Source organism: Magallana gigas, chromosome 8 (assembly GCF_963853765.1).
Source record: "Magallana gigas chromosome 8, xbMagGiga1.1, whole genome shotgun sequence".
In the NCBI taxonomy this organism is placed as follows: Eukaryota; Metazoa; Mollusca; class Bivalvia; order Ostreida; family Ostreidae; genus Magallana; species Magallana gigas.
Genome location: NC_088860.1, coordinates 17,803,315 through 17,913,923, shown reverse-complemented (window position 1 = coordinate 17,913,923; position 110,609 = coordinate 17,803,315). Strand labels below are relative to the sequence as shown.

General features: G+C 33.6%; 6 protein-coding genes and 1 long non-coding RNA gene across 19 annotated transcripts; 3 read left to right on the top strand and 4 right to left on the bottom strand.

Moving 5' to 3' along the window:
- Positions 1-3,587: 3,587 nt before the first annotated feature.
- Positions 3,588-19,783, bottom strand: LOC136270956 (uncharacterized). 2 transcript variants are annotated; one of them, XR_010708812.1, is made up of 3 exons: positions 19,630-19,783; positions 14,062-14,114; positions 3,588-5,853 (listed from the first exon to the last, which is right to left on the bottom strand). It is a non-coding gene; the product is annotated as an uncharacterized lncRNA (long non-coding RNA). The 2 variants fall into 2 exon arrangements; XR_010708813.1 differs by having other exon boundaries at positions 3,588-4,737.
- A 1,193-nt stretch (positions 19,784-20,976) lies between these two features.
- Positions 20,977-24,052, top strand: LOC105319508 (uncharacterized). The gene is made up of 2 exons (XM_011417072.4): positions 20,977-21,083; positions 22,528-24,052. Exons 1-2 carry the CDS (start codon positions 21,079-21,081, stop codon positions 23,993-23,995), a joined length of 1,473 nt encoding a protein of 490 aa, XP_011415374.3. The 5' UTR covers positions 20,977-21,078; the 3' UTR covers positions 23,996-24,052.
- Positions 24,053-24,165: 113 nt separating this feature from the next.
- Positions 24,166-27,979, top strand: LOC105319525 (E3 ubiquitin-protein ligase TRIM56). The gene is made up of 3 exons (XM_020063798.3): positions 24,166-25,913; positions 26,001-26,033; positions 26,131-27,979. The coding sequence occupies exons 1-3, from the start codon at positions 24,749-24,751 to the stop codon at positions 26,775-26,777; spliced, it is 1,845 nt and encodes a 614-aa protein (XP_019919357.3). The 5' UTR covers positions 24,166-24,748; the 3' UTR covers positions 26,778-27,979.
- Positions 27,980-28,274: 295 nt separating this feature from the next.
- Positions 28,275-54,405, bottom strand: LOC105319510 (monocarboxylate transporter 12). 5 transcript variants are annotated; one of them, XM_011417081.4, is made up of 6 exons: positions 54,140-54,405; positions 42,161-42,987; positions 34,758-34,901; positions 33,014-34,096; positions 31,059-31,184; positions 28,275-30,664 (listed from the first exon to the last, which is right to left on the bottom strand). In XM_011417081.4, exons 2-6 carry the CDS (start codon positions 42,396-42,398, stop codon positions 30,483-30,485), a joined length of 1,773 nt encoding a protein of 590 aa, XP_011415383.3. In that variant the 5' UTR covers positions 42,399-42,987; positions 54,140-54,405; the 3' UTR covers positions 28,275-30,482. The 5 variants fall into 5 exon arrangements, with proteins under 5 accessions (XP_011415383.3, XP_011415382.3, XP_011415384.3 ...); XM_011417080.4 differs by lacking the exon at positions 54,140-54,405 and adding an exon at positions 53,774-53,925; XM_011417082.4 differs by lacking the exon at positions 54,140-54,405 and adding an exon at positions 52,801-52,955.
- Positions 54,406-56,738: 2,333 nt separating this feature from the next.
- On the bottom strand, positions 56,739-72,751 carry LOC105319509 (choline-phosphate cytidylyltransferase B). Of its 8 annotated transcripts, none has more exons than XM_034472567.2 (11): positions 72,592-72,751; positions 70,546-70,628; positions 68,861-68,929; positions 68,289-68,306; positions 65,171-65,282; positions 64,529-64,645; positions 63,968-64,119; positions 61,859-61,941; positions 61,080-61,218; positions 60,724-60,891; positions 56,739-59,464 (listed from the first exon to the last, which is right to left on the bottom strand). In XM_034472567.2, exons 2-11 carry the CDS (start codon positions 70,606-70,608, stop codon positions 59,276-59,278), a joined length of 1,110 nt encoding a protein of 369 aa, XP_034328458.2. In that variant the 5' UTR covers positions 70,609-70,628; positions 72,592-72,751; the 3' UTR covers positions 56,739-59,275. The 8 variants fall into 8 exon arrangements, with proteins under 8 accessions (XP_034328458.2, XP_034328455.2, XP_034328457.2 ...); XM_034472564.2 differs by lacking the exon at positions 72,592-72,751 and adding an exon at positions 70,785-70,827; XM_034472566.2 differs by lacking the exons at positions 68,289-68,306; positions 72,592-72,751 and adding an exon at positions 70,785-70,827.
- A 763-nt stretch (positions 72,752-73,514) lies between these two features.
- LOC117680515 (uncharacterized) lies at positions 73,515-77,141 on the top strand. Its single transcript, XM_066069308.1, has one exon. It carries the CDS (start codon positions 74,357-74,359, stop codon positions 75,971-75,973), a length of 1,617 nt encoding a protein of 538 aa, XP_065925380.1. The 5' UTR covers positions 73,515-74,356; the 3' UTR covers positions 75,974-77,141.
- Positions 77,142-81,969: 4,828 nt separating this feature from the next.
- LOC105323829 (pleckstrin homology domain-containing family B member 2) lies at positions 81,970-84,789 on the bottom strand. The gene is made up of 6 exons (XM_034472574.2): positions 84,699-84,789; positions 84,390-84,450; positions 83,548-83,693; positions 83,237-83,340; positions 82,540-82,760; positions 81,970-82,268 (listed from the first exon to the last, which is right to left on the bottom strand). The coding sequence occupies exons 2-6, from the start codon at positions 84,433-84,435 to the stop codon at positions 82,129-82,131; spliced, it is 657 nt and encodes a 218-aa protein (XP_034328465.2). The 5' UTR covers positions 84,436-84,450; positions 84,699-84,789; the 3' UTR covers positions 81,970-82,128.
- Between the last annotated feature and the right edge of the window lie 25,820 nt (positions 84,790-110,609).

Sequence of the window (110,609 nt, the reverse complement as noted above, 5' to 3'; positions counted from 1 at the left end):
AAGCATTTAATTAATCTCCATGTATCAATGATCTCCATGTATCAATGCATGTATAGTTTTTATAGTTTTGTACTTACAATGTTTATGCCAAATCATAGATAATAAGCTTTTAATAAAATGTATTAGACAAAATCTACAACAATTTGATCGAAAAAATTAAGTTCGTTTCTCGTGGATCAACGAGTATGGCTCCTTTCATCTTTAGCAAATACAGCGCATTTTACAACTTTGGGATAATCGGTTCCAAAGTTTGATCAGTGTCATCCTGATCGAAAAGGTCTTTTGAACCGTAGGATAAATATTGAAATGTTATCATAAGGGTCCCTTAGTGTCTCATTTTGGTCTTATTGGATTATGACTCAAGCAGGGTTTTCAAACAAGTAACTGTCTTTTCAAAGAGCGGAAGATTTGTGTTGATATTTGCACAGATTCGGTCGTACAATCTCAAGTGGGTTTTACCAGAGCTCTTCTGTCATGGAGGTAAAAAATTAATTCCAAACTCCAGTAAATTGCGATTGAAAAAATCAATGACTTCATATGCGATAACTTGCGTCAATTTGAGACGCTCAACTGAAGTGGCTGTATAAAATTGGACGATATTTTCTCACTTGTCAGCGACGGAACCCTTGTTGTGACAGAATCTGAGTAAAAGTGGAGAAAACCAAGGATATTACATGTACAAAATCAATAATCTTGGAGAAACACTTTCATACATGATTCGACTTGACGCATATCATCAACAAAGTTTATTTTTCTCATATAAAAGAATAAACAACAGATCCTTAAAATAATGAAAATTAACACAGACTGTGGGGTTATAGTGCCAATCATTACAAATTAGTGTGGTGTTGCATTATTCAGAAAACAGCTGGCAAGGCATGTCTACTAGTGTTTTCTACCTGCCTTTCCTCTGTGTTGCACAGCGTTTATTTTAAATTTATTGATATCTTCAAAAATCGTCAAGAATATTGTTGCAAAACATTTTGGTGTCCATCGGAATCATTCATAAAATGCCTCAAGAGGTCTTCTTGCTTCGAAGAACACACGGTGTCTCTGATTTACGGTCCTAGTACAAACGTCTGCGTTCTCTTGTGGTGTGTTTGATTTTATCTTTACGCTTGTCCACTTGACGTTTTCACTGTGTCAAGACTTGCTATGTTCTAAAAATGTCTTCTTTTTTATTACAATATTTTGTTACCGCTTCAGCTCGATTTCCTCATACTGAATTTAATTTAAGACTTCTTATATGTGATCATTTATGTAGTTGTAATATCAACGCGAAGAATTAATCAACATTTGGAGAGAAAAATAAATGTAACCCACAACCGAACTATAAATTCTAAAAATTGAATTAAAGCGAAATCGATGCTGATTAACTGTTTAAACCAAGAGCTAAGTCGTGCAAATAAAACGAAAAAAGGCAACGAAGAGGACTAAAAAGCATTTCAGAGCGTTTTATTTTCTGAGTGAATACACATCAGTTCACACGCAGCGCCATTCCACGGATAAAAACACTCCTCCGTGTCTCCCCTGCGGCGAACTTTCATTGATTTTTTTTCCTCCATTCCAAAATGCATTGTGCCGTGGTAACATGAAAAAAGAACAACCCCTCTCGCAACTTTTTTGTTTTGAAGTCGATTGAACACATTTTTCATATCATAAAGAATTCATTCGACTTTGAATACTTATTTGAATACATTTCATTTTGTTAATCAGATATAAAAAGAGGAAAAACAATAAGAAATACCCAACTTAAAAAATGACATTTATCTGCTTTTGGATAAAAAAAAAATACCGTTTGTATTTGGATACATTTCATATCGTCAATTAGGTAATCAGACAAATGAAGGAAAAAAACAGTACGAAATACCTAACATAAAAAATACCATTTATCTACTTTTGGATAAAAAAAAAAATACCATATGTATTTAACATTTATCCGTTGATTGTCGTATCTCAAGGTTAAAACGCCTTTGATTAACAAGATGTCAAAAATACAAGGTAAAGTGACAGGCACAGACCCCTTCATATAAATATCCAATGTCAGTAATCCGATAATTCCCCTGGAGATACATAGATATAATGTTTTTCTGGATTTTTTCGTGCTGTGTCAGACATTTTGAATCCTCAATGTTAGCTCTTCATGTCTTTGCTTGTTTGTATTGAAATACACACCTTTTCTTCGCCTGTCACACCGTTGTATAGATGTCGGGTACAAGATATATTGAAATATATACAATGTAACGACATATATGTGTATCTCTGAGAGACGAGGGATAAAATACGATACTTGGACTCTGGTCACAGTCATTGCTATGAATATACCCCATGCAAACTTGCCAGTCTGTGTAATAATATGTACTTGAGATATACACAATGCCTTACTTAAAAAAACATTTATAAGATTATTTGATTACGTGTATCAATCTAGAAACCACTTTCTTTAAGCATTGCAAATGCTGAAAAACGAACACCGACAAATGAATTAGTTATAGTCACGTTTGGACTTCACACGAACCGGAAGTCTGTTCCCGTATGATAAGCAACAGGATATATTGATACTATCGATCTAGACATCTAGTAGATGTCTGCCTCTGTATACAATGTAGGCATTAATAGATATCATGCAAACTTCAAACAACTGTCAATGTGTATGTATACCCAGCTTTTCCTCCGAGAACATTTTCTGCCATCGAATTTCTGTCCAACAAACAGCTGTATATTGTCCTGTTTTTCCAGCTCTCAAGATACTTACCTTTTCTTTACTATACAACCATGACAACTGGCCATTACAATCTTTTGTCGATTTGTATAATTACATTTTTTAATGTAATAATTGTTTTCTTAAATAAAATAACAAAGCATACAGTGCCAATTTTCAATTTTTTATCAAATGAAAATAACTCATCAATTTTACATTGACCTCTTTGGAATAAGTTTGTATACCATTTCACAAACAGGCGTATCATCACATTGAAAGCAAATGGCAAATGAAAATCTTAAAACTATGTTTCTAATAATGTCCATTTGTTTCCAATTTGGTGAAAGCCTCAAGCTTGTAAATACATAGACAGTAACCAAAATGATTATGCTAATTGCCGATGATTGGTGTTGCATGCAGACGTCCAGTTTTCAATTATATCACAAGTAACAATGTCTTCAAAATCTTTTAAACGGAATCTCTTAAAGAAGTCGAAAATAATATTTCAAATAAGTTGTATGAGTATTGTAAATACCAGTAAATGGATGCTTGCAAAGACAATTTACGACCATAACCAACACGATGAAGCAGGCCCGGAGCCGGTGCCATTCCAAAGACTGTTTGAATCTGAAGAGGAATCCTCTACCAATGGCTGATCAAACTAAAGTTGACATTTATTTGGGGCAGGTGTAAAGAATTGTGGCTGGAATTTGTATGTTTTAGGTTAGTTAATCATGATCAATTACATGTAGTCTATGTTTTGTTACACGAAATTTCCGTATCATTCTGTAATCGTAATGCAGAAACAGCCATACTATTCGTTATTTATTTATCCTAATCACAGAGTACTATTAAAGTAATTGATATTTCTATACCTGTTGCCAAGATCAGGAACATTGGCAGCTTGGAGTCATGCAGACTTAGGGGTCTGGTGTAAACGAATCTAAACCAAGACAGCTTCGAAACGTAAATAATTATATCTATCGCAAATACTGGCATTTTATTTTTGTAACAAAAATTAGAACATGTCAGTTCTTCTGCTTATCAATTGTAGCGAGTTTTCTTTACAAACCAGCCGCAAACGAAATTATATCCGTAAAAATTTATCAGCTCATCTAAACAGTCAGGGGAAATCGACATTTTATCATTTCATGTTGTTTCACATGTTGGCAATGGACGAGTGAAAATAAAGTAATACCAGAATAAAATAGGTATACTATGTGTCTGCATCAGTATAGTAAATTTCCTAAAGACAAGTTCAAATAATAGTTTATCAGTTTATGATGCAATGTATGCTTACATTTTGCATGCATGCTCAGTAAATTTTAACTCATAATCAATTGGCGAACCTTTTGTTCTTTTTCTTCATCGATCGAGCGAAATACTTGTGTTGTTAAACGCTTTCTCTCTGTTAAAATACTCTCTGACCCAGTTTTTTTTATATCATTATTGTTATTAATGGGTTTTTTTCTCTTGATAACCTACAATGTACCATCAAATAATGTTTACATCAATTTAGCAAGCAGATTGTTTGTCTCCGTCCAATTATAACTAAATGAAAAACAGTTTATTCTAATACTAAACTTTTTCATGTATTCAGGCACCTCAATATGATGAACTAAAACCAGCACAAAGTAACTAAAGATAATTGTATCTTTTCTCTTTTTATAGCAATATCAATTTTCCAATTGTCTATCGGCAAATTAAACATTGTATACAAACGGGGGAAACATACGAGTTACATGACCAGGAATCTTTTCCGAGAAAAATGTTTTTGATGATACAGAAATTACTGACAAACCTAATAAAAATATTCATCTCTCACAGCCATTCTGATAGAACAGATAGACGGACAACTGTAAACAATGCTGTATTGTTCTTTGAATGTCTGCAAGAAGGCCATGTACTTAGGGGATGATTGTCACAGCGATGGGGCATCGTGAGCCCAGATGTTGCACCTATTGACAGGATCCCCCACAGTTCCGACAACAGCCGTATACAAGACACCATCTGGTGATGCACGTCAATGGGAGAAACTGTCAGAAGACAAAAAAAGGAAGAAACAAAAACAAAACAAAGGTTCGGAAATAAGACGTGCGTAGAGTTGTAGAGGGAATCGTTGATATTAATTTTTCTCTTTCATTTCAAGGAATAATGGAGTATCTCATATTCTAATTAAGGCCACTGTTATACGATTGGCAATCTCTATCAGAAGCTTGCTTAGCAGATGAATTTGATGTAATGTTTAAAGTTGTCTCATGGATTATGTTTACAGTGAAATGTGATTATTTTTTAACATTTAATTAAGAACATTTTGCTGAAAATACAAAGTGCATGAACAATTTTCGAGTATTTCTAATGCATAATTACAAAGTGTATCTTCTGTGATATATTGTCTTTAGTATAATATTTACTTCCTAAAGTGTATTATATTCATTACTACAATGTGATCCAATATGCATGTCGTTCGGCTTAAGAATGAATAAACTCACACTCATTGTCAAAATCAATTCACTTTTGCCTATCCTGTTTTAGCAACACAGATTTGTAGGGATATCAATTTAGTTTTGAATTGGCGACATGTCATGAAACCCAAACCCTAACCATCACAAACCAACACCCGTTTTGACCCATGATCTAACTGTCAGGTAGTCATTTAGATCAATGGACAGTGGCCCTAGAGCTTGATGAATGACTACAGGGGAGTTTTTCATGTACAAGAAGTTCGTGCAGCCCTACGTTCAAAGACTTCCAATTTTCTGATAAGGTTTTCAATGTTATAGTGACACTATTTCGACCTCCATGCAACAGCATATCTTTGAAGTTTTTCAAAAATCAATTACATTTGTTTAAAAATCCTTTTAAATACATTGTAAAATCTAACTGCTTTGCAGATAAAAAGGAATTATTCAAAAGACGTCTGAGTAGAGTAGTCATATATTTTTTTGAAGTGATGATTGTCACAAGACCTTTTAAGAAAAAAATCCTTTGTTCTGACGTCACGGGGGCAAATTGCAGTAGATGATCCGCCATTTTATCTCAGTGGGGAACCAGCAAATCAGGCATATTAGAAGAAACAGAAATAAAAGAAAATGAAATTTGGTTACCCTGTGTGGTCAGAATATTGTCTCTTGAGAGTTACTGTTCCGCACCTGCAAAGAATGGCATTTGCAGAGGTGATAAATTGTCTGTTAGTTCACAACAGACTTTTTGTTAAGTTTATTAATTTACGAAACTTATTTTAGTGTTCAATGACATTAGTTTTTTCTGAAAAAAAAGTCTAAATGACATCTACATAGTATTATATTATTTATATTATTTATTATTTATTCATAAATTTAACCTTAGGCAATACAGCCCATCAGTTTACAACAATCCATACAATACATTACAATACAAACAGACTCCTTGGAGTCTAAAATGGGGGGGGGGGGGGGGGGGTGAAACCCCTCGTCAAGTGTTCCACAGTAAATGACCTCGAGTAAAATGGGGTTTTTTTCATATATATATATATATATATATATATATATATATATATATATATATATATATATATATATATATAATTATTATATTGTAGAAAATCAAGAACCCATAAAATTGGCAGCGCTCAATGGCCAATGGGAAAATTGTTATCGATAAAGTTTCGCTTGACAAAAGCAATTTAATGAAAACAAAGTAATTTGATTTACGACCAGTAATACGCCTTCAATAGATTAATCAAATATATGACAATCTGTGTATTGATTCTGGTCGCTGATGAATGGCAACTCTAAATAAAAAACACGGTTGCTTTTTTACCAATCATCTTTGATCTAGAAAAAAAAGGAAATATAAAGCGATTCTGAAAAATGGCCTTCAGCTAAATACACCATAACAAATTAAAAGAGAAGATTTCATCATCGATGCACTTTTTCAAATAATTAGATATTGTATAAAATATATCGTATTTCGAGCATTAAAATTGGAAACTTTCTAGTATTGCTGTTTTGCAAAATTAAAAGGCGTTGTAAGGCAACATTATACAGGGAACTGCACTAAAACCGCTGCCAGGTGTTGGTTATTAATACCTGCCGTCTGTCACTTTGAATACCTGTGCGCATCTCCTGTTCGCACATCTGCATAAATTCAGAAACCACCTACAGAGCTGTGTTATGCGCCAATGTGTCATGTGTCTCGATCTCTCAAAGCCGATACACAAACAAGGCCCAGATATCTAACGCTGAGCTGAAGAAGGAAGAGGTTCTCCGATGTTGTGAAAATAATTTTTTATACATTCGTGAATGTTATGTCACAGACCCGTGATGTTTTACAATTTTTTTTTATTTAAACCAAATATTCACGAACAGAAATGTTATAAATTCTAAAATTTATCTGATGTCTGACATTTTCATGTGATTTTAAGTGTTCTATAAATCAAGATGTTTTAATGCACTTGCAAGTGCATGCATTAAAATCTTGATTACGGAAATATTCATTTCAATTTCAAACATTCTTTTATATATTATGGTATTCTTACCAAATATTTCTATGCTGGATATTATAGAATACTTTTAATTTTTACTGAAATATTTTTGAAAGTTAGATATGCCGTTTTTACTGCATGTAGATATATAGGTTACTAAGTTCCACCAATCTTCGCGATTGTTTTTTTTTATATATAACGTTTCCTCCTGTTCCCACTCGTACTAGATCAATATCACTGGCACATTTCGCAATATGTATTTCAAAGTAATTGTTTATCAAATGAAAGATCTGAGTGAACCCCAAGTTGATAAAAAAGAGTAAATTAGCTTAATATACGTTTAATCTTAATAAATCTATACTTCTTCCGCAAATGTTTTACTTTTCAAAGACACATGTACACTTCTTCAGTCTAATTTAATATTTGATACAAGTACAAACATATCTATCTATAATTGTGTTCAGAACACGTACATGTAAACGAATATTCAAGAGCGTCTATTAAATATTGTAAACAACCTAATCTATTATTCATGTACTACAGATATATAAAAGAAAAACAGTTTCTTTGATATGAAAAAAAATATATCAGGGCCATCTTATTTATCATTGTAATCGGGGAAGATCATTGATACAAGATCATGATTATAATTTAATTAACCGCTGTATCGGGGGCTACACGGAGCCAATGACCATCATCCGTTTATTTTAGGCACGAGATCTCCGCAGACATTTATACCTTTCCAGTTTATCTACAGTAAACGATCATTTTATTACAGGCAGTGCCGTTTGTTATTATTCACTGATGAGAGATTATAATCCAATCCAAAGACTTAATTTCAGTCCGTGTAAACCCACGGTATCATCTGATATAGAGTACGGCAATTACATGCGGAACGATACGGGTTTTCGTAGCCAAACAGGAAAAGATCTTATCAAATCCGAGGAAATGAATTTTAAAAAAAGTTATAAGTAGGTCGTTTTCTTTTCAAGTCGACCTTTAGAAAGGAAGTTCTTTTTCAATTTCATACTAACGTATTTAAGACATATACAGTTCCACTTAATTAATGCTCGTTCTAATTAGAGTAGCTGCCTTAAGCACGCGTTTGTGTTTTCTTTCTTTTTTTCCAAGTTGAAAAAAAAAATTAAAATAAGGACGAAAAAACCACAAAAAGATAAAGAGAAAGAAAGCCCATGTGTTATTTTGTAAATATAGCATGTTATATGTTCTACAAAATTCTTTTCATGTACAGTGCATATGAATTTTAACAAAGAACAGAATAACCATATGTTTGGGATTAAATTTTTCAAATTCTTATTCTAATTGGTCTTAATTTCACAAGTACAGCCAAAAAATACGACCCTGCCGTATGAATCCGGATATTGTGCTTCGAGTTTTTATTTCACACCTGCGAATGTATCAAGGTTCAGTGTTTTGATAGCGTTGTAGCAAGTTTTGTTTATTGCAATCACATACAGATTTACCTTTGAACATATAACAATGCATACCGTGTCCTGCAAGCTATTAAATTTTATTAACCCTGGTCCATATTAAACACTATTCGCACCTGGTAGAAGTACGTGCGTTGGTCAGGTGTATAGTGTACCAGAAGTTATGATGATTAAACTCATGAACATTAATTTTATTAACCAAAACATGCTTTATTTTGTTGCATACCAACAATTATACCATATGTAATGTGTCGGTAGTAAATACACGTCTTTTTACATAACTTCATATATTCTTGCACTTTTGTATGACCAATTACCCAAGGAACTACAACTGAAGGCTTTTATATGCTTGAAACCTTTTACGAACATGTACTACTTCGTAAATGCTTTGAAATTTGAAGATCTCTTGAAACAGTTGACTTTACACAGAAGCTTTGAACTTGATATTACACAAAAGTTTACTTTTCTTTCATTTGAAGTTTCATGCACTTCTAGCTTTCATTCATTCATTTTTCTGTGTTAGCTTTCTTTTCATCATAACTGAACTCGCTGTATATATACATTTCTACAACTACACACTACAAAACCTTCAGCTAGCCCTTGCCTATTTCTTTGCTGATTCCAGTTTGTAGAATATCTCGAAATAGTCAGAAATGTCGTGTTCACTTAAAAATGTAAAGTTAAGCTCTGCAAATAAATATTGTGATAAAGAAACTATATTTATTATCAGACTCTCTCTCTCTCTCTCTCTCTCTCTCTCTCTCTCTCTCTCTCTCTCTCTCTCTCTCTCTCTCTCTCTCACAGAGAGAGATACATGTATATCAATAACAATCAGGATCAGTTGAGGTCAAAGTTAGGACATATTTGGAATCAATATTTCGTCTGTTTATTTCTCCAACTATTGCGTAGCCTAGCGAAGCTTGCCAATTGGAAAGTTGGTGGTTTGAAAATGAATATACGTAGTGTAAACAACCGGTATCGAAGGGAGCAGCGTAAAAAAAGAAGAAATATTTATTTAAGTTTATAATAGGTTAATAAACTTTTCAAAGCAAATTACATTATTCTTTTTAAAATCCTGGCGTAAAAAAATCTTGGAGTAATCAGAATAAACTTCCTTTGAAATAAGCGCTGACGGCAATCGGTTTTTAGAACGCAGTTCGCAGTTCGCAGTTCGCAATTGAATAGTGAACTGCGTTCTATAGAACGCAGTTCGCAATTCAAAATTTAGAATTCATATTTGGGGCCCGCTTGCCTTATATGCAATTGAATAGTGAACTGCGTTCTATAGAACGCAGTTCGCAATTCAAAATTTAGAATTCATACTTGGGGCCCGCTTGCCTTATATGCAATTGAATAGTGAACTGCGTTCTATAGAACGCAGTTCGCAATTCAAAATTTAGAATTCATACTTGGGGCCCGCTTGCCTTATATGCAATTGAATAGTGAACTGCGTTCTATAGAACGCAGTTCGCAATTCAAAATTTAGAATTCATACTTGGGGCCCGCTTGCCTTATATGCAATTGAATAGTGAACTGCGTTCTATAGAACGCAGTTCGCAATTCAAAATTTAGAATTCATATTTGGGGCCCGCTTGCCTTATATGCAATTGAATAGTGAACTGCGTTCTATAGAACGCAGTTCGCAATTCAAAATTTAGAATTCATACTTGGGGCCCGCTTGCCTTATATGCAATTGAATAGTGAACTGCGTTCTATAGAACGCAGTTCGCAATTCAAAATTTAGAATTCATACTTGGGGCCCGCTTGCCTTATATGCAATTGAATAGTGAACTGCGTTCTATAGAACGCAGTTCGCAATTCAAAATTTAGCATAGAAGGCAAGCGGGCCCCAAGTATGAATTCTAAATTTTGAATTGCGAACTGCGTTCTATAGAACGCAGTTCACTATTCAATTGCATAGAATTGCATATAAGGCAAGCGGGCCCCAAATATGAATTCTAAATTTTGAATTGCGAACTGCGTTCTATAGAACGCAGTTCACTATTCAATCGCACTAAATTTTGAATTGCGAACTGCGTTCTATAGAACGCAGTTCACTATTCAATTGCGAACTGCGAACTGCGAACTGCGTTCTAAAAACCGATTGCCAGCGCTGACAGGATTTCGGCGTGGTCGGTATGATTATGTTGCAACACATCTCATCCTTCTTGGTTCTGAGCGTGATATTTGGCGCCAGAATCTTGCAGGGAGATATTGGATTGCCAAGACTTATAATTTACAAACACCATCTGTCAAGGGAAGTGGTGATTTTACCTACGTTAATATATATATGCAACATGTTGCCTGATCTTCGTTGTTAATACGCTTCCTACTGCTCTGTCGCTACGAATTGAATCGAACCCTGTTGAATTTCCGGAGATAAAGATGAATATACTTGTAAATTATTATATGTGCAAGATAGTAGTGCAAATGCAAACCATCTAAGGTGTATTGTGCACTTGTAACATTCTTTTTAAACTATCGGAGTAATATTACAAGATATTACAAGGGGAGTGCGATTTTAACATGATAGTGTTAATAAAAAGAGAGAGTTTTTGTCTTCTTCAACGCAGGTGTAGGCATTTTGCTGAAATTTAGAAAATGTAAAAGTTGATAAAGACCGAAAATGAACATTCTTTGAAAACCTGATACAAGACAGAAAGAATCACAAGATTCCAGTGCATAACATACAGAGATGAATATGAAACAGCTACTTAGCGTATAAATCAAACTCTAACTGGTCCCGTCGAGATAAGATATTGCTGGTCATTTGTCTTATTGGCGAAGGCAAAGAGTCCCGCTGTGGACGCCATAAAGAAGAACGTTATACAGCAGTATGTTCAGCATATCAATACTATGTCTGAATGTTTTGCTCCTGATTAGCATGGGCTACATTGACCAAACAGTTGTAAAATTTGCGCTTTGTTGATCGTCGAAGGAAGGAAAAACGGAGAGCGACTTTATTTTCGCTGGCGATGAAAGTGACCTTAAACTGGAGGGCAATGGTGGAAATTAAATTTTGGCTTCAAAAGTTAATAGTGAAATGAATATTTTTATTCCCGTTTTGATGTCGGCTTTTGACATCTGGAAAGATAACGCTCGTCAAAAGCAAAAGAAAAAAAAAAGATCATGATTTCTATAGCCATAATGAATTGCTTTCTGTGCGATGCGAGCTCACAGGTGCGGCTTTCTTCCTATAGCTGAAAGCCGTATTCGAAAAGTTTACGAGCGATCTATATTCGTTAATGCCATTTTATCCTTAACTCGAGGAGCTTCATCCGTTGAAATCATTGGTAATTGATTGTTTGCAATCGGCTCATTTGTGACAATTTCGTACTTCGAATCTTGCAACCCTTTTTGGGTCAGCCCTCCACCCAAAATCAATCCATTTTTATTGATACCGAGGCACCGGCTAATTTCCTAGGTGTTTTTCCAATTCATCACCGGATGCTACCGCGCTATTTCTGTTATCTGTCGGTAATGAGCTTGTGGGAATTATTTGTTCCAATTGGAGAGGAATAGATGAGCCCAGGATGAAACGATCTATCACTGTGTTTATTACTTTGCATTTTCCCACAGCATTACTGATCTCTTGTGCTACATCAGAAACAAGTCTCTTTGAAAAGGCGGAGCTGATCGGTGCCCCAACCCCCTCCATCTCCCTCTCTCTCCACCGGACCCTGACTCAAGGCGGCAGTAACTTCCTGGCGCCATGCGGGTGTTCGAGTGGAGTCACGTGGTTTCTTTGGTCATCCTTCCTGCAGGTCCACAGAGCATCGCATTGAGATCAGACGAAATTAGTTTAAAACATTCTCTTATTTGCGAAACATCAACAGGATTAGATCACGCAGTGCACCTAAAAACGTAGCTTAATTATATTAGTCACTATATCCTATATTTATTTTTGAATAGATTGGTTGTTTTCAATGTCAAATCAAAAGCACACCCTTTATCATGGTTAGCATTTTGACCATTGTATCTCCTCGACTATCAGGTTTACTCAAATGACGTAATCATTAGATAATCTTTGGAAGATCAATGAACCAATCGGTTGTTCAAATAAAAAAAATTCAGACGGAAAGTCTAATATCCATCCATGCACGAGACTGTCCACATTTATTAAATATTAGGCAAATATTCAGGGTGCATGCATTGTCCCAAGAAATCTCGAACATAATCAGCGAATATGAAATTCCAATCAGAGCGTTTTACAGAATTTTGATGGAAGTATTTTCAGCAACAAAAAACATAATTGAAGAGATAATTTCATTAAAATCTTAAATTGCATAACGCATGCCAAACAAGTGACTGAGTGCATAATTTATTCACATTTTATTATCTATTGCATTTATACACAACAAAAATAGCTAAGAATTGAAAGAATATCAGATTGCCCTTACATCACTTTAGTTGTTATATAATGCAATGATAAATTGAAAACACCAGAGCAAAAATAAGTGTTAAATTCACTCAAAGAAAAAAATATGCACATCTGTATTAGCATATATCTAGTGCTTCAGAGGATGAAAGTGGCAGAATCATGGGTCTTCATGAAAGTCATAAATCGTTTTAATCTCCTGTTTGTCAGTTAGTCGGATTTAAGAGCAATGAAATTAAGATAAAATCAAATTTACAAGCCATAATGATTAACGAAACTGAAGCACTGGGTCGATTACCCGATGAACCAAGGAGAGAATCAGTTTATGGACTCTTTTATCATGGCCATGAACATTATATGTCCCTTGTTTTTTAAGCGATTTAGATTAATCCACGGGTCAGACACCACTGCATTTTACTGAGATGAACGAGCTTCAGGTGATGCAATTGGCTAGATTTCCCGTGATTCGACGAGAGGTTAATTTCGAACGTTTAGGTGCAAAATCATTTAAATCCCGTCCGTTACACTTACTAATAGTCTTCCGATTTCAGAGAGAGAGAGAGAGAGAGAGAGAGAGAGAGAGAGAGAGAGAGAGAGAGAGAGAGAAGAGAGAGAGAGAGAGAGAGAGAGAGAGAGAGAGAGAGAGAGAGAGAGAGAGAGAGAGAGAGAGAGATGTGGTAATTAAATGCATGCAAATAGCAGCAGACGCGTTTAAACGTTAAATGCAGCAACGTTTGTAGTAAAAAAATTTTTTATCTTAATTAAAAGATATCATGTTTATCCCCGGTCATGCACTTGATTATTCAAGAAAGATAAGATAAATTTTACCCCCTCCCTCTATACCTTAGTAAGTTCCACCTGTGTTTTTATATTTATATTGTTAAATATTTAGACTAATTCACAAATTTATTATTTATAAAACGCCCAAATACATTTTATTGCGTAGTCATTGCATATCTCCATTCTCGAAAAATCTGTTTAAAAAAACACAATCGTAGCATTTCCCGTTACAAAGATTTAAGAGTACATTTCGGAATAAATATCAAATTGTGTCATAAATAATTACCTATCATGTTGCACACCTGTTCGCATTAGCATACCTCCCTATCTTCCGACTACCTGTAATGATTTATTTTCATTAATTAGGATTTCTTTTTCCTGAAATAAGACGGAATGTACAAGATACCGATGGTTTAAATTCTGACCTTTTAGTCGTTACATAATTTCGTTTCAATAATGTCAGAAAATGACTGAGAAGATTTATGGTCAACATTCAATATATATATATATATATATATATGACTGCCGTCATGAGAAAAGGGCCCTTATCTTTTGACGTCACAATGCTCAGAAAACGACGTCAAAGTTGCGGCATTGTAAACGCAGTTTTTTATTTTCTGTTTCTATTTTTTTCTGCATCTGTGTTATGTTTTCTGAATAATTAGAGTTTGGTCTGGTTTTTATACCGCAATTAATATTTTTTTTAGTCAAATAACACATGTTGATTTAAAAAATAAACATTTGATAAATGAAATATACACATGTAACGTCAATATCTACACATTTCGAACGCGTAATATTGCATACAAATTGATCTTGAGACGTCATAAAATTGCTGCTTTTGCATCCGCTATGAAACTAAAACACCACATTTTACATTCTAGTTTGTGATGAAAATATGCTCTAATTGGAAATCACTTTTTTATAAATCATTGTTAGAAACTATAAAGACAGTCTCGCATACTCGTATCATGGAGTGAAATTTGAGTAACTGTTATCTATTCATAAATATACCTTTCTCTTTGTACAAGACAATAATTCACTTCATTTATAAATGCTTAATTATTTTATTAACTCTTACACCTCACCTTTGATTTAATTGACTCACTCATATTGAAGTTTTACTCTATGACATATGTCACTCGTGCTTAAGTGCTAATTTCTATTGTTTTCAATTCTTATTTATATTGTGTTATACACCATTGTCGAGGGAGAGGAATTAGGTTTCGGATTGTTCGGGTGTATTTTTTGGATTCCCAGAAATCACCCATACCGACCTAAAGTTCAAATAAAGTGCTTTTTACCATCTAAAGCATTTTAGTTTTATTGTCGCCGGATATATAGAAACGCCATATTTTTCCCGGTGATAGTTTGGTGGAGATATCCTAAGGGTATTTTACCCGGGACTGCTACATATACTTTGTAGCAGTTAGATCCTGCGTACCAGCAACCGAGCGAGTTTCCAAGAGCATCAACAAACGACGATAATACAACCCAAGAGCAGAAGATTCGACCGCCTTTTACGACCATATACCAACGTCGCTGCTTTTCGAGTTTTGGACATCCCAGGACTTTCACGGACATACTATACGCCTGGATTCCATCCAGCATGTAACAAGAGATGGATGACGTCATCCTGTGAACACTTGTTCTCGTTCTGTGTGTTTCGTGTGTGGATTTCTTTGCCATTATGCTAATATGTTCTTTTAAGCGACCGATTTATTGCATTCGAATCCTAGGAAAATTTTCCTGGTGTGGCGACCGACGACAAAGGTTCGTTTTAAATATGGTTCAGCCCAGAATGCCGAGTTGCAGTTGTGGATCTCCGCAATGTAGAACACATTTTGCATATTCCGGCCAAGACCTAAGCAAACGACGCTGAGATACAGACCGCACATTCCCTACAAATCATTCCGATGATCTTCTAGACGAGGACGTCTCATTTTTCGAAGCGCGAGGGGATTATCATGGAGTGAAATTTGAGTAACTGTTATCTATTCATAAATATACCTTTCTCTTTGTACAAGACAATAATTCACTTCATTTATAAATGCTTAATTATTTTATTAACTCTTACACCTCACCTTTGATTTAATTGACTCACTCATATTGAAGTTTTACTCTATGACATATGTCACTCGTGCTTAAGTGCTAATTTCTATTGTTTTCAATTCTTATTTATATTGTGTTATACACCATTGTCGAGGGAGAGGAATTAGGTTTCGGATTGTTCGGGTGTATTTTTTGGATTCCCAGAAATCACCCATACCGACCTAAAGTTCAAATAAAGTGCTTTTTACCATCTAAAGCATTTTAGTTTTATTGTCGCCGGATATATAGAAACGCCATATTTTTCCCGGTGATACTCGTATAATTGAATGCGAGACCGGTCGTGGATTTCCGATGATGACTTATAAAGTAATCTGAGTAAAATTATGTTTCCATGAACAATACATGTATGATTTAATAAAGTAAAAAAAAAACCACACTGCACACTCGTTGTTGATAAGAGGGGTTGAAGGCTGAGACATACAGAATCGATGCAGAGCAGTATTGTTCACTAATTAAATTAGTCGGAAGGAACACGAGAGAAGCGGCTATGTCTCAATCATAGTGGTACTGCCAACATACAAAATAAATTCTTGCATATTCTATTACAATTGAAGAATTTGCGATCAAATTTTGAAATTATTTAACGAATTAAAAAGCTGTAACTAACGGATAAGAAGAGTTTGAGAAATATTTTGACAGCGCAAAAATCTACTCTTATATATCGCATTTGATTTCATGGAAAAATCTTATTCTTAGTGACATTTTCATGTAAGCACTTTAATGAAACAACATAAAAGTATATATACCTGTACGAATGAAAAATTTGTTTATTGTTTGAGCGCAACATATTTTGTCTTCTTTTGCAATTTAACAACCCAAACCCACATGTGTGTACTTTTTGAGCTAACTTACATAAAAAAAATATGTCATAACATGCCTGAAAACTCACTACATTTTCATGGATTTATAGCATTTTTTATGATTATATTCATCTCAAATCAGTTACGTACATGATTCAAAATTCCTTAAATTAAACAGGTTTGTAATCATTATACTACTATACGTTAGATATCAAGTCGATAAAATCGCCGTTTTATAAATCAATTCATGTTGATCGATAAATATAACGACATTTACAATTAATAACATGCATGGCCGTACAATTCACCTTCATTGATGATGGTTTCTCATCTTTTCTTTTTTATACAAGAAACAAATTTCAATGATACTGCAGTTAATGTTTATGTGTTTGTTACAATGAATAGCAATAAAAAAAATCCGAGAATCGCGATATTTCTTAAAAATTCGGAATACCGTATGCAACTTTATGCATTCTATAAACGTCTATCATTTAATTTGTCATTTTGTTTAAAGTTGATAATCACTTGGCCGATATTTGTATTCAATGAGAGAGAGAGAGAGAGAGAGATTTATTCATCATCGTGTAACATCAATAATAAGAAAATTAAATTTATAGTGAACATGTAAAATTGTTACTTCTCACTGAGTAGCTACGTCTACCGGCACTGTACTACCAATAAGTGCAAAAGATGCAGAAGTCTTATTGAAATTTATTTGCAATCTTGCATTTTGAAAGAAAAGTAGATAATGCTTATATATATTTAATTATATAACCGATACGATTATCGTTTATAAAAATCGCATCACAAAAATACAACGGTACGCGTGAACTTACAAAGCAATTGAATAGAAGTGTAGATTCAGCACGTGGGATGGCTTTTGTATTTTGTTGGTCTGTCGTATTTGATACACTTAATTAGGGGTACGAGTATATATAAACATAAACAAAAAGTAGCGATCAATACCGAAAAAATTAACGTAACCTGCGTTCTGTAATTTCGCTATCTTTATAGCCCGCATGTATCACCGAAGAAAGCATCTTTTTGTTTATATTCACATCTTTCATTTAATAAATAAATAAATAAATTGAATTGATCGTAAAAAGTAAGTAAAAGTCACTATATTATTGTTAATGTACACCAGTACGTTAGATAAAAGCTGTAGCCAAAGCGTCTTATATGGTATATGGTTTGGCATCATCGTGATTATATAGTTCGTGCAATCCGTGATTTTTCTTAGGTTGCTGAAGATTTTGACCGATCGGTAAACTGCATGGTTAGAACTGGACCGAGTAGATTTCAGTCCTGTCTGTTTATATTTTTTCAGTGAGACAGTCGAAGTCGATTTTTTTCCATCGGTATTTTTATAAGAATTAAGTGTTAATAACGTATAAAAGAGAAGAGAAATCATGACAATAATTCAACACCATAACATCCGAGTTTCAAAACCAGCTATAATTGATTTTAAACTTGCATCAGAATTATGAAGATACTTAAAAAGTTATGTCAATAAATATGCGACAACATTTCCGTGCAAAAGGTTAAAAAGGTTTGGGATAAGTTTGATATTTGTTTTCCTTATATATCTTTTATCGATCTATTTTATGTTCGGAGAGGAGGGGGGGTTATTGCATGTGGGGTCATCAGAAGTGTGCAGAACATTAACTATATCTGGATATTTAAAATATTTTTATCTCTTTTGTTAAAATTGTGACAAATCTAGAATTGTAGAAAATTTTACTCAACTTCCAAAAATTAAAGACGTTGAAAGGAAGTATAGAAGAAAAAAATTATTGCAAAAAGAAATGACGTAGCTCGTCGTGACGTTTTCGACGAGCTACGTCAAAGTCGTGTTAACATCTTTTACTAAAATTGTCATAAAATGCTTAAAATACACAAGATCTTGGATATCTTAGTATATTTGTATTCAGAAAGAGTTGACTAATCAGAATTGACAAAAAAGTGAGTTTGTGAAATTTTGACCTTAAGGGCCCTTTTCTCATGACGACAGTCATATATATATATATATATATATATATATATATATATATATATATATATATATATATATATATATATATATATATATATATATATATATATATAATCACAGGTGCCCATCAATATCTTACACCTTGGTGATGTGACTAGAAATGACTATGCAGTAGTGATATCGGTTTTATACGAAAAGCCATAAACATTATAGTACAACAAGTTGCAACCAAGGATGAAGGATGGGATAAATCTCTCTCTCTCTCTCTCTCTCTCTCTCTCTCTCTCTCTCTCTCTCTCTCTCTCCTACGCACACACATATACACAAACACACGATGTACATTTACATGTATAGTTTTCTGCACATATTGATAATGATTATATTGAATATGACAATATGATGTAGTTTCATGATGAAAGTAGAATGACATGCTATGTTAAATTGCTATCTTTACGTACGTACGTGGACACTCATAAAAAAGATTGTATATCATCTGGTAGTTGACACTAACAATATTTCATGCCATATAAAAAAATATTTACCTGTGTCAAGCATATTAATTCCCATTGACCTTTTCGATAATTTAGTAAAAATTCGCAAGGAATAAAAAAATGTAAATGTTTTATAAATACTGTAGAAAACCTTGATATCCACACATTGCATTATTGATTGTAGAATATATCTTTATTCGACAAATATACTCAAATCATTGTCATTATCACTATAGGTTGTATAATATGACAGATGTTGAAGAATTTTATATTCTATTATTTTGTCCGTTAAAAACCCTTTGCGATAATTTTGCAAATAAATTTTTAGTCCTACATTACAACTCAAAGTGTGGAAAGTAATACAGTGGCATTGTTAAACATATATATTCATCCCGAACGTCGAATGTAATTTCATTCAGGAGAGAAAATCAATCATAACTGACAGAAACAAGATATACCTTTTTCAATATTTTTTGTGAACTTGATCTGGATAATGAGTCAAACAGTCTCCTGTCTGCTACTGCTGCTGAAAAAAAAGTGTAATATTGATAGTTTGAGTCACCGCCGTTAGATCAGGTGTATATTATCAACACACCGCAGCAGCCGACAGCTTTACCGGGTATGACTAATCACCCAATATAATTAATGAAATGCAACGTCATTAGGCTGTTACAATACCCCATCATCAGAATCATTGAGATAATTAGTCTCTACCTGACTTTCATGGGCAAATTTTGAGCACCGTTCAATAGATTTTTGATTTGGTGTGTACTCTGAGATTATCGGTCAACGACGGGTGTTTTCTTTTATAGATAAAAATCGTCGCCTTTCTTTAAAAAAAAAACAGGAGAGAGAAATCAGGTCTGAGAGTAACATACACATATATTCGATATTAAAACGACTAGAATCATTTTTCACAAGTAGAAAATCAATACCTGGCTTGACATGTAACACATCAAAAGGAATTACAGAATACACGCAGAACCTATCAGTGTCAAAACTGTCCATTAGCTCTAAATGAAAGAGGGGTAATCCATAGATTTATTGTATTACATGTATTTAAGTTATGATAAGCATTGTCTCCCTTGGTTCTGATCTTATATTATAGGATTCTTCTTATGGTAGACATAATATTTAACCGGCATGTTAATTAATTTACTAGGAGATTTTTTAAAATCATAGTTAGGTCATGTGTCATTATCTATGATGTTTACAAAGTTTTTCCATGTTTTCTTTTTAAAAGATTTAAAAGATTTGAAATCTTTCCTTCTTCTGGCTAGAGTAGATTCTGTCTAACCCAGAGGTAGGGACCATGGATTAACAAGCTAAATCTAGCTACAAATGCAAATTTTGTTTTTATGATATGTTTTAAAACAGCATACCCTATTTTTCATTATTTTCTAATGTTTCTCCCTTAAGAGGAGGACCTGACTCTTGTAAACCTCCAAAGAAAAAAATTATAGATCAGTTTAATGTTTTGTTTTAAGTTTTTGTTTTTCGTTAATGTTTTTTTGGGGGGGGGGGGGGGGTGTTTTTTTTTCTAAATTTTGTTGGTTTTTGTTTTTGTTTTGTTTTTGGGGTTTTTTTTGGTTATTGTAGATATGCATGATAACATAGAAAAATTGAGATTACTCAAATGTTTAACTCAGGTGAGCTATAAAGTAAAGTCCCCTAACACCTGCTTATCTGACTTTCGGAAACAAAATAAAAATCAATACATATGAATTATATTTTCCATGACGTTGTAGATCGAATAGCATCACATTTTACTTGCAGTTAAAATTCTTAGATAAGTCTTATCACAGAAATCACACATATTGACTTCCACGTTGTTCTTAAGATAAGTGCATAAAGCCACCCAGCTCATCTTATCTGGTAGCCTTTCAGCTAGAGTTCTATCGCTAGAAATGCAGTAAGTATATGTTTATCATGTTTGCGTAATTTGTACTAAATATCTATACACAAGTATAAAAAACAGCATTTTCCCTTAATGTTTCTAAAACTGTTCACATGTTTGCAAAGATAATGATTCGCTGTTACATGTACATAAAATTAATTTGTATAAGAAATGCTATAAATAGGTACACATAGATTAAAGTAGCTGAATTAAATTGAAAGGAGGAATTGTCTTTGTGATTTAATTTGAGTCATACCTATATTATATTATATAGTGAATGCAGATATAAAGATAAGAGGTCCTATTGGGAAAAAATTGATCGAGAGAACATACTTTTTAAATTCGTCTAAGCTAGCACATTACGTTGATTTATCCATATACATTCTGAGAAAGGTCCATATACATGAACATGTACATTTGTTAGTGTTATCTACTTGCAATGTAATTACATGTACCACATACAATGCGTTGTATTTGTACCAGAGTCAGCAATCTCAGCATCAATGTTGCTTTTTCTTTCTTCGGTAAGTCTTTTAGATTCATAAAAGCAAGAATATTGTACCATCGCAAAACATTGGTAGCCGAACATGGCAATCGTGTAACCTGATGGAAATAGTACATGTACGAATCAAGGCAGTAAATCTAAGTTGTTTTTTGTTTTTGCTTTGCTATAGTTAAACTAGATTTCAACATAGGTTTTTTCAACACAATGATGTCAATATGATTCCATATCATACTTAATGTTTTAATAGATATTAATGCTTCTTAATGTTTCTATAATGGTTATACAATCACAAAAAAATATAAAAGCCAGATTGACATATATATATTTAGCAAGAAAAGGGTTCCAAAGGAATGACTGCATTTCTGGACAACAAGATACCATGTTCACGTGACCTAAGTAGCAAGTCAAGAGAACGATATATTGATAAGGTAGTTCACTGGATCAGTATAATCATTCCTAAAGTTATCAAGTAGGGCCTATTATTTTGGTCTTGATAAATAAATACATTTATACTTTGAATTATCCCCATATAAACGATAAAGCTAGTATGAAAATGTTTCGGGTTTTTTTCAGAATTTAAAAAAAAATGTTTAGCATAGCACTTTGGTTACATATTTCAGTTCTTTTCTCCTCTTTTCCATGGCGATCTGATGTTTATAACCTCTCTTCTACTAATTAAGTCTAGTGTAAACACATCTTCTAATTCCATGAATTAAAAAAAACAATGACTATTTAAATTACAAGTATGTATATCCAATATTTTAAAAGTAAAATCATGAATTTATAAACCATCATTTAATCTATATTGTAAATGTAGTTTTAAAAAATGAAACAAAACATCGGAAAATTAATGCTGGTCGCTTTAGACTGTACAAAGTGATTACCTTTGTAACATTTCCGCTGTGTATTACCTGATAATTATATATCTTTACTAGTTTTTGACTTATTTTTCAGCTTATTGGGACTTACAGTATTAGTGGTACTTGTGAAAGTATCTTTGCAGTTTGACTTGAACGACCCAAAGACTAATCTGGAATCCATTATACGAACTTCATCTTCGCTCACCCCACATGCTGAAGTAATTAACTACATCAATGGAACCGTCTATGGCCGAAAACCCGGACAGACAATTACTAAACTGTTTTACTTAGAAGGTTACAATATTGGGCAAAAGTATCCTACGAAAGATGGCGATTATATGTCTCTGTCCAGAGAGTTTTTGGTCTATAGGGACATTCACACCGGACACATCTTGAACGTTTTCCAAAATCCGTTCTCCGACGTTCCAAACGAAGTGTTTAATATTGCGAATGATCCTGTGAACGGAATGTTTCATCAGGGTGGGATTGTACCCTTCAAGATTTTTCCAAATGACATTGTGGTGTTTAATTTGGATTTCGTTCTAGAGTACCCTAATGCTTTGGATCCAGATAAATATTCTAGATATTCGGCGGGGAAATACTACAACGCTGTTGAACTTTTCTCTTATTTTGCAAATTATTCCGACCTTGCAACGACCAAACAACCAAACGTTGTCGCTGTGGATACTTGGTCAAGGCATTCGCAGTTTCTTCCATGGTTGGAGATGGGATCAACGCCCGGTTCTCTATTTTACTCGTCTCTATCCTGGAAGTGTCCTTATTTTTCTTGCGTGAGAGACGATATAATGGAGCTAATTAATTCAACCTATCCTAAATATACGAGAGCGCCTAAAAAGTTTGAAGAACCGAACGAAACTTCGTGGACTCAGTTCAAAAAGGTTATCGATCAGCGACGGGCTCAGGGGAAACCTGAAATTCAAATACCTTTGGTCAATGTAACACGACCAAACCAACCTATACAGCCACATGTAGACATGAGAATTCAGCAAGTTTTGATGAACAAAACCGTAATCCTACATTATAATGGATCGTCCTTTACGCAGATATACAGTAAAGGAAGTTTGGACCTGTTTAATATAGAGGGATACTTAACATTTGATATGATTCCAAAGAATGGAAACTACTTTGTATCTGTGTTAGACAAGCGTGTATACAGAAACATCACAAGTGGTAAAGTTATGACATCCTTTAACAACCCACTGACAAATACCACGGTTCAAATCCCAAATGCTTCAATGCAGAGAAACCTTACCATTTTGTCGGATGACGCCCTCAGTATGCAGGTTCCAGGTGCCAATACACTTGGCCTTTTAATGACTCACTCAGAAAGCATCACATTCGGACCTTCCGTGGAAAATGAACGGTGGTCGGTGACAAACATTCAAGGAATTTTCCCAGAGAGATTCATAAATGAGAAACAGGCTTTCTTTTATGGGACCATCTCTCAATTCTCAAGCTGGCCATTGTGGATGAAGATGAACAACACACCAGGCAACCTTGTCACCAAGGTTACATTTGGACGTGTTTGTAGTCATCATTGAACTCATTCAATTTCATAGTATAGAAAGCAATATCATGAATAAAAAATTATCAATTAATTGAACTTTAAGCTCTTTATTACTCTCTGCAAGAGGATGTAATCTTCGCAGACCAGGCCACGCCGCCACCAAAATTTTCAAATCACTCAACTCAAATCCTTAGAGAAAAGTGTATGAATTTGAGGTCAAAAGTCAGGCTTGAGGCTGAGTATTGGTTTGATGAAAGTTGGTGACGGCGGGGCCAGATTGAATTCCACTCCTTCTATATTTCATCTTCATGTAATTAAAACTCAAAGCAACTTTCGACGTCGAAAGAATTGCAAGAAATGAAAATAACAAAACCCGATGTATAAGGCACCTATTTATTGAAGTTCCTAAAATGATACTTATTCCTCAGCTGAAATATTTTTGATAACATATTCCACTTTAAACTCAAAAGGTTTGGACTATTTTGTAATGTATTCAATCTTGCAAACAAAAAAACCCACCTGTCATACTATATAGTATTACACTTATTACAAAGACTAAACAATTAAATGCTCGTCAGTCTTTCCCATTGTCTTAAATCAAATGCGCCGGTAATTTTTGAAAGTCTTTAAAAAACAGGACATAGTTTTATTTTAAACAATTCAACTCTCTTTTGTAAAGATTGATCTAGAACAGTGTGGTTTAAGTGTTGTGTATCCTATCGTCAATATTCACCCAAAAACAACATTCAAATCGTATGTCTGTTTCCATGTGAAAACATTATCCATTATGCTTCGTGCTGAAGATGTTAAAGACGAGTTTCTGTTGTGTGGAATATGTACCAACGAATTCGATGAAGAAGCCCACACCCCGCGAGTTCTTCCATGTCTTCATACATTTTGTCAGTCATGTATGAAGAAAATCTTAAAAGGAAACCTGATGGTTTGTCCATTCTGCAAAGTAGAATATGCTTTGCCAAGCGATGGGATCTACGTCTTTCCAAAAGATTCCACCAGACGGAATTTGATAGAGTTCCTAAAGGTGCGAAAGAGATCTTCCGACATTCTTTGCAAAGACTGTCCTGACGACAACATCGCAGCCGATTTCTGTAAAGAGTGCTATATCTTCATGTGCTTAGACTGCACGCGTGCGCATCGGAGGAGTTTTGCGTCCAGAACTCATCCCATAATAGACATCAAACAACTTCAGACCAGTGGGCCAGAGGTGTTCCGAAGGAAACTTAAGTGTACAAAACCAGGGCACGAGGGTCAACCTTTAGTTTTCTACTGCACGAAGAAAGAATGTGATCAGTTGGTGTGTACAACGTGTACTGTGTGTGATCATGACAAGACGAAAGGCCACGCCATTCTGAATGTTAAAGATATCCACAATCAGAAAACTGCTGAATTGAATAAAGTTTTCAAGATGTTACAAAACGATGTAAATACTGCTAAAATGATAAGTCAACAAACAGAACAGGAACTCTTAAACATCGACATTAAAGAATACGAGATAGAGCAAGAAATTGAAGATGCATTTGAAGCATGCCACAAGGCGCTTGATCTACGAAAACAGGAACTAAAATCCAAGCTTGCTGCCTTGTGTGAAAACAAAAAATCCGCAATGATATATAGATCCAGACATATAGAGGCATATATCAATGACGTGGCAAATGCCAAAGAGTTCGCCAATAGCATCACTAACCACGCCGACCCAACAGAATTCATACCACTGCACCTGACTCTGTATCGGAGGCTTAAAATGCTGACAGGTCAGAAATTCAAGAAAACACTGCAGGTAGAATCTCCCTCCTTTGAGCCCGTGAAAATGAATGATGATTTTCTGAGGTTTGTGACTGGAATGGGGCAACTGAGCACAGTTGTTCATACGCGTAAATTGAGTTGGAAGCGTGGAAGGACTGATGTTGGCACAACAGGTGCGCGTACACCTTCAAGTAAGTAAAATGTATACATTAATGAAACTGCATCTATGATAACTAAAACTCTAAAACTTTTTATGATATCCATTTCCTATTTTGCAGTTGAGGGTGATATCCGACTTGGAGATATTCTATGTATGTACTCCGACTTTTTTTTTCAAGTAATTTCTTGGAGACTGGCTTTCATAGATGAAAACGTCTAAATAATAATTTTTCTGTCTTTCACTAAAAGGTCCAGAATTTGTGTACGATCCCGACACAGTTCATCAGTACCGAAAAATCAGCGAGGATCTGAAATCTCTTCAAAACCAGAGCTTGGGCTACACAGCTCAGCTTCCACACAGTGAGAGAAGACTGAGGAAGTACCGGGGAGTGGTCGGCAGCAGACCCTTCCAACATCCCGGCAAACACTACTTCGAGGTCCATGTCAGCTTCAAAATACACAAGCAGTTGGACAATGTTAATTTTGTGTTTGAAATCGGAATCATCAACCGACGCACCGATGTTGACTCGGGACATTACGTATACGACCATAGAAATGCTTGGTCGTTTTGTGCTCAACACTGCGAGGAACACAAACAGCTGTGCCAGTGGTGTCGCCATGATGGTCGCAATCTGACTCACGTCCCTCTCTCCGGAATTGACGCGGGAACAGTGGTGGACGTGACGTATGGATTCCTGGTGGACACAGATCGGCGGAAGCTGGTTGTTGCTGACTGTACCAACCAGAGAAACCTTTATACCTTTACCAATCTGGAGGTGACCCGACCCCTGTGGCCGGTGTTTGGGTGTCACTGGCCCAGCAAGGTCAAAATTGACATGACTCTTAGAACAGGCAACGAAATACAAGAAATCCCTGCTCATTTGCAAAGCGAGTAGTGAAATAATTGTTTTTAAAGTGTTCTATCAGTGAAAATATGCATAGCTATATGTTAATATGGATATAACGCGAATTTTGTTGACTCAGCAACTACGAGTATGGTAGCTCTTACCGATTTTGACAACAGTTTGTACGTGTATTTAGAAAATACCTGTCCAGAAATTGAATAATTTTCATATTGAAGTTCAACCCCAACTCTTCATCACTATTCAAATCAAATATTATTACTTTGATACGTGTAGATAAATGTATTCAACGATGCTAATGATTTCAATGACATATAAAACTAGATTTTTACCCTTGCGTTCACGGGTTGACATTGCATATTAAAATTATCGGACATTTACGAAATAGATACATCGACACACCGTATTGTTGACATTTACATAACCAAGATTTAAGACTACAAAAATGCTATTAATTTCACTACACTAGTACTGTGTCTCGGAACAGGCCTTCACCACAATTAAGATGCCTCCAATATACCCGTAATGTAGCCAAAAAAAATATGCAGAATCGCTCCGAAACGATTTTCGAGAAAATTAACGAGGCTGCATTGAAAATAACACTCGGTCAAATTTTCATCTTAAATTCATTTTTATGAACACTTTTTCACCAACGTTTTTTACCCGCTTCGAATTTACACACCATGTTGACATTCGGAACTCTCGGGATATTTCATATTAAATGCACTGAGTTAGAGTTATCTCCTGTATTCCTTTGATGAACAGAATATAAGGCAAATTTTCAATGAAAATGTACACGTACATGTACTTGTAACATCGTTTCTGAGTTTATCCATGCAATTACGATATTGTGGATACTTAAACTAAAGAGCCTTCCATGAGTTAGCATGTAATGTAATGCGCATGTGCAAAATTGTAAAATCTAAACAATCCAGATAATTTCCGAATTTTTTAAAGGAATTTTCGTAAATTATTAATTGGCGAAGCTTGACTGAAAAACAATAACAACAAATTGGTAATCTTCAAGTACCAATGAAACAAAAATATATAAAACAAAAATCATTACTCTTCCGATTCCTCGGTATTAAAGCCCAAAAATTCGAGTCTATTATTTTAATAAAGTAGTATAGATAGATATCTTGATTGCTTACAGACAAGAATCTTCTGACAGACAAGATAGAGATTCGTTTTTGTTGTAAAGCTTTGAAAAAAAGTGTTGGTGGCACTGGGGGCACGGATATAGATTTGGGGCGGGGCAGGGCGGGGGGGGGGGGGGGGGTCGGGAAAATTCATTTCTTAAATTTACATAGTAAAATTACCAAAATATGCCTCGGGTTCCACCTCCATCCCCCGGAAAAAAAAAATGAATGGGTGTCCAGGATAATATGTGCATATATGAATTTTTAGGTACAAAAATGAAATATTTTAAAGTTGTCACTCATGTTAGCAATGTTGCCCAGGGGCCTACTGTTTAACTTATTTGACAAGATGTCTCTGTATCTGTTTATTAAATGAACACTGAGCACTGTGGGAAGTATTGTATACTTTATAACATAATTAATCAATAATAAACAGTCATATTTTCACATTCAATTAGTGCACTTATTGAGATTTAAATATAAATGTTATATAATAACATTAATCAGTAATAACTCTCCTTCAATTCAAATGAACTCAACTTGTGATAGCATACATGATAGTGTATCAAACTAGCCAGCTGTTTTTTAGTACAGGTATAGAGTATTTCAATTTGAATTTTTTTTTTTTTAAAAGCCAACTATTTGTACAAGCATACCTATAGTACATGTACATACCTAAAAATATTTTTTAATTCCTATTTAAAAACATCAATGTTTTGTGTGGTTATTTGTATCCCGTACATGTGTAGAGATCTAAATATTTATAAAATAAAAATCAACATAAGAGGGACTCAAATAAATTAAATTCTTTAAAAAGATCAAACATGTTTAAGTCTTTCAGTTCTAATACCTAAAATTAATGTTCTTTATAATTAAGAATAAATCAGAACATATGATAATACATTGTAAGACGTGCATAAAGACAACGGCAGAAATTTTAAATGTTCGAACATAGCATACAACATTCCAACAAGAAAACAATTAATATTGCAAATTATTAAATTAAATATTGCTTTGAAGACTTGTACAATTATTCAACCATAAATCACATTTACTACATCTCAACTTCTTGAAATTAAAAATCATTGACTAGCTTACAATATTTTTTTTTATTATTTTCATAAACAGTTATTGCACAATCAAATATTGTGGTTTAAGATGATCTGGTGTGATAAAAATAACCACAAATGCCCACTTATCTAGAATGTATTTTAAATTCAAAATAGGCAGAATAAGATCAACCCTGAAATGTTCAAGGATTTTGTTTTAGTTAAGAAAAATTAAAATATTGAATGGATTAAAAAAATCAGTTAAAAAAGAAATAATATTCTCATCATTGGCAAAAGGTTGAATAAAATATATTTGATTGTTGTGATGAAGAAAAATCTAATAATATCCTCAAGTAATATAAAACTCCTATTCAAAAAATGTCAATATATCAACATCAATAGAAAAATTATGTATGATCTCCCTTTGTCTGATAAACTGAGAATGCAAGGCACACTATGATGATCAAATACAGTAAATACACAGCAGTGAAATACATAATTAGGTACTAAAACTACTAACAATACATAGCTACATGTACATGTAAACAATTTCTAATTGCAAGGATTAAAAATGTTTGAGTGAAACTAAAATGAAAACCAGCTATTACGATTATAAACATTTACAAAGATATCAACTATTAATGTACCCTTTCCATTCACATTCTGAATTAGCTGACATATAGAAGCTCTCCCATGATATTTTATGGTATAAGATTTTCAATTTTACTATTACTTGACTGTGTTTTCTATCCCTAACCCTTATATTATCAAGGGCAAAGAAAATTACAAAGTTGAATTAAAATCATTTTTTTTTTTTTAAAACACTGGGAAAAATTTTTATCAATTTTTTTTAGCCTTTTCTTTTTTAAATATACATGTATTTTTATTTTATGAGCTTACATTGCTTCAAATGTATTGTTTGCATTTTTTTGTGACATATTATCGAACATCGCAGTGTAATATAAAAAATTATTACATGTGATTAATCACCATACATTGAGGCAAATCAGTGATAATTATACATGTAATAAATACCATATAACTTTAAGATTAAAAAATCATTATTCAAGCTAAAGAATATTTAAGTATCTCTATACCAAAAAAGAATGTATGTATTATTCTATAGGTATATATAATCTAAATAATGCTAGTTTACATGTAAAGGTGATACCCAATGATAAAATAACAGCAAACATAAGTACATTTGTAATATATATGAAATTCATAGTCAAAAACAAAGGAGAAGTGAATCATTTCTGGAATGACCTCTGATGGTCTTCAACTGAGTCAACCATTTCATTTCGTCTAAGGAATAGTAGATATTTAAAAAGCGCTAAAAAAAAAATTGCTATGTCAAATAGCATAATAAATAACCATCCTCTTGCTTGTCAGACTATCATCATAAAATTCGGATGACATTTATCCAATATAAAACTCAGTCCTGCAATATTCCACACCTTTAGAAGACCCTATCTCGAAGCTGTACATCTTTCATTAGACAGTTGATTTCAGCTCTCATTTCGCCATAAAGAACAAAGATGACCACTTCATCACGCCATGTCTTGCGTTTCTTGGTCTGGGATGGATAACTCTATTTCATCTTTCGGAGGTCTCCTACCAAGACATTTCTGAACCAATGGCAGAAAGTAGAGCATGGCTCCACTAATGGCTACCATGGTACCCGCAACGTAGAAAGAAATATCATAGCTTCCTGTGCCATCATACAACCAACCTGTAATCATAAAATTCAACATTCATTAGTAATTATATACTGTAGGTACATTTATAAGGACATATTACTGTTATAGTACTGTGACTGAATATCTACTTTTTTTATATTCATGATAGATTTGATCACGCCCCAACCAAATTATCACCTCATAATATTCAAAGAATGATTTCTTCTTACTTATATTTATATAATTTTCAGCAATTGTTCAAGTAATTATTTGAATGTAAATAAGCAAACCCTCCATGCACCTTAATTATACGTCATTTGAATTTATTGGACTGTATAGTACAAAATCCATATGTAGTGTTATCACCGGCAAAGAACTGAAAAATGGAATTATATATACATCTCTCTCTCTCTCTCTCTCTCTCTCTCTCTCTCTCTCTCTCCATACCAGCAATTGGAGGTCCAATGAATGTGGCTAGACCTTGGAACATCAACAGCAGTCCAAAGGCATTGGTCAGTTTGGCAAGCCCTAGGAGGTCCACAAGGACAACTGAGGTCAGCCCAACATACACTCCTATAACCCAGAAAAAAATACAATGAAAAATTCTAGCAGTATATGCACATGCAGGAAACATTCAGCAAGTTTCTACTACTCTGAAAAGAGTCCCATATGGACCTTTGACACGGTCAAAATAGACCCCATCACAATAACTGCAATACTATACTCTCTTGCAGGGCAAATTGATATACATGTACTTTGCTGCAGATTTAGTCATTGATAATTAAATGATGTACCAGTGAATGAAACAAATTGACTGTATCATCATATTTCACCAAACAATGCCATTATGTCCAGCAAAAGAGCAGCATAGCAGTTACTATGAAGGGGTCTATACAGCTCTGAGAAAGAGCCGGAAAAAATGCTTTTTAATAATAACATAATACTTTTTGAAGCATGACTATATGTGCTATATCTCTTAACAGCATCTACGTATATATGTCTGTAAAATTATTATTAAGTGTCAATAAAGCTATATACATGTATAGCCATTCCTTGATCATTTCTTGTCCTGTGTCGACGAATAAATTGTACTAAAGACATAAAAGGAGTCGTATCTTTAGGCAAACTTAAGCATAAAGTTATTGCTTTGATATCTGAATATTCCTTGGTTATTTTAAACATATAGCCATCATGATCAGCTGATGGTTCAAATCATGATCATGTGATTGACAACTCTCAAAAACACTCCAAAGTTACATGACAACGGTACACGACAGATTTAGAAAAACACCACTTGTGCCACAGTACTTGAAACAGTCGAAATTTTTAATGACACTTGTATCATGTGTATGGATAAACATAGAGGAACATATAGCATTCATAAATTCATCATGCACGTAAGAAAGAGTCCTTGAACATCTCTTATTTGCTCTTACAGCATATATTTTAGGATTGTCAGTTTTATTTTGGAAGAAAATTAAAATGCAGAGGTATAGTGGGAAAATTTTAAGAAGAGATAAATCTTGGGATGGTGTTTCACTATTGGTGACATCGCAGGTGAACAGGGTTTTAAATCATCAAGCAAATGCAAAAATATCATTTCTATTGTTTGTCAAATGTCTGATTTAAACCGAGAAAGTTCTTCAACTTCGATATTAACTCCACTTGAATCATGTATTTGCGTCAATTTTAGAAGTCTGTTTTCAAATGACAAATGCAAAAATATTGTTACTTATGTTTGTCAAATGTCTACTCTAAATCAAGCAGGTTTTTGACTTCTTTTCCACTCAGATAAATCATGAATTTGCGTCAATGTTAAAAGTCTGTTTTTAAATGATACATATTCATTTAATATCAAGCCTGCTAATTTTTTTTCAACATAACCTGTAAAAGCAGTGAAATCAATAAAATGCATTACATGTTGTATTTATATTACATCTTCAAATTGAAAAAGAATTTATTCATCTGTGAAGATTTCAACTTCGAGTAAATTGCTGTCAATATAGCGATGAGGGGAAAATGCTCAGTGAAACGGTTCAATTAACTCCAAATCAATCACAAAATATTTGAATTCTAAATTCTGATTAAGCAACATATGAGCCACAATTTTAAATGTTTGAAATTTCTATTGCAAATGTGTCATTAACTAGACTAATGACAAAAAGTATTATGTCTTACAAACAATTAAATGTCATATTTTTTGTTGGAAAAGCTATTTAAAGGATCTGTTTCAAGCGAAATAACATTATTCAGCTTCTGTAATTTAAATTTTTTAATCATAAAGGTTTATGTTGCATGCAGAAATGTCTTAATAGCATGATTATGTTACAAAAAAAATATATCAACAAAAGAAAAAGAGCTCATATTGCTTTAACATCATGTAAAATAAAATTACATCATACCTATAAATGCACCAAACACTGCAGCATAGCAAACCAGGAAAGGATAGCTGTTGTTGAGAGGAGAAAGAGCTGTAGCCAGACCACAGATGAACAATGAAGTGTTGTAGAGCATCAGGCGGTTCACCCACGGTTTGTCCGCCATCCAACCGAACACCACCCGACCAATCGTGTTGGCTATCCCAATAACAGATATCAGGTTTGTGGCATCTGTCTTGTTTATTCCATACTCGTGAGCCCGATCTGGGAGGTAGATATATGGCATGTTGAACCCAATGCTTGTACAAATGTTCGAAATGGTGAAAAGAAGAAAAATGACGTCTTTTAAGAGCGAGAAGTCCAACATTTGTCTGATGGCATCTCTCATTTCAGGGGAGAGGCCAAGGAAACGAAACAGGCACCAGTCCTGGTCGTCCGGCACAACGTCGGGGAGGGAGGTTATGCTGGCCACGTAAAGGTTTGGGTTAGATCGATATTGGGGAATATTGATGAGACTTCCGCTGTAGAAGATGTCCTTTCTATACATGGGACCAGTTACTGGCGCTTGGTGTGAGCGAGTGGATGTTTGGCGATGAAAGGACTGCTTGGATGGTGACTGTGATAATGAATTGGCAGTGATATTGTTGATGGCCCCTTCACTTCTGAACAGAATGTTAGTTCCATTTTCAACTTTTAAACTCTGTATGTGTTTATTTGGAATGGCCAAAGTGTCTTTGGTTCCTGTTTTCTGAATGTCAGGAAGATCTTGCTGTTGAACACCATTAGATTCTGCGGATTTCATTAGTTTTTCTTTCTCCGACTTTTCAGACTTTTTCGCATCATATTCTGTATTTGCTCTTTCATGTTTTACAACCAAAGGTCTGAATAAGGCCCCACATAAAATGCAATTCAAGATAATTCCTGCTTCTATCAAGACAGCACCCTTCCACGTATATTCATCAACAAGTAATTTTGAAACTGGAGCAAAGATAAATGTCCCTATGCCTGATCCACACACTGCAATTCCTGTTGCAAAGGACCTTTTCTTGTCAAAATAATGGGATACACTAACAATGGCCGGAAGATACATCAATCCAAATCCTAACCCTGTGTGTTAAAATGAATACATGTACATATTAATAGATTCATTTCAATTACTACATGAAACTAATTACCATAAGATTATTTCCAAATCTGCCATACAAAACAGTTTTAATGTAAAAGTATTAATTATAAAATCGGATGCTTTTCATTATTTGTTCTTGCAAGTATTAGGATTGCTACTTTAAAAAAAAAATCAATACATGTATTAATAAAAAAAATCAGCATCATGCAGTAGGTTCATTCTTTTTTTTTATCATATTAACTTTATAAAGTGGATTACTTAATAAAGAAAACATTTTATGTTAGACTGAAGTTCAATTATTCCTATAAGTTGGGTTTAAGAGCTTTTAAAAACTTCAGGTAGTAATGATTATCACTCAGTATGAAATGAACTTGACAAACTATCAAGATAAGGTCTCATTGAAACTTCATATTGAAGGAAGTAGACTTATCTCAAAGAAGAAAGAAGGTTCAAGTAAACTGTGCTACTCTACTTGGGCAAATTGATTAATGGAAGAAAAAAAAGACATTTATTAAGTCCGATCAAAAAGGGTTGCCATGGAAAAGTTATATCATAGTCTTGGCAGAAATTGCTAATGGGCAGCTGATATATTGTCTCTCTTCATTGCTAACCATCTGAAGTTTGAGCGTTATCAAAGTTTACCTGATAAAACACCAAAACTGAAGAAGAGATAGTATATGTTGGGCGCGAAAAGACTAAGGATGAAACCAATGGCGGCAACAATGGCTCCAGCAATGGTGACTGCACGGCAGCCATATCTGTTGGTCAAAGCACTGGCTACTGGTCCTAAAAAATAAATAGTACACGTGGTCAAAACAAAGTATTAATTGTGTCATTACCATGATGATGTACATGTAATGAAGAACAGAGTTTTTTTTAGACCAAAATGAACTCATTTTATGTGCTTAAGAAGTACCAGTATATGTAAGACATTCTTATATTAAGTTCAGTGACAGAGAAAAACGAATCTGTCATATCATAAACTTAAACATGCATAAATGTAGCTGCCGGTTCTATATAATGCTGCTGAAGTAGCTCTAAGATTCATCATCTTTACAAAATTACATTGTTATACTTGTCAATGGATGAAAAATGAGGAAAGCCCAAGTTGTAGGAAGTCCATTCTATTCCATTCAAGTGAACGCATCCAGACTCAATAAATCTGACAACTAATTACCAAAGCTTTTACAGACCTAATCAAGGGTCACTAGCCATCAAACCTGCCATCAGGGCTCTGTATTAGCTGCCATAATGTTTCCTGGCCCTTGTTTTTCACCCTAAGCCACTTTAACCAAGAGAGAATGCTTGTATATCATCCAAATGGAGCTCAATTCTTCCAATCATACACTCCCCAACAGCTTTGCATTATAATCATTGATGTATTTTTACCGAAATTTAAATGATATATCATACTATGCAATTTATACTTCTAAATTACCATGAACAGAAATCTACTGAAATTGAATTTATTGATTTTTTAATATTTTCTCACCAAATATTTTTGCACATACACTGTACAGTACTGACCCAACCTAACAGAAAGGTTATAACCCTGGGTTTACTTTTGGGTTTATTCTGGGTTTACTACGGGTTTACTAGAGTGGACACAGAGTAAACCCCAGGTAAACCCAGAGTAAACCCAAAGTAAACCCAGAGAGTAAACCTCAATTAGAAAAAAGACCCCTGAGACAGACACCAAATGTATATTTGGAATATACAAGGGGTGGGAATTACAGAAAGTAAGATAATTAGATAAAAGACAGGTTTGCTTCAGATTTCAATGTTTAAAGAGACCTGCATAAAAGCAAACCGCGACTGAGGACCGTGGCGCGAGTAAACCCAAAGTAAACCTGGGCCAACTGGACACAAATTTTCCAAAAGTGAAACCAGTAGTAAACCCGTTGTAAACCCTGAAAGTAAACCCCAAGTTTAGTTACAGTTTACTCTGGTGTTAGGTTGGGTACGATCGGTACTGTACATCACATCATTCAAACTTTTCAAAGTTCAAGTTCATAAGATATTAATATCAAACTCTGCCTAACCAAACTCATCAGACTGATAAAACCCATGAAAGGTCTAAAGGTAAAACAGATACTATGATCATATCATGAAATGTGTAACATATCACCTTTAAAGGGAAGGAAAAATATTACTATCACAAGTGATTTAAAATATCAAATTAGATTTCAGAGAAATGACCTCATCTTTCAGTATTCACTCTCTAGACCAAAAATTTTAGAGATAGGATTAACTATTACTAATATTCTGACATATATAAAGTACCCTGAGTACCAATTTTCTAAACAAAACTCCAATTTCTACTAGAGTAACTAAAAACTACTATGCTAGTGATCAATGGCTCAATTATAGAGTCAAGTTCATTGTGTCTGAACAATGTAATAATAAAGGAACAAAGTACATGTTTATCTTATAAAGCCAAAAAATTTATATCCATCTCTATATAAACATTCTTCTTCATTCTTTCACTTTATCGTAATGTCTCGTGTATATAACGCACTCGTTTATAATACGCACCCCCAAAGTTGACAAAAAAATGGCGATCGAAAAAACAGCAGGTCATATGTATAACACACACCCTAATAAATGGCGAAATCAACGGCTGCCATTTCCCCCAAAACTATCGATGTTGAAGCCATACTATTTTGGTATTTCTGATATCAGAGGGAAGTGGTATCTAAAAGTTTTACACTTATTTACATTTTTCGATTTGGGCAAAAACCCTATCTTTCTGTTGCTGAAATACAAATGTATATCAACTTGGGTCACAAATAAGTATTTGATATTGATTTATAAATAGTTTCCTGTGCATTAAAAATCATTATAATCTATTGAAAACATGCATGGATTTTTTAATTGTCAAATACATTTGTTGGATAATACTTTAAAATATTAGTTATAGCAAGTAAGTATAGCTAGGTTATTTATGATCCTTTAAATATGATGTGGTGCCAAGTAAAAAAACCTCTTGCCATGAACCTCTAAGCACTGCCTTATGAACACCTTATGCATTGATTCATTAAAGATATTACATGATCAATTCCTTTGTTGATACCCTCTTTATTTCAGTGTATGAATTCCTAAAGGACTATATATGATAAGGGCCTAAAATGGCCCCTTAAAATGAACATCATCATTTTACTATCATTCTTTGTTTTCTTTGTACAGATATGTATGTGATGTCTTTACATTATAATCATTTTGGTTCAAGTGCCCACAATTTAGAAATATGACATTGAAAAGACAACCTTTTCCCGCCATTTTTGCATTTTTAGCGTAAAACAGCTTGTTTTCAAGCAGTTTTTCCTTCCGAAAACATAGAGCGCATTCTTGAACAAATAAAATATTTTAATCAGAGATGTATCTAGCCAAGACTAATAAGTGACAAAAATTTTTTCCTTGTTCAAGCATGCGCTCCTTATTTCCCATTCGTAAATAGATAAGAAAAATGTCAATTTTTGGCTGATTTTGATTGAATTATAGAAATGGCGTCACTTCTGACGTCATATACTGCCAGTGAGTGCAAATAAATGAAATAAATAGATGAAAAATATATTTTATATGAACTCTTCTAAAAAATTAGTTAACATTTTATTGTACCCGAAACACTTAAAAAATGGCGAATTATGGGGGCCAAATTTAACTCTTATCATATATAGTTCTTTAACACTCATTATGAACGTATCTGTTGGGTTGGAGGAGTGGATGGGAGTACAGACTCCTTTAATAAGTTAATTCAAAAAGAAATGTATCTGATAAGGGATATATATTAGCAGTAAAATGTTTCTGCTACCCTCCTCCCCTAGTCCTCCTGCTCCCCCCTCCCCTAGTCCTCCTGCTACCCCCCTCCCCTAGTCCTCCTGCTACCCCCCTCCCCTAGTCCTCCAGCTACCCCCTCCCCTAGTCCTCCTGCTACCCTCCTCCCCTAGTCCTCCTGCTACCCCCTCCCCCTCCCCTAGTCCTCCTGCTACCCCCTCCCCTAGTCCTCCTGTAACCCTCCTCCCCTAGTCCTCCTGCCACCCCGCCTCCCCTAGTCCTCCTGCTACCCTCCTCCCCTAGTCCTCCTGCTACTCTTCACCCCTAGTCCTCCTGCTACCCCCCCCCTCCCCTAGTCCTCAACTGCATCCCAGTCCTTTTTTTAACCTCACATTTTACAGGGGCACTTGATTTTACATAGATTTCTCTTTATCTAAGTGGATGTTTTCCCGTTATTATCATATTGTATGGAAAATTATAACTATTCGTCAAAAGAAATCTCTGGAAAGATGTTGGGAAGGAATAATAGGGAAGCTAGGGGTGGTGCTAGGGGTGGACTACCTCTGGAAAACATTCCTATAGGCTGAAGATTGGTCATCAAAATCAATATTTGTGTTCTTACAATACATGTACAAGTAATATAATAGCATACTGCATGCTTTCATTCCTTAAAATAGTCAAAATAGCTTTTATCTTATCATTATAAATTCCTGGGAGAGCATGTGATGTGGAGGAATTTTCCCCTAGTAAGTAATATGTGAAATCATTAAACAGTCATGAGTGATGTAAGCCAAAGAATGAATTCAGTTGCATGATCAGGTGCATTTAACAAAGGTCAAAGATTACAATACATATACAGTGTACATACATCATAATATAACATGTAGATATAAAATGCACTGCGCAAGGATGCTCTACTTAATCTTTTATCGCGAAGGAGCTTCATAATTACAGACAATACTGGAGTGTATTACTTATAATGTGACCTTTTGGCAGTAAACAAGCAAAATAAGATGCCCGAGTTCCGCATTGCTCACCTGAGCAACAATGTCTTTCAACACAAGTATATTGGAAACTCATAGTTTAACTATATTAAATACAATAAGATAATAACGTTTACTTTTTTTGCATAATTATTTATTTTTAGCAATTATTATCATTATTCATCTTATTAGCAACAAGATAATTTATGCTCCTTCAGATACTGGTTTACAAAATAACAATCATCTTATTGAAAGGAATTTTAGATGCATAATTATGATTAATGAGTGATAATACATTATCCCTCTCTGACTTTAAATGAAAAAACAGAAAATATATAATGACACAAGCATTGTGCCCTTTCTGGTCCCTTGTGGTCATACCGTATACCGGGTATTTTTTACGTGCTGCTAATTTTTACTAATTTTTACGAGTTATATAAATCCATAAAAATTAAATGCGTAAGTTTTCACAGAAGTAAAAAAACACCGCACGTAAATTTCTACATCGTACGTATAAGAGTAATGTTCATGACCTTCAGCTCAGTCCCTGGCGGCTGTACATGTACATGTACATGTAGGTATATTTGGGCGTTTTTGGTCAGGTGTTGATAACAGTTCAGATCTTTCAGTCAATCTTGAGTATTTTGTAAAACTACGTATAAATCCACGTTAGTAGCTAGATGTCTTATTTGGTTGGGAGAGAAAGAAAGAGAGAGAGAAAAAAAATTTGAAATGGACTTGTCTTTCTTTTTTTCCCGGTAAATCGAACTGAGACGAGCACATGGTGTACATCAATGATGATACCCAGATAAATAGGAATAAGTAAAGTGTATATCACATATGAAATAAAGGTAAATGTATAAAGTAAGGATGTCAACGAGTACCCGGTTAACCGGGTACTAGATCGAACGTCAGAGTACTGAATACTAAAATCAGTACTCGGTTACTCGGATGTAATTATTTTTTAACATTTCTAAGTTTATTTAATAATGCATTAACACATCAGTTTTAAAACTTAAAACGTCCATTGCACTTGTACATACAGTTATTAGGATTTCCTACGCCTCTAAATATGCTAAATGACCGTTACCGCCTGTGGCAGTGTTTATATAGTAATTATTGTGACCAAGCACCTGTTACCTAGCTTTTCCCACCTTTGGCTGTCTTCGACCCTTATTTTTTGGCTTACTTTAATGATTTGTTTTCACTGAACATCGTTGTTTATATAGTCTATTATATAGATTAGATAGCACACAGTAGAGAAATTGAACAGACCTAAACTTCAAAGGTCTGGAAATATTTTAAAAGAACTGAAGATTCAAAAAACGTAAAATATCAGCTGTGCGAGTAAACTAGCTTATTCTATATGGGGAGAACGACAAACATGTTAAATCACATTTGTCTTAAACATAAGGAGGAATTTCTACAAAAGTAACCAAGTTTTTCCAGTTATCAATGTACTTGTTCATATTTATTTACACTCTTACCGAGTACCCGGGTACTAAAAATTGACCAATTTGACATCCCTAGCTATAAATATAAGGAATCGTTAACAGAAAAACGATTTTCTGATTTGTATATGTATGTGTCAACTGTAACAAAGTCACGGTGAAATTTCCCCATTTTACCACAGATGCTTTTAATTTTTACGGACATGTCCAATTCGTAAAAAAATAACGCATAAAAATTCAAATCACCCTATTTTATGACAAATTCGTAAAAAATTACAGCAGTAAAAATTACCTGTTATAAGGTAATCATAAATTATTCCCAAATAGCTTGATTTCATTTAACAAATCTTAATTAGTTTTCCATTTGCTTTAATCTTTCACATTACATTTTACCATCTAGACCTTTACAAATGAACTCATTCACAATTTCTTTAGGTGGATATTTCATTATATTTTCTGTGCAGAATTGAATTTCTACCTCTAAATGGCCTAATTCTGACCCACATGCAAGTCTATGAAGAACTTTGAATCCCAGTTACAGCCATTTTCTATCCCCTAGTGTCTTGATTTAATTCATTACATGTGTGAAAGGTAAATCTATGTAAAAGTTTGGATATTACAGGCTATTTTGTTCTAGAGAAGATTTTTAAATCATCTCCCTCTATTCTCATTCTCCCTTTCTTATGCTTTCCCTTTTGGAAGTGGGGCTGGGCCATCAATTGAACTATCAACTATCAATTGAACAGGAATGCTCAATTCAAGTTTGATTGTCAGTGATTCTTTATGACAACCATAGATGGCAGGCAAACTTTCAACTGCTTGAGCCATTTACTCAGGTGAGCTAAAAAGGATTTGCTACACATTTAGTTTTCAACTGGTTTAAATTCCCTGTACATGTATTTTATTGTGCCATGTGGTAATGAATAATAAATCTCATTTTCTGATAAGTGACTTTGGGGGTTTCGTAAGAAAAAAAAGCTGCTAAATTGATTCTTTAAAGTCCCCCATCAAAGACTTCTTTGAAATATTAGCTTGCTAAGCCGATAACTCAACAGCTCATCCTCTTTGGGTGTGAGGACCTCACTGATCATATAGTACAAGGTTGCATAGATTGGAGACAGGCCGACAGACAATGATCAATATCAATACTGACTGTCAACATTGACTTTGTGAAGGTGATAACTTCAGAGGTTTCCCTACTTAACATGGCCTTTTATGTTATGTAGGCTGGTTGAAGAAGAGTTTGCCCCCTGTTTGTCAGTCTGTCTGACAGGGTTCAACAACCTGTTAACTTTCCCTAGCTTGTGATTGTAAGACTCAAAATTTTAAACCCTTCCATATAAATACACATGTAGATTAAATAATGAAAATATCAATTGAATAATGAAAATATCTTGAAAAGACAAAATTCGTTTTAAATGTGCATATCAATATTTTTTTAACGTAAAATCGATTTATTTATCTGTCTTTTATTTTCTAAAATATCAATAAATGCTACATACTAATCATAATTTTAGTCTGTCTACTAAATCCTTTGTTTTATTGTGTTGTGTTGAACATATTTTATTGACTAATGCCAAAAGGATTGGACACAAGTTCCAAAAACTTAGAATGTCCTCTCCTTGTCTCTTTGTTTTATTATCAATACGACATATGTACATCATATACTGATCAGCTTTAATGATGACTAAAACATGCACTTGGTTATAATCTAAACACTTTATATCATTGCTTTATTTTTTCAGCTTAAAAGATTTTTTTCAGCATATTTTGAATGGTGAAGCATCTCAATGTTAATTTGAATTAATAATACATATAGATGTAAAATGTAGCTTACCAACTAGCAGTGTGACTCCTGGAACAAGGGAGCCAACCCAAGCTGTCTCTCCTTTACCTCCCTTGAAGTATGTCAAGAACTCCATGTAAAAGACCCCAAAGGAGTAAACGATTCCATCGGCGATAACGTGTAGAAGAAACGATCCCAGAACCACAAACCACCCCCACCCCCCATCAGGAGGGGCCGGCATGTGGTCTGTCCCCACGCCATGCTTGCCCTTGCCTCGTCCTTGACCCATGGCACTTCAAAAATTTGACGAATTTAAAAACCGATGAAGATGAAAATGTGGCGGTTTTCAAACAGAGAAATCAATGACGTCTAACAATAGCACCACTTGATGAACAATTTCAGACTTTTGCCGGTTCAGATTTCAAACTGAAGTCCATGCAAGATGTGTTAATTTTACGTCCAACAGGAAATTGGAAATTTAACCGCCAGCTCTCTGGAAATAATCACTGGACTGCTCCAAATACTTTCCTAATGATTGAGGAATCAGGAGAAAGGGAGTATAATATCCTGGATAAAGACTTTCCATGTAGTCTGCGTGGTGAGATGGAATTAATTCACAGTAAAACTTTTGACACAGTGAAACAATTGCTTTGTGGTTGCACAGAGAGCTTCAGGGCCAAAACCAGAAAACAATGTGCTCTGAAGAGAGTGCAGTCTCTGCCAATAATCCACTCCCTATTACAGAGAGCTCAGATGGTTGTCATAGCCAGGAAGGCGGACCCTGTCGTCTACCGGTAACAGAAGAGAGAGCACGCACTGATCACAGACTTCTACGGCCTTTTTGACCTAGAAGGATGGCACTTTCAAGTGGATTACCTCTGAAAAAGTAGCAAACAAATTAAAGACGGGTGTTTATCATAATCAAATCATTTTATTTATTCATATACATGTCAAGTGGTTTTATCTCCCTAAATTCAACATGCCATCTACATGATTTAAACAAAGTCAAACATGATTCAATATTGAATGGTCCTCACCTAGGTTAAAATCGACAAACATATGATCTGATGTATCACTAGGTTGGAGAACATAAAATCTCAATACTTAATTTTTTTGTTTTGTCCTTGTTTGCCTTATGAATTCAAAACAATAAATCTTAAAATTGCATAATCCTAGCTATATTACTGCACCTGGTCCCTTCCTCTATAAACTGTACCATTCAACCATCAGTTGCATTCATAACTCAATAAACTCAATAGCAACAATTTAAAATTTGATATTAAAATTTTAAGAAAATTATTGCAATGCATTAATACAATATTTCAAAACTACCCTTGATCTTGTTGAATGTACAAGGGTTGCAAATTTTTGTACATGATTCATTACAACACTTTAACGAGAGAGAGAGAGAGAGAGAGAGAGAGAGAGAGAGAGAGAGAGAGAGAGAGAGAGAGAGAGAGAGAGAGAGAGACTTAATTTTATAATCAAGAGCAGCTTTGCTTCTTCATAATACATGTACATGTATCTCAAAAAACAGGCTCAGCATGCAACTTTTTCTGTTTTTTAAGTTGCATATAGATATATATATACTGTGCATTGCAGGGAAAAGAACCAAAATACATTGTAATTTTTATGTTGCAAACTCTTTTCTATTTTTTCATATATACTGATACATGTACTTAACAACTACTGTATATAGGGCTATTTTTGCCCTATGTAATTTTTGTCCTTATCCACATGCAATCAGTTTCGCCCCATCTTGAATTCCCTCTGACACAGTTGTGTTTTAGAGAGATAATTTGAGACATTTGAATTAACCTAGTCTTAAATTTGCCCACTGACAATGAGGGCAAATGGGGCAAAAATAAAATGGGGGCAAATATTTCCCTGTATACAGTGGGTATTGTCATTGATAGCCAAAAAAACTTGTTACTACCGGTAAGTTAAACTCTGTTCCTGAGGAACCAGTAAGTGATACACTAATTCGACCAACTGTAAGGTTTGTGTTCAAGAGGCGAGTATTGTCCTGTGTAACCAATGTGTGATACACAAATTCGACCAACTGTAAAGTTTGTGTTCAAGAGGTGGGTATTGTTGTAGCTTGCTGCAGCTGTCTGTAAAATTTAATGTGATGCAGTTGGAAAAATCACACCAAAAACAAAAAGATAATGAAATATTTTTTGCTTAAAGATAAAGGAAAAAAAAACTCAACAAACCACCAAACAAAAGTTACACTATTGTGTACTACCTGTTACAAATTTTATGAGCAGGTGAAAGAATTCTAAAAAGGCCCGGTCAACAACCACTTTGTAAATGTATAATGGCTTTCTCATGATAGTAAAATCCTAATACAATGGAATTATCTAAGAGGAATGTCAGACCAGGCACGTATATAAATTTATATTTATTTCTTGTTTATCCTAAAATAATTCCCTTTTTTCTTCTTTATTTCAAAGACTCTGATCTGACTATCTGATGAACAATATAAGACTTAAAGCAGTTTTCTTCATCTTCCAGTATTATTGCTAAAATGGGCCATATATAAACAATTGTATAAACGTATTGAATTATTTCTCACAAACAAATTCAAATTCCAGTTTAAATTTTTGCAAATTTCCAGAACCAGAACAACTTTTAACGTCAATATTATTGAGTAAAGAAAGATTACTATGCAGAGACACACATGCTTCATTATAAGGGATAACATTTGAAGTTTATAGGAAAGTTACATGTATATTGTACCCAATCTGATTAAAATCAGATCTTTGATCCCCTCCAACAAATTTGATGTCGCTACACAAAGATCTGATCTTTGTATAGCAACATCAAATTAGCAGATCAAAGATCTTTTTGTAGCGACATCAAATTTGTTGGAGCAGATCAAATATCTGATTTTAATCAGATTGTATTGTACCAACACTGACTAATGCAGTTATAGGTAAATAATATGTATCTAAATATCATAGTCACATCTATACTCATGAGAACCAATCGGTATCTTAATTTCATTAAATTTTTCATTAATGAGAAGATTCTATAAACAAGAGGCAAATAGGCCTTAATGGTCACCTGAGTAGCATATAACCCATACACAAACTTGTAGAGGAGTCTCATATATGCATTTAATTGGGTTTCATTCTGGAGTAGAAAAATTATAAATTTGTAATGATGACCACCTCCTTGCCCGAAATCTTTCAAGAACTATCATGAAACCTATAATTTTGGTGAAAAAATTAAAGATCTGGTCGACAAAATCATGAATTCAGTTTTCCTTTCAGTTGTGTGGGAGTAAAGAACACAATTTTTAAACATTATATGCATTATCATCTATACATCCATTTTGGCCCTGCCCTAGAGTCAAAACCCATACTCCAGGGGACATGAAATTTAAAATTTTTGTAGAGAATTTCCTGGTAAAAATAATTAGAAGAAACTTTTTAAACATTATATGCCTTAACACTTTATTGCCATATTGCCCCCCCCCCCCCCAATGTCCTGAACCCCTGACCCAGGAGCCATGAATTTCACAATTTAGGTAGAGGAGTTAGTGGACATCATAACCATGTATTCAGTTTTTTGCCCAGATGTGTGGAAGATTTTTTAAGATTTAATACATTTTTACTATATGGCTAATTATTGGCCCAAACCTAGAGTCTGAACCCCTGACACAGGGGCCATGAATTTCAAAATTTTGGTAAAGGGCTTCATGGACATCATAATTATGCATTTAGTTTTTAACAAAATTATATGGGAGCAGAGAAGATGATTTTCTAAGATTTAATACATTTTAACTATATGGCCATATTGTCCCCACCCTAGAGCCAGAACCCATGACCCAGGGGCCATGAATTTCACAATTTTGGTAGAGAGCGTCATGGACATCATAACCATGCAGCCAGTTTTTTCCTCACATATATGGGAGTAGAAAAGAAGATTTTTGAAAATTTAGTGTTTTTTTTTAGCCATGAATTTCACAATTTAGATTCCTCTTACTATAGAGATGCCTCACACCAAAAATGGTAACAATTAGCTTTGTAGTTTTAAAGAAAATGTTAAAAATGTAAAATTGTTGACGGGAGACGCACAACGACGGACGAAAACGGATAACAGTAGGTCACCTGAGTTTACTCAGGTGACCTAAAAAGAAAAAAAACTTATAAGAAGGAAAAATATTTGAATAACTTCTAAAAGGTAATCACTTAAAGTAATAAATGTGCACATTTCACTTGTAATTGTTAATGACATCATGTGGTTTACAAAACAAAGCTTCCTTAACAATTCATTAAAAGCAGCGCAACCTTGCTTTTCATTGTTTTCAGAGCTCTTCCAAACAGTCAAGTTCCTCTAAAGTTGTCAGATGTACAAACACAAGAAAACAGAGCAGGAATGGGTTGGTTAAGAGATATATATCAAAGAATATATCAGAGTCAGCAGTTTCAAAGAGAAGCCTGGATGATTCTTTCTTTATGGGCTTCCCTATGGTAGTTCTCGCTAATTCTGGTACTTATTATAACCTGGAGCAAGAGATAAAGGAAGGAGTAAAAGGGAAGATCAAACACCAGTGGTCCCTGTCATCTCCATGCAGTACTTCCCAATTAATGCTGATGTATTCAGTTTACAGCGTACATCAAATAGGGGTTGACTATCTTGATATCGATCATGTACATGTACTTTAATTGTCAACAAAATTCAGGTAAATAACCTTTCAGTTGACTTTTTTTTTACATTTAAAAATTAACATTTTGTAGTTGTAAAAACATGATAAATGGGCCAAGAAGAAAAAATTTTCAGCATTTATTTTTGTACATGTATCTAATCAGATAGGTAACTGTAGTTATACATGTGTATTGATATTATTTTCATGATTTTTTGGCTCAAATAATGTGTAATTATCAAGAGAGTGAAATATGCAAATTATCTTCAAAATTACATCATAAGGAAAAAGTACATGTGATTATATAATCACATTTAATCATAATTATCTACAACATTATAAAATACTGAGGTATAAAAGAATCAAATGATTTATTTAATACTCTTTTAATGTTGGGTTAATTTGGTGATATGTGTATCGCATTTATGTGTACCTGCATGCATTTCATGTTAAATAGACTATATGATAAGTTTTAAAGAAATAGCTTCTATTACTCACTGATATATACCAAGTTACAGTGTAATACCCAGTAATCCCTTTGACACATTGTCAATGAGATATAATCTGTTCACATCTAAATTCATAGACATGTCCTTCCTGTTGGTGTAAAAGAATATGTTTTGTCTGAAGTAATACTGTACAATTAAGGAGGCTATATCTGACAGTACATTGACTAAGAGACATCCTTAATGATGACTATGATGTCTATCATCCTTAACATATTTTTACTGACGAGTTATTTTTAACATAATGAGGTAGGCGTGAAGAGCTTTAAGAGATGACCTTTGCTCTACCCCGAGTATTACATCGTACAAATGTACCACTGAACTTTGTGGGATTTATATTGTGTGCATGCAGACAGTGACTCAGCTATTGTATTTTACTTAATGAACTCGATCAAATATTTCCCCCTCTGACAAAGATATTGTTTTACCATTTATCTTTATTGACTTAAAATATGTAGGGTCTTTGGGGGATGGGGGTGCACAAGGTTGTACTATAGACATTTGGTTCTCACTCCTATTCAATCTGTAAAAATTACTCATAACTTAACAAATAACATATTCGTTATGATATTTTTGGGACATTTGAACACATACTACATATCTTTCTCATTTGATTCATAAAATCAACATATCAGTAAATCTCGATCCAAATTGGATAAATGTATATCCATGATGAATTCACATAATTATAAAGTCAATTACATTTTAAGATCACAAACTTTTTAGAATGTACGGTAATGTAATAAGGCAATACATTTTCAAATAGTCATCATATCTGCAAAAAACAAAATGACAGAACAGATCGGGATTTGAACCTGGGCCCTGGTGCATCTGCATTGCTGGGTCATATATATGTACTCTAGCTTCCAACTGCAGAGCTTTCTCTACAACCCCATCTGACCCTCACAACATAGAGAGTCAGCCTATTGCCCCTAGTGTTAGCCAGTTCATGTACAGTACTATTTTGATTTCACTTTATACATTATTTAAATATGCATGGGTAATTAAACAATTTCTACTAGAAAGTGGGAAGAAATCAATAAAAGAAAAGAACCTAAGGCAAAGTGAACACACTGAGTGTTGTCCGGAGGAATTATCAATTGTCAGCTTTATTTTGCCAGGTCATGCACCACCACCTCTCAGATTGCTACAGAATGATCTTGCTAATTCACAAGGTAAACATGTATCAATATTAAACAATTTATACAGTTCTTGTAAGATGATTCAACTAAATGATCCTTACATCATGGAATCAAAGTACTGAAAATGCAACTGTGACTGCAACTGAGAGTTGTCCTGACAATTATATATTCTGGGTCACCATCCCCCAGGTTGTTACAGAGTTCTTTTGCTAATTAATTCACATGGTTAAAACATTGAATAAAGTCCTTATAAAATTATCCAAGTACCGGCAGATGCTCCTTAAACATAAATTTAATCAAAGTACTAAAAGTGCAAAAAAACTATCAAATATCCGAATCTATATATATATCCCTAGTCCATTGTGCATGAAATTAGTTATCTTGGCAAAGAAATGAAAAACTGCAAATATTTGATTGCTTAAGAATATTGATTTCTGATAATTGCTAATAAATGATTAAAATTTCCCATTACAAAAATGTAGCAAACGTTTTGTAATTATATAAATAGCTAGTCAATTTCTTCAGTGCAAGATGATATGGTGCATATTTTCACTTACCCAAAAGAATGATTCTTTATCATAGCTACATAATGGGCATTTGTTTTCAATTATCTTAACTTAAGTGCAGACTACTGTAAAATAAAAGCCACTTTCTTTTTCTTATATAATTATCATTCAACAACTGCCACATAATCTGTTCATTTTAAGATTGCAGGGAAAACTAGATAAAGTGAACATAAGTAACTGTGCAAACTGAGCCAATTGAATTAATATACACGTACATGCAAATGTCATGCAGACTGTGTATGAAGTTTAAAGTGAAAAATATAATGAATCCCCTGTTTTAACTATGGTTATCTTCAAACTCTCTCTCTCTCTGTCATTAAGTTAATGCTTTGTCACGTGATCGCTATCTTATATAGCTACGTTAAATAATGACAATAATTAACTTAATGACAGAGAGAGAGAGTAATACACACATTATTTAGCAATAATTGCATCCAGCCTTTGATTCAACAAAATGGAGTGATAACATGTTATGAATATGAATTAACCCTTTTGACATTTTATATCCATTATACAAGAAAACCAAGGTTTAATAGAAAGAAACTGTATATATAATTTCACAAACTTCACAGTGGATGACTGCAGGTCTCTTTATATAAAGCTTAACACATAACCTTTTCAAATTGCTGGTTGTATACGAAAGATTTTAAAGTGTTAAGATTTGCATTTGATGCTCCGCCGAAGCTATAGAGCATATGATAAACCATCAGTAGGACCAGTCAAGCAGTATAGATAAGACATTAACTTGAATCAAGTTTTAAATCATCAGTTTTTTTTACTGTAAAAATTGAGCATTATTCAAAGTGGATGTTTACATATTTTTACAGCATCAATAATGTTATATTTCAAGTTAATATCAAAAAAAAATATTGCATTATATAACTGTTATTCGAGAAAGTCTGAATCATGGTAATACACACATTATAATTTAAAGCAGGGCGCTGCCTCAACTGTGTGCATATGACTGCAGCACACAGCATGCACTTGATAAAAATTACTTCAGAATCAGACAATGAATAATTCATTAAATGTAAAGGGGAGAAATGAAAAACTGACTACGATGCAAGATGAAACAAAGTGATCAATTAATGGACCTCACTCAATTTACATAAGAATAGTACCTTTCTGTTAGAACTTGGAACAAGCTGACACCAAAAAGTCTGGTTCATGCATCCCTTATAGAGTCTGGATTCATGCAATGCAATGACAAAGACATCTACTAACAATGTACATTAATTTGTATGATAATGGAGAAATCTCCACTGCTTGATAGAGATTGGTCAATTTCAGTACTCCAGGTACTCGCAGCTGATGAGATAACCAATTACAGCATTACAATGATGGCTGACGAGAAGAACGATTACTTTAAGACAGCTAGTACACATACCAAAATATATGATATTCCTGTTTACAATCACAAGGAATTGTCACCATTTATTACTGCAAACCTGCTTTAACTGATGATGACTTTGTTTTATGATTAACACGCAATTTTAACTGAACAAAAAATGCCGTGACTTATTTTAGTGATCAAGGCCTGATGTAAGTAAATTTTCACAAGTTCAAAAGACTTAACAAGAAATATTCAAGCCAACAAAGTTCTGAAGATATATACTCACAAAATTTTCTTGCTATGAAATAAATGTTTATGGTGTATATAAATATACATGTAGGCCTATGTTCAAATGATATATCATATTTAACATACCTGTATGTTTATGGTGTATATAAATATACATGTAGGCCTATGTTCAAATGATATATCATATTTAACATACCTGTATTCACTAACTGAAGAAAATAAGATATATATCACACGAAGTACTTCCAACACATAGAAATGTCATATAAACTTTTGGTACATAGCCTTCAAGGCATTTATAATCTCCAAAATTATATGACAATAGCTCATACATATAAGGTATCACAGGATATTACACCAGGAGTATTTTGTATGCAAACAACCTAAATTGTATACCTTGTACTCAATGAACGAATTATCACTTCCAAAGCATAGCAATGTCAAACAGACACAGTACAAGAATTCTTGGGGTCTTTCTCTATACCCATCCTGCTTATATATACTGGCAGGCAAGCAAAACAAAAACAGGGGGCAAATTGTTTACCTGCTATCACCCCTCGTTAGCTTTGACAATACTGAGAGGCATCGCTGCCACATCAAGCCTACATCACATAACAACGGCACTACTTCATCACTCATAACAAAAAACAAGAGAATTTTTGGTACCTAATTGCGAAAGATTCCACACTTTCACTCAAAAGTCACATTCTTTACGCATAATTCACAGCTCTTATTATGGGTTATTGCACGGGTTTCCGGAACTTTCTTCAGAGTTCTGGTTCTGGAGCAGCATTAATTTACGTACATTAACATTTATTGTGAACATTGATAATCAAAGCTTCATTGATTTTCATTTCACTGATTCTGGGAGATATATAGTCATGTCACCTGAAAGCTGGTGATTTTTTCTATTTTTGATCTAACTAAGGCTTAATAAAACATTAAAGAAATCGTCCAAACTATAGCAACCGAACTTAATGTGTTTAAAAAACCCATCTCAAATCAATAAATGTTTGTAAAGCACAACATATTGCACAATAGATTGAAAAAAATTGATAATGGATTGCTTAAAAGGTTTAATTTATGCATGATCTAGCACTCTAAATAATAATTAGTTACGGCAATCCTGAACATCACAGCTGCTCCTTAGTTCGGTCATCGCACATCGAGGAAGGAAAACTTTACAACGAAAATAATTACCTAGTACACAGGACAAAAATATCACTTGATTATGAATTAAATTTACATTCAATTTAATATTTTTATATTTTATCAAGAAGTGATATTCTCCATTTCTGTGTAAGTTTTAAAGTTTCCTGATTGAATGATATTGCATTATTAATGAGGGTTCTTCATACGAGCCTAAATTATACTGTGTACATTTTAAATATATACATTATATACATCTACATATATATGCAAGCAATAAAATTAATGGCAATAGGATAGACTTATTTTGCTCAGTAAAATGTCTATGTTTCATGAAAAAATTAAATGGCAGGAGACTAGCTTAAATACTCTCAGTTATTTAGTAAAATATGAAACTTTATCAAATCGTATATGTTTAACCTAAACTTTGGTTTTGTCAGCTATAAAAGCAACAAAAAAACGATCTTTGAAAGCACTGCACATGTCTACAATATCTTGAAAAAAATGTCAAAGGATATGGAAAACCCTATTCATGGTTAATATACTGCAGATTTGTAAAACAAAGGTGAAAAAGAACTCGCCTTTGGTATGGTAATTAACTTCATATATATCAATCATATGAACTTTAAGACGAAATGTTTCCCCAGCAATAATTCATTGTAATGCTCTTACTACATGCTAGAATGATGCATTACGTATTAAAGATACATAATCTCAACAGGTCTCAGTTTTGCTTTATGAAAAGTACAAAACATTCTCAAACACCTGAACTAGGGTAATTGATAAATTCACACCTATTGATAAGGATCATATACATTGTTCTAGCTTAATTTATATAGCAGCTGATACCTTAAGTTTTTCTTATGAACTTAATTACTGGGTTCACAAATGAATAGAAAAACAACACACAATTAAAAACAGCAATGCCAGGTGTTAAAATTATGTGAGAGAGAGAGAGAGAGAGAGAGAGAGAGAGAGAGAGAGAGAGAGAGAGACAGACAGACAGACAGACAGACAGACAGAGAAAGAGAGAGTACCTATTTAATTACTCAGACACAGAGAGAAAGAGAGAGTACCCATTTAATTACTCACATTTTACTACTTATTTTCAGATGGTAGCTACAATTCCAAGAAAATCAAACATTTTCCATAATGATCCACTCAAGACAACTAATTAGAATCCGAGTCACTGAAAAATGTGACTATGAGATTGTTTACAAACTTTCAAAGCTAAAAATATATACCAAAATACGCATTTAAAAAACTCAGTCAATGCCAAGCCATGCAGATACGAGAATTCCAAAGACTGTGTTGACATAATCTGCCCTAAGAGTCAGGTAACCTATCATAATAACTTTGATCTGAATAACAGACATATGTCTTTGTGGCTCTCCACGGGTACTGATATCAGGTGTCCAGGTCGAATCTCTTAATTGTGCCCCGGCCTGCCGATGCAGCATAATAAACCTTAATGGCTATAATGATGTGTTTGCAACAAATTACGCAGTACTTGTACTTAAAACTTACTAGCAGCCATGCATGAACATTTAAACTCTTTTATTTACAGGTACACTACATATATATATCAGCTGATTTGTTTAGTATTGGACGTTGCATTGGACTTGAATAACTGTGAGCAATCTAACTTTCTCTTGTTTTTTTCCATTAACACCCAATATTTGAACAAGTATTAAGTTCTACAATCAATGATATTTATTTGAGAGCTATAGGCAAGAACAAATTAGTCAAGGGAAATTAATTTTTACTGCTATAGTCAGTTTGGAGCTGTATATTTCCTTAATTCTTAAAAATGTGTGACATGCAACAATTAATAAAGGAGCTGCATGATTTAATTTAATTTCAGCATCCGCAAGAAATCTAAAGCTGAATGAAGACGTAATCTATTAACCTTAATGCATCTACAGTAATATACAGCATCTACAGTAATATACAGTAATGCATGTTACTGTTACCCAGCATCATAATAGTATAATGAAAAACATATTACAAACTATACAGTAAAATCAACACTGAAGACTATATACAGTTAAATAATGACAATTACCAGTGGTCCTGAATTGAAAACCAGCATCTCCACTCAACAATTTCACTGATTAGTTCTGCTGATCAAGGCAAACAATTGTACACAAAGAAGTCATGTGATCCACAGCTGATGCGTTCAGCCTGCAGATTTCACTGAGATCATGTGACTAACATGTGATGCAAGTGAGAGAAATAGAGTGGAAAGCGTGAAGACGCAATAACAAATGCTACCAGCGTGGCAATTTAAATGAAAAAACAGCTGATCCAGTTGTCTGAGTTAAATACCTCGATCAATAAAAAATAAGGAGTGTTTATTAGTAGTTCTTCCTTCTACAACCAGGAAAATAATGTATACATATTTTGACTCATGATTAAATGCCCTACAAACCTTGATGCAGTGTGTACTTTCTTTGTTCCTTCTGATCAGAGAATTTCCAATAAGTTGTAGGGGAAAATCCATCAAATGTTATGACACTGCATTCTTCACTCTCGAATGATCCTTCCACCTGAAAAATCAATAAGCGGCCAATATCAGCGGTGGCAAGTCACAGGACGTGTTGTCCAAACTCAGAACTGATTCATCTCCTCACTGGCTTAATACAGTCACTTCTACCCACTTGAACTTGAGAGGCATAAAGTGTTTTACAGCTGACACCGAAAATAAATAAACTGCCCTCAGTTAAAAATAGCTTCTTATGCATAATGAGATAATAGTAAGCTATAACTTATCTATTAATGCTTGTTTTAAATAATGCACAAGTGGGTACATACATATTTGCCTTGATATAAATATATATTTAATGCAAGCAAACTAAGATATGAAATATTCAATTGGGGAGGCAATTTAAAATAAAAAAGGATGCCTATATGCATGTCGGCTAGCTAGTAGACAATTTTTAAAAAAACATGTGCAATAAACATTGAATATCCTAGCTGGCAATTTTTAAACTTAAGATACTCTCAGGAAATGCAGAGTTTACTATCTGCAGGGATATCAGGAAATGTATAGACACATACAACCTGCACAATTTACATATGCATGCTTTTTAAATTAACATAAATATTAAAACAATTAATATACATATAAATTTCTTCCTCAAAGTACTTATAAAGTTACATTATCAGATGATGGGCAATTACCTGCAATATACTGCTTTTAAATACTTGTTTGAATAATATTGTTACACATTCTACTTTTAAGAGAGAGAGAGAGAGAGGGAGAGAGAGAAAGAGACTGACTAATGTTTTCCTCATACTTTTTAAAGGCAGCATAGGGATCAGCAGAAATGTATAGTGCAGCTAGTAGTAAAGTTTTAGGACGTTATCTTCCTTCTTCTGAATTTGGCTCAATTATAACTTTCAAATGAAAAAAAATAATTAAAAATATCATAATCTTGTTCCATTTACCGGTATTCATCAATGAAAATGTTTATCAGTGTTAGGCACATTTGGATAAGCAATTTATATAGTTTATCATCTTTGCCAATACGACTATGATAAAATTATCAATTGAACCTTTCTGTGTAAATAAAACCTTGCAATTATCTGCTCATTATTAAGATAAAATTTGATAAAATGTAGCCAGAATCTGTTTCTAACAAATATATGGATAACATGCCTCACTTAGCCATAATGCGTCTAGTAACAGCCACAACATAGTTCTAGCTAGTTTATCAAGTAAAATGTTTGGTTTTTCATTGATCTAAAAATCTTGATACACCCACGTCATACAAGACTTAAAAGTTGTCATACATGGCTATATATCTAGGACACGTTTTCAGGTTTCTGAATGTACCTAAAGATATAAAAAATGTACTATTGTTATAGAGTTTGAAATAATCAGGATTTTACATGTGAAAATGTCCTCATCTTAAGCTCCATAACCAAACTCAAAAATTTAAAAATTCGGGAGAATGCTTACAAGTTTCGTATATGTTTTCATTTCATAACAAAATTGTTATAATTTGTCTGATAATAATCAAGCATTCAAAGAAAAATGTCAAATACAATTACTATCATTATCTATGAAATACATGTATAATTAACTCGGCTTTAATTTCTGTTAACACACAAAAGTAAAGCGCAAAATATGACAAAATGCGCACTTATATTTTTCTATTTTCATGGACAGCTAGAGTTAAAACAAAACCCAATTGCTAATCCTTGTGATTTCTTAGTTGTTGCGCAATAAGGCTATAAGGTTGTAGAGATTATGTAATTTTCTTGATGGAAAAGAAAAACAAATTGTCAGATAGCTTTGTTCACAAGCAAAACATCTAATACTCCTCAACACTCTTAAAAATAAACTTACTCTTTTTTCTTTCCCCTTATCATAACAGCTTCAATGTAAAAGGGTCATTTTTTTCATGCACTTAGTTCAAGGTTAAACAGTTTACAAGCAATGCATATAATGACCCATTTCTGAAAATGACTTCACCCAACATGTTTTGGTGCACTTTTCTTCCATGTGCCGATGTTCAAGTGCATGTTAATTTAGAAGTGTGACTTTATGCTTTTATAAAATTCTTTACTTTTATCTGAAACCGGCCATTAAGATTATCTGTATGCAAATGACAATATTCTTTGAAATTGAGAAAAAGCCCCCATTTGGTAGTGTCAGATTCAAAATTCATTCATATTAAATAGAATAAAACAAAAAGTAGACATGCAATTAGTGTATTCATTACATGCATGCACACACCAGGTACATACTCCTTACCCAAAACTGACTGATCCTGATGTTAATTACTTTCCTGTTCTTAGCAAATATGATTCTAATACAATGCAAAAATCTTTTGTAATCTATACTCAAGTCATGTATAGTCCTCAGAGTTGATTGTTGACTGACGATATACATAGTCTTTATCAACTTCATCATTTAGACCAGCTATATATAGTATCCCAAGGAAATAATCATAGATCCTCCCATTTTTTTGTGAGTGAGATCAAAGAGTTTTATTTATGTACTAAGTAAACAAACAATGATGGTATATAATAATAGATTTATTTCATGTATAAATGTAGATAACAAATATCGATGGTTGTAAAAAAAAATAGGAAGCATGTCTCAAGATTGAAGATATATATGACTGACAAGAATAAACACTGTCACTAGAATTAGTAGTACAACCGAAGTTGTTCCCCTTGAATTGCTTTCTTAAACATAGACACAGCAAAAAATCTAATATCCACTAAGTTCCATGATAATACATTCACAATAAAAAAGCAGTTGTAAATTTCAAAGTATGATTTGACTACAATTTAGACTAGATTATAATTTAATACAGTAAAACATATATCACTCTACATGAACATGCATGCATGCAGAAATGGAACTACAAATGTATCTAATAATGCCACAGCACCTACATGTGTACGAGTGGCCATGATATATGGTTCTTATGCATAAAAAAAGAATGTTGATTATTTGTATTGGTAGAGATAAATCTTCATTTTATCAAAGGAATATTCTAATATTTTCCTCTGTTAAGTTTACGTTCTATAAACTAGCTGTCACAAGTTATACTCATATAACATAGGTAGAAATTAAATTTCTTTATTAACTGTCACAAGTTATATTCATAAAACAATTAGGTAGAAATTTAAATTATTTATAAACACCATAAAATATACTCATATAATATAGGTAGAAATTAAATTTCTTTATAAAATGTCACAAGTTAATAAAACTTAGGTAGAAATTAAATTTATTTAAATAAACCTTGCCATTATCTGAAAAAATGATGACTTGTACAAAATTCAAAAGTAATGTCAAGAGGATCAGTATGAATTTGAATTTGCTTGCGTGTTACATTGTGATGTGGGCAAATCATATTATACAATAAATTTATTTAGCTAACCAAGTGACTCAGGCATTTCAACAAGAATCAAATTATTCTTTAGTGTAAAAGATGTTAACTGATATCATTCAATTTAAAAAAAAAAAGAGAAATACAAATAAAACATATGGCAATTGTGAACATTTAACAGATTAACAGAAATGTACAATTTAGTTTAAGGGGAAAAAAATCAACTTTATATTAGACCTACAATGTACAAATCTTCAACAATAAGGTATTTCAGCTCGGCATTCTGAATCAAGAGACCTAGAAAACTAATGAATGTGTTTCCATGCAATCCTAAAAATTAGGTACATGTATTCCCCCCACCCCCACTCCCCTCCTTTCCCCATGAATAATTTGTATATATTTTTATTCTCAGAAGAAATCAATTGATGTCTCAATTTCCACCTGCATAAAAACAGCAATTTAGACTTTAATGATAAAGAAAACAAAATTTCTTCTTTTATCAAACCTATCACCCTCTAGGTTTAAGTCCTAACTGTATATGTTAACATTTACCTTTTGTAGGTATAATTATAAATCTTTGACACACAATACACAATTAAAAAAAAAAACCTTAACAAAACAGTGTTAAGCAATTGAAGTTTAACATGAACAAGTTTAGCTTTTTAAAAAAGCTTACCGTCTTTAAATCAAACTCGTAACAGCAATAAGATATCAAAGACAATTTAATTATTTTTTTTATATAAATGTCGCCTTCTTCTCCATGCAATAGCGTGCCAAACTTTTTTTTAAATATGTGCCTTTTAAGCGTGCGTGCTTAAAATTTAAAATAAATTACCACGTATTATTTATTTGAAATCGACTGTAGTATTAAGTCAAAAGAGATCTTAGGAAGGGTTCACTGTAGTAAAATCAAAGTCAATACAACTGCATTCAGTATCATTCATTTTTACTGATATTAGTTTCACCGTATCTAATATACAAACTTGTTTACTGATATTAACCATACCGTATTAAATTTCATTGATATTTGTATAATCAAAACAAAAAGAAAAGAACAAATTATTTTAAGAGATGTTGCAGAATATTCCTTTCAACTGGTTAACAGAAAAATGAAAGCTAAGAGCCATTTTTATTGTTCTTTCGTTTTCTCACTTTTTAAGATTTGAAATCTACGAAAATTGTTAAGTCGTACGTAAAATCGATCATCAAAAAATTATCTCCCTTGTGCCGAACAGTATATCAACCAATGAAATAAATGTAAATTTTCACATCATGTATTTTCTACCAATCACAAAGAAGAGGAAGTGCACAGCCCGGAGACTGTAAATTATTTCAACTCTTTATACCGTCTTCCAAGGAAGACGGTAATGAAAGAACATTTCATAGGTAATTCAACATCATGACAGTTTAACATCTCTTCCCCAACCCTCTCAACTTCCATCCTTCCCATCTCAACCCCCCCCCCCCCAAAAAAAAATAATAAATCATTTTTTTTTAAATACATAAACTACATGTATGAACTATATGAAAACTATGACAAGAATGTTTGAAGACAAAATTCTATGGTATATAAAAGACTGCAAAACAATCAACAACAGCCCACAAATAATGACTGGTACAGACATCACAACTTAAATAACAGCTCCAACTCAGTCTCAGATATGGCATCATATACAAGTATCAATAAATCAAATGGAAATAAAATGAAGCAGCAGTTATGAGGAGTCCTCTGAGGGAGATTTGCGGCCTTTCTTGGGAGGAGGGCCAGCTGTGAATGATGGTTTTTGGGAGTGGTCAAATATCTGCTCCAATTCTTCCTCTTCTTCATTTTCATCATCTTCACTGTGGGACCCTTCCCCTGGGGTAGGGCTGGCTGGTGGAGAAATGGCCCTGATCCACGTTGACTACAAAATGAGAAGAACAAACTATATTTATATCAAGATTCAATTCTTAATTTTTTCAAATATAATATGACAATCTAATTAAAATTAGATCACTTGATCCTCTCCAGCAGAATGCTACACATTGTGATCTACTGGAGGGATCTAATTTTGATTAAATTGTATTTTTTAGTAATTAATTTGCAAAATGATTTCATATGATATGTGTGTGTGTTTACAGTATATTAAATGAATATTACTATCAGTGTATAGTCAAATTATTTAATTGTGTCCATGACATTGAGAGTGTCATCCAGTCAAGAATATGAATATCTTTACATCCTAAAGCTCACAAGAAAAACCAATTAAAGTTCATATCATAATGATCATTTAGACACCCATTCAGATGGTCGCTGGCAATTCTGTGACAGTCAGATATATATTTGATATATTCTAATTGTTACTAAATAGTATAATTTCCTGGTTTTACAAATGGTCAAATCTGCAGTTATCACTATGAAAATAACAATCTGAAAAGGGAGAGATCTGCCACTTCCTTGCTGTCTCTGATTTTGCTATGGTTTTAATCACAATAAGCAAATCCTTAAAAGTGTACACACTGTAATTATATTAAACTGTAAATCCTCTTTTAAAGTATAAGAAAACAAATACGTTCTCAACAGTTATTTCCCTTTTTTCATAACTTTTTTTTTCAGTTCCAAAAGAAGTTAATGTAACAAGATCACTGATTTGTCAAATTTATCAGAATCAAATGGTAAGGAAGAGCAATCCTCTGGTACAGGTGACTCAGCCCCCTGTATCGTGGTCTGACATCAGAAATGTTCCACAACGTCAAATGGTCCAGACCAATTAAACTGGTTACTAATCATTCCTATATACCTAACCTCATCGCACTTTATAAGATAGGCCACTAGGAAATGGCCTTACATTATTTTATTTTTTTATCTTTGTGAAGCAATCTACATTTATGATCGAACAATCTGAACTTAATAGGATTTTTTGAAGGAAAAAAAATAAGAACAAATGTTGGATTATGATAATAGCTGAGTGAAACAATGATCTCAAATCAAATACTTATTGGTATAAGTCAAGCAACTCCCTAACCTTGCTTGTCTACAATTTCCTAGTGCCACTCTTTATAAGTTTACATCTGAAGTTAAGGGAAAATTTGGCTTTGAAAGACGACGTCTACCACCCACATTTGAAATCATAGACAGAATCAGAAATACATACAGATAATTGATATTTTTAAAATCACCTACCAGTCTTCCATCCCTGCCGAACAATTCCAAGAAGTTTCCTATAAAGTCCTTGGACCTCTCCTCCCATCGATGTAGGAGTTCGTGCCCCTTGTCCTTGGTTTTGTCTATCAGTTCCTTCCCTTTGTCTTTGATGGAATTCAAGTTGGTCTCAAACTGTATTCTTTTTTCCTGAAAGTAAAAAAAAATATCAATATTTGATATCAAAAGAAAAGAGTAGCAATGAAATTACAAATGTATGGATCAGTTTTATTATAGTTTCATCAAAAAGTCATACCAGTAATCTGCACCACCTTTTTCTACTGAATAAATCTTCCTTAAAGAATTTCTATACTGGTGTAGAAAATGATGCAACTCACCCTCATGTAACTAACGTTGAGATCTTTAGCAGAATAGCCTCGACTGAGATTTCTGCGAACATAGAGATCATAGTCCTTGATGATTCTGGCAATAACGTCAGTTGTTGATATACCTTCAGTTCTCTGTGTCGCCAGGAACCTAAAATTAATTATAATCTTTTTATTTCTAAACCACTGACAATTTTTCTTATTAAATTCTTTACAAATAATGATCAAATAATTCATGCATGGATATTTCTAGGTACAGTAAAAAGGACTGCCGATTTTCGTTATAAACGTAATTTGTTATATCAGTTAACTTCACAATATGTTTAATACCCGCAGGGAATGAAAATTACTTAACTATACCATTAAGCTTCAATTCATTATAACATTCTAAGCATGTTTTTACTGTGTTGGTAGTTACACATGCATGAGAATCCAAGATGTAAACAATTTAAATATACCTTGAAAGTATTTTCATAATATATCTCAGCATTTCTCCATATTACACAATCATATAGATATACATGTAATTACAGACAGTTATCATACAATTGATCCACAAGAAAGTCAGCTAACTGATGGATATTAAAGCCAATACTTTCTTTTTGTGTATTAGGTGTAAATTTCCTCCAAGCAGAAATTTCACATTTACAGCATATTTCCAAGTTAATTCCCACAATTAAATTATAAAGACTAAATCAGCATTTTTCAAGAGCTTAGAACAGGCTTCTGAAGTAGGATAGATAGGAGCATCAAAGGGCATTTGGTTTGCAATTTATGTAAAAGAAACTCACATGCCCTTGTCTTTGAGACCTTGGTAAATGTCCTCCGTGTTTCCTGCTCCATAGGGTAGATCATCGTGTGCCACAAAGTCAATCTGAAAGTCAGCAGATTATCAAGACTCATAACAACTTTAAATTAAACAAAAGGGGGAATAAATCATCAATTTTTTTTCTTTTAATTAAACAAGTACCTGTTTGTTGTTTTTTAAAATAAGCCATATACTCCAATAGATGTTAATAAATAACTTTTAAGGGGGAAATAACTCATTTAATGGCATTTCTGCTGCTCTTTTCACAATCTCCTTTTGATTTAATAATAGAAGTTGTATTTTAATCAATAAACATTGTCAAAATTATTAAGAAACTCTACCAGTACTAAACGCAATGAAATTTTCAAAATTTTTATCCATCTTAGTGTCAATGCTCAAAAGTTTTAAGAATGCTTTAAGGGTGCTGGATGGTCAACAAGTTACCAATAAGATCTACATTAAAAATTAAGATACAATTTTTTTTCCCCCATAAACTTATATTTACATGATTTAGTCAAAAATTCTTTAGGGTACATCCTGATGGTTAATTTGTTGACCATTCAACTTCCTTAATTCAATTATTCTAAACATGTAAGACCACAGCTATCCCATCTTCGCTAAGCCAAGGGTTTTCTGTCCACTTTGCTCCCCATAAACCCTTGGCAGATTTCATTATGAAAACTCGGTGACAAGCTCCGTTTTATGATTGGCTGCAGCTGCGAGTAGCTGATCCAATCGCAGTGCTTGTAAATACATTTGTGTATAAACTTTAAAAGAAAAAACACGTGTGATCTTTGGTAAAACATTAGGTGCTTTTAACAAGTTGAGACACAAGTTCTCGAGTACAGTGTCTCCCCAACGATGGTCTAACCAGATCGCTTTAAAAACCTGTATATTTTACTGGGATTGAACATAGTTCTACAAACTTGTCAAGGCTCGCGTGATAGCATGGGAAGTGAACATGGCAAATGTACGTGTAGAAGTTGCCTATCCTGTTAGTATATACGTTCCTGCTTATGGTTATTGCTTTTAAAGGGACTTAGACACGGTTTGACTTAAAATTTTCAAATTTTATTTTCTCCATTTTTAATGTTCATAATGATCGATAAATATAGAAGTTTATAATGCTATGTCAAAATTTGGAAGTCAAATATCAAGCTATAAGCAAGATACAGAGTTCATAATTCTTAATTTTGTTTAAAACAAAGCTCGAATATTGTCATTTTTACATATGTGTTGTATTGGTGTAAGTTTCAATCAAGTGTAACTTTCTTTTGTTGATTATAGTATTTATGAAGATATTGAATTAGCTTAAATTGTTTTTTACATGTCATTTTGTCTAAATTATGGCAATTCTATACCTTACATTTTTTTGTAAACAACTATGAGCTTTGTTTACATAACAATCAATTCTTACCTCTGTATCTCGCTTGTAACTTGACTTTAACTTTTAATATTTTGGTCAATCATTTAAAATGCACCAGTAAACCATTTTATACAAAAAAAATAAAAATAAAATTTTGGATCTCAAATCGTGTCTAAGTCCCTTTAAAGGTTAAATGAGCTCTGTTTTATTAATTTCTTTGGCCCGCAATATTCACGACAACGATACCTGGTTTTTATAGCATGAAAGCTTTCATATAAATCGGCGACTTTTTCACTTCCGGTACAGGTCCTTACAAAACACTATATATAAAATATTCCGTGCTTTCCCTAGGTTATAACTAAATTCGTATTTAATAGCATCGTTAATTATGTTCCGATATTCGGTAGTCAACATGTTTTCAAGTTGTATTAATGCCATAATGAGTATATAACATGTTGTTTAATTCGATTAAAAAGTAAATATGCAAGGGGCGCAACTCAAGTTGCTCGCTAGATAGCACCACCACATTGCCAAGTTTTCGTAATGAAATCCGCCAAGGGTTTATGGGGAGCAAAGTGGACCAAAAACCCTTGGCTAGCAAAGATGCAGCTTTCCAGTCCTCGTAAATTTGGCCATCGATGATAGTTTTCACTGCCAAAACAAAACAAAATCAAGACTTCAATTAATTACAATAAGAAATGTTAATTAATTGAAGCTGGTTGATACCTTGTGTTTCTTTAAGAAGTCCTCTGTGACCGTCCAGGGAGCACCTGTCAGAAGTTCGTCCACATATCTACAATGTCTTACTGCCTCGTAACGCTCTGCTTCGTTCATTACTGTCCTCCCCTTCATCTTGTGTGTAAGAGCGTCGTCACAAACTGTATGGATGAAAATAAATACATGTAGTACAGTCGAACCTTCTTCAACTTTCATTGTTCAGACTCAAAATTTTTTGATACGTCTAAGGATTCAAAATATATATTGCATTTGAAGTAAAACAAATGTTACAAACATAAAAATTGGCCAAGCAGTTTCAGGCAAGAATTTCAAAAAGATTAAAAGTTTATTTATTGTGATTAGTGGAGAAACAGTATTTAATATGAAGGAATTAAATGCATAACAATATGAATATTGCATGATTTTAAAATGGGATATGGTCTCTTTCCAACATGCTGTGTGTTTTCTACCTTGCAAAATTAAGCTACAAACAATATGTCAGACTATCTTTTTATCGAATTTCAGGAGCTTGCTTGTTCAATCAAAGTCCTCTGAAGTTATCCCCCTTACCTCCAACAATTAGATACGCGTTTGGAATGGCGAGTTTGACCTGCATCAGCTGTCTAGCATGCCCCGAGTGGAACATGTCATATATACCATCAGCATACACCCTCACTGGTCGTGGAGCTATTTGAAATAAGGAAAATCATGAAATCCTTACTCTGTCTGATTATTAGAGGACTCGATCTATCTATCAGTATGGTATAAAATAAAATGCCTAGAAATTAACGCTTATCTCCATAAGCCCAATTTCCAACAGTAGGTTTCAAAATATAGGGTTGTGTGTTTATATACATAAAAATGTATTAAAAGTTTATCCTGGATTAAAAATTCAGTATAAAATGTAGAAGTTACTTCTTAACTTTTACATGCATTTTTCATAGTATCTTTATGCATCCTACTTTGGCAACAGGAAATCTCTATTTTCCTGTCCCCATGTTTGATAACCATCAATTTCAGTGGATTTTACTTTTCTCCAGAAATACATTTCTGTACAAGTATATACACATAATTCTAGATTGCATCAACAATCTGATTTTACTGTGCAGACTTGTAAACTTGTTCCTCTTAGATCTGCTATATATCAGGATGTAGAAGACGCAACATTACAAGTACAATTTTTTAGAAACTTTATAGGCATCAGTTACATACCTTCACCCGCTTTGGCCATTTCCAGACTAATTTTGTTGGAGTAGTCAACACTTTCATTTTCTGCAATGGCCTCTTCATCATGTGAGAAAGGGGCAGGTTTGCTCAAAGCTAGCTGTCAATGTAGACAATTTATCAATATTAGATTTCATATTTACTCATCTAGGAATTCCTTGAGTACATTTACAGTATATTACTACTGTTATAAGTAGAAAATATACATAAAATTAATTTTTTATTTTTCTGAAAAATTAACGACTGTTTTGGTGGCTGCAAGAAAGAAAAAATAAAGTTTGAAACTGTTGATAAATGCGTATGCATAATACATGTATTAAAACATAATAATGTATCCGAACCTTAGAATGTTACATGTAGCATGTTGAACACCTTAAATAAAAAAACTTTTTTAAAATCCTTAATTAATTAAATCAGATTAGAACATATTTTATAAAATATACATAACATACATGTAACTGGACTAAGCAATTGGCATTGTGTATATCTCTATAAGCCCTCTCCATCATTAATACTGATGTGAAATATTGCCATGCACATAGTTACATAGTACATATTATATAAGCATACAGTATATAAATGCAAAAGAAATTAAACATAGACGAATAAAATATTCTTCACCAAAAATAATTAAAACTAGAGGTACTGTGAGCAAGCTCACAATTGATACCCCCCGCTAAGAAAAAAATCATAACGCGTGTATTTTTGCTATTATAGAAAATATTGGATGAATCTATTTCACTGTCCATTTTCTATAAATAACAACTGCTTTATTTTTGAAAACTGTTAATTTTTAGCTTCTAATATTTCCATTAATACAAGACATGACACAGACAGAATTTAGCTTTTTTGAAACAATGACCTTAAACTTTCTCAATTGACCTTGGGTCAAGGTCATGACACTACCTTTAATCATAAGCAATCTTTGTGTAAAGTAAGAACTTCCAATGTTTCCCCATAAGAAAGATATGGACAGGACACAAATTTTGCACTTTTTCTGCCAGTGACCTTGACCTTGCCCGAATGACCTTGGGTCAAGGTCATGACACACCCTTAGGTCATAAGCAATCTTTGTGTGAAGTAAGAACTTTCAATGTTTCTCCATAAGAAAGATATGGACCGGACACGATTGCACAGACAGACGGACAGACAGACAGACAGACGGACGGACGGATGGACGGACAAGGTGATTCCTATATACCCCCCCAAACTTTGTTTGCGGGGGGTATAATTACATAATGAATCTCATTTAATCACATAAGATCAGTTTACCAGGTAATCCTAAAACATTTCATTAATACATGTGGAATAAGAGTTTATTATGTAGCCAAAGCCTTAGAATAATAAAGCCAAAGAGGGATTTCCTATCAAATATGATATCATGATGAGCTAAGCATCTACCATAATTCAAGAGTATTAAGTTCATGCATGCGGAATAAAAGTTTCATTAAACTTTGGGTTAATTATTCAAAATCAGCCAAACCCTATGCCCTACAAGGATTTCATCCATAGGTATGTGGACTTAGCACCTACTGCAAATTAAGGTCATATGTAAGTGCATTATCATCGTCACACAATACAAATAAAGCTTCCATTCAGTGTCACTTCTACGTATACACATCAGTAATTATCTGGAGGACTTTGATATGATATTGGACTTTGCCTGCTTGAGATCTAGAGTAATATGTCATACATGTGACATTGGTATTTCATGTCAACATCTCACATGTACACTTTCTGTGTTCGCTCAGGTTTTGCTTGAGGTAAGATTTATAAGCAGAGCCCAACATCAAATTGCAAATAAAAATCAACAGCAAAGTCCAAATTTCAGAAAGGAACCCCTAAAGAGAACACCCTGTCTTGATCCTTCCTCAACACTATACAGAGACACAATTTACATCATAGGGTACTTGTCTTTCCATAGAGCTCTTGAGAGTTACATAATTGTAAGTTAATAGGAATGGGGATATTGTGGAGACAATAACATCTGCATAAACTAGAGGTACTGTGAGCAAGCTCACAATTGATACCCCCCGCTAGGATAAAAATCATAATGTGTGTATTTTTCCAATTACAGTAAATATTGGATGAATCTATTTCACCGTCTATTTTCTTTAAATAACAACTGCTCTATTTTTTTAAAACTGTTGGTCATAAGCAATATTTGTGTGAAGTGAGAACATTCAATGCTTCTCCATAAGAAAGATAATGACCAGACACGAATTTTGCACTTTTTATGCCAGTGACCTTGACCTTGCCCAAATGCCCTTGGGTCAAGGTCATGACACACCCTTTGGTCCTAAGCAATATTTGTGTTAAGTAAGAACATTCAATGCTTCTCCATAAGAAAGATAATGACCGGACACGAATTTTGCACTATTTTCCCAACGACCTTGACCTTGCCCAAATGACCTTGGATCAAGGTCATGACACACCCATACGTCATAAGCAATCTTTGTGTGAATTAAGAACTTCCAATGTTTCTCCATAAGAAAGAAATGGGCCGGACACAAATTTTGCACTTTTTCTGCCAGTGACCTTGACCTTGCCTCAATGACCTTGGGTCAAGGTCATGACACACCCTTAGATCATAAGCAATCTTTGTGTGAAGTAAGAACTTCCAATGTTTCTCCATATGAAAGATATGGACCGGACACGAAGTTTTGTATTTTTTCAGCCAGTGACCTTGACCTTGCCCAAATGACCTTGGGTCAAGGTCATGACACACCCTTAAGTCATAAGCAATCTTTGTGTGAATTAAGAACTTCCAATGTTTCTCAATAAGAAAGATATGGACCGGACACGAATTTTGTATTTTTTCTGCCAGTGACCTTGACCTTGCCCGAATGACCTTGGATCAAGGTCATGACACACCCTTAGGTCATAAGCAATCTTTGTGTGAAGTAAGAACTTCCAATGTTTTTCCATAAGAAAGATATGGACCGGACACGATTGCACAGACAGACGGACGGACAGACGGACGGACGGACAGACGGACGGACAGACGGACAAGGTGATTCCTATATACCCCCCCAAACTTCGTTTGCGGGGGGTATAATAAAGTACTGTTTACACTGTTAAAATACATGCATCATGCTGTACCCACCAACTCCATTTCTCTAAACTAAATTAAGTGTGAGATAAATGAATGGATGATAAAATGATATCAAATTAAAGCATGCAGCATACACCAGAAGTTTGAACAAAAAACTGTCAGAACTTAAAGGTCAATTACTCCATTGATATAAAATTATTTAGTAACTTAGTACATCTATTCTAATAAAATATGATAAAGTCTAAATCTAGTGTTAATCCGTTGCCATAATCACACAATCCCCCTTCCCAAATTTTTAATATCAATTATTCAATTACTGGATGTTTGAATTTTCACACATCAATTTCTTTTTTAGTTTTGTTTGATTTTGCTTTATTCCTTTTAAATTTCTCTGGTTCATGAATTTGAGTAAGGTTACTTAGACTTTAGATCCCCTCCTCACTTTTACATATTATTATAAATGAGACAACACGTCACACCTGTTACATGTCATCTACATTGTTGTCTATATAGTCCTGACCAAGTTTTGCTGCTCATAGCTCTCCCCAGAAACCGAGTGTGAAAATGAAAATCATTGGCAAGCAGTCATGAAAAGTCTAGCATATTCGTTAATTAACGTTTACCTGGACATGGCGTTTTCCTGGGCCAGAGGGTTTCAGGAGCTTAAACTCACCAAGCGCCTTGGTTGGTTTCTTGCAGTACAAAAAATGTGCAGAGTGAAATTGGATGATTCAATATCAAATGATAGATCGAATGACTAGGGAATTTACAACAAAAATTTGTCCAATGTAAATTTGACACACAGCACCCAGAGACTGAGTTGAGATTCTAATGAAAGATGAATGCATCAAAGTAAAAAATACATGAAAAAAAAATAAGCTGTGTGCAACATAGACAATTACCAGCTTATGCAAAGACGAAGACACAATGACATTAACAGAAAGGCTACATTTATAATATCAGCAGTGATCATGAAGCAATGTAAGGAACTGAATTTGCCATGGGTATATCTTACCATTTTATGCCCTAGTTTGCCATTGCATTGTAACACATTCTCCTTATTATCAACTGAATTCTCTATCTGCATGTTGTCTATTCTAGGACAGAGCCTGTCAGCAACAACACTTCTACTCATGTCTGTACAAATTTCAAATGCTCCAACACAACCCAATCCAGAGTACTTATAATGACAGTATCAGTCGTCAAAGATTGTTGCTGCACTTTAGATCTGCAGCATTCAGATGATTGTTTTAATAGTGACGGTCCAAACGACGACTATTGAACTCTCCGAACAAACAGCCAGTACCAAGGTTCATTCACTACTTTATCTCTGAACTTTCATTCTTTGCTATAGGTGACACATGTCCAATATGAAAAAACTACATCTATTTTTGACCAGGATGTAATTTATACCCCCGAGGGACAAAAAGAGATTAGTTTGATAACACAGTGTATAATCATCCTCATTAAAAGATTGAAACTTTGTCATCTTTTGTTCTTGTCTCTGACCAACACCTGAGGATAGCCCACCCATATGTAGCACTCAGATGATTACAACAGTGAATAGTGGTCACAACTAGGCTTCCTATTTCATACATGCCAACAAGTAAATATTGATTATTTTACCTAACTATGAATGCAAACAAATGGCCTCTTTATATAAATTCAAAAAAAAAGTGTCGACTAAAAAATCTTCTTGCTGAATTCATTGATCTTCTGATGATGACCTACCATAATCTAACATATTTTGATATTGTGGTTTTCCTTTATTTGTGGGCATCAGTTTATATCGTTATACTATAGTGTACTATGCTGTTTTAAGGGTATACCCATAATTGTGGACAATAGCCCAATCAATGAAATCTGTTGTCTGGGATACATATAAAGGCTTCAATAAACACTTGATATTTATGGATAGATCTACATGATCTACTTGTGCAACAATTATTGTCTATCAGACCCCCCCCCCCCCAAAAAAAACCATTCCCACAAAAAATTGGCATTCGATGAATGTTTATAATATGTAATATACTGATTTTAGGCTGTATGCAGGTACATGTAATGTATAAACTCAGTACTTTTTTTTTGCATTTTTCAGCTTTTGTTAGTAATTAAAATAAATGATAAATTCATATTTTATGTCAGAATATCTACATACACACATATAGGACCATGCATTAATATGTTCAATACACGCAAAATGCTATTGCACCAGTTTTGTAGGAGAAAAGGTAAAATGTATGCTTCATAAAGGTACAGTAAACTTATAACTTTGATTTGCACTGCTATTCGGATCATGTGCACTCACAGAATGATGGTCAGCCTCTTCTCCAATGAAATCTCCATTCCTGTTTCTCTTTCTTGTACTCATTTTTCTTGTAGACTTGTGTCCTGAATTGAGCAAAAAAATTATTTAGTATTATCCACCCAGTTGATTCATTTTTGTGCATAACAGTTAATTACCCCTTTCTAAATGTCCATCAAAACATAACTTACCGAGTTTGGATACTATATGTAAATACTAATGTAATCTACAGCTATAGATACCTTGAATCCTCTTTCTTTTAGCTGGCATATCTATATTTTGTACTTGATATGCACAGTAAACAATATTTCATATATTTTTAATCAGTACAATATGTGCATCCAAAATTGCAATTCATTATAATACATGTATGACACTGCTGTTCACATACTTAAAGCGCAAATAGTTGAGTTATCGTTCAAGTGGCAATGATAAAGGATAAATCAATATCAGTTGTTATATGATCAACACAAGAACCAAACCCCCCAGTGATAACCTCATTTGGTGTGTGGTTTATGGGTTGTCACATACTTGTTCTGTATAAGAAACTGGCAAAGAAAGTATCATTTTGTATCTGACACAATAAAAATGTTCAAATAACAAACTCATAAATTCTTATGATCAAAACAAATTTGAATCATTCCTATTAAAGTGTATACTTCTGCATTTATCAACATATGTTTTTAGATACATTACTACATGTACAACTGCAAAGTATATGAACATGTAAATTAATACAAGTACATAAATTAAGGTACATGTACGCATATTAAATTTCTAGGTTACACAGGTTATATACATTTTAACCCATGTATATTTAGATATCACTTTTTATCTCAATAAGATAAAATTGGTAATTGCTATCAACAAATATAATGATCAATTCTTAAAGCTGATAGAATAAAAACATCAAAATTCAATAGAAATTGATTTCAGATCTAATCAGATTATATTAAGTATTATTTTCCAAAATTTTGTCTGCTTAATGAAATAAAAACATATTACACCTTTGACCTGAATATATGAAGTATAATGAATAGTTATACTTTGCATATTAATTTCTTTACGTAATAAAATCTTTAATATCTTTCCCAATTAACTTTTGAAAGATTTGTTAGTTAAGTTGTTGCAGCTTGGATATCTGCCTGGGTTGCTTAGTGGAAGATGCAGGGGTCCCAGGTTTGATTCCTCTTCTAGCTACATAGTTTCAATGTTAATTATTTGCTCATTCCACCTATCAAACTACAGACTAGAGATCCAAAGGCCTCAGGTTTGATAACCATTCCTGGTTTAGTCATATAATGTTTTCATTTCAATTTGCTTATTCCTCCTTTTTCACTATAGACTCACACTTATACATTTATATCCATGCATGCATACGCTTAATGTTCTCAAGATATTGGTTGCTTTGGAGATTTGGAATCAAAATTGTACAATCCATGCATACACAGCCACCCCCCCCCCATCCCCCCCCCCCACAAAGTACTATTAATAACAAAATTAAATAAAATATGTTTTATATTTTAACATTATAATCTATAACAACAGCATACAATATGAAATATTTCTTAGTAGTACAGTGCACAGTAAGGTAAATAGAATTTACAGAAACTACACATACTGATTTAAAAATAATAAACACATCTTTCATCATTCAGTTAATAAGGAGTAATTCTCCGAATATCACGAGGTAATCAAATAATTTTTCAAATTACTGTGCTTGCGTCCCACAGAATGTCAGTTGGTGTATAATAATGTTTAATAAAGTTTAATACTTGCCATGATTGCGATTTGTTAATTGTTTTATTTCAAACACACTGGGAAATGTAAATATTTCCTGTTTACTTACAAATAAAACGTACATGTATTTATTATGTAATAATGTGAGTTCATAAAAAATGTAAATAAGAATATAAGATGAATCGGTACAGCTCATGATGAATCGAATTACTTCATTGCATCAGCTGATCATGTAAAATTATTTATCAAATCTACACAATTTGAACCCCTTCGTCTCATCAGAGACATAAATAACATATATAAATTTACCTGATATCTTATATGACCGCTTTGATTTCTTAATCTGGTAACTTAACTTTCATTTTTCATTGAAATGACCTTATCTTTTATCCTTTTTTATCACGTTATCTGACGAACTCACGAAGTGTTTTACAGCACACGACACATTTTCTGTATTGTAAACATCCGGGCTGACACTTCCTAGATAACTCGTTCCTCGAAAAAGTTCAATGTCCAGATTCCAGGTTACATCAGCCAAAATCTCAGGCAGGTAGCATCAGTAGAGGGTGCATTTTATTTTTGTACCATATGCATGTCAAAAACTAAAGTGAAATGAAGAAAAGTAGCAATGCTAGTATTTAAGTTATAGGTACACTACAGTAGATACGCTACAACCCCCCCCCCCCCGATTAGGGTTTATAAGATTCATTTTGGAAAGTTGTGGGGTTTTTGTTTTGTTTTGTTTTCATCGTTCTTTTTAGTTTGTTTGTTGTTTTGTTTTGTTTTTTGTTTTTTGGTTTTTTTTTTTTTTTTTTTTTAGGGGGAGGGATATGACAGGCCAAACTGACAAAAATGGACATAAACATATAGTTGCACATTTAATAAATTAGGTTTATCGACTGCATGGTAACTCAGTACAGTTTTCGAACCGCAAACTAAAGTTAACGATTTGTTAACTTTAGATTTCATCTGTAAAACTATATTTAAAAGTTGTGAACTATAGTTAACAAATGATAATCGAAGTTTATCCGTCTCCAAATAACTTTTACAATATATTTGCTGATAAATATAGAGAAACATCTGTAAACTATAATTAACATTCTTTAACTATGGTTAAGATTTGTTAATCATAGTTTCACTTTCTTGAAACTATATTTATCAGATAAACTACGTTTTGCAATCGTGATTAAAATCGTTGTTTTTCAGTGTTAATTAATTGTGGTAGATCGGGGTTTCGTTTTATATTTGTTATTATTAGTATTCCGATCCCGATGTGATATTATTCTATTACTTTGGTAACGCCCACTTTATACGATAGCCAATAACGTTAATGACAGTTGTCTTTGTTCTGTCCCATATATAAAGCCGTGTAAGTCATTATTTGACGAAGGAGACGGCTGGTTTCGCTAGCTACTTTTCTCCTGAAGCAGAGAGGGGGAAGGAGACGGCTGGTTTCGCTAGCTACTTTTCTCCTGAGTCCCGGCCCGTCTCGTCCGTCTACTTGAGGTCCCTGTTAAAGTTAGGTTTTAGGGTTGGGGGATTTTAAGTATATGCTATTGCCTTGTGTTCTTATTTTGTTATAATAAATTTATAAAGGGTTGTTAATCTTGGTTTTCATTTACTTTGAGTTTGGTTTATTATATCTGATTTATCTACAGTGAGAGTAAAGTCGTTTTCATACCTTATTTATAATTTAGTAAAGTTTAATTCTTAATGTAGAGGTCAAACTCAGTCTCAAAACAAAAATAAACACAACGCGAAGTACTGATAAAAACCTATACGGCACTGACCTGCTACATTATTTGGTGAACCGTGACCAGGATAGGGTTTGCACTACAATGGTCAGTGGCACGTGCTACTCACTTTGAGAGCCCTATTCAGTGATTCGGACTTGGCTGAATTCTTTTGTTGTCAGTTTCTATTGTATTGTGGGTTTTTTTTTTATTTCTTTAGCTGTCGCTTTTCTTTGTAATGGATTTGTGGGTTTGAGAATTCATGCTGTACGTGAGTTGAAATATTTAGTAGATTATTTTTGTACTTAAATTTTTACGCTGCATTTGTTCATCATGCAGTTATGTATAGAGATGATAGAGCATTTTTGCGTGAGAGAAATTATCCCTCAGCACATATTCAGACCGGGAATGGTGTCCCTTATGAAAGTTCAGATAAGTCCAACGAAGTTAGAGTAAATACTATTGATAGACGGATAGAAGAGTTATCAGCAAAGTGTGATTTTTTAGAGAAAGAGCTTAAAACGAAGTATTTTAAAAATGGTCTTGCTTTTGAAAATGTTAGTCAGACGGCTAGAGAGAATCGAACGCACGTGCAATCTGACAATTATTTGGCACAGTCTAGTCATTCAAAGTATAGAAAAGAAATTAAGTCGCCAACATTTGATGGTAGTTTTGATATTCATGAATTTTTCATTCAGTTTGAACAGGTTGCTAAGTGGAATGGGTGGAGTAAGATAGAATGTGCAAGTCAGCTTATTATGAGTTTACGGGGGTCTGCAAGACATGTGTTCTCCGAAATTCCTTTGACAAAGTCTGACAACTATGATGTTTTAAAAGAAATTTGTAAAAACTATTTCAATCCCGGAGAAAATGTGAAAGCTTACCAAGTTGAGTTTAAAACAGCGCGTAGACAAAATGGGGAAACAGTTGAAGATTTTGGTTATGCTTTGAAAAGGTTAGCCTTAAAATCGTATCCACATATTCCCTATAAATACTTAGAACCTCATATTGTTGACCAGTTTATCTTTGGTTTAAGGGATATTGATTTGCAAAAGCATGTTCAGTTTAAACATCCCTCCACAATTGAGAAAGCGATAGGTTTAGCAATAGAATATGAGAGTTTCGTAAGTAATTTTGTCGCAAACCAAATGCCTGTTTCAGTTCACACAAGTGACAGCGACTTTAATGATTTAAAAGCATTTATTACAGAAGAAATTCAGAGAGCGTTTTGTGAACATTTTGTTGATGAAGTTGATTCTTTACCGAATTCAAACACGTCTGTTTGCAGAAACTTTTCCCATAAAATTATCAGTAAATCGTGCCATCTGGTTGGTCATTGTTCTGAAAGTTCAAGCTCGTTAGAAACAACTCTTACTCTCGAAAAACCTTCAGGGACTAATGCCATGGTCGGGTCATTAGTTTCAGGCCGTTCAAACCTTACCGAACACAGTCGACCATTCGAGGTAGAGTCACAGAACCAAACAGAAACTGGTAAAACGCCGGGTAAAGTTCAATATTTTGAAGAAAATGCAGGTCTTGGTGAAGTAACTGTAGCACACGATGTGCCTGTTGACTTTAAGTCCAGTTCTACATGTAATTCTGTAATAGATGAATCCGAGTGTTCTGACACTGAGTTACTGACTGATCTAGAAACAGTTTACAATTTAAGTAATAATGGCGTAATGTTGTCAACTTTGAATCCCGAAGCAAATGTTTTTATACCAAACTCTCAAACTTGTTCAGATTTACCAGAAAAGAGAGAGAACGAGCACATGTCAGATTCCATCCTGGAATGGAAGCTCGATGGAAGAACTGTTCCCCCTGGTAAAGTTAATTCTTGTCTGAGCGGTGAAATCCCCTTACAGTTGTCGTTCGTGGGTACTACTTCTATGTACAAGCCCGTCGACCCAGTATTGTACCCTTACTGCCGACCCGAGCATCCGAAGGGAATTGGCTAAATGTGTTTTGATATAACGATGTTAGTTGAAAGTTAGAGCGGTGTAGCATTTACGTGTTCGTTGATTTGTTTATTTTGTGGCTTATAAACTAAATTAGATTTTTTTGTAAAATTTGATAGGTTATTAAACACGCGTAAATCTAGTAGGTTAGTCTAACAGTAACTGTCCTCTGTCGATCTTGTTGACAAAACTGGGATAGTATGCCTGTTAATAACCCGCGTAAACATGTAATACTTTTATGTACTGTAAAGTTCCGTGTGCTGTGTGATAGTGTGATGATTTGATATATGGATTCAGTTATGATATTTATGACATGTGTATTAATAATTTCTTTTGATTTTCCAGACCACGTATTCACCAGTTTTATTGCAGTTTATCCAGACACCAGGTTGGCTAATGTGAGATTTGGAATTGGACTGGAACCTGATACATTCAACCCCATATATTTCAAGTGTCTGATCACCTTCATAATATCCGATGTTTTACCGGTATCCATTGTGTTCACCCTGGAATCAGCGATATCCGTGAAGATTGTGATAATCGTGTGTCAATGTTGTGTTGTACCCATAGTATTATATTCTGGAATGTGTTACCATTAGTGATTGCTGAGGACCATGGAGACTGGTACTGTGAGGTGAACTTAGCAATGTGACATATTCACCTGATTATGTTTTGCTTATTTTGCATTATGTATGTTTTGAGGGAAATTTGGTTGCTTACTTTTATTATTTATCTATTACTTGATTTTAATCAAATGCATAGCATTTGTCTTTAAGGGGGGAGGAATGTGGTAGATCGGGGTTTCGTTTTATATTTGTTATTATTAGTATTCCGATCCCGATGTGATATTATTCTATTACTTTGGTAACGCCCACTTTATACGATAGCCAATAACGTTAATGACAGTTGTCTTTGTTCTGTCCCATATATAAAGCCGTGTAAGTCATTATTTGACGAAGGAGACGGCTGGTTTCGCTAGCTACTTTTCTCCTGAAGCAGAGAGGGGGAAGGAGACGGCTGGTTTCGCTAGCTACTTTTCTCCTGAGTCCCGGCCCGTCTCGTCCGTCTACTTGAGGTCCCTGTTAAAGTTAGGTTTTAGGGTTGGGGGATTTTAAGTATATGCTATTGCCTTGTGTTCTTATTTTGTTATAATAAATTTATAAAGGGTTGTTAATCTTGGTTTTCATTTACTTTGAGTTTGGTTTATTATATCTGATTTATCTACAGTGAGAGTAAAGTCGTTTTCATACCTTATTTATAATTTAGTAAAGTTTAATTCTTAATGTAGAGGTCAAACTCAGTCTCAAAACAAAAATAAACACAACGCGAAGTACTGATAAAAACCTATACGGCACTGACCTGCTACATAATTATAGTTTTACACTTCTGAAACATAGCGGAAGATTGCAATAGTTGTATGGTTTACAGATGTGAAATATATAGTATAGGCCTATATATCGTCGTTAAGTATAGTTTTATGTCCGTAAAACTTTAGTTTACAACCTTACGTAAACCTATAGTTTATAGACTGTGAAACTATGATAAGCTCTTTTTTGTGAATTTGGCGTGCCATGGGGGTGGGTTCAATTTTTTTTATAAGCTTGACGTCAAGATTTTAATTTGGATAAAACCCCAACCCACCCACCCACCAACCCCCCCCCCCCCCCCCTACACGCACTTTCAAAACTGTGCTATGTGCCTGATTCTGTTATAGTTATTTTACAACAATCACGGTCCGTCACCATTTTTAGCTCACTTGAACTGAAAGCTTAAGAGAGCTTGTTCGACGTACATCTGTCTTTCTGTAAACTTTTTACGTTTCAAATTCTTCTCAAGAACCAATTCAATTTCAATCAATTCAGTTTATTCGCTAAAACCATGAAATGGTGCATGAGGTCAATCATTATATACAGTTCAAAAGTCAGAGGTACATTTTATAAATTAATAGATAAGTAGTAGATATACATGTATAAATAGTAAATAAGCATAAATATACTATATATACATGTACAATGAAAATAGGAAAAAGTATAAAAATGGAGGACAGACTATTATATATCAAACTGTATATTTTGAAAATAAAATAAGTATAATTTTTTCAGATATTTAACATTAGTACAATTTTTAAGACATAAGAATTTGTTTTAATACATTGTCCAGATAGTGTGTATGTGGCTCTATAACGCTTGTTTTAATTTAGGCTATTGTTGCTCAGTTCGGTGAGCGATGTGGCCGCCTATGGGCCTCTTGTTGAATGTAAATTATGTAGATATGGAAAGTGAGACAATTGAAGTTAAAAAGGTAAATCTTATCAACTACATACTTTAAATTATATACAAACGTATCACATACTTACATGTAAATTATTATTTACCACTGTTTACAAAACAAGAGGCGGATCCAACAATTTGGAAAAGGGGGGGGGTTCCATTTGATGAAAACCAATATGTGCAAAATTCATCATTTGTCAATAAACAATGTAAATTGCATCATTCTAACAATGCAAGGACCATACATGGAGAGGATGAAAGAAAGACCCATGCAAGTCCTTCTTTTAATAATTAAGCCCTATCAAATTGACCTTCATCATGGAACTTAGTTTCAGTTCAAGATTGCAGCATGTGAATATATGCTTAAAGCTGTAATTAAAACAAGGATTTTACAGAATTTATAACACCTTTTTATGGGAAGTCCAGCTTAATTTTCTAGACGCTTGCTATGATACAATATTAATACTATATGCTGGTCCAATTTATTATAATTTTCAATAAGGAAGAGACTGTAAAGAGAAAATTATTAAGTTTGGTTGTCCGTCATTTTGAATCGCAATTTTAACCTACTTAATGCCATTTCCATGAAGGCCAGCATATTTTTTTTGACTCAGTACACTTTAATCCCAACAACAACAAAAACAAAAACAAAACAAGCTGGACCTAATAATAATTATTTGCCGTTATATTTTTTCATTAAATCAGACTAGATTAAGAGACTAAAAGACCCCTTTATTTTGGCATTCAGATATGAACCAAAGAACATAAAAATATAATGATCTGGACAAGAGCATTACACGCAGCAATTTGCTATACCTTCATATTTAACCTAAATAGACATTTTGTTTAAGGTCAATGCAAATTATTTAGACACAGATACTATCATCTTCGATAGACAAGGGTGACGATCCACGGTATTATCTTGAATAGAGAAACACTGTGGATCGTCACCCTTGGCTACCGAAGATGAGATACATGTACTATATATTACTTAAGAAAAAAGTTGAAAATATGCTATGGACAAGGATTTTACTCTTAGATCTGCTAGCTCTAATCAAGGATCTGCTATTAATTGGTTAGCTTTGCCTCCAACCTAGAACTTTGTTCAAGATATACAGAATTGCACTCCACTATGTGCATGCTTGCAATAGTTAAATAATGAGCCAGGTACATGTAGGTACTATGTAACAGAAAACATGCTCTAAACAAGAATCAATGTTACAGTGAGATTTGCCATTACCTTGACATCTGACCTGGAAACTTGATTCAAGGTCACTGTTCATCCTCTACCAATGAACATCATGTGGGTGAAATATGAGCCAGATAAGGGCCAAAGGGACAGATAATCAGCTCAAGACAAAGTTTATCACAAAGGGAATCTTACTTATGGCACATTGTTTACCCACAAACAACTCTTTTGGTGAATTGTAAGCTAGGGAAAGAAACTTTATATATATAATTATATATTATATCCTATAGATATTCAAGAAAGAATGGTGGTCACATGAATGGCCAGACTTATCCCAATGGAAGACACTATACACCAGACTCCAATAACCCTTTGTATTTATAATCAAGGTTATTAAATTAATGACTATTGAAAATGTATTAAATTTTTCTAATACAGTGCTGACCCTTACTACAGATCCAACTACCCTTCAATATCAGTAATTCTTTGAACATCGAAACTTCATTCTACTTTGACTTTAAATGTAAAGAAAAGTATGAAATATAGTTTAAAAAAATCAGTTAAATTTGCAATTGCATTTTTACAGTTCATCTATCATTTATTACTTTTTTTGTTTCCAAGTATAAATCATTTGTGAAAAGGTTTCGATGAATTTTTATTAATTCTAAACTGTTTAAAAAAAAATGTACAAAAGAATTAAACGACTGTATACATGCAATTTCTTTATTATCAATTTTAACAAAAACAGGTTAATATACATGAAGCTAGAAATTTTATGAGTAGGTAACACTCAAAGCACAAACATTGCTGTACACCAAAGCAAACTGACTTAGAAAAAAATACAAAAACAAAAACATCATTCTTTAGGTTTTTTTCGGGCTGAACGTTAATTTTCAATCCAACTATGGAACAAGCAAAATGCTTCAGTTTTTGAAGGTATGAAAACTATGATAATTTCATGAAACAACTGCACCCTCACATGACTTTCTGTCAGACCTGGGAAACTTGTGTGAAAGGCTGATTGGATATTAATAAAACAACCATAAGAATTTAAAATATGATGATGAGACTGCAACTGCATTTAAGCAAAGAGATCACAACAAAACAGTAAACATTCATAATAAGCTTGAAAAGATGCTTTGAGAGAAAAAAGGTACTCAGTATTCTGTTTATTTCTGAAAAAAAAATTGCACTCCTCTGGTCCTTCACTATGTTAAATTAATACAAAAAATTAATACAAATGGAAAAATGAATGACCCAAAACATCATCTATAAACAGAGAAAATTATCTTTTGTGAAAAAGCCATTTAATCCTATTATACAACTCAGCTGTGTGACAATGAAACCATAATACAAGATGGTATTCTGCTGTGGACATTTCCTTAATTCTGTCTTCTATGTATATCAACAATAAAATCATATATTAACCAAAGAAAAATGAAATATAAAACACACAATTGTTACACACCCAAAAAAATCTTGAAAAACCAGGTACTAATTGGAATGCTTATTCTCTGACATCAAGGAAAATCAATGCCAATAAATTTAATGATAACAATATAAAGGTACCGATACATTCATATGACTTAAATGATTTTATACAAAACCAAAATTAGTAATCACTACTCTTTAACACAAATCAACAAAGAGACAGGTTGCTGTAAACTTTATTTGTAAAATGTCCTTCTTTTGCTGTTAATCAAAATACAATATTATGCCTTAAAGAAATGTAATATTATGTAAAAATATACCACACATGTAATGGCCAATGGGCCACATCACTCACCTGTCTAAAACTTGGCAATTGAAATTGTATCCTTTTTGAAATGTTTCTGAACTTAAAGAGGGAGAATTTTGGGAACTGCACAAATTGAAAAAAAAAACTATTACTATCTACACTATGTATATAAGGATGCTTGAAAAGTGAAATCAAATTGTTCAATTATAAATCTTGAGAACATCATTTTATAAGATTTTTCTATAATATTCCTTTGATAACTGAATCTTATTTACCTCACTCAGGAGGTTATTTTTTTACAAGGGTCATAGATACAACAGATCTGAAGTCTTGCTCTCTATCATTTACATATTTGTATAGTGTTATCATAAATTAGAGCATTATAGTTCTTGAGAAAAACTTCCTTCTTACATATTTAGAAGTGAACTTTGCGCCCCATCCTGGGGACCCAATGTTGAAAAGGTGTTCAAGATGCCCACTTTTTTTCAAAGGATTATCAAACACTTAAAAAAATTTAAACAATATGTACCAAGCTTGGTTGAAATCGATTCAGCTTTACTGGTACTTAAAAGTTGAAAATTTTTAAATATTTACATACAGAAGGAAAGACAGCCAGTCAACTGATCAGAAAAAGCTCATCAGAGCATTCAGCTCAGGTGAGCTAAAACCCATAAAGGAAAATATTGCACATATTTACATATCTATTTGCTGCGTGAATATCTAAAAAGCAAGTTAAGTTGTGAAACATATGCAAACAAAGACTTAAAGTTCTTAAAATATATGTGTTAATAATTCTATGGTCATATGATATTACAATACAATAACAAAGTAACGAGTCAATTAATGCAGTTTTGTAAATTGCCATCTCACAATTAAACTAATAGTTATTAAGTTTGAAGAGGTGGAAAGGGGGTTGTAGTTTACTATGGAAATGCCTTGTGCAGATAGCCTGGCATGATTACCACCACAACATTGGTCCCCACATGAGAGATCCTACCGCTGCACCAGCCACCACCCCCAGTGCTACATCGGAGGAGTCGTAGCGGCGGCGATGATAGTAGGGGTCGTTAACGTACACCACATTACTGGGCTGCATCACTGAAACAAGCATTAACATACATGCTTAACTTCAAAGGCATTGGCTGCCAAAAACAGATATCACGTTTAAATGTTACACAATTCATGTACTTTATACACCTTCCCATCATCACATGTTTGTTTACAACTGTTTTCAATAAAGGTTATATGAATATTTCTCTTAAAATGCATCATTTAGCAAATTAAATCAATGTTACATTTAGAATCAAATCATTTGTAATAACAATGGAGAATGTCGAAAATTCTCTTCACCATAATGACTTTCACTTACCTTGGGTCCCATCAGGTAAAGCAATAATTTGGCCTGGATACCCTCCTCCTACCCTGGGGTAGGAGCTGGTGTAAACAATGTTGGATGGGCCCCCCACTTGTATGGGGTAGTGATGTTGCACCTCTTGCTGCCCGGGGTACATCACAGTTGCATTATATGGAGGGGGGTTGCCAGAGGGAGGAAGTATGGTGCGCGCCTCTTCAAATGCTATCTGCCAAGCTCTAGTACAAGTAGCAGAAAACAAAATTTAAATTTAATAAATTTCAAAAAGATTCTTCAGACAATTTAAAACAACTGATATCTTATCTTTACTTGCTTCAGACTTTTTCCCAAACACGCCAACCGACCTTGGAAAATAAAGTATGTTTAAATTCACATTGAGATTGACTCAAATGATAGTCACCATTTTAACAATACTGCTAAAGAAACTGTATGTCTTCAATTTAGGGGCTGAAGATGGTGTTTAAAAGAATAACAGAGGCAAGCTACCTGATAATATCTGTAGTAAAATGTCTAAGAAAGTTTTTGGAATCAAATATTTGTACTGAATGTATTCAGAAATAACAGTCCAAAACTAGCGCAATTTTTTGTGCGCCATATTTGCAGGGTTTTTTTACTATGGGAGGCACTGTAGCTCCCAGGTCGTCCATCCAAATTTTTTCAGACCAGGAGCTAAAGACTGCAACTAATATTATACCTCATGTCATCAGCATCTTCAGCACACAGTTTCAATTCCCCATCCTTGATCACCAGACACAGTAAACAATCTTTTGATTTCCCATCTGGAGGAGCAGCATCCACCTGTTTAATTAACAAAAATAAAACAGGTAAAAAGATGGCAATACATACCAAAACAATACCACTATGAGACCCTCTAAAGCTAGTGGTATAATAATATTTCATAATTTTATTTACACATACTGTATTACAGGACATAATCACATAATATGCCATTATTGCTCTGATATCAACAAGAAATATCTGTTACAATATTAAAACAAAAATTACCGATGTTCCAGTTGTAATGTATTTACAGACAGCAGGGACAACAATGCGGGCTTCAGGCTCATGGCTGTCTGGGTTCTCAAAATATCTCAAGTCTCCATTCTGGTAGAGCACAAACCATTCTTTCTTCCATCTCTTCAAAATTGAACCTAATAAAGATGAAAATCTACTGATGATATAGGATTACAATTTCATCATTTTTTGGAATTCAAGGATGCACTGGGTAACTACCAGTAATAAGACATGTACCTACCATACATATGAATAGACTTGCCTGAATGTGGGACTTTTTGCAATAAGTTCAATTACTGTGGAATCATAAAATTTCGTGGTGGCTCAATTTTCGTGGAATTCGTGGGTACCTCTCAACCACGAATTAACACCCTCCACGAATTAATAAATTATTTCTTTTGAGGGTACCATATAAGAAAATACACAAAATTACCTCCCCAAGCACCTATAAAATCTCAGCAATCATTGAAAATTGTCCCCCAGGAATTTTAATGATTCCACAGTATAATTGAGTCCATAACCTAAAGTTATGTCATTTTTTGCATAGATCTGGGTACAGCATGGTCCCAGTATTCTTTTTAAATAGAATAGTTCAAAGAATGGATTCACAATATTTTTTTTCTGTTTTAAAATGCATAATATGTGTGACAGTCAGATCGGTTTGAATACCGGTGCCTGATAGCTCAGTTGGTAGAGCACCTGACTAGAGATTCAGGGGGCTCGGTTTCGATTCCCGGTCTGGTCCGTCATTATTTCTCTTATCTCATTACATGTGTATTATGCAGCTGTTATAATAACTGACACAGCTAGTCTTTAGAATTCAATTTACGTACTTTGTCTCCATAACCAGCCTGCTTTGGCAATCTCCAGTGATGCCATATATACGTTCTACAGCTGTAATGACGATAAACTCCATATTAACCAATGTATATACAATATGATCATAAACAGATAAAACATAAACTGATTATGTACATTATTAAAATGCAGCAATTTTTGAAATAATTCGCATTAAGTTTCTTGACAATGACATGCTAAGAGAAAATTAATCTGACAAGTATTATTCAATAAAATGTACGAAAATATTATTGCTGATCATTCAAAATCACATAAAAGGACTCAAACGGACATTATAAACCAACCTTATTTCAATGTCAGATGATGTTTTCCCGAATATTCAACGTAAATATAGTCTGCGCAAGCGCGAACTTTGCAAACAACATATGAAAGGTTTTCAGATGGCTCTTAAAAATCCGGACGCATATAAACTTGTATGTTAAACTCGTAAAATAAAATTTGGATAGTATCTGTAAATCGAGTGTAAATGAAATCCTTGCCAGTCACATATATCCAATTCTTATGTATAGTGAATATTGACTTTATAACAGTATAATAATAAATATATATTTTTATAGGCCTTTCGTTACATGGTCAACATGGTCAATATTTGATAATCACAGAAGCAAAGAGTGCTTATAGCTTATGCATGTTATATCCAATATACTAGACTGTTTATGTTTGAAAATGTATTACCATGTTTTATCTTCTTTTTTGATAATTTCTTTATGTGGTTTTTTAATTACAAAGTTCGATAATACTAATATATAGTACGGACAAACCTGAACGAGGGAACCGTTGAACATTGAGATGGTCTCTCTTTCCCTATAAAACATGCCGGAATGTATAATTTAGTGTTAAGTATATATATTTTATTAATTCAAGTCATTTTCAAATAATTGTAATTCAATTTCAATACTTATTTCAATTCCATGTGCGTGTTAGTATGTGGAATTACTTAGTATCTACTATATGCCATAATGGTGCTGAAGCCAAATCCTTACTTTTGACCATTGCTAAGTCATCCACGGATCTAGAAGGGGGTCCGGGGGGGGGGGGTCCATCCCCTCCCTCCTTCTTGGAAAATTCAAACACATATAGTCCCCGGACCACCTCCGATGACAAACAGTTATCCCTTGGACAATCCGTTGGACCCCCTCCCCTTGAAAAAAATAAATATCTGCACTTGTAAGCGAAACCGAGTTTTGTAACCATGTGAACTTTAACACGAGGAAGGTCAACACAATCGCATTGGGTAAAGTATATCTACATCAACAACTAGATCGATAAATGTACGTGTCCCTCAACCAGTCTCGTGTCAATATTTATGATTGGTTTTATTTATTATTCAGAGGGTGTCCTCTTTTTTTAGCTTCATTAATCCAACTATACCTATTTATGATTTTTTTTAAAAATTCTTTTTATTCTGTGTGAGAATTTTATAATATTAATTTATTCATAGTCTTGCAACAAAAAAAAAAATAACTATCAATAGTTTGTAATATATATTATTGTCATCAAACTGCATTATTTAGATAAAGGAGGTCAATAAACTAGTTTTAAATGAAAAGATATTTGAAACCACAGAAAAATAGCGCATTGCAGCAGCATCTCAGATTATATTGCCACATTTGTACAATCAGTTCTTTAATTTCAGCGAATTTAGGAAAAAAAACACCCTACCCCTTGTAGAGATCAAAACCTATTAAATTCATAATCGTTGAAGTATTGAAGTAAAATCACCGTTAATAGGCCTCGGTGGGGGGGGGGGGGTGTTATAAAAATCATAATAAAAAAAATGCATCGACTGCCCCCCCCCCGCCCCCAACAAACAAAAACAAGCAAAATTAGCCCTTGACCCCCCTCCCCCCCCCTTCCCGAAAAAAATCTGGATTCGTACATGTTCGACTGTATTTTTAAACATGATGCGTTATTAAATTGAGTGAAATTTTGGTAACCGCCATCTACATGTACATGTTTTTATAGATTTCCAAGATAACGACATTTTATAATTATCTCGTAATTACGAGATTTTTTTCGTTATTACAAGATAATCATCTCGTATGAACGAGATCTTTTAACAACGAGATCTTTTCTCGTTATTACGAAATAATTATCTCGTTATAATTAGATCATGTCTCGTTATTACTAGATATTTTTTTATGCGGCCCTTTTCGTCTTTCGTATACGTCCCTGGAAACAATGTACCAAAAATTCCTAAGTATATACACTCATATTTTGTTTCAGATTTAACAAATTCACCAATATAAAGACATTTACTGATTTACTGGGGTTTTTTTTTATGTACGAATGTTTATTGTATATATCCAATTATACATCAAAATGTGACTCATGCAGGATATGAAGGTGGCGACATTGCAATGATTGCTACCTTTATAACCCACATGAATCATCAAAGAAAGCATTTTCTTGTTTATATTTACATATTTCTTTTGATAAATTATGAATTGATTGTACGTCAGTATCAATTATTTTTAATGTACATCAGTACATGTACGTCAGGTAAAAGAAACAGCAAAATCGTCTTGAATGGAAATCTGAGTCTGATGTAATGTTGTAAATTTTGAATTTACCGGGTGGCAGTAAATGCAAAATTTACAACATGAAAACTAGTTGTCGTGTTGTAAACTTTGCATTTGCTGCCACCTAGTTGTCTTGTTGTAAATTTTGTATCAACTGCCACCCAGTAAATTCAATATTTACAACATGATGCTTACATCATTATAACATTTCCTTGCAGTTCGTGATTTTTCTTAGATCGACGAAGGTTTCAGGGCGTGAAGATTTCAGTCATGTCAGTTTCCAAAGAGCTACATGTACATGTATGGATGTTAATGAATTTTCGTAAGAAAAAGGGGGAATTATACATGATGTATGTATGAAAATATGATTAAATAAACTAAAATGCATGTACATAATCGTTGTCCAGACTGATATGACGACAAACAAAACACTTCCTGGTCAACTAAACTATATACATGTATTTCCATTTCTTGCACGGGCCTCTTAATTTATTTTTTACACAGGATGAATGACCATCTTTAAGTTCTCCTTTAAGGTGGCTTAAAGATGCTTAAAAGTAGTTTAAAGACGGTCTTTAAGCCACCTTTAAGCTACCTTTAGTTTCAACGTGGCTTAAAGGTGGCTTAAAGATGGCTTAATGGTGGCTTAAAGATCGTATATCCTTCAAGCCACCTTTAAGGACTTGGTTAAAGATGGTTTATCGCCCTGTGTTATTTCATTTTTTTATTAGGAAGAAGTATCTATTGCAAGCATGCATTAAAATCCCAATGAACTTATAAAGTTGATTCTCACTGAATAATTATGTACTTTAACCGATTTACGTTCATTTTCAGGTACTTACCTTGGTACCAAGTTAGTTTGTTATTTAAGACCCATCATCCATAATACCATTATGTGATAAAAACGTAAAATACAGAAATTCCCAAAAGAGTTCTGGGGAATGACAAAACATCAGGGGAAAAAATTTACAACACCAATAAGTGCTTCCATTATTGGAATTTATGTCGCCGCACGGAAAATGAATTGTCTAATGTATAGTGTGTTAGAAATAAATGAGTTACTCTAGACAACTGGGATTATATTTATATGTTACAACAACATAGATTGTACAAGGAAGTTACAGAAAACGATGCAGCATTAAATATAATAACGTGAACATATTGGCTTACAAAATTAATCAGGTTTTGAAATCTATTGGGTTTTTCCAAGTTATCTTATTTCATAAACCAAGCGAATGGGGAAAAAGCAATTGTGCTTCTGTATTATTTCTATTTGCGTGTTTAACTAAATGTCGGACAACCTGCATATCCCAAGTCCAGCCGACATGCAATCTTTTAAAAAGGTCATTTTTTATTTGGGTATTGGACTTGTATTTAATGAGTTTAATTTTGTGCAAAGTCGACTGTTTACTTTCGCACCATAAGAGTAGCTGGGACGCACACGCGACGTGATGTGTGCTTATTTATTCTCATGATTTGAATTGATAGATATCTAGATATATAACAGAGAATATCAAAACTGATTTTTGTGAATGCTGTATTATAACATGTAACCTAAATTAAACTAAGGTTTCGCGTTTATTAGCTGTTGAAAGCCCATATTTAATGGTCTTGAAATTGTAAAACCAGCTTCAAATATTTTGATTTCCAAACACCTTTAAAGAAAAATCAAAGTTATCAGCCTCAGTCAAATAATCAAATTTAACATTATTTAATACTTCATTGGCGAAGCCATTTTAAAAACAAATCACCGATTCATTGTTTGTTGGTTTTTAGGCAAGAAATGTTATTGTACGTTTTCATGAGTTACTTGTTCTTGATGTTCTTCCCTAACAAATTCCAATAATTAATTCCAATTATTGACACTTTATTTGGTTTGGTTTTTTTTTTACACGAAAGCACTAAAGAAAATCTTGAAACAGGGGAAAGACAATAATGATGAGAAAAACAGTTATTTGGAAAACATTTCACAATCTATAACACGTCATTTTACAAGTACTTCATATAGAGAGTCACGTATACCGCCATGTTACATGTGTTATAAATGACGTGATTTGGCTGGGGAATGCTTCAATATAAGATTCCATACTGCGCTTGGCGATGTAATGAATTCAAACTGAGCACAGATAGCAATCCTTTGTTTGTAAAGAGACAAACACAGTAGCAATAATAGTGTCTTCCCACAAATGTTTATTTAAAAATAAAATTTGGTGTTATGACTATTTTATAAACATTTGTGGGAAGACAATAGTCTCATTCAACCTAAACTTGTTTGGGTCGGGCCTTGTCATCAAACATATGAATTCGAGGAATAGAGAGCAAATGACAAGATCAAGTATAGAAAAAAATTTATGTTATTCACTCTATATCCAATTTAATCACATCCTTCGCAAATCTGTATGTGTTTAATATATTGGTATTGATTTTGATTTGTGCAGATCAAAAACTAAACAACAACAACAATACACCCCCCCCCCCCCCAATAAAGAAAAAGACAAACAACTAGGAACACTCCCCTCAATCAAAATGTGAAAATCTTTTAAATTGTTCAAATGAAGAAGAGTAACGGCATAATGGTTGTAAATATAAATGTTTATGTTTTTAATTTTTTGAAGACACCCAAATGACGTTTCACGGTACACCAGCTGACTAAAGTTTAACTTCCTTTCTTGTGCGGCAGCACCTATATGGTGCTTATAGGTTTGTTCCCAAAGTTCACATTTTAAATGCTAGATCAAGAAATATTGATTGTTGTAAATGAATGGACATAAATTCAAGAGCAAACTAATCTGGCTTAATTTACCCCGGCTTTCCTCATTAAGATCACTGGAATTTAGTTTGTAACAAGTATATTGTTCCTCGCCAATTTTGTCTTTAAATTCTGCATACTCGTTCGACAATCAACTTTCTTTACAATGTTTATCAACTTGAATTCATCAATATAGATTGTGACTTAATCAAGAAAAGGATACTGATTAGTTTTCACTTTTTAAAGGGAAGCGACACCGGTATAATTACTCGTATTCACCAATACACCAGTGGGTTTGGAAGCGCATTCATATCTTTGTGACAATTTATATTCATTGGAAATGTGAAACTTGACATATACCCGAGTTCTAATTTACTTTAGTGACACTGTTCTGCCTAATATGTTCTCAATGTTTTCAATCTCATTTAGACTCCCAGTTGCGAGTTGTAGACAATGTAGAATTCCAAAAACATGATAGAATTTTACCATGTGTGTCGCAAAGGGACAATAAGAATGCTGAAGAGTACCATAATTGCCTACATTAAAAAAAAATGCCAGTTGTATTAGAACAAGTTTTACAATTTTCAGAATACATGTGTTGACAACATTTCACTCCAATGTTTACTCGTAATATTTAAGTGTGGTTTTTTATCTGAATTACACGAACAAGTCAGATCTTGTGATTTATAATTCCTTTATCATGGTTTTAAGAATTTAACCCCACCCCTCCAACCCACTATACCCCACCCCATCCCAAACATCCATCTTCAGTCAATCGTATCATACATGTCCCATTGGAACATATTCAGTACATGGTGTGTTTTGTTTTGTTTTTTCATGAAAGAACAACGAATCTAAAATCTTACAAATAAACCGCGACTATCATTTTTTAAAAAGTATATTTGGTAAGAAAGATGGTGTTTATTTTCCATGCAAACCGTGTTATTTTTAAATCATGGCCTGATTTGTAATTAATGGCACCTGATGGCATTGCACATTTTCAGAACTTAAATAAGACTATTCATAAGACGCAAAAAAAAAAGGTTTTATATTTCAAAGCTTTGGGTTTTAAACGAGGGTTGACATTTTTTGCATTTAATATGTATTTTTTAAAACATAATATCAAAATGTTGAATATCTTCTAGATAAAATGAACAAGAAAATTTCAGTTTAAAATTTCGAATTATTCAATGGCATGTTAAATGACATTCAATTTTACAGCTTATTTTCAGAAAAAGCTTATTTTTAAGGAATTTTAGTGCAAGGTATAGAAGGCCTATTTTTGTTCCAAAATCGGCTTATTTCTGAATCCTGCTTATATTAAGATTTAAGGGCGTTGGAAACAAAGCGGGGCACCATGAAATAAAACTTCTGTGATTACCTTTTAATACAGTCCAAAGGTTTGTAATTTTCGAAAAAAGATGGACTTTTAAAATCGTTTTTGCGTGTATATTTAAATTGTCTATTCACCAGCGGAATTCGTTCGACCACAATACGCAATAAAGAATTGTCATAAGAATCATGAATAAGGATATAAAAGGATGCTATAGTCAAAATAACAACATTAATGTATCGAAAATCCAAGTCGTATACGATTTATTATCAATTTTGATACACGTGCATATGTACGAGCTCGGAGTTTTTAATAAATGTATGATTTTAAATTTCATGGACAAATTCAATTAGTGTTTTAATGACAAGTCAACCAAAACTACATTCCGAGTTTTCCTTTTTTGGTGTGCCAGCACTTGTATGGCGCAAATAGATCCATTCACTAAGTTAACAATTTATAACAAATTTTAGACGAAGTACTGCTTGTTATAAATAATTAAACATCCATTCAACAGCACAGAATCCCTCGCACATCCGATAATTTTCTATTAAATATTTATCAACTGATATTCACCAATAGTATATATGGCAATATGATACTGTAATGGCTATTGATGGGTTTTCACTTTTTATGGGAAAATAACTCTTATTAACCAATAGACCAGCGAGTTTGAAAGCGCATTCATCTATTTAACAATATGTATTATATGAAAATGTGAAACTTGATATACCGCGGTTCTAATTACTTTATAACGATACTGCTCTTTATTCTCTCTGTTTTATATAACAATATCAATCACATTTAGACTCCCGGTTCCGAATTGCAGACAATGTAGAATTTCAAAACATTTGAGAATGACTCAATACGGTCGCACGGGACAATCGGCCGAACACTACCATAATCTCCTACATCTATTTACGGTATAAAATGTCTTTTTTATTAAAAAGAGTTTTACAATTTTCAGAATACATGTAATTGACAATTTTTAACTGCTAATGCCTACATTACTCGTTTAATTACTCGTAATATTTAAGTGTACATGTGGTTTCTTAATATTTGGATTAAATATAGGAAACAGCTTGTTTTTAGTGATTATTCTTTAATTCTATCGCTTTAATATACACCCCCCCCCCCCAAACACCAAATACCCGTCTTTGCGCGTGTCTGATTACTTGAATTGTACCTTCAGACTTTATGCATCCTGAGTGCATGATTTATTTACATTCAAGAACAATGAATTTAAAGTATTACAAATAAGCTGCTACTTACAAGTACTTTAATTTTTTGGGAAGGAATGTGGTATTTATTTTTCAAACTATCTTTTTTGTAAACCGCGGCTTATTTTACAAAAACAATATTTAACCGATCGATGCTGATAGTCCTGTGCATTTTAGAACTTAAGACGACGCATGAAACAAAATGTTTAATGTTTTCAAGTTTGGGATTTTATGAAACTAACATTTTTGAGATGGATGTGTCGATATAAAAGGTTTAAATAAAAGTGTTAAATATATTTTAGAAAGAAATAAAAAGACATTTAAACCATCATTCAAAACGACATTCAATTTTTCAGCTTACTTTCAAACGTCAAGCTTTTTTTTTAAATAATTTCAAGGATTTTTTTTGATTTTGCGAAAGATAAAAGAGACATACATGTATATGGTGTTTTCAAAATCGTCTTTAAATACTACTGTAACATATTCTAAAGGCATTAACTATTGGCGAGAAAGATTCTATAATAGTTGATTCAAATAAGGTACCTTTTTACACAAACAAAATGGGCTTCTATATGTTATAAAAAATAACTCATTATGCATTTGATACAAGTAGAAATTTGTTTTATAACAATACCATTCAACATAATAAATATATGATATGATCAAATTTGATCAACATTGAACAAATACTATCAACATGACAACACAAATGGAATGGAACGAAAAACCGTTCAGTGTTTTATCACAGAAGCTTGCAATTGTGGATTCGACCAAAACACCAACATTATCATTGAATTGTGGTTTCTTCGTCTTTTTCCAAAATAAGCGATGACGTCATCCCCACGTTAGAAAACCTTTCTGCTTCCACTTCCAGTTCCGTGTTACGGATTTTGCAGAACCAACAGAAAGAATCGATGAAAACTTTGCGAAAATTTTGTCCACACACAAGGTAAATTACACAATTGACGGAGTAGTTTAAATAGTACATTGTGACAAAAACGTGTTGGAAAGTGCGATCCAGTTCACTCGTGGGGTCTCCCTTACTACCACGAAGCCAGTTTTCAAATAAGACTTTGATTCTGATGACGTGCAAAGGCGTGTGTAAAATCAGAAACATGACGGTGACCGAGGACAGAAGCCGGGTCACTCTGGAATGCGGCAGGATTCTTCGTCTAACTTCCACGTTGTTGTTTTGAATTGCAGTTGAATTCAAACGAATCTGACGTTTGTGGGCTTCAATAGAACTAACAATAATTAAACCCATTAATACGAGAATCGTGAGCAATGGAATGACAAGAGTAACTGCAGTATCGATGTATGTAATAACAAGTTCTGCTTGAATAAAATTGGGTTTCGTTAGGCAGTATATTTTCCCTCCCATCTGTTGGACTTGCGTTCCCCAGAGGAAAAAATTGTAGAGAAAAAGAGCGACAAGAAAGCATGTAAGCAAAGAGTACCGGGCGACCTTAAGGTTACAGAAACGGTTGACATGGGTATGGCGACAAATTCGGACATAGTTCTCAATGGTGACAAATACAACACACCACACCGAGATAAAGCTGCACAGAAAGGACAGGAATACAACCGTCTGACAGATAACTTCTGTGTGGAACACTCGCACGTGCACAAAGTCTAACCACACGGTGAATAAAGTCACAATGAAGCCGTTGTCCGAGATACAACGGACGGCAAGATATAAACTGCAAGACGCATGCCTCAATCCGGGTCCGAAAAACGCTTTTGCCGATAGAGAATTCCCCAGAATTCCCAAAAAGCAAATCAACGGAAGTGCGTAACGCCGGAACAGCATGGTATCTTGTTGTTCATCTCTTAAATTGCCGTCCGACTGGTTATCGTACGTGGCTTTTAGGGAGACATTCATGTTCATGTTGACAAAAGACAAACGACGTTCATCCTGTTTGGTGAAATTAAGAACAGATAGCATCGATCCTCAATAAAATTGTGGTCGCTCCTAATAGAACATCCGAACCTTGAGACCTATTACAGTTGTCTCGCCCAAAAAAGTCTGAAAAGAGAGATATATAAGAAAATTAAGGCCAGATTTAAACATCATGTTAAAATAAAAACAGAATCAAGTAATATTACATAACAAAATAAAACACTCTACTTCTTAGATTTTGAAAACACGCAGGCTGGTCTTATCGCAGTTATGCCAATTGGTCTGTGATGCCTTGTAATTATAGCAGTCTCACAAACTAAAGGTCATTATATCAAGTTCACGAAGAGTAAGTCGTTTACGATACCGAACAAACCGACTCAACTCCCAAATTTATTATTCAATTACATGTTCCTACAATCTGTATTTAATGAAAACTCTTTAAGGAATAATGGTCCTGAAAAGACTACACTCTTTTAAACGTCTGACGCTCAAAAGAGTCAGTTATCCCGAGGTGTATGTAGATTAAACTGCTTTGCTTTCTATGCGGCTATTACCAGCCCACAGCTCATAGTTCTTATGTACAAAATTGCGTTTCCTGTGCAATAAACGTTTTGATCTGAGGAGGTCCTCTGCCTTTGAGAGATTGTAATGTTCCCTCATTCATCATTTTGTGCCATTATCGTAATGGTCTTCCTTTAGAGACAAAAATGTTTGTAACCTTGAATGCGCAACTGAGAATGGTGCGGAGTTAAATCAAAAAGTCTGATATTGTGTAATCGTCATTTTCACTGTAACTGTGATGAAATGGTCTAATTGGACATCGTTTCTAATGAATAAAAAAACCGTGTTCCGTGAGTCCACAGGATGTAAATGTGATCTGTTTTAACTTATAGAGACTGATTAATTTTGCTTGTCTCTTTTCGGTGTCTTAGATTAAATTCCCTCCCCCTTAAACGTTTTCCCCTTTGCACTTTCAGGTGGGAATTCTTGCCGGAAAATTGGTTCCCGGGTAAATTTTCCACGTAAAATAATAAATATGTAGAATTTCCTTTACGAAAACCACATAGCGAGATCGATTTTCCGTGGTTAGAAAATTATTCTCTCGTTATCAGTTACAGAATGTGATTTTCCTTAATTAAACTATTTTCCAAGCAAAATGTAATTCAGTTGGAGTTTTTAGACTGTTTGTGTTCATTTGACTACCGTATTCATCACATGAGAAGTTGCTTCTTGTGACTGAGATTTAATAGGGCTTGGAACAGCTATGTCAATAGATTTTTGCCGTGGGTGGGTTGGATAAAACAACACAATGTTGCTGGATAGTTTTCTTGATTGGCCGCTCTTCAAAACAAAGCGAAAGTAAATAAGTTATTTTATTTAGTGACGAGAAAGTCCTACTCTGAATTTAGCTCTAGCGAGAACACATTCCCCCTACAAGCAGAAATCCTCATTTAAGCATTCAGGCTACATGGCAAATCTCAAAATTCCCTTTTCGAAACCGATACTTATATAAATAAAAAATGTAGACCTCAATGTAAACCTGTACATGTATACTAGCTAGTTTATAAGTGATGGGTGGTGTAAAATAACGACCACATTGTAAATGTATGTACAGATACAAAAAAGAAGCCGTGTTGCATCAAATATGCAATTATATACATGTACATTAATTTACAGATAAGGAAAAATAACGAGTAAAATAAAACACGTCATTACAGAGCGCGGTTTCATTTTTTTGTTTCGTCATCCTTTGAATCTGAAACAAAAAAAAAACCTTTGAAGGAGGCTTCTGGGGAAAATTCACTCACTGCATTCAAAGTCAAGCAATCATTGGTCATGTTAACTTTTAACATCTTCTCTGGATGGAATTGAAATATATGTCAAAGTTCATTCCAGTATAAACTCAATTGAAGACATTGATCAGATCCCGACCTCCTACGGCCTTTAAATAAAACATGATGGCCGCCACAGAGATCAAACAATTTCTGGCATGAAGAGGTGCCGTTAGTTTTGGCCACGTATGCATAATGAATGCGGCACAATGGCCGCCATGTTTGTTCAATCGGGGGAGCCTGACCTTTTACATTTTCCCTGAATACAGAATGGTTTTCATGTCAAAAGACATCAAACAGGGAGGTACTTTCAAGATCCTGTTATTATTCTATTTAATCCGCTGAAATGAACAAAACCCGAGTGGTTTCTTGAGCCTGGTGTTTCTAAACAGAAGCGTTTTCCTTAACTTCATCATGAAAGCATGATTTATACATGTATCCTCTTTTTCCATTCAAGATACAAAGAACATGAAAAAAACCCCGAAAGGGTTGTTGAGGTTTTTTTCCGATTTCTTTCTTGTGTATTATAACGGTGGGTTTTCAAGATTTGTAAGGAATAAAGTCTAATCGTACACAATAACACGTTTTAATTAAACAAATCGGGTTAATAAACTCTATCTTTCCTTAATAATAAAGAAAAACCAATTTCCAATAGGAAACAATGGCCGGTTTTTCCCGACCGACGTCACGCGTCGAGTGTTGACAAGAGATTCTTTAACGTGAGTGTACCTGGATGGGATGTTGATCAACAAAAACACCAATCAACGTGCGTACCGGACACTTTTAAGGTCATTCACTGGCATTGGTTACGTTTCAGTAATGTGTAATTTGAGGAGGATATCTTTTGGTAATGAGACAATGCTCTTCAAATCGGTACTGTACAATATTCTAAGAAGAGGACAAACATTTATTCTTGACCCTGACAATAAGATTTGTTCAAACCAAATCGGTTCTCTAATTCATACGTTGATAACAATTAATACAAGGCGATGGTTTGCTTTAATTCCAATTATGGGCCTTTTTAAACACATCACCATACTTAAGTACTACTTTACACAAGATATTGACAGATTAACCGAACAGCTTTGAGGTCAGCGAACAGCAAAGATTTAAGGTAATGCAACATGTTTTACTTCAGTCAAAATATAATAACAATCCTCGAAGTACAAGCTAGATTTCGTCGATATATTCCATCAAAATAGAATTTTGTGGCAAAACAGCAAATTAATTGCCAGCGGTAGGAGTTCTCTAAATTCCTTGGTGTATTTAAATAATAAAAACGAGAAAACCAAACAATCACTCGTTCGCTCAACAATTATCACCACAATATCCCTTATAATAACGTGCACAGCCAAAGATGAAATGATAAAAAGCAATGTGGTTTTTACCTCACAATACCGTAGTTAGCAAACATAGATCAATTAAGACATCAAAGAAGCACAACTTTACAGAACAATTATTTGTCATTTAATGGCTATTTAATCTAAATAAATTAATAATGCAGAAATTATTAAAGCTATTTTCTTTGTGTTATGGTGAAGAATTAAAGTGTTTACTAGGTTAAACAATGCAACAAGATATGACGAAAAAGGAATAACTAAGACTAAGACTAGCTGTGTGTATTCAAATGAGTTTTTTTTAAGAGAGAGAGAGAGAGAGAGAGAGAGAGAGAGAGAGAGAGAGAGAGAGAGAGAGAGAGACGGTTTCATTGATTGACATAGGGATAAATTCATTCTGACAGAAAGAGATTTGCTTTGTTCAGAATGAAGATCATTTCCATCGAAAACCACAGTTACCGGTACGCTTACATGTTTAGTCAATTCGAAGAAGTAGTAGTGTTTTTTAGATAATACATCAGGGTTTCAAAGGCGCAATGTTTCCTTATGGTCAGCACCAAGAGACAAAATCAAAAACAAAAAAATTAAAACTATCAGGAGGAAACCATTAACCTTGAGTCATATTGCGCATGTAACATTGAACTTAAAAGCACGCTTCGACGGAGACTGAGACAATGGAAGCCATTGATAGGTATAATTTACGAGAGGTATAAAATATGTACATTTAAACGAATTTCTTTCATTATACCCTTCGCACACGAGAATTGGGAAATACACAGAGCACAGATGTATCGTCATCAATAGTTGATGCAAGTCATTCCGAACAAGAACAATTAAAAACAGCCTTGAAAATTTTTATACAAAGGCGTGGTACGGTTCTACAAAAGGAAAGCAAGATGTTGCAAGACCCATCCTTTTTGTTTAACCAGCAGTAATTTTGTATATCGTCGTTGTCTGTTTGATTTTATTTTGCTTTTAGTGCTTACTACTTACTGCTTTACATAAAAAAAAAATAATGTAGTTTTTTAACTTTCAGGTAAAGTGGAAGCTTTCAAGCAAAATAAAAAAAAACTAGACACGATCTCGTTGCGAGCAACGAGGAGGTCTTCCGTCCGATTTTAGAATTTGAGGTATATACGTTCGATCTTGATTTTGCTATTTAACAGCTAAACATGATTTAGAATAGAAAAACAGGGTCTACATTCTGAGGGCCAGATACTATTTTGTTTCAGGGATAAGAGCTTTGTTCAACAAATGTTTTGAAATTCGTCACCGTTCAATAGATACATGTATCTTACAAAAAAAAGTTTTAGGGGCCAATCCCTTATCTCCTTATTGGAGCCGCTGAACCAAATTTTGAAGGTTGCATTTTGTAAAGTACATCATTTTGAGCATCTTTTCTTCTATATACTGCTTAAAAAAAATTTACTTTTTGAGATATAGCTGGTTATAGTTTATGGATTCTTGACCCTAAAATATCATTATTACATAACATATGAATAAATCATTACATTCTTTGGATACAGAACTGTAAAATTATCGCCTTTCATTGAATTTCCCTCAGTAAAGAGCTACAGATGAAAGATTTTAGAGCCCTTAAGTTCCCTAATTTGAGGGGCCAGCCCCCTTTTTGATATCAAATTAAAGGTCATTTAAATCTGAACACATTTTGTTCAACAACTGTTTAGAAATTCGTTACCGTTCTTGAGATATATGGGAAAGAACATTTTAGGGGCCGATCCCTAAACTCCTTATAGGGGCCGTTTAACGAAATTTTGAAAATTGTATATGATTTAATACATCATTCTGAGCATCTTTTCTTCTATACTGCATTTCAAAATATTTTTCCTTTCTGAGATATATGTGATCAAAATTCTGGACTTTTGGCCCCTAAAAACCCCTAATTACGTAACACATGATAAAATCATTACATTGCTTGGATACATAACTGTGAGATAAACACATTTCTTTCTATAACCGTTCACAAAATATCCCTCAGTAAAGGGCTACAGATGAAAGACTTTAGAGCCCTTTGGACCCCTAATTTTAGGGGCAAGCCCCTTTTTCTTTATATCAAATGAAAGGTCTTGTAAATATAAACTTTTTTTGCATTACATGTGTTAACAAAATATTTTTCAGAAAATAGATAAACCAAGAAAACCATGAAAAATTACGACGTTCTTTTAGTCTCAATTTTCGGGACCAGGCGAGCTTTAACGCCTTTTGAGTATGACAAATTTGAATGCCAAATTGCACATCTACAATCTCTTGTCTACAATCCCTGAAAGTTTGAACTCAATATCTTTTACCGTTTAGGAGGAGATCCCTGGACAAGCCGACCCTCTGAAAATCACTAAAACGTCATTTTCTCAAGAACGGAAATGACGTCATCAAAATAAAAAAATGTATATTAAGTTCGGACTAATATCAATTAGATCTGAAGGTTTCATGAAAATCGGTTCAGCCATTTCCGAGAAATCGCCTGCACAAATTTTGTAAGAAAAAAAAAATAATAATAATAGGGAAAAAGAAACCGAACGAAAACAATAAGGTCTTCCGTTGGAAAACGGAAGACCTTAAAAATAATAATTAAGTATTGATATTTTTTTTTCAAAATCTTTGAAGCATGCAGTTTACGGCCTTGTTTAACAGAAAGCAGAATTTCATTCTTCAAAAGTAGGAAGGAAATAAAAACTTCATATTTTACAGTCGCTTTAATGAATTAAACTTTTATGTTATATAATATATTTGATTTTGACCTTATAAAATTGTTTCAGTCCTAACAGAAGAATGTTACTTTTTATCCAAAATTAATTTTTTTTTACCCCTTTTATAACCTATACAAATAGTGCCGTTTCATAAAGAGCTTGGACTTTGGGCAATACGTGACCAACTCTGATTGGACAGAGGAGGGTCTTCCTCGTGGTTAACTGTTCGGTCATTGGCCAATAGAAATGAATACATTGAACGCAATCACGTTTGTTCGACTTCATACAGGGTTGTAAATTACGTTTGAAAAAGCGTCGATTTCACACAACAAAGCAGTTGTTGAACAAATAAACTTTTGTGAATAAAAATGAGCTTCTCTTGAAGCGAATTAGAAGAAAGGTCAATATATTTGACCGCTTGTTTTGATGAGCAAACTAGATGGTAACATCCCACCGAAAGTCCAAGCTCTTGTTAAAACGCCTCTGAAGTAGTCGCAAGGACATTTCTATAAATAAATTATCATTATTTCCTTAATTGTTTGATTTTTTCTTCCTTTTTAAATCATAAATACAGTTCTACATCTGCATGCAAGTTGAAAATCAAAGTACTGGAAAGCGGTTCGAAAGCTTGTTTTCAATTTGTTGAGAATACAAACCGAGTTGAAACCGAGTTATTCCAAACATTGATTTGAGTGTCATGTGATTGCAACTGCTGTCATTGGGATTAGCGCACGGAGAAAATAATTGCTATATGAAGTTATTCGATGTCTGTAGCAAGATATATGCTTTCTTAGAGAGTGCATCTTAATAAATATATAAATAATATTAGTTTTTGAAGACACCAGGTCTCGCCGAGAGGCTTGTTGATTATGATATTAAATATGCCACGCTACAGCATTTTCATTCCCTTGTACTTTTGTGGCTATGAAGCAGAAGGGAAACCTAATAGTAAGTAATAATGTACCCAACAATTAATACTTTTATGTCTCTTTTGAATTGGATATACTTTTAGACACCTTAATTTTTCAAAAGTTTCTCTTTTCATAGGATATATAAAATATCTGTAAACTTTCAATACATGTATTTGGTAAGTCACTGATTTCTTTTCGTTTTAAGACCTTACAGAGTTTTAATACAAGTTTTATAATTAGAGTTCAGGCTTGACGTTCTTATCGTTCATGTTGTGGTTAGCCCAGTAAGATGCATTGTATCTTTGTACTTAAATATTATTCATCATTCTCGAACGTATCTCGTATTTGATTTATATTGTATAACTTTTTCAAAAAAGGCCCCCTAGACCCCCCCCCCCGGTTCAGACGCCCATGAATTGTAAAGTGAAGGCTTTTAAAATTGACATAACGAGTTCAGGGGAAAGCATAATTCGTTACACTCGCTCAAGCTGGTAAAGGTTGTATAAAATCTCATAAACGCAACAAAAGTTTTTGATTATTTTGTTGATTACGTGCAGAAGTTCCAACACGGACATTCCCATGTAATTTTGTTCACAACATCCACACCAACGTGCGGAATCCAACATAGTTAGACTAACACCACCCATTCCTGACCACGCATTGTTGTGCCGAGTTCCTGCACAGTAAGCCCAAAATAACACACTCTTAAAATCTAATCTAATCTAATCCAGCACATTTTGCCCAACCGTGCTCTTTCAGGTCTAAAAATTATTCCTTTGAACAGGCATTGTTTTTCGATAACAAAAAAAATGGTAATGACATGGCAGGAAAATAAACATTAACATGTACATAAACGCTGTAAAAATAAGTTCAAACACCTAATTGCCGAGATTAAGTAAAAAAGATGTCGTTGATTCTAAATTTTGAATGTCATACAAGCTAAAAAGAATTAAATAAATCTACATTTTAGTATAAGACAGGTCAATCCCCTCACTTTCTGGAAATATCAATGTGCTTTATCTTTAATCTCTCTCGATTAAAACGATTTAGAATATTTCATAAATAACAAATTAAAGAAAATGATTTGTTCCATTTCTTATAATTGTTATGATGTGCATAATTAAACAATTGTTTGACCTCCAGTTGTTTCGAGTTTATTAATACATTTAAAATCAATAAAATTATCTGTCCATTAAGTCGGATTTACATAATTTATTTAATACTTAGTTTTAAAAAAAATCAAATTTTAAATAAACACCATTCATTGCATTCCATGAAAATGAAGGAAGGTAACAGTATCCCATGTTAATAACTAACAATCTCATATTTCCTAAGTTAGATAGTATATTACGTATTTCGGTTTTTCTAATTAATATGTATCATCGGATATGCACATGTTCGTCACAAAACCACCGACATTTTCATAATGACCTACTTCTAATGCATTAAAAACCAAGGGACGGTTTCATTTTTCTACACTGTTCTCCTTTCCTTGATTTTTTTTCTAATTACTGTGGAACCGGTAAACGTGTTTGTCATTAAATATGCATGTCGTTTGATCGTTCAACTCTGGTTCAAAACTCAGTAAAATGCTTGCTTTATTAAAATGTACAGGTTTAAAATAAAGGTAATTGTGATTCTTGTAAAAAAAAAAATGGCATATACACAAAATAAACTGACTTGGCTTTCAGTACTTTCAATACTTCGATTCATCATATGTGTATACGTTAATAAAAGCATAAAATGATCGCTGAATTATAACGCTTATTGGTTGAGTGGTCAGCCATGAAATAGACAAGCCTCTGTCACATTGCTGTTTTACACACCAAAGTCCAAGCTCCTGTTAAAATGGTTCTTTAACCACAATTTTCATTGTTGTATTAAATGATGATGATGATGATGTCTCATTAACGTACATGTATACATGTACTTTGTATCCTCTCTTTTACACAAATTTTAAAAATAAAAAACTTGTTGTGAATCAGTTTAATGCAGCTCTAGTTTATGTGGATTCCGAAATATATTACATTGCCTGGTTCAGCAGAAAAGGAGAAAATTAATTCATTGAAAGCATTATTTTGAAAGGGAAAAAATACGCCAAGAAATATCTAGAGCCAAAAATGAAGTCAGAGCTTCTGGGGCCATGTGCAACCCCCAGTAACATCACCCAAACGTTTTTCGCCTCCCTTGCCCGGCTATTTGACTATTTGCCTAATAGAAAAATACCCTAGCTACTAGAAACCATAGCATATTAAAACCAATTTATCAAGTGCTTGGGCTTTTGTTGTGTCAATCTGTAATGTGACGTAGGCCTGTCTATTTCATTGCTGGCCAATCCAAACATTTGTCTGGCCTATTAAGTTAAGGCGATTTAATCTGAAACCCGCATCTTTTTAACTTGTTTTGGTGCAAGAAAAAGAAATTGGCATCCTTATGCTACCAAAAGTCCAAGCTCTTGTTAAAATGGTTCTAGGCTTGTCCATATCAACCATTATAGTCTCTAATTTTATGTGACACTAAAATCCATATCATGTAGCTATGCCGCATTTGTACCACGGCCTTTTACAGACAATCCCTAAAATTAAACATGCATTTTTACAAGTAATTAACAAAGCATGTTCGTGATCGTGATATACAAAAATAATTGCTAAAAAATTACCAGATAACTCCACCCTTACACGACCTGAATAAACAAAATGGCCTAAAACATTGCTTTGGTTGAAATTCAAGAGTGCAATGGCCTCACAGAAGCGCCGATTGACAGGAAATATCGTGCAATTCGGTTGCAAACGACCAGCATATTATATAGTGTACACAATTAACCATTAGCCGATAGTTTTACCGACCGTCCGGTCTCCTTGGAACCCATTATTATGGTCTAAGTGTGTTTGTTTAACTTCCTTAATAAAGTCAATCGTTTCACAAATCGGTGGCACAGATTCTATCTTCTCTGCGGAAAAGTTTCCCGCGCTCTGTTTGTCCCAGAAATCAAAATATTCAGATTTCCTCCACAACCTTCATATCGATAAAATTATAAGGAAAGACGTTGATGACAGTACTAAGTTTTCGGTGAGGATGAGAGTGCATTATTAAAACATAAAAAATCACATCACAGATTTGATATATATGTACATGTACATACATTTAAAATTTTTAACTTAACACACATGATAAAACTTAACATACTATGAAAACACGATCAGTTATACACCACTTTTGCAACTATTTTGAGCTGAAATAAAATGAAAAATAAAAATGTTTGTCGACGAGAGTTCTCCGTTCAAGTATGACACCCCCTCCCCCATTTTCCATCAACAGGGGAAACTATATAAGTATCATTTAAAGGGGCAGGGTCACGATTTTGGTCAAATTTTATTTTTCTGTATTTATTATTTACAATGCTTTAGGAATGCATTTCTAATGATCAAATTAAATTTGGATGCAAGTCGATGAGTTTTAAGCAAGGTACAGGGCTCACAATTCTTCGTCATGTAAACAAGGCTCGTGCCCTGTTGTTGTTTACATAGGTTCAATATACCAGTAAAAAAAAATTCAAGCCGATTTGTCTATCTCTTTATTCATTTTAAGCATAAATAAACAGTTACTAACGATTAACACATTCATTTGAGGTCTAGAATTGCAATTTTCACTTCAACATTCAAAATGTAAACAAAAGCTTTGTTTACATAGCGAAGAATTGTAAGCTCTGTAACTCGCTTATAACTCAACAAATGACAATTAAATCTTAGTTGCCTATTAAAAATGCCTTGATAAGCATTGTAAACATTAAAATCGAAAAAATAATTGTTGACCAAAATCGTGACCATGCCCCTTTAAAATCAATTCAACAGTTAACGTTATGCTTTATATTTGGAGCTCAAACATCGACAGTTTCACACCTGTCGCATATTAATGTATAACAGGTAAATATTTTAGCCCATGCCAGATCAATATTAATTTACGAATAAGTAAAATTTGTGCACTTTATGTCAACAAGACATTTTCTAAAAAAAGGAATATAATCTTTATAATTAAGAACTACGGTAAGAGTGCAGCATTTATTCTAATAATAACATGAATGTTGTCGTGGTATGAAATCTCAAGATAATTGGTGCAACATATATTTTTATGACATTCTTGAATGTTGTCATAATACGTAATCTTGCCGCAGCAAAGATGTTGCAAAAGAAATAACACACGTCACCGCTCCTTTTATGGATATAAAAATGGTTCTTAATTTGAACTGTCCCTATGTAAGAGCTATCGTGCATCTGCTCTGGATGATGGAGATGCAGCAATGATAAAAATGCACGACAACTTAGAGGCATAACTTTGATATGAATAAAAGCATTTCACAACTTTTCAAATTGTTTTTGCCAAGAAACAGCGTTAGAGGAACGTTATCAAAACAAGGGGCTATAAAGTATTTATACTCCAGACCAAAACATTGATTAGATGTGAAAATAAAAAAATATATATGATAAAGCAGGCAGACTTTCCCAGAAATACGGTTACTTTAATTTAGTCACCTTTTATCTATGCCGTTCGACCAAAGTACTTTTGCAAATCCAATTTTCACCTTAAACATCAAACTGAACTTTATTGATGTACATACTACATGACGGTTATGTATTAGCCAGAGATGTCCCGCGGGCGATGAAATTAAGAGAGCAACGGTAAACAAATCTCCAGAATAATCAACGATCATTTACTTGGATTTACATAACAAGAGGACTTGATATCTCAATCAATTCCCGTAATTGTTTTCTCATTTGTAAAGTACAATGTAATTTCAATTTAAATAAAAACTCAAATATGTAAGATAAGTTAATGCATTAATGCATTGTAACATTAGCTGGAGTTTCAACGCATTTAATTGGTTGAAATATTTTTAAAGAGGCGTGGTCACGATTTCAGCAGAAGATTTTTAAATTTCAATGCTCAAATCATCTTATATGATCAACCAAATATACACAGCTGGTTTAATTGTTTTCGCTACTTATCACAATAGATACAATATTTAAAACAAAAGAATTCATATTAGTGTTTCCTTGCAATAGATACAATATTTAAAACAAAAGGATTTATATTAATGTTTCCTTAAATTGTTTCCGAATCCTTGATTAATTATGCATCATTTGGAATAAATATTGTTATGTTTTATTTCATAGCAAACTATGGTTTACTCTAAAACAAATAAAATGCAACAATACTGGAACGCTTGAAAAAATCTTAAATGTCTTCAAAATGAAAAAAATGATAAATATGATTTTAACAAAGTTTTCAAGTACATGTACATGTTAACAAAATCATGGTTACATGACAGTGGAACTGTAGAGACTTTCGTTAAGGAATGTTGTTAAGGATATTCAAACTTTAGTTTACTGTCAGAAACACCTTAATTTACTCTAGCTTAGTAAACAAAAGGCAATTGTTTTTGAAAATTTTCCGCTCAAACTGTGATCATGCAAACTAGAATCTGTCTGGGTTTTTTTTTTTTTATCGTAAAATGGGGATAAATTAACTGCAAAAAGAACAGCCGATGGCATGTAGCTCTACATAAAAAAGAAAATACACTGATTGCTTTTTTTTCTTACATACTTATTGCTCTCTTAAAATTCAATCAGAAAAAAAAAAATAAAGAAAACCTGCGATATTTGAACGAAAAATTACTGTTTAGAAAGTCTTTATCCGATTATGTCGACAGTAGAATCGGGACTAGATTGATTTTGGTTTGCAGATTGTATTACTTCACTCCGGACTTGTTAATCTGACGAACAATTTTCGTGTAATGCAATATTCTTATGACGAAATGTTCGTATATATAGAACACTCGTTATTTCTCTTTAAGAAGTACTTAAATTAGATTTATTTGCATCAAGAACACTAAATAAATGTACTTCACTTATTGCCCTATCTTTCAGTCTGCCTCCAATTACCTAATTTCCAAACCATGCCATCTTACACATTGATAATATTAACACTTGCAATTTTATTGATTGATCAATCTTGCCTCTTTTCGAATAGATCCATGGTTTGATTTACGTCCAGAGAGATGAACAATTTTCGCAGTCATTGTTACACCAATCACGTCACTCAAACAATTAAGTTACAAACAATAAATACAATTTGGTTTAGAGCTTCTGATTTTTGTGGTTAAAAAACACAACAAAATAGAATAATATATTAACCATTGCATAATATTTTTCTTCTAATTTGAGAACAAAGTTTTCTTAACATCTGTACAAGTAGGGAGGTCAGAATATAAACAATTTTAAGGTACCCATTGCTTAAATCATTTGATAAATGAATCTATTTAGGGAGTAAGAAATCAGCCTTTTATCAAATACGGTCGGGGAATTCAAATTCAACGAAGCCAATAGAGTTGATCCCACTCGATCGTATTCGATCATCTCATTAAAATTAAAGAATGCTCCTTATTATTTATATGTATAAAATCATCAGCAATAGTACGATTATATTTTAAATTACTTACATTACTATTTTTTTTATTTTGTATAATCATGCTAACCCCGCTTGCGCCTCGCACTATGCCATATTACAGTCAAAGGCAATGGAAAATGTTAACCTTGAGGTACATAACAATGGAAAACTTCAAAATAAATACTACATGTACGTATGCTTTGAAACAAGACCATGCAGGTTTTACTGGTTTTTACACTCACAACTGCGCAATTGTTTTACTAGTACTTGTATATGAAAACGTTAGATTTCGTTCATATTTCATATTCACAATGGATGGATGTGCAAGAGCATTTCACAATTCAACAGCAAATTGGGTGTTTTAATTTAGAATGAACCGAATTCGACAGGGGCTACAATTTAGGTAGTGTTCAATTTCAATGGATTGAAGTTACACGTTTTTGCGAGGTGAGTAATGTAACCAATGAGTCGCTTGTATTTAACGCCTTTTAAAAAGTGATAGTACGCCCCCGTTTTTAATATATAATACGCCGTTTGGAAAATTTCCATTGCCTTCTAAATTTACATTTTATAATGCCAGATGAAAAAAGCGTTTTAACATTAATATTGCGTTTTTGAAAAGGTATTATTTCGCCTTTATTGCTTTATTCAGTCTGTGCTTTATCAAATTTCTACGTTTATTTTAGTAACATAAATATATAAATGTATTTTCACTCAAAATAATAGATGAAAAAATTTCTCTGACTGGCAATCTATAGACCTATCTTGGAACTTTTTGAATCTATAAAACAAGCTACAAAGACACTAAAAGCAACCTATCTTATATAATAGATTTGTGTTAAACTTTGATCCAACTAACGTTTTCCAAGCCTCGGGTCACCAATAATAATAAAATTATGATCGTTATTTTCTGCTGCCAATCTAAATGTCCATTTAATCGATAATCAGAATGATTAAGCGACATCATGTTGCCGAAGAGAAACCTTTCATACAATATTGAAGGTAAAGTACTGTCATTTCTGATACACTTTATCTAAAAAGATATACGTAAACTTAAAATTTAAGGAATGGCAAAAGAATGTATTTCTTACGAGGATCGAGATTCAGAATTACAAGAAATAAATCCTCTTTTAGAGATAAATACATAGTTTCGCTTTCCTCATATGATATAGTTTCAAAAACAGATAACGCTATAAGAGGGGGAAATCAGATATTTGTTGATGAAAATCGTGACTCTTTGAAATAACAAAAACAATTTTCAATCATTAATAAGAAGACTTATAAGTCATATCAAAGTTCCTCAAACATTATTCTACTTGTAATTGATATAGTTGATATGAATAGATGTAAATGAAACAAGAAGCAACAAAATTCAAATGGGGAAAATTGACTCGGGGGCTTCAGATATTGTACGAGTTCAGTAAAGGACGATCTGAGGAAACCAATAGAGTCTACGGAATGCTAAAATTATAGGTTCATGTTTAATGTCCTATTATAAATAAATAATGTTCAGAAACCAGCAAATATATATGTAGTCGTGTAACATGTGTACGTAAAGGGTATTACTTATACAAGATTTATATTCGGTTCCCTAAGCAAAGGAATCCAGATTTGCACTTTTCTTTAGACAGTTATGATCAAAAAAGTGTTGAGGAAATATGTAGTACATATGAAATGCAGGTTTCTTACGTCCAAAAACAAATGTATTTTTAAATTTGGTTTTCAGAATATCGGAAACTATAAAAATGTTCCTCAGAAAATTATAGATTATTTCATTTGAAGAGATTTCTTTAGTTCATTATTTTCGCGTGGTTATAACATGCAAGTACTGATTTGACAGGGTGCATTGGATCACCGCTTCTTAAGGCAATTTCTACCTCGTGGTTATGGGAATGACAAATCAGATTCCCAAGTTACGATGATTTATGTAATTCCATAAGATTCTACAAAACCCCTCCCATAATACGGCAGTAATCTCCCGCCCTTGATGCACGTTTAGATCATAAATTTTATGATCATCACGGCCTTCTTATGTAATTCAACACACGGTTAACGCAACATGATGCACTTGTAAAAAAGACAATATATTGGGAGATTTTATTTAATTCATCTATTTTTACAACCAAGTGAGAGGGTCTTTCACATGTCTAAGACGAATTTAGCCCTTCAATAATTAACCTTTTATTGTAAGTCGAACTTATACTAAAAAGATGTATGTTTGAACTTTAAACTAACTTCTAAACATTCCCATGCCACTAGTTTGACATATCAAAGTTGTGAGGATTCATGAGACTCTGTCAAGAGAAACATTTCAAAGATCCTTTACCCAGACACCAAACAGTAAGACCTGGATTAAATTTGCTCGAGTTGACATAAAACACCAATGAGTCTCACATTTTGATTGGTTACATCCCTTTTTTGGATGCAAAGTATAAAAATAATTGCTATATGCAACGTATATAACACTTAATATTAATTGAATTGTATCATTTATCCTATAACAAGACAAATCTAACTTCATGTAAACCTGATCCTATTTTATCTACGTCAAGCAAATTTAGTTGATTGGTTTTCGGATGAAATTACATTTATTGTACGACCTGTCTATACCATTTTGAGCAAAGCAATTATATTAAAACAGTGTATTTGATGTTTCATCAAATTCCAAAAACTAAGACAAATTGGAAAATTCAAAGCTCTGGTAGTTGTAGAGAAATACTTGATTGTTCTCATTTATTTGACAGAAACCTTGCTCGCTGGAATACCCTGAGTTTGTTTAAACAGACTGCTACTGCACAGGTGAATTTATTTTAATTACAGATCAGTAAAAATTGATGATTTTATACAGGTTTGACAATGATAAACTCAAGAAGTACAAGTTAACAATTTTTCAGATTTCCAAACTAGACTAAGAAAAATGGATAAAATTTATTTTTAAGATACTTTAATTAGCCACATATTTTTAAAGCAGTTTATTCGCTCAGTGTACGGAAAGAATTCAATTACTTTCTCAGATAAAAGAATGTACGGTCAAACCTCGTTATCTCGAACTAGATAGGACTGGTTAAAAACTTTGAGATATCCGAGTATTCGAGGTATCAAGGGTAAAATACTTAAAGTATAAGTGGTTGGAACTTAAAAGTTACTTCAACTTATCCATTGTATTCGAGATATCGGTGTTTGAGATACCGAAGTTCAACTGTATATATTCGTAACGAGCATCATAGAATTTAGACCCAAAT

Excerpts from the sequence above, each read along its gene's own strand:
- LOC117680515 (XM_066069308.1), top strand. The coding sequence starts at position 74,357 with ATGTATAGAGATGATAGAGCATTTTTGCGTGAGAGAAATTATCCCTCA.
- LOC105319510 (XM_011417081.4), bottom strand. The coding sequence starts at position 42,398 with ATGGGTCAAGGACGAGGCAAGGGCAAGCATGGCGTGGGGACAGACCAC. Across the intron at positions 34,902-42,160 it reads AGGAGTCACACTGCTAGTTG|GACCAGTAGCCAGTGCTTTG; the intron begins GTAAGCTACATT and ends TTTATTTTTTAG. Across the intron at positions 31,185-33,013 it reads AGTGTTTGGTGCATTTATAG|GAGTGTATGTTGGGCTGACC; the intron begins GTATGATGTAAT and ends TCTGGGTTATAG.
- LOC105319525 (XM_020063798.3), top strand. The coding sequence starts at position 24,749 with ATGCTTCGTGCTGAAGATGTTAAAGACGAGTTTCTGTTGTGTGGAATA. Across the intron at positions 25,914-26,000 it reads AGGTGCGCGTACACCTTCAA|TTGAGGGTGATATCCGACTT; the intron begins GTAAGTAAAATG and ends CCTATTTTGCAG. Across the intron at positions 26,034-26,130 it reads CCGACTTGGAGATATTCTAT|GTCCAGAATTTGTGTACGAT; the intron begins GTATGTACTCCG and ends TTTCACTAAAAG.
- LOC105319509 (XM_034472563.2), bottom strand. The coding sequence starts at position 69,372 with ATGAGTAGAAGTGTTGTTGCTGACAGGCTCTGTCCTAGAATAGACAAC. Across the intron at positions 64,646-65,170 it reads AATGGCCAAAGCGGGTGAAG|CTCCACGACCAGTGAGGGTG; the intron begins GTATGTAACTGA and ends TATTTCAAATAG. Across the intron at positions 60,892-61,079 it reads TCAACGTTAGTTACATGAGG|GAAAAAAGAATACAGTTTGA; the intron begins GTGAGTTGCATC and ends TTTTACTTTCAG.
- LOC105323829 (XM_034472574.2), bottom strand. The coding sequence starts at position 84,435 with ATGGCATCACTGGAGATTGCCAAAGCAGGCTGGTTATGGAGACAAA. Across the intron at positions 83,341-83,547 it reads ACATTACAACTGGAACATCG|GTGGATGCTGCTCCTCCAGA; the intron begins GTAATTTTTGTT and ends TTAATTAAACAG. Across the intron at positions 82,269-82,539 it reads TTTACCTGATGGGACCCAAG|TGATGCAGCCCAGTAATGTG; the intron begins GTAAGTGAAAGT and ends TGCTTGTTTCAG.